The sequence below is a fragment of the Anolis carolinensis genome, chromosome 2 (genome assembly GCF_035594765.1).
Source record: "Anolis carolinensis isolate JA03-04 chromosome 2, rAnoCar3.1.pri, whole genome shotgun sequence".
NCBI classification, from domain to species: Eukaryota; Metazoa; Chordata; class Lepidosauria; order Squamata; family Dactyloidae; genus Anolis; species Anolis carolinensis.
This window is the reverse complement of record NC_085842.1, coordinates 31,057,563-31,201,741: the sequence shown is the minus strand read 5'-3', so window position 1 is coordinate 31,201,741 and position 144,179 is coordinate 31,057,563. Positions and strand designations below refer to the sequence as shown.

General features: G+C 40.9%; 1 protein-coding gene and 1 long non-coding RNA gene across 8 annotated transcripts; one reads left to right on the top strand and one right to left on the bottom strand.

The window, feature by feature from the left end:
• Positions 1 to 36,601: 36,601 nt before the first annotated feature.
• Positions 36,602 to 143,389, bottom strand: LOC103282119 (C-type lectin domain family 2 member B). 7 transcript variants are annotated; one of them, XM_062969600.1, is made up of 9 exons: positions 142,899 to 143,389; positions 140,034 to 140,169; positions 79,645 to 80,052; positions 44,531 to 44,664; positions 43,390 to 43,458; positions 42,962 to 43,054; positions 41,868 to 42,064; positions 39,472 to 39,575; positions 36,602 to 37,802 (listed from the first exon to the last, which is right to left on the bottom strand). In XM_062969600.1, the coding sequence occupies exons 4-9, from the start codon at positions 44,634 to 44,636 to the stop codon at positions 37,688 to 37,690; spliced, it is 684 nt and encodes a 227-aa protein (XP_062825670.1). In that variant the 5' UTR covers positions 44,637 to 44,664; positions 79,645 to 80,052; positions 140,034 to 140,169; positions 142,899 to 143,389; the 3' UTR covers positions 36,602 to 37,687. The 7 variants fall into 7 exon arrangements, with proteins under 7 accessions (XP_062825670.1, XP_062825671.1, XP_062825669.1 ...); XM_062969601.1 differs by lacking the exon at positions 140,034 to 140,169; XM_062969599.1 differs by lacking the exons at positions 140,034 to 140,169; positions 142,899 to 143,389 and adding an exon at positions 139,540 to 139,996.
• LOC134295967 (uncharacterized) lies at positions 89,129 to 95,293 on the top strand. The gene is made up of 3 exons (XR_010002496.1): positions 89,129 to 89,429; positions 90,344 to 90,424; positions 91,660 to 95,293. It is a non-coding gene; the product is annotated as an uncharacterized LOC134295967 (long non-coding RNA).
• Positions 143,390 to 144,179: the final 790 nt, after the last annotated feature.

Genomic DNA, 144,179 nt, shown 5'->3' with positions numbered 1-144,179 from the left:
CTATACCAAAGTCAAGTACTTTAAGATATCTCAACCCCTTTTTAGATAGTTCTGGTCTACTATAGGTTGTGGGTCGCTTAGCCCAAACCGAATTTAAGTCGGGAGAGCAACATCCTTACATACTACCAGTTAAACATCATATTGCACCACTCCTCATACGACATTACCATGCTAAAATATATCACCAAGGCAGACACTTCACAGAAGGAGCAGTAAGAAGTGCTGGAATTTGGGTAGTGGGAATGAAAAGGCTGGTCATGAAAGTTGTTAATGACTGTATCATTTGTAAGATACTTAGGGCTGAACATCCCCATCAGATCATGGATGACCTACCAAGGGACCGGTTCACACTATAAAACCTCCATTCACCAATGTCGGTGTTGACATTTTTGGTCCATGGGAGATAGTTACTAGAAGAACAAGACGCGTAGTTGTAAACAACAAAAGGTGGGCAGAAATGTTCACTTGTTTATCCTTGCGAGCTGTTCACATCGAACTTGTAGAATCTATGGACTCAACATCATTCATTTATGCCCTGCAACGTTTTTCCGCAATCAGAGGTCCAGCAAAACTTCTGAGATCAGACTGCGGTACGAATTTTAAAGTAAAGACTTAGAATGTCCAGAGAAGTCTATATTAGATCCAGATATTCAAGTATTCCTCAAACATGGTTGTAAATGGCTATTCAATCCTCCACATGCATCTCACATGGGAGGATCATGTTAAAGGATGATAGGTATCATCAGAAGAATTCTTGACACCATGTTGCTAAAAGTCACCATTCTTACGAGATCCTCATCACCCTTATGGAGGAAGTGATAAAAGCCATCCTCTAACACCAATATCAACAGGTTCAGAGGATCCAGATTTATTGATACCAGCAACCTTGTTGACTTTCAAGACACCAGAATGGAAAGACATCACTATTACGGCAGAACTGAAGAACATGCATCGTAAACAGTGGCAGCAAGTGCAATCCCTAGCCAATATCCTCACTTGAATACTATTGAATACTAATTGAATACTATGAGAAAAATAACCAAAAAGAGCTATTATAGCCTTGGATACTCTTTCTGATAGCGAAACTAGATATGGGTTTCCATTTTACAAATGCAATTACTTCCATATATAATAAACAAGACGCTAAAATAATTATATATGATCAATTGGTTAAAAACCTTAAAATAAATACAGGTACCAGGCAAGAATGCCCACTATCCCCATGTAACGGAAAACCTTATTTTATTGGGGATTTTTATCTATGTTATTTAATGTGGATTAAATGGTAAAGGTAGGCAGGAGTTAGCTACTTCTGATTGGCTGTGAGTCACCATGGTAACGTAGCTGCTTCTGTAGAAATGTAACTATTTGGTGAGTCTAGTAAGAAGGAGCGGAGCTAGCTGAAAGAAAAGAGGAGGGAACATTTTAAGAGTCAATTCAGTTGTGTGAGGGTTCTAGCGAGGGAAGCTAGAAGGGAAGCTGTGTGTTTAGTTTAGTTTCCAGCCTGTGTGCTAGAGGGGAGAGTATATGTGTTTAAGTGTGCAACTACAAATGCTGGATTGAAGTATAAAAGACTAGCTGTGCCCAGCCACACGTTGTTGTGGCTAGGACTTACTTTTTCTTTTCTTTTTGTTGTATGAACGTAGAGGCGTGGATGAGAGGTTGTGCTGTCAATTTTCGAGGTTGTGGGGCGTTTAGTTTAGTTGTTTTGTCCGGTGCTGTGATTCCATTACCCTTTTATATATATAGACTAGTTTAAGTTCTGGTTCTCAGCTGGGTAAAGCTGAGGGAGGAGAAAAGAAACGGTTGAGACAAAGTTTCAGTGGATTGATTGATGCTAAAGAGTGAAAGATATTATCTATTATATACAAGTGGAACTGAAGAAAGAAACCTATGTAACAACAAGATACGCGTATTGTGCTAAAGAACCTATAAATAAACATTTCTTCTTTTTTTTATAGAGACAGTGTCTATTTGTGGTGAACTGTACTACACAGAGTCAGTGAGGATTCTTCCCTCACTCTCCCCTCAGTGTCGCATCACCCTCAGTGTTGACAGTGGCTGGGATCCTGAAATAAGGATCACCCCCTGTCCTAGTGGGAATCTGCACCGATTAGTAAAAAGAGTCTGAGAAGCTCAGAAAAGGCATTTGATTTGGTTCACACTGATTTAATTGAACCATTTAAACCCAGCAAAAGTGGGCCGATTTTCTGTTTATGTATTTTGGATGATTATTCTAATTTTGCTTGGAATTTCGTTAAGAAGAAAAGGGAAGATATGTTGTCTTCACTCAGCTTTTTCTCTCCTCTGTTCATTTCCAGGTTTAGCTTCCATTTGGTGGACTGTTCCATTTGCACTTAATTTAGGGGTGGAGCTTAAAACCCCCCTGCAGGCCTGGGTGAGTTGGTTCAACCCTGCTGCCTCAGAGCTCATCTTAGAGGTTTCCCTCCCTTTTTGGCATTCTATATCAGAGTTTCTAAGAGTTAGGCCAGAAAATTGTCTGGATTCTTTGGCCTGGCAATCCAAAACAGGCAATCTGTAGCACGTATATACCTTAAGTCCAAAGAGTATATACCTTATAGCCAATATAGCCTTGAGTATATACTAGCATAGCTAAGGGTACATACTTTATAGCCATTTTAGTTGAGTATATACCTCATAGCCAAGAGTATTTTACTTTATAGCCTTATGTACATATCTCAAAGTCCTTATAGTCTTGAGTATACACCATTTTAGTTCTGTTTATACCTTACAGTTTCCAGATAGCCTGCACAACACTACATAGCTAGTACATACCAACAGCAAAGCCTTATACTTTTCACTACAGCCTTCATTTACAATCAAAATAGTTCTATTTCATTATAATTTGGAGTGTTTTGCCTCACAACATTAAAGCATAGTATACTTCATTATAGTTTTGTACTTTGCCATCTTTATTCTGTATTGTACTAATAACCAAGTAACTTACCCAGTTATAGTCAAATATTTTACCTCATATTATTCAAATACAGTAAAGAGTTTATTTCCAGTGTGACTAAGCTCAATCAACTAACTTCGTTTCTGTTATATGTTATTTTGATTCATTATTCAAGAATCCTGACTGAAGTTAGCATTGCCTTTGTTCAGTAAACATATTTTGGTTAACTTTATCCAGTCTCAAGAGCAGGGGTCCCCAAACTTTTTAAACCAGGGACCAGTTCACTGTCCCTCAGACCGTTGGAGGGCCGGACTATAGTTTAAAAAAAACCATAAACAAATTCCTATGCACACTGTACATATCTTATGACACTGCTTTTGGCTAATAAGATGCTCAATGTCTAGTTCCGTATTTGTTCCCCCAGGCAAGAAGCAGCCAGGCCTTGAAGCTGCAAGGCTTTTCAATATTAATCAAGGTGATTAATTGCAACATTCTCACTGGCCTCTAATAGAGAAGAGTTATTTCTCCCACCCTGGACCTTTCACAGATATATAAACCTCCCTTGCCTAGTTTCCAAGACCTCACATCCTCTGAGGATGCCTGGCATAGATGTCGGCGAATGTCAGGAGAGAATGCTTCTGGAACATGCCCATGCAGCCTGGAAAACTCACAGCAACCCAGTGATTCTGGCCATGAAAGCCTTCCACAACTCAGAAGAGAAATGTTTGCGTCATACACAAGGGATTCCTAGCCTAAGGAACCCTATGAAATATATAGGGTTGCCATAGGTCCATACATGCAGATCTTTTCCCTCAATGCTGCAGATTAAACTGCTCAAAAAAGTGCACAGCTGGTTGGGGGATTCTGGGAATGGCAGTCCAAAAAGAAGACCCTTCCCCAATCAATCCCCAAAAGGTCTGCCAAGGAATCCCAGGCACCAGAGGCTTTCACAGATATATAAACCTCACTTGCCTAGTTTCCAACAGACCTCACAGCCTCTGAGGATGCCTGGCATAGATGTGGGTGAAATGTCACTTTCATCTAGGAGAGGGAGGAGAGCAGCTGACTGAAAATGGTCAGGAAGGAAATGGCTGCATACTCTCCGAAGCCTGATTATTTATAAGGCAAATGAAGCATATTTAAAGGGACTATTTATTCCTATATTCTCCGTGTAAATTTTAAAAGACTATTGCATATATTGTTGCCCTGTTTGAACTTTTCAAGTGAAGTAAAGATACTGTTATTTGTTGCACAAGCCTGAGCGACATTTTGTTATACTGCAGGGTTTATCTTGATTCAGAAACGGTGGTAAAACTTCTATTTCTTTCTTTCTACATCCATCAACAAAGATGACTCCTTGAAAGGGACGAAGGTGAAAAAAGAAATCTATAAGATTCGAACTTTTGCAGACAATCTGATATGTACAGTAGAAGATACACTAGAAAACAAACAACTGGCTTGACAAAATAGAAGAATTTGGAAGATAATCGGCTTTTTAAATGAATAAAAATATTAATAGAGATTAAAGGTGGGAGGAAAGGGATTTGTCTTTATTGATTTTGAAGTCTGAGACCCTTCTGAAGTCTTCAATTTTCCTAAGCCATTTGCAAGTGTTGTTTAGAGGGTTAAAATTAAAAAGAGGAAATTAGAGGAAATTAGAGGAAAAATTAAAAGAACTTACGGGCCTAGACATGACCACAAAAAACTGCCAGGTTTTTCAAAATAACTATGGAAATAAGTGGAAGGAGACAAAGAAGAGTTTATCTAACTGGTCAGTCCTAAAATTATACTTGCTAGGCAGGATAGCCTCCATAAAATCCAACATTCTCCCCAAATTGTTGTATATCTTTTGAAACCTTCCGATAATCAGAAATAAAAGGATATTCCAGCAGTGGAATAAGGACATCTCAAAATTCATATGGAACAATAAAAAACCAAGGATCATTGTGGAGAAGTCATAGTTATTATGTTTAATTTTAATTGTTAGAGTATGTATTTGTGTTTAGTTGACACAGTAGCTGAAACAGAAGCCATCTTATTTCAATCCACAGTAGTGCTGTTACCAAGGAGACGGAGCTGGCTAGCTCACCAGAGGGAGAAGTGGGCGGAGCCACGAAAAGGAAAAGGTGGAGTTAAGGGGGGGGAAAGCCAGTGTGAGTGCGTGGCTGGAGGCTTTTCAGTCAAGAGGGGCTGAGGAGACAGGCCTGGCAAAAAATCTTTAGTCAAGGCAGACTAAAGGGAGCCTAGTCAAGATCTCTAGTTGGGAAGGACTAGCGATCAGGAATTTGATCAGTAGTAGATCAAATTAAAGGCTTTTATTGTAGTTGGGACATTGTTCACTAAGGAGCTCAGCTGAGGTTAGGGTTCACAACAATTTATATCATCAGTAGGAGAGTGAGAGTGGAAGTACACCAGAGACTACTGTTGTGGTGGTTATAAGAGTTATTAAACCACTTGTTTATCTAAAGTTCCATAAGTAAATCAGTCAACCTGCAACCATAAGCTTTGTACGCAATAAACTTGTTGTTCTTTGTCAACAACCAACTCATTTCATCTCATCTGCGTCTGTGGAGCCAAATTTCATCGGTGATAATTCAAAAGCCTCACGTTGGTGGCAGTTACCTTAATAAATCACCTAATTGGGGAAGAGTAATAGTCACAGTTACCTCAGAAAGGTAACAACAACACAGAAATCCCTATCTACAGAGACAGAGGCTGGGATCTTGAAATAAAGATCACCCCCTGTAATCCTTCCCCTCATATAAAGGTAGAGGGATATCATATAATCTAGAGGGATTAAAAGATTCAAAAATCCCCTCAGCAGTGGAAACAGCATTTATAATTTGCTTTGACACCATTACAATTGGCTTGAGTCTTCCCAATTGGCTTTAGCACCATCACAATTGGTGGCAACGTCGGGATTGAGTTTTCGTAATTAGATCAAACCATTCTAATTGAAGTAACATCCGCACAATCATTTACACAATTTTAACAGATGACAAACATAGAGGAGGCCTGGGTCTGCCTAACCTGGAATTATATGCAGAAGCATGCTATTTAGTATGGGTTAGAGACTGGACCATACTACAAAACAAGAAATTAGTCACACTAGAGGGCCATGACCTTAGAGCCGGGTGGCATGCGTTCTTATGGTACGAAAAGAAAAAAACCGAGGAGAACTTCGGAAACCACTTTATCTGGTCCGCCTTGTTGAGAACGTGGGAGAAATACAAAACTAGATTCTACAGTAAAACTCCATTGTGGGTTTCACCCATTGAATCATTCCAAAGAAGAGAGCTGGGTTGGAATGTGTGGCCAACTTACAAGGAGATATTGATAAAAGAAAATGAAGACTACAGATTGAAACTACACGAGGAAATCAAAACGAACTTCGCCAAGATATCCTGGCTCGACTTATGGGGTTTTTTTTTGTTTGTTTTTTCCTTTTCCCTCTTCCCATTTTTATCATATTGCCTCCCCTCCCTTTTCCTTCATTCCTTCTTGGTCCTTTTTTTGGTTTGATTCCCCCCCCCCCATTTCCCCAGAAAAATCCTTCAATAAAAATTATTAACAAAAAACTATTATTAACAAAAAAATTATTTAAAAAAAACAAACAAAAAAAAAAGAATTGGGACTGACGAAATCCTATAGGGTGTCATGACTTTGGAGAAAACTGTCACCATCCTCCAAACCCATTGGAGAGGCCGGGCAGCAAGGCACAGATTCCATCAGATGCAAAGGGCAGACATCACCTTCCAGTGCCTTTGGAGTAAACGGCTGTATGCTGGAACTGTATAAATCCCAGTTCCTTTTGTCAGGCTGCATCACCCAGTTTTAGAGTAGTCACTTTTCTGTTAGCGCGATTGGCTGAGACGAGACACAGAGCCTTCTCGATGGTGGCCCCTAAGTCATGGAATTCCCTCCCCAGAGAGATTAGCTCAGCTTCCTCCTTCCTGACCTTCTGCAAAAAAAGTGAAGACGTAGCTCTTTGACCAAACCTTCGAAAATCTAGTGCAATAATTAGATACAAAAGATGTTTAATTGACTTATGGAATGGCCCTAAAATTAGCAAAACATCCAACAACAAACAGGATACTAAAAGTTGAGCACTCAACCGTGTGATGTGGCTGTGAAGAATTCAGAGCTTAGGCAGGCAGAGATGCAGAGTCCAATCTTAAAAATCACAAAAGGTTTATTTACAATAATAACCATATTTCTTAATAATCAAGGAACTGGGTCTGAGCTACTCTAACACCCATCTCTTCTAAGATTTCAAGAGAGGGGAAAACACTAAGCACGACATCTCTCTGTCTCTCCATACTAAGGTGTAAGAAACAGAAGTCAGATTTTTAAAAAAGGTTTGTGGTAGAAAAGTATCCATTCTACACAACCAATCAGAATGAGAACAGAAACAGGAGAGAAGAAATAGATACATTCCCAACTGTCATACAGAAGACATGGGGGAAGGGAAACCCTTAGCCTATACTAAGCTAACTAAACTGTGCCTTATTGAGTACTTGAGACTTGGCTAATGTGGGGTTGAACTACAACAATTACCATCAGGGAATCTTGGATGCAAGACATGTCTGCAGTTGGTTCCAGGCTTGGACAAGCCATTTCAAGTCAATAAATCAATAATTAGTTAAGCAATAACTTAATCAACACCTTGGTCTTTGGATACCCCAGAGGCCCATATACCAGAGACAGCGAACAAGGAAAACTTTCATCGGTTCTTCTCAAAAATCATCCACGACTGGCAGCTTCAGGAACAATCAGTTACCCTTCAAATTTTAAGTATGGACTTTGTTGTGGGGAAATCCAGTTAGTGACTGGGTGGAGATAAACCCAAGATCAATCAATAAATCGTTACCACCATGAAAGCAATAGGGCCATGCAGAGAGAGCTCCTGACATCAAAGAACACCAAGAATGGGTGCACCATTCACAAAAGCCCCAACTCCAGAGCTCAATTTAAAGAGACATCTCTCAACAAGGTCTTGTTAACAGGCTCAGATTTAATTAACAATCTTGTTGAAGTAATTTTACGTTTCAGAAAAGAAGCCATCAATTATGGCAGACATCCAACAAAAGTTTTTCTGTGTGTTGTCGAAGGCTTTCATGGCCGGGATCACAGGGTTGTTGTATGTCTTTCGGGCTGTGTGGCCATGTTCCAGAAGCATTCTCTCCTGACGTTTCGCCCACATCTATGGCAGGCATCCTCAGAGGTTGTGAGGTATGGAGAAAACTAAGCAAAGAGGTTCATATATATCTGTGGAAAGTCTAGGGTGAGAGAGGTCAGTATGAATGTTAGGTAGTTAATCACTTAAATTAGCATTGAAAAGCTTATCTGCTGTCTTCTTCCTGCCTCTGGGGCATCCTTTGTTTTAGAGTCGTTAACTGCCCTTGGTTGATTCATGTCTGGAAATCCTCTGTTTTTAGAGTATTGCTTTTTATTTACTGTTCTGATTTTGGAGTTTTGTAATACTGGTAGCCAGATTTTGTTCATTTTCATGGTTTCTTCCTTTCTGTTGAAGTTGTCCACATGCTTGTGGATTTCAATGGCTTCTCTGTGTAGTCTGACATGATAGTTGTTAGAATGGTCCAGCATTTTTGTGTTCTCAAATAGTATTCTGTGTCCAGGCTGGTTCATCAAATGCTCTGCTATGGCTGATTTCTCTGGTTGAATTAGTCTGCAGTGCCTTTCATGTTCTTTGACTCTTGTTTGGGCGCTGCGTTTGGTGGTCCCTATGTAGACTTGTCCACAGCTGCATGGTATCCGGTAGACTCCTGCAGAAGAGAGAGGATCCCTCTTGTCCTTCGCTGACCGTAGCATTTGTTGGATTTTCTTCGTGGGTCTGTAGATAGTTTGTAGGTTGTGCTTCTTCATCAGCTTCCCTATGCGGTCAGTAGTTCCCTTGATGTATGGTAAGGACACCTTTCCTCTGGGTGGATCTTTGTCTTGACTCTCATGGCTTGTTCTTGGCCTTGCAGCTCTTCTGATGTCTGTGGTGGAGTATCCATTGGCCTGTAGAGCCCAGTTTAGGTGGTTGAGTTCACCTTGGAGGAGGTGAGGTTCGCAGATTCTTTGTGCACGGTCTGTCAGGTCTTTGATTGTGCTCCTTTTTTGACTTGGGTGATGGTTGGAGTTTTTATGAAGGTATCTATCTGTGTGTGTAGGTTTTCTGTAAACTGTGTGGCCCAATTGTTGATTGGGTTTGCGGATGTTTTTCTCCTTTTGGGTCAGAAATGAGTCATTCTTCGCTTCCTGTGGTTCAAGGACCCACATCAAATGTTTGAAATACAGGAATAGCGGGGGTGTGTACATGTCTTTATAAACAGGATGTGCAGTCGCACCCAAGCTGCTGTTGAGGGGGACGTGGCTTTAAAAAAGAGAATTTTCAAAGATACTTCCAATGGCTATAAGTCCCATATGTTTTGATTGATCTAAGTTGCAAAAGACCTATGTTTGAGAAAGGCCTGCGCTTGAGAGAAAATGCTGATGTTTGGGAAAAGAGTTGTTCCAGAGAAAAAGAAGTTACTTTTTCAATACATCAAGTCAGAACCACTACTCCCTAGAATTCCCATACAGTTTTGAACCTATACAGTAGAGTCTCACTTATCCAAGACTCTCTTATCCAACATTCTGGATTATCCAACGCATTTTTGTAGTCAATGTTTTCAATATATCGTAATATTTTGGTGCTAAATTCGTAAATACAGTAATTACTGCATAGCATTACTGCGTATTGAACTATTTTTTCTGTCAAATTTGTTGAATAACATGATGTTTTGGTGTTTAATTTGCAAAATCATAGCCTAATTTGATGTGTAATAGGCTTTTCCTTAATCTCTCCTTATTATCCAACATATTCGCTTATCCAATGTTCTGCCGACCCGTTTATGTTGGATAAGTGAGACTCTACTGTATTGTGCTATGCTAATAATATAATATATTGTATGTACATACAGCTGCTCTGAGTTCCTTTCGGGGTGAGAAGGGTGGGATATAAATGTAGTAAATAAATGTAGTAAATGAATAAATAATTTTGGACTTAGGCTCACCCAAAGTCTGAAATGACTTAAAGACACACAACAACAACAACAGCAACAATCCTAATTAACCTGATTATTTCATTGGCCAGAAGCAGGCCCACACTTCCTATTGAAATCCTGATAGGTTTATGTTGGTTAAAATTATTTTCATTTTTAAATATTGTATTGTTCTTTCATTGTTATTGTTGTTGTTTTGCACTACAAATAAGATATGTGCAGTGTGCATAGGAATTTGTTCGGTTTTTCCCCCCAAATGATAATTCGGCCTCTCAACAGTCTGAAGGATTGTGGACCGGCCCTCTGCTTTAAAAGTTTGAGGACCCCTGACCTAGAGTGTCCAGAGAGATCCATTTTAGATTAAGATGTACAAGGATTTCTCAAACAAGAAGGATGCAAATGACTCTTCAATCCTCCACATGCATCTCATATGGGAGGAGCATGGGAAAGGATGTTAGGCATCATCAGGAGAATTCTAGACGATATGCTCCTTAATGTCACCAATCTTATTAATGAGATCTTCATCACCCTCATGGCAGAAGTGATGTCTATAGACAGCAGTCGTCCTCTGACACCAGTATCAATAGATCCAGAAGACCCAGATGTCTTGACACCAGCGATCATACCAACTTTCAAGAACCCAGAATGGAAAGACATAACTATAGCAGCAGAGTTGAAGGATATACATCGCAAACAGTGGCAACAAGCTCAAGATAATCGATGAACAGGAGACATAATCCTGATGCAAGAAAAGGACACTCCCAGAAGGAATTGGCCGTTAGCAGTGATAGTTCAAGTGATTCCAGGTAAAGATCACCAGGTGCACAAGGTTAAAGTAAAGGCAACAAAGGCAACAGGACCCAGTGTCTTTGAAATACTAATCAGATACCTTGTTTTATTATTTCATAGTGATGAATCTATAAGTTAGAATAGTTATTGTCTGTATTTGATTAGTTATTAATTTCTTTAATAAGTGGTAAAACTTATTGATAAGTTTTAGATGGAGAGAATCGTGCCCCATGAAAACCCTCACTTCTACTCCTAGTTAAGCGCTTTTTAGTTAGAGGGATTAATATTTTATGTACAGTTTCTGGGGAGTCAGTCTACATAGCCACTTTGCCTCCGTCGCCCTGCCCCTTTAAGTATCCCCTCAAGGGCAGAGCTTCTGGAGAGGCACTTCTGGTTCATGAAAAAGTCGACTTTTTGTGCCTAGAAGGTGAGGAGAGAGGAAGGCTGGAGGGTTTATAAAATGGCATGTCCAGTTGGAGCTGTATGAGCTGTATTCAAGTCCAGTCAGAGTTAAATATTGATACTATCTTAGAGACAGTTGAACACCACACAAGAAAGAGACAATAAGAAAAAATAAAGATTCAAGACCCTTAGTTCAGCCAGAACCGTGTCTATCCCTCAAAGACTTTACCTCTTCTCATAAAGACTTTGCAATGAGAATCAGGAGGAGAGAAAATCTAAAATTCTTGTCAGTCAATAAATTCTTGTTTGATTCAACTATATAGTCTCCAATCTGTTCCCTGCACAGCCAGTTCACCTTCCAAATAATTAAGATAGTGTGGGGGCAGAATAGGGTGATTGTTGTTGTTATTAGAATCTTCTACTTTTCTATTATTCAGCCATGTGCTTAGCCTTTTCTTCTAATTCTATTTTTAATAGTCACATTAAGGTTTTAGAAGTTTTAATTAAATTGCTGTAGAAATATATAGTTGAAAAATGGCAATCTATTTGTAAATTTGTAAATTAAATTGGAAATCTGTTTTTATTTCCTTATGGGTGGGCAGTGGAACTTGCCTCACCTATAAAGCTTCTGTTCGATGTTTTGATGTTTTGTTTTTTGTCCAATATAACAGATTGTGTTTTTATTTAATTTTAATTGTTAAATCATAATTTGTTTTTATATGTTGGGTTGGAGCCCCCGGTGGCGTAGTGGATTAAAGCCTCGTGACTTGAAGTTTGGGTTGCTGATCTGAAAGCTGCCAGGTTCGAATCCCACCTGGGGAGAGCGCGGATGAGCTCCCTCTATCAGCTCCAGCTCCATGCGGGGACATGAGAGAAGCCTCCCACAAGGATGGTAAAAACATCAAAACATCCAGGCGTCCCCTGGGCAACGTCCTTGCAGATGGCCAATTCTCTCACACCAGAAGTGACTTGCAGTTTCTCAAGTCGCTTCTGACATGAAAAAAAATACGTTGGGTTATCCATTTTTGTTATTATGGGTGTATTGTTGTTGTGTTCGGGCATTGAATGTTTGCCTTTTATGTTTGGAATCCACCCTGGGTCCCTCCAAGGGGACAGGGTGGAATATAAATTAAAATTATTATTGTTGTTGTTGCTGTTGTTAAGACTTCTAGGCCATTTTGAAAAATCCTTGCAAAAGCAATGTTCAACCAGAGGTACTGGAAATGAATTCCATTTCCAGGTCTGCGCAAATATATTCAAAGCATTATTGGACCAATCTATGGCAGAATATGTGCCTCAGGAAGGTAAGCTGGTGTGAAACAACCCAGCCAGTTTTATTTATTTATTTAAATATTTTTATTGAAGAAATGAGTTAGTATTATTTACAGTATTAAAATCGGTAGAGGGGGAAAGGGTTGGGATACATTCCAAAAATAGAATAGTCAGGGTGGAAAAAGTAGGAGAAAAGAAAAAGAAGAAGTAAGAGAAAGGTGGAAAAAAAGAAAAAAATGGAATTGACTTCCAACTTCTCCATGGGTGCTTCTATTGTCATCTTTTCCAATTATTGTTTTACCGCTATTCCATGTGTTCCTCTGATGAACAAATTTTGTTTCAATAATTGATCTCTTCTATCCAATTCATTTTTTCTTGTTTCATAATGTGTATCAATGAGAGCTAAACTGTTGCATTTTTTTCCGTGTATCATGAGTACTTGCCTGCCTTAATGTCAGTTTTCATTATTTCTATCACTTTTAATATCCAGTGGTCCATTATTGGTAGATCTTTTGATTTCCATTTTTGGGCATATGTTATTCTAGCCGCTGTTGATAGATAGTTAAGTAGTTTATTATCATTCTTCTCTATTTTGAAGTCTGTGATACCAAGTAAAAATATTCAAGTTTAAAATTGATATCCAATATTTTTTAATGTTCTCATATATTTATTTCCATTTTATTTTATTTTATTGCTTTCTTACATGACTACCATGTATGATAAAAAGTCCTGGTGTTCTCATCACATCTCCAATATGTATTTTAAGTGCTTTGATAGTATTTTAAAAGTTTTTGAGCTGCTAGGTACCATTGGTACATTATCTTGTGCCAATGTTCATTTAAATCATATGAATATGTATATTTTAATTTTATATTCCAATTTTCCCCACTCTCCTAGCCTTATTTATTTATTTATTTAGTTTCTACCTCACTGTTCTCACCTTGAGCGGCTTATAAGTTTTGGCAAAAATTCAATGCCACAGTTATATAATAAGCATAAGTTGCTTACCTGTAACTGTGTTTCTCTGAGTGTTCACCTGTGAAATTTGCACATACGTTATCTCCTGCGGCTGCGCAGGCAGCATTCAGAATCTTCTAGAGTAAATGGAAATATTTTGGCAAGAGCCCTGCCCATTCTTTTTCTTAAAAGAAATCTCTATGTTTGCAAATCCATTACAACTTGTATCCTCGGTTCGCTTCTGACATGAGAAATAAATATAAATGTACACCAATTTATCTTTATTCATTTATTCATGTAGCAAAAATGTCCATTTATTTTAATACAGTGATGGAACCAAGCAAGAGGCCAATGGAGGGATCGGAGGGGCTGCCTGCCAAGAAGAGGCGGTTGGAGAAGCCACGCGTGTCATCTTGGTCCCTGCGTCACAGAATCAGAGTACATTGAATCTCGACAGTTTCCTAAATAATGGAGAGGCTTAATATTTTTGGGAAAGACTTCCAAGGGGAGAAATTGTGCCTTTCCAAGGAAATGGTGCATTTCTCAGTCAGGGCTGAGATGGGGTGAGGAGCAAACATGGTCCGTCAGCGTTTACTGAGGGTTGTGCCCTTATTCGAGCCAGACGCAGTGCATATGTGAAGAGATTCCAAGTGGGATCCTTGCAGCCAGCCAGACGGGCCCGGAAGCCGAAAGGGCCATGGTCCGGTAAGACAACTGCCATGTTTTTGAGTTATTTAACCTTGAAAAACGGTGGTAGCTCAAGGTTTTTGCTTAAATGCAGTGTAATTTTTGCATTTTACAAAATGCAAACCCAGAACACGTGGGGGTGGGAAGATACTGTTGCATTCATTTATTTGGAGAGAGGCTAATTTCTTGTTTTGGAAAAGGAGAAAGTAAAGGATTTGTGTACAGAAATTAAGGAAACCTAGCACTGGAAGGGGAACATTTTATTTTTAAGTCTCGCCACTTAAGCTTCTGAAAGTAGGAGAATGGAACAGAATATCTTTATGATTGGGTTCCTAGTCAAAAAAAATGGTTTGATACTAATATAAATATATACAGTTTAAAGAAAGGAAAATGATCTTCAAAATTCCCTTTGAAACAGTACTATGGAAGGAAAAGGTTGAACGGGAACTTATTTTACCATTTATTTTTTAAAGGTTGCAATGATGGAACTGTCAACCTCTGCAAAGAAGACATGCTAGAAAAATGCCAGCACTTCGATCGAGGAGGAAGTTTGCGAACAAAGCTGTTCGGCAGGGAGATTGAGCAACAGCGCCCCTTGTGGCCGGAATGGAGCTCACACCTCCAAGACGCCAAAGATGGGGAAAGCCTATACATATGAACAATTGTCTTTCTTATCATCGTATAAACAACACTGAATGTTTGCCACATATGTATATTCTGTCATCTGTCCCGAGTCCACTTTGTGGCGAGAAGGTAGAAATATAAATACGGTGGTTTTCATAGAATCATAGAATCATAGAATAGTAGAGTTGGAAGAGACCTCATGGGCCATCCAGTCCAACCCCCTGCCAAGAAGCAGGAAATCGCATTCAAAGCACCCCCGACAGATGGCCATCCAGCCTCTGCTTAAAAGCCTCCAAGGAAGGAGCCTCCACCACAGCCCGGGGGAGAGAGTTCCACTGTCGAACAGCCCTCACAGTGAGGAAGTTCTTCCTGATGTTCAGGTGGAATCTCCTTTCCTGTAGTTTGAAGCCATTGTTCCGTGTCCTAGTCTGCAGGGCAGCAGAAAACAAGCTTGCTCCCTCCTCCCTATGACTTCCCTTCACGTATTTGTACATGGCTATCATGTCTCCTCTCAGCCTTCTCTTCTGCAGGCTAAACATGCCAAGCTCTTTAAGCCGCTCCTCATAGGGCTTGTTCTCCAGACCCTTAATCATTTTAGTCGCCCTCCTCTGGACGCTTTCCAGCTTGTCAACATCTCCCTTCAACTGTGGTGCCCAAAATTGGACACAGTATTCCAGTTGTGGTCTGACCAAGGCAGAATAGAGGGGGAGCAGGACTTCCCTGGATCTAGACGCTATTCCCCTATTGATGCAGGCCAGAATTCCGTTGGCTTTTTTAGCTGCTGCATCACATTGTTGGCTCATGTTTAACTTGTTGTCCACGAGGACTCCAAGGTCTTTTTCGCACACACTGCTGTCAAGCCAGGCGTCCCCCATTCTGTATCTTTGATTTCCATTTTTTCTGCCGAAATGAAGTATCTTGCATTTGTCCCTGTTGAACTTCATTTTGTTAGTTTCGGCCCATCTCTCTAGTCTGTCAAGATCATTTTGAATTCTGCTCCTGTCTTCTGGAGTGTTAGCTATCCCTCCCAGTTTTGTGTCGTCTGCAAACTTGATGATCGTGCCTTCTAACCCTTCGTCTAAGTCGTTAATAAAGATGTTGAACAGAACCGGGCCCAGGACGGAGCCCTGTGGCACTCCACTTGTCACTTCTTTCCATGATGAAGATGACACATTGGTGAGCACCCTTTGGGTTCGTTCGCTTAGCCAATTGCAGATCCACCTAACCGTAGTTTTGTCTAGCCCACATTTTACTAGTTTATTTGCCAGAAGGTCGTGGGGGACTTTGTCGAAGGCCTTACTGAAATCCAGGTAGGCTACATCCACAGCATTCCCTGTATCGACCCAACTCGTAACTCTATCGAAAAAAGAGATCAGATTAGTCTGGCATGACTTGTTTTTGGTAAATCCGTGTTGACTATTAGCAATGACCGCATTTGTTTCTAAGTGTTCGCAGACCACTTCCTTGATGATCTTTTCCAGAATCTTGCCTGGTATCGATGTGAGGCTGACTGGACGGTAATTGTTTGGGTCGTTCTTTTTTCCCTTCTTGAAGATAGGGACCACATTCGCCCTCCTCCAATCTGCTGGGACTTCTCCCGTTCTCCAAGAACTCTCGAAGATAATTGCTAGTGGTTCTGAAATAACTTCCGCTAATTCCTTCAATACTCTTGGATGTAGCTGATCTGGCCCTGGGGACTTGAATTCGTTTAGAGAGGCCAGGTGTTCCTGGACAACTTGTTTCCCTATTTGGGGTTGGAGTTCCCCCAATCCTTCGCCCATTCCATGTTGCTGAGGTTGAAGATGGCTTTCTTTTTGTAAGAAGACCGAGGCAAAGAAGGCATTGAGCAGTTCTGCCTTTTCCCTGTCCCCTGTCGCCATCACCCCATCTTCTCCTTGCAGAGGCCCTATCGCCTCCTTTTTCTTCCTTTTTCTACCAACGTAAGCAAAAAAGCCTTTTTTGTTGTTTTTTATGTCCCTGGCAAGCCTGAGCTCATTTTGTGCTTTAGCCTTGCGAACCTTTTCCCTACAGGTGTTGGCTATACGTTTGAATTCTTCTTTGGTGATTTCTCCCCTTTTCCACTTCTTGTGCATGTCACTTTTGAGCTTTAGCTCAGTTAGAAGTTCTTTGGACATCCATTCTGGCTTCTTTGCACTTGTCTTATTTTTCTTCTTTGTTGGCACTGTTTGCATTTGCGCCTTGAGTATTTCACTTTTGAAAAACTCCCATCCATCCTTAACTCCCTTGTTTTTTAATATTGGTGTCCATGGAATGCCGCTCAGTAATTCCTTCATTTTTTGGAAGTCAGCTCTCTTAAAGTCGAGAATGCGTGTTTGACTTGTCTTAGTTTCAGCATTCCTTTGTATTGCAAACTCCAGGAGCACATGGTCACTTGCCCCTAAGGATCCAACCACTTCAACTGTATTGATCAGGTCTTCCACATTTGTTAAGATTAGATCAAGAGTTGCTGATCCTCTTGTTGCCTCTTCTACCTTCTGGACCATAAAGTTGTCTGCAAGGCAAGTGAGGAATTTGTTGGACTTTGTACTCTTGGCTGAGTTTGTTTTCCAGCAGATATCGGGATAATTGAAATCGCCCATGACTACTATATCTCTTCTTTGTGCCTGTTTGGTCAGCTGTTGACAGAAGGCTTCATCAAGTCCTTCATCCTGACTCGGAGGTCTGTAGTAGACACCCACAACAAGATCTTTTTGAGTCCCGGTTCCCTTGATTCTTATCCAGATGCTTTCTAGCTGGTTTCCCAGATTACAGTCTTGCATTTCTTCTGCAACGTAACTGTTTTTGACATATAAAGCTACTCCCCCTCCTCTCCTTTTTGTTCTATTTCTGTGAAAGAGGTTATAGCCCTCAATGGCTACATTCCAGTGATGGGAGTCATCCCACCAGGTTTCAGTGATGCCTATGACATCGTATGTGTGGTGCTGTGCTAAGAGTTGGAGTTCGTCTTGCTTATTTCCCATGCTCTGAGCGTTGGTGTAAAGACATGTAAGCCCCTGTGACCTCCCCTTGAGCTGTTTATTTGGGATTATTGTACTCTCCGTACTTGGTCCTTGCTGTGTTTGTGCAACCCTCCGTTTAGCCTTTTGGCGGTTCCCTGTGGTTGTGGGTAATATAGTGTTCGCCAGGCTGTTGTTCCCCTCCCCCAGTGGATCTAGTTTAAAGTGCGCCTGATGAGGCTTGTGAGTCTGTGTGCAAAAAGATGTTTTCCTGCTTGTGTGAGATGCACCCCATCACTTGCCAATAGGCCATCCTCCTGGAAGAGTAGACCATGGTCAAGGAAGCCAAAATGCTCCTCTTGGCACCATTTTCTGAGCCAGTTATTGACCTGTACTATTTTTCCGGCCCTTGTAGAGCCGTGTCCTACAACGGGGAGGAGGGATGAAAAGATCACATGTACATTATACAGTTTTAGCTTTGTTCCCAGAGCTCGAAAATCATTTGTGATCTTTTGAAAAGTATGCCTAGCGGTGTCATTGGTACCTACATGAATCAACATAAGGTGGGGAGGGTGATGGGGCTTTAGGAGCCTGCTGAGCCTCTGAGTGATATGGTGTATTTTTGCCCCCGGGAGGCAGCATGTTTCTCGAGCCATCCCATCCGGTCTGGAAATGATGGCTTCCGTTCCTCTAAGGAGGGAGTCACCTACTACCAAGACCTGTTTCCTTTGAGGATTGACAGGGTCCCTTTTGTGCAAGACAGTGTGTATGTCCCCTGAAGAGTGTTGCTGTGAAAATGTTTTGAATTTGAGTGATGGTAGAGTATGTTATACTTATTTATTTAGTACAAGTTGTCATTTGAATACAGATCCAGACACATTCAATTATTTTTGAATATATATTTTCTTATTGTATATTAAACTGTTTTTGTCAAATAATTAATAAAATAATTTCAAAAAAAAGAAAATAAATATAAATACTGTAAATAAAATATTTTGCTATCGTTTTTCAATGAATGTCTCATCGAGTCTCAACCAATTCAACCTAGTTTGTGGCAGCCGCAAAAATGAAGTTTCTGGAGTTTTTGTTTTTGTATCAGGAGCAATTTGACAAACTGCAAGTCGCTTTTGGTGTGAGAGAATTGACTGTCTGCAAGGACGTTGCCCAGAGGACATTGCCCGGATGTTTGATGTTTTACCATCCTTGTGGGAGGCCTCTCTCATGTCCCTGCATGGGAGCTGAAGCTGACAGAGGGAACTCACCCTGCTCTCCGTGGATTCAAACCACCAACCTGTCGGTCAACAGTCCTGCCGTCACAAGGGTTTAACCCATTGCACCACTGGGCGTTCTACTGGAGTCGAACAACTACTTTGAAAGTAAGTACATCACAATTAAATGGTAAATAATATTCTCAAAACAGGAACAGAATATTTTTCAAATGTTGTTACATAGTATTATGTAATAAAACATAGGGTTTTAGAAAAGGCAGAGGGACGAGAGACCAAATTGCCGATATCTGGATGCTGGATAAGAGAGGAAGGCAGGGAGTTTCAGAAAAAGATCTATTTCTGTTTCATTGACTATTCTAAAGCCTTTGACTGTTTGGATCATAATCAAGTGCGGCAAGTTCTTGGTGGTCTGGGGAGACCAAGTTGCCTTCCCTGTCTCCTGAGGAATCTGTATCACGACCAAGCAGCCACAAACAGAACAGGCCACGGAACAGGAGACATTGGGAAAGGAGGGCGGCAGGGCTGTAGACTCTCACCCGACCTATCCAACTTGTATGCAGAACACATCATGCGACGTACGTGCGGAGCGTGATGAATCCACGGCTGGAGTTAAAATTGCTGGAAGAAGCATGAACAACCTCAGATATGTAGATGATACCACTCTGATGGCTAAAAGCGAGGAGGAGCTGAGGAGCCTTATCATCAAGGGGAAAGAAAAGAACGGGCACAAGCTGGGTTGCAGATAAACATCAAGAAAACCAAGATGATGGCAACCAGATGGATTGATAACTGGCAAATAGAGGGAGAAAAGCCAACACCTATTTTGTACAAAAATCATGCACTGTGTGAAATACTTTCTCTTATCTGGACTTCCCCTCTCTGGTGTCTTCTAAACGTGTTGAGACCACAGCCCACCTCACCTCCAAGCATCATGGCCACTGATCAGAATTATGGTCTAACAGAGATAGAAGATGTCAGGTTGGGAAAGGCTGTTCTTTTGTTGTAAATCCATGACCAATTCTGCTGATGAATGCCAATGGGAAGAAGATGAACATGATGGATAAACCTTTAGCGATCTTTATTTCTTGAACTAAAAAGGTCTATCTCACCCTGACTTTGTATAGAAAATGCTCCTTTTGGCTGCTAGTTTTGCCACATTTTCCATTTCCGGAGTACTTTATTTTGAAATGGCAGTGAACCAGAGATAAGACAGTTTTAAAAAAAACCCCTTTGTGTCACCACGACCACGTTCTTGATTTATGATCATTGGATGGGCACAAGGAAGTCAAATACCTATATGCTAGCCAAAGATAGGGATGGAGTACTAGCACTGTACTATTCCAATGATACAAAGAGAAACTAAGTGGAGCAAACAAAGAGTTGGAAACAACTGAACGAATAAACAACAACAATATAAATGTAGCATGTTATGAACCCTGTGCAGAGATGTACCTACAATTTTTATTTTTAAAAATGCATTGTTGACAACGTTGAACAAAGGCAGCAGATTATATCCATAAAACTCTGATATTTTATATTCTTTGTAAACTATTTCCACCTTTTCTTTTATGCAGATTATATGTATAAATCCGATATTTTATATTCTTTGTAAACTATTTCCACCTTTCCTTTTTGAGTTGCGATCCCCAGAATCTCCCAAGCCTCGTGCCCTCTTGGGCCGATCTTTCAGTCTCTTTTTTTATTCAATGACATTAAGTTTTCTGTTCTTCAATTGAGAATAAACCAACTGTTTTCTCAGATAGTGATCAGACAATGTGGCCAGTCCGGTGAAGTTGACGGCAGAGAATAATCATTTCAATGCTGGTGGTCTTTGGTTCTTCTAGTAAAGGTAAAGGTATACCATGACGTTAAGTCCAGTCGTGACCGATTCTGGGGGTTGGTGCTTGTAAAGAAGTATGAATTTTAGTTTACAGATGTCATGTTTAACTGCGTTTTAAAAGTCACGTTTAACTGTGTTTTAAAAAGGGTTAATATTTCAGTTACTCAGCACTCAGAGGCTGGTTGCCATGGAGAAGGGGGCAGAGCCAACTGGGTTAGCTGAAGAGAGAGTAGAATTTGGAGGGAAACTCAGTCAGTCAGTCAGTCTGTGGTCAGAGAACCATAGAGAAGGTTAGTTTTTAGAGTCGGTGCCCTTATGGGGTACCGGGAGACTGATTCTGGTTGAGGGATCAGGGTGGCTCAAATGTTTGATTTTTGAGTCAATTTTAAAATAAGTTTGGTGACTTATTTTAAGGTAGTCTGTTTCCAGATAAGGAACAGATAGGCTGTGTTTGTAATTCACAGGGTGAAAGCAGTTAAAGCAGTATAGAAAGAAGTGGAGAAAGAAGTGACATTTTAGGAAGTTTGAATCACCTCATTCTGTTATTGCAACTGTTAAGGAAAGTGCCTCTAAGTGAGAATTGTAACTATTAAGCTTGTGCCTCAATAAACGTGTATTGTTCTTTTTAACATCTCAGTTCCTATCATCTATTTTACCATCAAAAGCAAACAAGAAAGAAGAAAAATAAAGTTTTAAAACTCTCCTCTCTAAGTAGCCAGTGGCTAAATCTTCCAAAAGTGGTGGCAAGAGTTGATAATCCCCTTAACATCTGGTGGCAGCATTTAAACAAGACATCTTTAATAACTGGTGGCAGCGGATATAGTTATATATATAATATAATTAATTAATAAAAACAACCTCCAACTCCACATCTCCACAAATTGGTGGCAGCGGTGGGATTCAAAAGATTCCCCCCTGCCTGAGTTCTTTACAGTGCTCATCTCCATTTCTAAGCCGAAAAGCTGCTGTTGTCCATAGACACCTCCAAGGTCATGTGGCCGGCATGACTGCATGGAGTGCCATTACCTTCCCGCCGGAGCGGTACCTATTGATCTACTCACGTTTGCATGTTTTCGAACTGCTAGGTTGCAGGAGCTGGGGCTAACAGCAGGTGCTCATTCCGCTCCCGGGATTTGAACCTGGGACCTTTTGGTCCGCAAGTTCAGCAGCTCAGCGCTTTAATGCACTGTGCCTCTAGAATGCTTATATTTGTCCACCTGTTCATCATCCCAGTACCCATTTTAATAATAACTGCAACAACAACATAATATAATCTATGATTAATGACATATTTAACAGCTAGTTTTATGGAGGATTCGAAGGTTTACATGCACTTATGGAGTTGTAGTTAGTCCTGATGCAGTGGGGTCTTGGTATATGCTAGAGTTTGGTTTGAGGACCTCCTGTGTACACCAAAATGTGTGGATGCTTATGTTCCCTTATATTTAATGAGACAATAAAATTGTATCTCTTGTCTAAAATGTCAAAATCAAGGTTTGTTTTTTGGAATCCATCTATCTATCAATCATCTTAACACTGTTGATGGTTGAATCCGCAGATGCAGAATCTGTGGATAGGGAGGTCCAATTGTTAAAGGATTGCTCCACTCATGATAATGTGTTTTGTAGGTTTTTTTGTTGTCGCTACTGCTGCCGCCATTGATTTATGCAGCTAACAGTAGTTTGTAAAACTTTCATAATCACCTATAACAGTGAACTCAGATACCATGACAACAAAAGTTGATTCATAATGAGGTTACCGGGGGGGGGGGGGGGGAGAGGAAGGGATTAGTGTGTTGAGGTAGACACCAAAGTTTACGAACACACCACCACCATAAAACCAGTATACTCAGTAGCTATGCACTGTTACTGGGTGTTTGGAAAAGAAATATGAAAAAGGGGAAATTGGAATGGAGGCAATCACTGCTGCCTTAGCATCTGGAATAAGAACTTGTTTGATGGAAGGAGAAGATATGTCGGAATATGCTAAAATGAACCATTTCATACAATTCGGTCTTGTTAAAAGCTTTATTGAATAAAGAATATCTGAAAACATTTATAGATATCCTAAATTTGTATCCATTAGGAAAAATGAAATCTCTAAGGCCTTCTGCCTGGGAATTTGGTCCCTCGATTTCCGCTGGGGCCTTTCACTATGGGCTACTCCGGAACCTTTGCAAGGTCTTGGCACCCTTTCTCTGCCTTTTAGCAGAAGGCACATTTCTACTCTGCTGATACCTAGTTTTCTTTGTACCTGGACTCCCCTGGCTAGGTGGATACGCTCGCCTTTTCCTAGAGACTGTGGATCCCTTGAGTGGTATTTTCCTGACAGGACCTTTTCCTTTCTTGGGCAATGATGCTGCGTTGCTTCTAAGGTTCCTCTCTGAAGTAGAAGCAGCTCTTTTGCCACAAGGTCTTTTAGCAATGGGTGTTGCTTTGCCACTAGAATGGCTTGATCTCTTAGTGGTAGGTCTAGCTTTTTGGGTGAGACTCCGGAATCTCTTTTCAGATCTGCTTTGCCGGGTGGATTGTCTACGTTGCCTTTCCTCAGACCGCAGTTTCCCTCTGGGGCTCTGAGACAGTCTTCTGGCTTCTTGAGTCTTCCACCTCTGGCCCCTTCCTTGTTTGGCTGCTCCTTTTGTCTGGACAGAGGTGCTCACAGGCCTTCTTCTCTCAGCTCTTGTTAATTGCTTGGTCCTCCTTCCCTTTTTGTTAGAAGTCCCAAATACTTTGACATCCTGATATTTCTGTACCACAAAAACAGTTGAGCCTTTCCTGTCAGTCCGACGCACCAGGACCCCTTGGGAAACCAAGGAGTTCAGTTTTCTTTTAAGGCTGGGACTATGCTTGCTCACATCATAGCCTTTTGTCCTGAGTATTTTCTTCAGCTCAAAAAAGCTAAGCCCGTTGTCTGACTTACAAGAAGTGATTGCCCGGATTAGGAGTCTTGAAATATTAGGAAGGGATTCAATGGGTTTGAGAAAAATGAGATTTTTATTCTTTTCCATTGATCTGGTGGTTACTGTTGGCCCTTCATAAACTATGTCTTTTTTACTTTGAGAATGACTCTTTCTTCTGGGAGCTGCTCCCTTTGTCGCCACCTGCATGGTCATTTCCGCTCCTGAGGTTGATGCCATTCTTCATCTCTCACCCTCTGAAGTCTCAATGGAGACTGATGCCTGAGTGGCTATCAGTACTGATTACAGATCCCAAGGTGACAAAAGCAAGATCCATTGTCTCACTGCCTTTCCCAGCAGCCAATCATCTTCCACCGTTCTGTTCTTTAGAATTTGTTTTCACAAACCTTCCCTGCCTTTGTCACCACTTTTATCCTGTCATAAAAGGATTTCTGACATACAGACATATGACGAGTTATTTTTTCCTTCTGCTCATCTTCACACAAGGATATTAAAAACATTCTGTCAATTGTTTGTGTATCATTTTGAGCATACAAGAGGGATGAGGAGTCCTAGTGGTCCATCCAACTCTGGGTCTTCAGGGATCCCAGTCCAGACCACTGGGGCTCCTCAGATAATGACACTCCCTTCCTACAATATTATCACTGAGTATTTTCAAGCACTTGTATATTTTATCTCCATTCTAAAAGACTGAAATGCTACAATTCAATACAGCTTTAAGCAAGTGCGTCAAACTGATTTTCATTGAGGGCCACATCAGCCTTAAGGGCACATACATAAATTGTCTTCAAAGGACTGTTGAATCCATGGATGGAGAATCCGTGGATACAAAGGGCCATCTATCTTTTTTAAAAACATAGACTAGGGATAATGGGAATTGCAACCCAACAGTCGTTGTGGCACTGAGGTTGGCGAAAGGTTAACCCTAAGAGTCATCCAGTCTAGTCCCCTGCCATGCAGAAAAATACAATCAAAGCACTCCCAACAGATGTCCATCTAGCCTCTGCTTAAAAACCTCAAGAGGAGACTCCGCCACGCTCCAAGACAGCATATTTCACTGTCGAACAGTTCTTACTCTCAGAAAGTTCTTCCTAATGTTTAGGTGGAATATTATTTCTAGCAATTTGAATCTACTGTTCTATATCCTAGTCTCTAGAGAAGCAGAAAACAAGTTTGCCCACTCCTCATTATGACATCCTTTCATATATTCAAACATTGTTATCATGTCCTCTCTCAGCCCTCTCCAAGTTGAACATCCCCATGTTCCTCATGGAACTTGGCTTCCAAGCCCTTGATCATGCTCTACTTTGATAATATTGTTATTGAATTGTGATGGATTTTGAGACTTGTAGTTGAGTAGAATTACCGGGACTTGTTGTTGAACTACAAGTCTCTGTAACCTTACCTAGCTTAGACAGTAATGAAAAATGCTGGAAGCTGTCATCCAGCAACATCAAGTGGGCACTAGCTGCTGATAGAGACAAAATAATGTCCTAACTCAGAGCTTTTCAATCTGTGTGTCATGACACATTAGTGTTGGTTGCAGTGTGTAGGTGTGTCGCACCAAAGTAACGAGAAATGACAAAAATCCTGGAAATGTATCTTAATATCTTATAAATCAAATATATTTAAATATATAATTGAAAGGTTTTCATGAGATACCTTGTTCCCCTCATTCATTTCAATGTATGTGTGTGTCTTTATCTCTTATAAGGGATTGGTTTAAGCTCCAGTTTTCTAATGGAACTGAATCACTGTGTTGCAAAATGATGCATTTCCAAAAGTGTGTCAAGAACATGAAATATTTGAAAAGCTCCATCCTAACTTCATAAATTTCATAAGAGTTTTTTTTTCATGTCAGGAGCAACTTGAGTCACTTCTGGAGTGAGAGAATTGGCCGTCTGCAAGGACGTTGCCCAGGGGACGCCTGGATGTTTTGATGTTTTTACCATCCTTGTGGGAGGCTTCTTTCATGTCCCCACATGGAGCTGGAGCTGATAGAGGGAGCTCATCTGCTCTCTCCCTGGGTGGGATTCGAACCTGGAAGATTTTCAGGTCAGCAACCCAACCTTCAAGTCACGAGGCTTTAGTCCACTACGCCATCGGGGGCTCCAAAAGCATTGCATAATAAATAAGTTAAAAGTGATAAAATAAAGGAATCACAAGCAGCTAAATAGTTTTAGACCAAAAAGCGGGCAACAGCAACCACATGGTCTGTAGCTTTAAACAACCCCTCCTCCGTGCATGAGGCAGGGCATTGGGGGCAAGCATACATACGCGGAGTTGTTTGTTCAGCTCCACAGTCGCACAAGGTGGAGGATTCCTCCAGGTAGTGCCATCTTGCCAAGTTGTCTTTTGATCTGCCCACTCCACTTTTGAGTCTGTTCAGGGACTTCCAAGTTGCCCATTCTTGGTTTGCCCCTGGAGGAAGACCCTCATGGGGGGCATCCAGTTGGAATTGCCAGGTTTAGCTGCCCAGAGAGACACCCTTGCTGCTGCTGGAGGAACATCAAGAGGAGTGGTGGTTCTCATGAAGCCCTTCCTTGATTTGAGTGTGGTGGGAGGAGGCTGATAGCCATGCAGTGGGTGGCTTTCACAATGTTCGACCTTTTTTCTCTCACCGTTAGCAGCAACTTCCCGTCGCACATCGGGGGGGGGGGGGGGGGCAATGCCAGCTAACTTGTAGAGTTTGTCAACAGGTGTAAGTCTGAGACATCCTGTGATTATTCTGCATGTTTCGTTCAGTGCTATGTCCATCTGCTTCGCATGGGCAGACTTGTGCCAGACAGGACAAGCGTACTCAGCAGTTGAGAAAGGCAAGGCCAGGGCTGATGTTCTTATTACTTGTGGGTCTGCACTCCATGCACTGCCAGTCAGGTTCCGTAGGATGTTTTGCGTGCACGCAACAACATTGTCGCTGGCACGACTGCAGTTAAACTGGCAATGAGGCCTGGCGAGGACTGGCAAGGGGAGTTGCCGAGGAGTAGGAGAAAGGGGAGACGTCTCTTGGGACCCTTCCTCTCGCAACCACTTCCACACAGCCATATAACCCAGAAGGAGAGAAGGAGACTCCCCCAAATAATAATAATAATAATCTATATCTATATATATAATAAAAGTGAATGTTTGTATTTTTGTATGTGGCAGCTTTCTGATTGGCCGCCACTGTGACCGCCAGGAATCACTGACATTGACCAAACTTGGCACGCTTAACCCCCATGATGCACTCTATGGCCTGGTGCCGTTGGCGGGACCATGGCCCATTGGTGATGGGATCTGTAGTACTTTCAATCGCTACGACTCCCACAGGCCACTGCGACGCCCAGCAGTGACGGAACTGGACCAAATTTGGCCCACACAACCCCCATGAACCCCTTTCTGTCAGGGGGTAGATTGGGGGAGGATGGACCAAGTAGCTTCACTCACTTCTTCCTCTCAGAGTTGTAGTTCACCCTTAAACAGACAGCACTGAACCCAGCCGACTTCGGATCTGGATCAAACTTGGTACACTGCCTCATCATGCCCAACTGAGCATACAGGCAGGGTTTCGGGGTGATTGTCCTTTGGCTCTGGGAGTTGTAGTTCACCCTTATACAGACAGAACTGAACCCAGCCGACTTCAGATCTGGACCAAACTTGCCACACAGGTTTCTCAAAAGACCCGGGCACCGCTGGGACCCCAAGCTAGTAATAATAATAATAATAATAATAATAATAATAATAATAATAATAATAATAGGGCAAAGACGCGCCGGTACTCCTACGATCCCACTGAACACAGGAGCCCCCTTGGTGAAGAGAGCAAGGTTAGGAAAGACACCAAAAGTTGAATCTTCAAACGGCAGAAGCTGTTTATTGCAAGCTTAGCAATAACGACAAAAATGCATACAGGAATGCAATCAAAGGTTTTGTCGCAACCTGAAAATGGGTTGCAAGGCTTTTTATCACTTTTACAGAAAGTAGAAAACACATTCTTATTGGTTTTCAAAGATCATTTACTCCATTCGTCTAATATTGGCTATGTCACAAGCATCTTCACTATCATGCAAGTCCACTGGTTTTCTTTGTTCTAACAACATGTGACTCTTTAGACAATGGTGCTTTCATGTTATTGACCCTGATCACAGCACCTGCTTATCTACTTCTGTTGCAAGCATAGCCAGTTCTGTCCTGATACACTTTTCCTTGATATGTAACTTCCTTTTTGCAACAACTTTTTCAAACATCATCATTTTCTCTTAAACTTGGACCTCACTCAAACATAGGCCTCACAAAGGCCTTTTGCAAATTACTGTATATACTCGAGTATAAGCCCAGTTTTTCATCCCTTTTTTAAGACTGAAAAAAACCCCCTTGGCTTATACTTGGGTGAGGGTCCTTGTTGGCTTATATTTGGGTCAGCTTATACTCGAGAATATATGGTATATTTATTATTTTTCTCTCTTATTATTGGTATTATTACATTTATTATTTTTCTCTATTATTGTTGCTACTATTACATTTATTTTACTCCATTTTTTATTTTTATTATTAATAATACATTTATTATTTCACTCTGATCTTATTATTATTGAATTTATTTTTTTACTCTATTTATTATTACATGTATTATTTTACTCTATTATTATTATTATAAGCACATTTACATTGAAGATGATGAGAATAATGATTTGATCAGAGTTGGACAGTCTTATCTTAAATTTGAGCTTTATGTAAATATTCAAAAACATTTAACCTACTGATGCCTCGATTAATGTAATTTTATTGGTATCTATTTTTATTTCTGAAATTTACCACCTGTAAAGAAGTGTGTGTTTTATTTTGATTTATGGATGACATGTTTGATTTTGTTTTAGAAGTCATGTTTGGCTAAGTTTAAAATGGGTAAGTATTGGAGTTGACAATACATGGGGGAAGGTAACCAGCTCAGCATTCTGAGGCAGGTTACCATAGCAACAGGGGTGGAGCCAACTGTTGTTTGGAAAAGAAAAGGAGGGAATGTTTTAAACCCAGCTCAGTCTGTGATCTGAGAGTCACAGGAGACAGACTGGTTCCAAGTTTAAGGAAACCAGGGAAGTTTAAATAGCAGTCTGTGATTTTTAGTTACAGGGAAGACACTGGTTCCAGGATCAAGGAAACCAGGGAGGCAGACCTCTAGTAGAGCCAGACTAAGCAAGTTGGGTAACTTGTTTAGGGTTATTTGTAGAGGCTGCAAAGTAAGGGGAAGTAATCCCAATAGATCCAAGTGATTGGTTTATAGTTTGGTTCTGAGAGAAGAAAGTATTTCGGAAGTTAGAACACGTCAACATCTATTTGTAACAGTTATTTAAGTGCCTTAAAGAAATTATTGAAACACTAAGCTTTGTACATGAAATAAACTTGTTTTTGTTCTTTAAACCATCTAAGTCTCTGTCACACTCATATTCTAAAATAAGCAACGATACCATCTGAAGTAAATAAGAAGAATTAAAAAGAATAAATTATCCTCTGCCTGACATCTCCATCATTGGTGGCAGCGGTTATTAAAAAAAAAAATCATCATCCAGACATCTTCACAAATTGGTAGCAACTGTGTTGTCGACCGCGTTTTAGGGGATCGGGCCCTTAAGGAGAAACCCGACCCGGTCCTGAGGGAACGGACCTTGGCGAAGCCAAATGGAGAATATAAGCCGCAATACAACCTGAAGCCTGAAATGAAGAAGGTCCGCCAAAGATGAAGGAAAATCCGCCAAGGAGTCTTTATTTAGCGATTCAGCTGAAAAGGACGCCAGTAGTGATCATTCAGTCTACTAGCGTACCATATGTTTCAAATAAAGCCATATTTATACAATATTTTGGTCTGACAGCCCTTTGAATTTCCCGCCCCGCTCCCCCGCCCATCTGATCGTGGATAGGCTGAGAGGTTGAACGAGGCGGGCTTTCGTTTCCCGCCTCGCTCTGCTGGCCCAATGGGGAGCCGCTTTTTGTCCCCACTCGGGCCAATCAGAGAGGAGGAGGCGGGAGCTACTGAAACAATGAGGTGACAGGACAGGAAATGTCAGATTAATTCTGGCCCAGCCGATTTCTAAAGGAATTTAATGGCACCCATCAAGGATGTCCGGGGTCCTGTCACGTTCACAGATTTTTAGATATGCCTTGGGGTGTCAGGGGGAAGTAAAGAAGGGTGGTGATGAGCCGTCATTGACGGGCTCCACAGGGGTGCCTTCCTGAGGCGTCCTGGCCTGGGATATGACAATGTTTGCCTTGGGGGCGAGTCACCTTTAGGAATTTGGTGACTCAAACCCTATATTGTCCATGCGATCGGAATGAGATTGGATTAAACGGTGGCAGATTACCCTTTTGTTTTTGGGAAGGGAGGTTTGGGTCATAGGGCTAAGGTTCACGTTGGGGTCATAATATTTCCCATTTGATTTCATGATTTGACAATTATATGGGATAGAATGAAAAATAAAATAAAGTTGGAACATAAACCCTGCTGGGAAGAATACATATTTTCCGGGGATCCCAAAGAGTACAAATACATATAGGCAGATAGATAGATTTCAAGGAAATAAAGGAGAATCCATAGAGGTGGGTGACATTGCATAAAGGGGAATCATGAATGATATAAACAATGGAAAACATTTGATAAGAACGAAGTTTACAACCTCTGGGGAACCCAATATAGAAGTGGAGTTCTGGCAGCATGATTTCACAATTCATGAAGTTAGCCCAACGATTAGAAGTTCATACAACAGTGAGTCATGAGAGTCACTTGTACTATGTCCAAGTACATAGAATATGAAAATTCACAAATACATGAGGAAAAAGAGTTCATAAGGAATTCATAGAGATGGCATGGGGAAGGGGCACATGTGGGTTGTAGTCTTTGGAAGTATAAGATTTCATAAGTCCAGGGATAGGTCTGGGGAAGAGTGTTCTTCTCCTTCATAAAATTATGAAAGTATGAATGAAACGTGGAGGGCACCCGTCCGGGCACCCCCTGGCAGCTGTAGAGAGGGTAAGGGTTCTTGGAGAACTATGTTTCCCCAGCGAGAGAGCGATTCCCCCATCCCCAGTTCACAGAAAGGGGCTAGGGATCTCTTAAAACCATTCCGCGGGCCGCGGGGAGAGGAAAGTCCGGGATAAGGCAGCAGTTTGGCTTGAAAGGAGCCGTCGGTCCCGTTTGACAGTCAGCTGTTGAGGTGCCGAAAACTGGACCGATTCCGGTTCCGCTGGTTGTCTTCGAGTCAGGAGCCTTAGAAAGGGTTAGGACTAAAAGAGGAGCGTTCTAGGGGTAATTTTGATAGAGATATGAGCCAATTTATATCGTCCGCCATATTAATCTATGGCGGAGAAACCTCAGCCGGAGTTAAAGGGACGGGTGAGAGAGAGAGAGATTGCATGCAAAGGAAGGAGTCAGAGAAAGACACAAAATAACCAGATAGAGAGTGTTATTGTTAAAAGAAATGCTACTTTTATTGGGGGGATTTGTTACATAGTTCAGGGAAAGGGAAAATGAAGAAAAAAGAAAAAAAGGTCTTTTAATAATAGTCTGCTGCGGTCCCGCTCCGTTCCTTTGGTGAGTGATCTACGGAACTCTCTGCTGTGTTTTTAAATTAATTTAAAAGCCGAGGTTTCGGTCATCATATTCCCCACTCGGGAGGGCGGGCGAGGTGGGCGGAGCCCATTTCGCCCCTGCCCTACCGCATAAGCATTATAACCTCTCAGCGGCAGCATGGCCATCTGCTGAGAGGGGTTCGAATGGTTCTTTTTGCGACAAATTTGGAACAGAGCGGGCAAATGCGACCAGCAGCAGCTTATTATTAGAAGGAAAAGGACTACAGCTAGAAAAGAGGAGAAATCCTTTGCAAAACCGGGCTAGAATTGACAGGGAGGGTTAGAGAAGAAATGAGAATTAGGGTTAGGGTTAGCACGCTGGACAGCTCCCAGCGGTGAAGGATAGGGAAAGAACAGGGAGAGAAAAATAGAGGGAAAATTAGAACTCACGGCTCCTGATTCAGCACGCTGGACAGCTCCCAGTGGAATCGCGGTGTCAGTTCTTCCGAACGGGGGGGGTTGAAGTGAGGGCCGATTTGACAGCTGTCAAAGTGAGCTGTCAAATGTTTGTAGGTCCAAATAGGGGTGTTCCCGTGGTGCTAGGGGGATGGGATTTGGAGGGATCCTCGGAGGGGGTCTTGTGCTTCCGTCTCTGGCGTTTGGTCTTTCTCCGGACCTCGAGAGGGTGTAGGTCAGGACAGTTTGCGGGCGGCGGGCCCTGAGGAGGTGTTTTCCGGAACAACACCTTCAGGTCGTCTCCCAGCTCAGCAGTCCACAGGTCTTTGTCTTCCTCACCGCTGGTGGGGGCTGGTTCTGGTTCAGGAGCACTCTTGATGGATCCTGGCACGGATTCCAGCACCTTGCAAGCGGTGTAGGAGGTCAGGAGGACTTCGAGGAGGTTGTGATGCCATCTTCACCAGGCGCCTCCTAGTGACCACAGCCAGGTCCAGCCCTTCCACCCGGGAGGAGGTCCAAGGGGTAGAGAATGCCTCAAGACAGCAAAGAAAAGAGATCACGTGTCCCATCCCCACTCCCCTTCCCCCAAGACCCTAAGTGTGGAGGGTTAATTTTATAAGGAAGAATAAAAGGAGGAAAAATGGAAATAAATCATTCATACCTTTTGGGACGTTTTCAATACTGAAGGTACATCTGGCATCCTCGCAGCCATGTTAGGGCTCCCCACTCGCGCCTGACCCAGCGACCAACAGCGAGGGTCCTGTTCGTGACCCCATGGGGACACACCTTTAGCCTCTGCCGCCTCTTCTCAGGTGAGGGGGGGTCGCCCTTACCTGCCAGCCTTCTCCTGGTCTCGTGGGGGCGCCCTTTCCTCCCTGCAGTTGAAGGGGGATGTTCTTCTGCTCAGGGTCAGCCTTACGATCGGAGCCAGCTTGTGGGTGGGGGCCTCATCACCGTGATGGCACCCCACTGGTTGCTCTTGCCTTATCTGAGCTGGGTTTCTCAGAGTCCCTTTATAGCCACAGGAGCGGATGATGGTCCTTGTAGTCCAGGTCAGAGTGGGGTGCCTTCCATGTGGGGTGCCAGGGTTCCCATTCTACATTCTCCAACGGTCCCTTTTATACTGAGAGAGTGTTAGTAAAACCCCTAACCCATTGTATACACAGTCATTCAAGAAATAGCAAACAAGAGGGAGAGAGAGAAACAGAGAGGATAGCTCAAGGAAGAAAACCATGAGGAAGAGGAACCAAACTTGGTTCCCCACATTTAAAGGACAGACAAAGCTCCAAAGTCAAGGCAACAAACAAAGAATACTACTCAGAGAACAGGGAAGCCCCAGGCAGGACTCAGCCAGTCTCTGAAGATGGAGGGTTTTCCAAAGATACACAATATCCCCCAGAGAGAGGGGGGGGGCTGAGAGGGAGATTCAAAAAAAAGGGGAGGGGTTTTGCAGGGTTGCCCAAAGGGATTGGGTGAAGAAAAAGGAAAAAGGGAAAGGAGTCTTTGAGGACACAGGATCCTTTAGTTTGAGCGAATTTCAAGGTGTGATCTGACGATTTGGAAAGAATGCCAGATCAAAGGTCCCACTTACAAATTGTAACCAACAAAAATGCAAATTGACAGTCTAAAAATTTATGTTCCTCTGGGATCTTTGGGGAGTTTCTGGAGTTTTTGGGTAAAGTTTTGAAAGCAAACAGAAAAGAAGAAGGAAAAAGGGGATTGAACGGTGACTCAAAAATTCAGAAGCAGATTGCTTTTGAAAAGGAGGGAGAGAAGGGAGGAAAAAGGCTTAGAGGGATTCGGTTGGGGGGGGGGGGTGGAGAGGGAATAGGAGGTTGGGAAACGGAGGGGAGACGGGGGGAAATGGCAGGGAGTTGGGAGAGTGAGTCTGGGAGAGTGGGAATCCCGGGAAGCAGAGGTTCCCTTGAAGGGTTGATTTGGGGTTCTGGGTCGGTGCAGGACTCAGAACAGGGGAGAAAGCGGGGGATGAGGTGGGGCAAGGGATGGGGGTCGGGGTTGGTAAGGTGGGGGGGGCAAGCAAATGTCTCCAGAAGTTCCTCTTCTGGTGGAGGCGGGAGGGAAAGTAGGTCTAGAGAGGAGCTTCTGAGGAGGGTAGGTTTGGAGCCCACGTCCCTGCATGGGAAGACTTGGACCCCCTCCCCCCTTCCACTCTCCCTCTGGCTTAAGGCCATGAACATCGCAGCATAAGCAAGTTGGGACCACTTGCCCTCCCCCTGGCGAGTCACCTTAGGTCAACACTCCGAATTCGGCGACTCGAGCAAGGGGGGGGCAAGCTGTTCCCCCTTCAAGGGCCACAAGGGGCCACTTATGTGCTCTGAGTTAGCCCAACCTGGCCTGCACCATGTTTTTCGATGCAAAGCCCACCCCAATTGGCCAGGATCTTTCCCAATGGAGAATCCCTGGGGATGTCTGCTGGGGTGGGACACCCTAGACGTGCTGAACAAACACCCATCCTTGGCTCAGCCCCTGCCCAGTACCTGACAGTTAATGGAGTAACGACTCACCCAACCGGCCAGGTCAGCTCGTCCTTTCAAGAGTTCCTTCCACCAAGGCTGAATGGCTGGCGTTCGTGGAATCCGCAGGTGCCCCGGGAACACAACCGTTCCCCTACCCCACGATCCTTGAACCTGTAATCTTACAAGCCAGACTGTTCTCACACGCCCCTCGGGTGCCAGATGTTCCCGCGTTTAACCAGGAATTTGTTACCGAGCCCTGATCCGAAGTGCAATACCTCCAGAGCTCCGCCCACCTGGGTCTCAACAACGGGGCCGGTTCCCTTTTATTTTTTTTTCCAGGGCGTCCCCTGTTTCACGTTGGCGCCTTTCCTTCGAGGAGCTAAAAATCTGCTTCCTCCTATCTGGCTCCTTTGTTCAGTACCCTGAATCAGATCTAGAGAGAGAAAGGGACTGCCAGAGAAATTTGGATGTGAAATGAGGTCAAATTGTTGGTCGGAGGGCCCTCCTTGCAGCCGTTTCTCTCCCCAACCTGTTCCAGAATATCTGGACCAAGGTCGCCGCTTGGAATTTTAGCCTAGAAATTGACCTTTGGAACTTCCAAGCAAGTCCCTTCGTGGTAAAGCCAAATTATGTTGTCGACCGCGTTTTAGGGGATCGGGCCCTTAAGGAGAAACCCGACCCGGTCCTGAGGGAACGGACCTTGGCGAAGCCAAATGGAGAATATAAGCCGCAATACAACCTGAAGCCTGAAATGAAGAAGGTCCGCCAAAGATGAAGGAAAATCCGCCAAGGAGTCTTTATTTAGCGATTCAGCTGAAAAGGACGCCAGTAGTGATCATTCAGTCTACTAGCGTACCATATGTTTCAAATAAAGCCATATTTATACAATATTTTGGTCTGACAGCCCTTTGAATTTCCCGCCCCGCTCCCCCGCCCATCTGATCGTGGATAGGCTGAGAGGTTGAACGAGGCGGGCTTTCGTTTCCCGCCTCGCTCTGCTGGCCCAATGGGGAGCCGCTTTTTGTCCCCACTCGGGCCAATCAGAGAGGAGGAGGCGGGAGCTACTGAAACAATGAGGTGACAGGACAGGAAATGTCAGATTAATTCTGGCCCAGCCGATTTCTAAAGGAATTTAATGGCACCCATCAAGGATGTCCGGGGTCCTGTCACGTTCACAGATTTTTAGATATGCCTTGGGGTGTCAGGGAGAAGTAAAGAAGGGTGGTGATGAGCCGTCATTGACGGGCTCCACAGGGGTGCCTTCCTGAGGCGTCCTGGCCTGGGATATGACAATGTTTGCCTTGGGGGCGAGTCACCTTTAGGAATTTGGTGACTCAAACCCTATATTGTCCATGCGATCGGAATGAGATTGGATTAAACGGTGGCAGATTACCCTTTTGTTTTTGGGAAGGGAGGTTTGGGTCATAGGGCTAAGGTTCACGTTGGGGTCATAATATTTCCCATTTGATTTCATGATTTGACAATTATATGGGATAGAATGAAAAATAAAATAAAGTTGGAACATAAACCCTGCTGGGAAGAATACATATTTTCCGGGGATCCCAAAGAGTACAAATACATATAGGCAGATAGATAGATTTCAAGGAAATAAAGGAGAATCCATAGAGCTGGGTGACATTGCATAAAGGGGAATCATGAATGATATAAACAATGGAAAACATTTGATAAGAACGAAGTTTACAACCTCTGGGGAACCCAATATAGAAGTGGAGTTCTGGCAGCATGATTTCACAATTCATGAAGTTAGCCCAACGATTAGAAGTTCATACAACAGTGAGTCATGAGAGTCACTTGTACTATGTCCAAGTACATAGAATATGAAAATTCACAAATACATGAGGAAAAAGAGTTCATAAGGAATTCATAGAGATGGCATGGGGAAGGGGCACATGTGGGTTGTAGTCTTTGGAAGTATAAGATTTCATAAGTCCAGGGATAGGTCTGGGGAAGAGTGTTCTTCTCCTTCATAAAATTATGAAAGTATGAATGAAACGTGGAGGGCACCCGTCCGGGCACCCCCTGGCAGCTGTAGAGAGGGTAAGGGTTCTTGGAGAACTATGTTTCCCCAGCGAGAGAGCGATTCCCCCATCCCCAGTTCACAGAAAGGGGCTAGGGATCTCTTAAAACCATTCCGCGGGCCGCGGGGAGAGGAAAGTCCGGGATAAGGCAGCAGTTTGGCTTGAAAGGAGCCGTCGGTCCCGTTTGACAGTCAGCTGTTGAGGTGCCGAAAACTGGACCGATTCCGGTTCCGCTGGTTGTCTTCGAGTCAGGAGCCTTAGAAAGGGTTAGGACTAAAAGAGGAGCGTTCTAGGGGTAATTTTGATAGAGATATGAGCCAATTTATATCGTCCGCCATATTAATCTATGGCGGAGAAACCTCAGCCGGAGTTAAAGGGGCGGGTGAGAGAGAGAGATTGCATGCAAAGGAAGGAGTCAGAGAAAGACACAAAATAACCAGATAGAGAGTGTTATTGTTAAAAGAAATGCTACTTTTATTGGGGGGATTTGTTACATAGTTCAGGGAAAGGGAAAATGAAGAAAAAAGAAAAAAAAGGTCTTTTAATAATAGTCTGCTGCGGTCCCGCTCCGTTCCTTTGGTGAGTGATCTACGGAACTCTCCGCTGTGTTTTTAAATTAATTTAAAAGCCGGGGTTTCGGTCATCAACTGTATGGTGGGATAGTTAAATATATAATAATTAAAAGGATTCCTCCCTGCCTCACATCTGTGCACCACCCTTGGCTTATACTGCAGTCAATGTTTTCCCAGTTTTTTGTGGTAAAATTAGGTGCCTTGGCTTATGTTCGGGTCAGCTTATATTTGAGTATATACGATAGGTCAAATAGCAGTAAATCAAGACATATAGTCATTGGAAGTATCTCTGAAAATTCTCTTTTTAAAAACCATGTCCCTCTCATTAATAACTTCCTATTGCCACACATCAGTCATGATGGGAAAGCAGCCCTTTGTAAGATCCTGTTTAGTTCCCCAAAGTAATTATTGTTATTATCAAAGTTGTTAGGACAGTTTCTTGGGTCTCGCACTCTGCTTTTTGTATTTTTTTTCAACGTCAGCCCCCTCCCCTTCTTTTTTTACACAAGCATTAAGAAAATCCACAGATAATAACACAGTCCAACCAAAAAAAAATTTGGTGTCTTCATTTTTAGGCCTGTTTCTGAGGTTATTTGGGGTACTGATTCAGAAAATTGCATTGGATAGACCACATCAGCTCTAGATTATTAAATATGGTTTCTGTGGTCGAGCAGATGGCGACTACTGGATGGCATATGTTCTGTATCAGAAACTAGAGCTGATGTGGTCTATCCAATGCAATTTTCTGAATCAGCACCCCAAATAATCAAACCGATTCTAAAGTTGACCAAAAACTGATTCGTAACTCTTTTGGTACTAATGTTGGAGAATGGTCCCTGGTCAAGTGGTCCCTGGTCAAAAAAGGTTGGGAACCACTGATGTACAGTAATGTGTTACTCCAATTCTGGCTGGGACCTTGTACAGTTTGTTGAAATATTTGTGTTGGGAAGCCTTCAAGCTTTGTTCAGACCCCATGAGCTGGCATGCTACATATCCAATTTCGTCTTGTCACACATAATGTTGAACTGGCTTTTTCATCATTCAAATAGGCACATGGTCCATCAGCTCCAATTTCAAACCTGGAATAAGAAGACAAGAGAAGTAGAGTCCCCATGTTATTGCCTGCACCACACTACCAATGGTCTCCTAACTGAAACACAAAGAAACCAAAACAGCCATCAATACAACATTTGCCTTCCAGAAATACACAAAGCACTCACTAATTTCTATAACAATAGGGGAAAGTGGGCATGCTGTAGGTGTGATGAGGGTTTAGTTTTAAATGCCATTTTAGTGTTTCTGTATTTTAATTTTGTTTTTACCATACTGATCCTGATGAAAGAATGAGCAATTAGCAAACAGCCAGCCATACAATTTTCTTTTCCCTTGAAGTTTTATTTACTTCTTCCATTCATTGACCCAGTGTCTTCGGGCTCTTCACACTACAAAGTTGTAGCAGTGTGAGTCTACTTTAACTGGAATGGCAACTTCCCATGGAGTCCTGGGATTTGCCACTTAAAGCCACAAAAATGTCTCTATGGGACATTTAACCAGACCTATTTACCTTTCATATTCTTTTTATGTATGCCACTTTGTGAGGAATAGCTCTGAAAGAGTGCCCATAAATAAGTAAAAAATATACTTTCCAAATTGTGCAAAATGGAGACCACTTTTTATCAAAAGTTTCGGTTTTAAGGGGAACAATTTTATAATGAAACCTTTCCTTAACATAACATCTCTTTGTCCAAGATCTTCTGAAACCTAAAGTCAAATGAAGGAACATCTTACCAAACAACCAAAATGTTATAAAATCACACAGTTGCAAGACCATAGAATTATAGAGTTGGAAGAGACCTCATGGGCTGTCTAGTCCAACCCTCTTCCAAGAAGCAGGAAATTGCATTCAAAGCACCCCCAACAGATGGCCATCCAGCCTCTGCTTAAAAGCCTCCAAAGAAGGAGCCTCCACCACACTCCAGGGCAGAGTGTTCCACTGCCGAACAGCTCTCACAGTGAGGAAGTTCTTCCTGATGTTCAGGTGGAATCTCCTTTCCTGTAGTTTAAAGCCATTGTTCCACGTCCTAGTCTGCAGGGCAGCAGAAAACAAGTTTGTTCCCTCCTCCCTATGACTTCCCTTCACGTATTTGTACATGGCTATCATGTCTCCTCTCAGTCTTCTCTTCTGCAGGCTAAACATGCCCAGCTCTTTAAGCCGCTCCTCATAGGGCTTGTTCTCCAGACCCTTGATCATTTTAGTCGCCCTCCTCTGGACGCTTTCCAGCTTGTCAACATCTCCCTTTAATTGCAGTGCCCAGAATTGCCCGGTGGAGCGATGCCATTCTCCTTTTATATATATAGATAAGCCTCCTACAAATGATGGGAGAAAGCCCTTTTTAAATTACATTAAGCTAAAATGGGTTTGGGGTCAGAAGAAAACGATATTCATTGACTCAGACTATAAAACATCAAATAGCTTGTAAATCTCCAACTCAACAAACAGTCGGCATCGTCTGAGTTTATGAAAAACATTTTCTTCTCACCTCACTAGTATCTTTTAAAAAAATGTAATGTGGTGTTCTATTAGCATGTTTGTGTTCCCTTTCGTGTTTTTGGGGTTTGAAATTTTGTGCATTATGATTTTTTAACTACATGATTTAACTTTCATATTTTGCAGTTCTGTATCTTTATAACATTTTGTTGTTTGGTTTTTGACTGCTGGTTCCCTTCTGGTGATTTGGAAAACCTTACCAGCCATTGAAGACAGTTCCATTTGGCCATTTCCAGGGCTGTCCTTTCTCTCTCTTCAGACCAATCCAATAATCGGTTGCTCTCTTATGTTGCATTATGAAGTCCTGTAATTTTTTTAAAAAATGTATTTTACAATGTTATGTAGTATAAATGCCAGAACACCAACCATCATATTGTATCAAGTGGGTTACCAAGGAAGGGAACATCCCTAGAGACACTTCCAGCCCCCAAAACTACGTGGGGTTTTACTAACTAGACTTTCATAAGTAGACTTTTACAATAGCCTTCTCTGAATATACAATGGGCAGAAATTATAGTAGCTACTGAAATTGAGTGGGGAGACCACAACATCAGCTGATAAAATACACTCTAGTAATAGTTGCCATGTTGAAAACTGGAAGGAGCTCTTCTACACTGAATGATTGTGTAGAAGACGGGTTATGCTTCTCACGCAACCAGGCAACAAGCAACCCTTATCTTGGACCAAACTGGAGCTTCAAGCATTACAGTAAATTTCCAAAACAGCAGGGTATAAATGCAATAAATAAATAAATAAAGTACAGCAGAGTCTCACTTATCCAACATAAACGGGCCGGCAGAATGTTGGATAATAAGGAGGCATTAAGGAAAAGCCTATTAAATATCAAATTAGGTTATGATTTTACAAATGAAGCACCAAAACATCATGCTTAACAAAAAAAATTGACAGAAAAAGTAGTTCAATATGCAGTAATGCTATGTAGTAATTACTGTATTTATGAATTTAGCACCAAAATATCACAGTATATTGAAAACATTGACTACAAAAATGTGTTGGATAATCCAGAATGTTGGATAAGCGAGTGTTGGATAAGTGAGACTCTACTGTAATTAATAAAGACATTGAACAGTACAATGCCCAGGACTGAACCCTGTGGCACTCCACAGTGGGTGAGCACCCTTTGGGTTCAGTCACTTAACCAATTACAGATCCACCTAATAGTAGCATTGCCTGGCCCACATTTGACTAGTTTGCTTTTGACTAGAAGATCATGGGGGACTCTGTCAAAGGCCTTGCTGAAATCAAGATATGCTACAGCCACAGAGTTCCCTACATCTACCAAGCTTGTAACTCTATAAAAAAAAGAGATAAGATTAGTCTGGCATGACTTGTTTTTGAGAAATCCGTGTTTACTTTTAGTAATCACAGCATTCCTTTCTAAGTGATGGCAGATTGCAGATTGTATGAACCTTATTTGTTTGAATTCCTCTTTGGTGATTTCCCCCCTTTTTCATTTCTTGTAGATGTCTCTTTTAAATTTTAGCTCAGCTAAAAATTCTTTGGACATCTATTCTGGTTGTTTTACACTTCTATTTTTTCTCCTTGCTTTTTTATTTTGTGTCAAAAGCATTGGTACAGCAAATACATTTCAAATAATGGAAATAAAATAAAAAGAAAAGAAATCACAAGCAGCTAAATAGTTTTAGACCAAAAAGCAGGCAACAGCAACCACATTGTCTGTAGCTTTAAACAACTCCTCCTCCGTACATGGGGCAGGGCATTGTGGGCAAGCATACATATGCTGAGTTGTTTGTTCAGCTCCACAGTCACACAAGGTGGAGGATTCCTCCAGGTAGTGCCACCTTGCCAAGTTGTCTTTTGATCTGCCCACTCCACTTCTGAGTTTGTTCAGGGACTTCCAAGTTGCCCATTCCTGGTTTGCCCCTGGAGGAAGACCCTCTTGGGGGGCCATCCAGTTAGAATTGCCAGGTTTAGCTGCCCAGAGGTACACCCTTACTGTTGCTGGAGGAACATCAAGAGGAGTGGTGGTTCTCCTTGCTGACACTGTTTGTAATTGTGCCTTCAGTATCTCACTTTTAAGAAACTCCCATCTATCATTAACTCCCTTCTCTTTTAATATTCCTCTCCATGGGATCACAATCAGTATTTCCTTACATTTCCTGAAGTCAGCTAGAATGCATGTTTGTCTTCTCTTAGTTTCACCCTTCCTTTGTATCACAAACTCCAGGAGCGCATGGTCATTCCCACCTAAGGATCCCACCACTTCCATTCCATTGACCAGATTCTCAGTGTTGGTTAGGTCAGATACAGAATAGCTGATCCCCCTTTGTTGCCCCTTCTACCTTCTGGACAATAAAATTGTCTGCAAGGCAAGTGAGGAATTATTGGACTTTGTATTCTTGGCAAAGTTTGTTTTCCAACAAATATCAGAGTAGTTGAAATCCCCCAGTACTACTACTATGTCTCTTCTTTCTGCATGTTTGGCCATCTGGTCAAGGAAGGCTTCATCCAGTTCTTCCATCTGGCTTGGAGGTCCCACAACTAGATCTTTTTCAGTCCTTGTTCAAAGTGTTAAACTCTTACTATTACTGAACACTCTGAAAGACCCTCTCACCATTTCCTTTTGATCTTCAATCACGACCAGAGAAGCACCAGATGCAGAGCAATTGTTCTGGCTGGAGTCCCAGGTCCCTTCAGATTCAGAAAAGTTGTAGCATTTGCCTTCATAACCAACCCATCCTGAAGGGCAAGAGAGGACAGTTGTTGCTGGGCATATGCCACATGATGATTTGGTTGGCATCACACCTAAAACTAAGAAAGTAACATGAATTTAGTTCAGGGATAAAAACCTCAGGTTTGTTTCCACTTCTTATTTTCAGTAACAATGTAGTATCTAAAGGTCTCAAAGCTTTTCCTTTGAATGAAGCTCTGCTTTATAGGCTAGAGAACTGGTTAGAACTACTGCTGGCCCCGGGAAGTAGTTCTAACCTGTTGCATTTCGCATCCCACCCCATGATACTCTTGGTATGCAACACACACACACGGAAAGTTTTCCCAAACTCAGCCCCTGGGCTCAGTTTAGTAAGTCTTCTGTTATTGATTGCACCGCTTTTTGGAGGAATACATTTGCAACAGTGAGAATCAGTGCTACCTGGGCATGCATAGAGAGTGTCAGAAGTGCCCTTTATCAACTTAGGCTGGTATAACAACTGGGAAACATGTATATACACCTGGTTTCTCTTGCATCCAGAGACTTACAAATTGAATAACACTTTTAGCTTTTATTCCCTTGAGTGTTTTTCACCCAGTTGGGTTCAGAGATAGGGAATCAGGCCAGTTGTGAGAAGGGCAGGTTGCTTGAGGGAAGGAACGTGGTAGAAAGAATAAGTGTAGACAATGGTGAAACTGCACATCTGGCTTGTCTGATAATGCCATCTCTCACTTCTACCTTTATATGGCATCAGCAAAGACAGATAAATGTGCATTTGCCAAAATGATGCCCCCCTCTCAGTCATACCACCTCTGAGTACTCCTTGCCTATAAAAACCTGCACAATTAAAAGGATCACCGTAAGTTGAAAGACAACTTGAAGGTTTATACACACACAAATGGTAGTGAAAATTAAGCAAACTATTTAATTCTGAAACTGAAGAATGACAGCAAGATGTAGTCAAACAGAATGAATAAAAAAATAGACTGCGAACTCACCAATGAGGGCAGTGACAACACTGCTGGCAATGGGCAAAACAGTCATCAAAATACAGTTCTTCTTCTTCTTCCATTTTGTTTTTGGTCCTCTAGCTAAGAGAATGAGAGACAAACAAAAAGATAGCGTATTTTAACCAAAATAATAAAAAACACATGCATCAATATATGAAGGCAAGACTTCTGGGTAATGAATGGTGGTGGTAGACAGCCCTGCAAGGTGCTTGCAGTAGAGGAATCTTTGACAGCAAGCAAATTTGTTGGCTGGGTGGCCAGTTTTATCTGGCAAAAATTCTCTCTACCCAAGGAGAGAGCAAGTGATCACTCACATATAGTTCAAAATATAGCTCTTTGTTGAGAGATCACTCAAATCTTCATTGAATACTGGACCTGTGAAAAAAATCTCACTTTCTTCAATATATCTTAATTACCTAATATATGAGTGGAGGGAGATCTATCAGCTGGCAGTGGGATAGAAGTCTGGGTGAGTTGCTCCCTTTCTGTAAACAAGAAGTGAGAATATAAAGATCATTCACAACACTTTAGTTTTAAAATAAAAAGTTTACAAGAGAGTGGCACAACAAAGTTATAAATGGAAATGGAACAGTAATTGTAATAGACAAGACTTGTCATTTCTGATGATTGTGCTGTGTGTATATTGAAGCTGATTAAGCAAAGAGAATAAACATTTGTGGGAATGTTTATTTTACTTTTAAAGAAGATTAGACTAAGAAGTGAAATGGAGATCTTAGATTTTAGAACTGTATGCAAGTCATAAAAGGTAAAGGTTTTCCCCTGATGTTAAGTCCAGTCGTGACTGACTCTGGGGGTTGGTGCTCATCTCCATTTCTAAGCTGAAGAGCCGGCATGGAGTGCCATTACCTTCCCGCCGGAGGGGTACCTATTTATCTACTCACATTTGCATGTTTTCGAACTGCTAGGTTGGCAGGAGCTGGGGCTAACAGCGGGCGCTCATTCCGCTCCTGGGATTTGAACCTGGGACCTTTCAGTCTGCAAGTTCAGCAGCTTTAACACACTGCGCCACTACCAGGGGCCCATAAGTCATACTCTGTCATTAAATGAGGAAATACAAGGGTTAACAACGCCCCTGGTGCTGGCAGGCAGGTTTTTTCCTGATAGACAACACCGACTTATGGCAATTGGCCCAGAATAGATGTCACATTAGATCTGGTTTCATTTTTCAACCAAAAGAGTGAAAGGTTCTCATCCATATTTTTAAAGGTTTGGGAGTTAATGGAGAATTCTTTATCTACTTTTTAATGGAATGCATAGACTGATTTCAGAGTAGCCTGTTGATGCAAGAAAGGGTTGGGTCTGATGCAGCTCACAGGCCACATTTTCCCATTCCTCAAACCATTCCTCCTCTTTGTGAGGAGAGGTGGATAATGAATAAATATTATTACTGCTACTACTACTACTAATAGTAATAATAATAATAATAATAATAATATCAATAATAATAATAATAATAATAATAATAATTACTATTATTATAAACTGAAAAAATGTTTCTTCTTTCAGTCCTCTTTTTGGGCAGAAATAGTAGCTTACCAGATGCTTTTGTCTTTCCTGAGAAATCCAGTGCTATTTGCTCTGAAGTGTTCAGACTATTTCCATTTTTTGTCTCAGTCTCCAGGGGATTTTTACAGGCAGCCATCCTTTTCTCCTTGGTTGATTACTCTTATCTTTTAGAAAAATGTTTATAGTCAATGGCCTTTGCAAAATAACAGTTTCTGTTCATTTATATACCTTTTCACAACAATAATGCAAGCACATCAGGACACCCACACTCCCACACTGATTTTTGTATTTCTTTCCTGGCACACTTAAAAAAGACATCTAAGTATTAATGACATCAAACTGATAAAACTGATGTGCCTAATTCCCTCCCTTCATTCCTTCCCTGAAATTGAAAATCAGCATTAAGATTTCTGAGTGCAGTCTAATTTGGGACCCTTTCATGCTAGACATTTATAGCACTATGATTCCAATTTAACTGCCATGGCAACATCCTGTGGGAATCCTACGACCCGTGAGACACCTGCTTCTCCCTAAAGGATTTTGACAAGCCGAACAAGATCCTAAGCCTTAGTGCAGAGCTTTCCAAACATTTCATGTTGGTGACACACTTTTTAGACAGGAATCATTTTGCAACACAGTAATTCAGTTTTACTAGCAAACCAGAGGTTATAAACTTTTATAAGAGATATGGGCACATACATAAATTGTAATAGCAAAAGGTATGGGGACACAACTTATCTCATGGTAACTTTTCATTCATATTTTTAAAAATATGTGATTTGTAATACAGTCTCGCTTATCCAACCTTCACTTATCCAACATTCTGGATTATCCAACGCAATCTACCTCCCATCTGGATCCACAGCTGTTTCTCTAGGCAGCAAGGACTGAACTTTTTACAGATTTAACTTCCGACAATTTTGTTACTATAAGTTCATTTTATGCTATTCTATCTTTATTTGTAGTCAATTTGTTAGTAGCCAATGTTTTGTAGTCAAAGAATTCAATACATTGTGATGTTCTGGTGCTAAATTTGTAAGTACAGTAATTACTACATAATGTTACCGTGTATTGAACTGCTTTTTCTGTCAATTTGTTGTAAAACATCATGTTTTGGTGCTTAATTTGTAAAATCATAATTTAATAGGCTTTTCCTTAATCCTTCCTTATTATCCAGCATTTTCGCTTATCCAGTGTTCTGCCGGCCCGTTTATGTTGGATAAATGAGTCTCTACTGTATAATAAAATACATTGCTGTTTATCATTCATGAGTAACATAAAATATATGCAATAATTGTAAAAAAAAAAGTGTATAACACGAATAAGATAACTACTTACCATTTTGTTAGATATATAAGGTTGATTGGATGAACATAAATTTTGAATATTTGGTGGAATATGCAATAAAGACACTCTGATTTTTCCTCATTAAACATTTTAGGCTTCCATGTTTCAGTAGCATTGCTTATTTCATGTACACTCAAATGTTTCTCTTTACATTAGTGCAACACACTTACAGACTGCAGCCAACACACTAACATGTTGTGACACACAGTTTGGAAGCTCTGCCTTAGAAGGATCTCTTTTTGGACTTTTTGGCCTCCGCTGCCTGGGTTAATGATCAGAAACTTTGGGAGCTGAAGTCCAAAACACCCAGCTGACCAGTGTTTAGGAAACACTAGACTCTTATAGCTCTACATCCTACTGTAACTCCCTGGCAACCTCCTATGAATCCTTGGATCTGCAGTTCAGAGAGAGTCATTCAGAATATTCATCTAGAGCCCTCTTGGTTCTTACTAAACTACAAAGCCCAGAATGTTGCCATGGCAGATAAAGCAGAAAGTAGTTCTATAACAGTGCCTTGCATAAAGGCAGGAAAAATAGTATAAATAGACTTGTGGCACATGAAAGATATAATTTGGCATACATTTTTGTCAACTCCATCCTTCTGTATTGTTTGTCATGGTTCTTTTAAAAAGAAAAACCAAGAAACCTTTATGGCTGTCTATAACATCAGCCCTTCCTTCACATTCCCCTAGAACCATTTTTGTTCTGTTGGATCTTTTGTGCGTTTCTAAATCTTTTTTTAATTAGATGTTGTTATCTCTATTTATTTGATATTTTATTTTACATGTGCCTTTTTAATTTTGAATCTTTTTGTTATGTGGTATTATTATAGATCTGATCTACAGTAAAATAATTCTGACAGTTTTGGAATATTATCATTAGTATCTCTGTTTTTATAAGCTCTCTTTGGAGTTCTAGTGTTTGTTTTTTAATTCAATACTCAAATTTTTGGCTTTCCTATTTTTTCCAAGGCTTTTCTTAATTTTTTTTAAAAAAATATTTAATTGGATTACAATTTGATTGGAAAAAAGAGATATTTAATTTGAAGAGAAAATGTCAAGATGAAACAGAAATAAAAGAAGAACTGAGAGATGATGAGCAGAGCAAAAAGAGAAAGAAGAAAGAGAAAGAGAGAGAGAGAGAGAGAGAGAAAGGGAAAGAGACAGAAATGAAGAAAGGCTAGATCCACACTGCCATATAAAATCCAGTTTCTGAATCCAGATGATCTGCTTTGAACTGGATTATATGAGTCTACACCTCCATATAATTCATTTCAAAGCAGATCATCTGGATTCAGAAACTGGATTATATGGCAGTGTGGATTGAACCACAAAGACAGGAGAAGAAAAACAACTGAAATGTCACCAAATGTATTGTAAACAGCTTTCATGGCCAGAATTACTAGGTTGCTCTGAGTTTTCTGGGCTGTATGGCCATGCTCCAGAAGCATTCTCTCCTGACATTTTGCCCACATCTATGGCAGGCATCCTCAGAGGTTGTGCCGTCGGTTGGAAACTAAGTAGGGGAGATTTATCTATCTGTAGAAAGTCCAGTGTGGGAGAAAGAACTCTTGTCTGCTTGGGGCAAGTTTGAGTGCTGCAATTAATCACATTGATTAGCACTGAAAGCCTGGAAGCTTCAAAGTCTGGCTGCATCCTGCCTAGGGGAATCCTTTGTTGGGAGGTGTTAACTGGCCCTGATTGTTTCTTGACTGGAATTCCCCAGTTTTCTGAGTGTTGTTCTTTATTTACTGTCCTGATTTTAGAGTTTTTAAAATACTGGTAGCCAGATTGTGTTCATTTTCATGGTTTCTTTCTTTCTGTTGAAATTTTCCACCTGCTTGTGGATTTCAATGGCTTCTCTGTGTAGTCTGACATGGTGGCTGTTAGAGTGGTCTGGCATTTCTGTGTTCTCAAGTAATATGCTATGTCCAGGTTGGTTCATCAAGTTGGTTCTCCCACCCTGGACCTTCCACAGATATATAAACCCCACTTGCCTAGTTTCCAACAGACCTCCCAACCTCTCAGGTTGCCTGCCACATATGTGGGCAAAACGTCAGGAGAGAATGCTTCTGGAACATGGCCATAGAGCCCAGAAAACTCATAGCAGCCCAGCCACCAAATCTGTTAATATTGATCAACAATGTCTTGAAGAACTTCAATCTTTGAGGCAGGGGATAAAAATTGATACAAAAGTTTTAAAAAATCAGAAATAAAGGAAGTGTTTGATTTTTTTTTTTAGCACAAATGATGTCTGAGATGAAATGATTACAACTCAAGTTCTAAATCTGCGAGATGGAACTGCAGTATTGGAACAAGCCACTGAAAACTTTGAAAAAAAAATTGAGAAGCAAACCATGTTTCTTTGACTTTAACGGAAGCAAGAGAGAGAGGGCAAACTACAGTAGAGTCTCACTTATCCAACATTCGCTCATCCAACGTTCTGGATTATCCAACGCATTTTTGTAATCAATGTTTTCAATATATCGTGATATTTTGGTGATAAATTCATAAATATAGTAATTACTACATAGCATTACTGCATATTGAACTACTTTTTCTGCCAAATTTGTTGTCTAACATGATGTTTTGGTGCTTCATTTGTAAAATCATAACCTAATTTGATGTTTAATAGGCTTTTCCTTAATGCCTCCTTATTATCCAACATATTCGCTTATCCAACATTCTGCCGGCCCGTTTATGTTGGATAAGTGAGACTCTACTGTATATGCATTTCAGAGGGAGGAAGACTCGAATAAAACCCGTTGTGAATTGATGACCTTGGCACCAGCTGAGTTTTTACTAAGGGACTAAAGGCGTCTAAGAAGAGGATATCATTTCCCCGTGCATTTCAAAACTGTGATAAAATCTGCAGGGACGTTGCCCAGGGAGGCTTTTCTTGTCCCAGGAAGGCGATGGTGCAACGACTGAAACCGCTACATGGCCGGAATCACTGGGTTACTGTGAGTTTTCCGGGCTGTATGGCCATGTTCCAGAAGCATTCTCTCCTGACGTTTCGCCCGCATCTATGGCAGGCATCCTCAGAGGTTGTGAGGTCTGTTGGAAACTAGGCAAGTGGAGTTTATATATCTGTGGAAGGGCCAGGGTGGGAAAATGTTCAGGGTGGCAGACTAATTCAACCAGAGATGTCAGCCATAGCAGAGCGCTTGATGAACCAACCTAGACACAGCATATTATTTAAGAACACAGAAATGCTGGACCACGCTAACAACCACCATGTCAGACTACACAGAGAAGCCGCTGATATCCATAGGCATGTGGACAATCACAACAGAAAGGAGAAAACCATGACAATGAACAAAATCTGGCTACCAATATTTTAAAAACTCTAAAATCAGAATAGTACATAAAGAACAACGCTCTGAAAACAGGGGTATTCCAGACAGGAATCAATCAGGGACAGCTAACACCTCCCAACAAAGGATTCCCCAGGCAGTAAACAACCAGAGCTTGAAATTGAATGGCTATTCAAGGTGGCCAACAGCAAAATTCACATTTGCCTCAAACAGACGAGAGTTCTTTCTTCCACCCTGGACATTATTCCACATATATATAAACCCCACTTGCCTAGTTTCCAACAGACCTCAATACCTCTGAGGAGGCCTGCCATATATGCGGGAAAATGTCAGGAAAGAATAGGGTTGTTGTATGTCTTTCGGGCTGTGTGGCCATGTTCCAGAAGTATTCTCTCCTGACGTTTCGCCCGCATCTATGGCAGGCATCCTCAGAGGTTGTGAGGTCTTTTGGAAACTAGGCAAGAGAGGCTTATATATCTGTGGAATAATGTCCAGGGTGGAAGAAAGAACTCTCGTCTGTTTGAGGCAAATGTGAATTTTACAATTGGCCACCTTGAATAGCCAAAACTCACAGCAACCCAGACCTCACAACCTCTGAGGATGCCTGCCATAGATGTGGGCGAAACGTCAGGAGAGAATACTTCTGGAACGTGGCCATACAGCCCAGAAAACTCACACCAACCCAGACCTCACAACCTCTGAGGATGCCTGCCATAGATGTGGGCGAAACGTCAGGAGAGAATACTTCTGGAACATGGCCACACAGCCCGAAAGACATACAACAACCCTATGATCCCGACCATGAAAGCCTTCGACAACTAATCAGGAAAGAATGCTTCTGCAACATGGCCATATCACCCGAAAAACTCACAGTAACTCAAGTCACAGAAAAGGCTAAAGGATATTCCACATATTTTGCTCAGATTCGTTTAAGTAAGACCAGATCTCTAACCCAAAAAATGCATTAAAATGTTTTCTGACACCTGGTGAAGGCTGAACATTGTTGTGCGTGTTTTTAGCTTCCCTCCTTTGAACGGAGCCACACCTTTCCCTGTGCAAAGTTCGACAACCCCCCCTCCCCCACCCAAAAAAAAGACTCCTATTGCAGACGCCCGGTTGATGGAGGGAAGGGGAGTCTTAACGAGGGAAAGAGGGAGCTGCCCGGTTTGCCTCCTCCTCCCAGATCTGCCTCGGACGAGAACCGATCCCCAAAGCCAGCTGAGCTTACCTGCAAACGGGCACAACCGCCGCGCTGGGCACCGCCGTCTAAGACTGACTTTGGGCTTTATATATCCTAGTGCAATGCCTCGTAACCCCGCCCTTTCTCAGCACAGCCCTCTCCATGCTCTGAATAAGGAAATCGGGATAAGGAAATCCCGCCCCGTTCTCCGCCTTCTTCTCGCCACCGAAGTCAGTCACGTGTTTGTCTGCGGACTTTGAAAGCTGTCAGTTTTCTTTTGCGTGAAAATACTTTTAAAAAACATCTTAACATGTTTCTTAAAATATGAGCATTGGAGGGATTTCTATGCAGGCTTGGTTTTCTCCGAGAAAGGGCGGAGATGTAAACACAGAAAGGCTATGGATTTGGCTAGGGCAGGGGTCCCCAAACTTTTTAAACAGGGGGCCAGTTCACGATCCTTCGGACCGTTGGAGGGCCGGACTATAGTTGGCCACCGAGCAATAATAATAATTAATAATAATAATAACAACAACAATAAAAAGAGGGTTGGAAGAGACCCTTTGGGACATCGAGTCCAATCCCCTTCTACCTTTGTGCACCGAAAGCACAAGCAAAGCATCCTTGACAGAAGGCCACCCAGCCTCAATGTTAATAATAATAATAATAATAATAATAATAATAATAATAATACAGGGTTTTGGAACACAATACTCCTGACCTCACAATCGTGTTAAAAAACAAAGTATGGATTGTCGATACTGCAATCCCAGGTGACAGCAGGATTAAGGAGAAACAACTGGAAAAGCTGACACAATCTGAGGATTTAAAGATCGAATTACAAAGCCTCTGGCACAAGCAAGTCAAGGTGGTCCCAGTGGTGATGGGCACACTGGGTGCAGGGCCTCAAGGCCTTGGCCTGCGCTTAAACACAATTGGCGCTGACAAAATTACCACCTGCCAGCTGCAGAAGGCCACCTAACTGGGATCTGCGTGCATTATTCACCATACATCACACAGTCCTAGACACTTGGGAAGTGTCCGACGTGTGATCCAATTCAACAGCCAGCAGAGTGTCTGCTGTGGACTCATCTTGTTGTGTTTCTAATAATAATAATAATAATAATAATAATAATAATAATAATAATAATAATAATAATAATAATAATAATAATAATGGTTGTAAGAGAAGAAGAGACCCCTTGGGTCATTTAGCCCAACCCCCTTCTGCCCTTGTGCCGTGGGGCCGGATAAATGTCTTCGATGGGCCGCATCCAGCCCCGGGGCCTTAGTTTGGGGACCCCTGGGCTAGGGCTTCTTAGAAACTCCTTAGAGTTGGAAGAGAATCCCAAGGGCCATCCAGTCCAACCCCCTTCTGCCCATTCAAGCATTCCTGACAGATGGCCATCCAGCCTCTGCTGAAAAACCTTAGGAGAAGGATGCTCCACCCGATTTTGTCACCATGGCGCACGTGGCACAAAACATCCTTTTGTTACACTTGGCTCTTAGAAGTAGACTTTTAACTTCTCTATTTTCTGCTGAAATATTCAATTGATGGCTTCTATTCCTGGGGTGGAAACGGAGATGATGCAAGGGGACAGTGCAAGATAGATCTTTCCGGAGATTTTTTTTAACTGCAGATAATTTTGAGCTGCTTTCACACTTTTGCATGATGTACATTTTTGCTTTGTGTTGTAAGGCAACTTGAGTCTTGTTGTTGTTGTTGTTGTTGTTATAAAAGTAAAGGTTTCCCTTGACGTTAAGTCCAGTCGTAACTGACTCTGGGGGTTGGTGCTCATCTCCATTTCTAAGCCGAAGAGCCGGCGTTGACCGTAGACACCTCCAAGGTCATGTGGCCGGCATGACTGCATGGAGCGCCGTTACCTTCAGGCAGAAGCGATACCTATTGATCTACTCACATTGGCATGTTTTCGAACTGCTAGGTTGGCAGAAGCTGGAGCTAACAGCGGGCGCTCACTCCGCTCCCGGGATTTGTACCTGAGACCTTTCGGTCTGCAAATTCAGCAGCTCAGTGCTTTAACACACTTCGCCACCGGGAGAAACAATGGGCAGTTATTTTGTGGTACCACCATTCGGGAACAAACCAACTAACAAAAGCAGTCAGGATCCATTAAATAAAATGGTCCTTAAACTATTAAATAACCCTTAAACAACACCATACCTTATATTATTATTATTACTATTATTATTATTATTATTACTATTATTATTACTAATTATGCTCTCCCAAAAGAGATCAGACTTTGCCTCTACTTTCCGTAAGGAAATAAAAAACCCGTGGTTCCGGCAGGTCTTTGAACAAGATTAGCCCGCTATTTAATAAGAAGAATAAGTAAATGGATTCCTGGTTATGCACCAAAGTACTAGATACCCACAAATACAGTAATATGTTTTAGTAATGTTCAGTCAACAGGTATAAAGTAAAAACTCATATAGAATGAAATACAATATGTTCAGAATTCACAATTGTAATAAACATAATCTATACATCACAAATGACTGTCTAGCTCAACAATGTATGTTCTATATATAATTGTTCAGTTATTCAATCAGTTAGTTCTTACTCGCTATAAGAATTAACCAAGAGCCAGCAGAGTATCTCATGAACATATAAATCCATGAACACTACCCACCCTAGAAAAAAGAAAAGAAGACATAAAAACACAACTAGAAAGAGGAACATAAAGGGTATACATATGAATATACTATTATTAATTCACTTGAAGAAGACCTAGTCGAAAACGGTGGTGATCTACTGTGACCTACTTGCTCTTCAGCTCAACTAACTGATTGAATAACTGAACAATTATATATAGAACATACATTGTTGAGCTAGACAGTCATTTGTGATGTATAGATTATGTTTATTACAATTGTGAATTCTGAACATATTGTATTTCATTCTATATGAGTTTTTACTTTATGCCTGTTGACTGAACATTACTAAAACATATTACTGTATTTGTGGGTATCTAGTACTTTGGTATTTAATAAGAAGACTCTGCTCTGCACTTTACTCACCCCTTGGCCCTAGGACATGCTGCAGAAGTTTTTATCTATCCCTTAAAATGGTCCATGTCAACCTAGCCCTGACCAATGAAGTCCTGATTCCCGATGGAATATTTTGACTGTAACTATGCTTATTTTAATTGAATTGCTTTATTTTGTTATGATGCTGTCTATGTCTACTATGTTAAGTTATTGTATATTGTCTTGACAATTGACGGTCTTGTATCTATGTCGGAAACCGCCCTGAATCCTCTCCAGGAGATAGAGCAGTATATAAATACAGTTATTTATTATTATTATTATTATTATTATTATTATTATTATTATTATTAACCTATTGCAATGGCACAATGGGTTAAACCCTTGTGCCGGCAGGACTGCTGATCTGAAGGTTGGGTTGTTGACCTGAACGTTGCTGGTTCGAATCCAGGGAGAGCAGGTGAGCTCCCTCTGTCAGCTTCAGCTCCCCATGCAGGGACATGAGAGAAGCCTGCCACAAGGATGGTAAAACACCAAAACATCTGGGCGTCCCCTGGGCAACATCCTTGCGGATGGTCAATTATCTCACACCAGAAGCAACTTGCAGTTTTTCAAGCAGCTCCTGACATTAATAATAATAATAATAATAATAATAATAATAATAATAATAATAAAATTTTATTTGCATTCCACCCTATCTCCCCAAGGGGACTCAGGGTGGATTCCCACATGTAAAACAAACACATACTGACCTAAAATCCCAGAGAAACTTTCTATATGAAAATAACATTAAAACCTAACATCAAATTAAAGCCTAACATCAGTAAATTAAACCTAAACATCAATAAATTAAACTACATGTAGTCAAACAAAATTATATAATAACATAAAATCTAAAATATTAAATAACGCATTAAACATATTAATAATAAATGTATTGAAAGGGGAAATGATAATATAACGATTTTTAAAAGCAAACAGATTATAGAGTTGTATGTTTTAGGAGAAGAGTACATAATTATACATAAGAGACCAGAGGGATTCCGCAGGCTCAAAGACTGTATTTGTGGGTTGGGGGAAAGAGAAGATTTAAATACACTATCTGTTACATTGCCCTTTGTATAAAGACCCCAGAAAGCATGGCAACAGACAACAGTTATCTGTGACCTGTCATCGGATTATTCAAAAAATATAACATTAAAAGTTGCCACATTTACAGTTGCAGCCAAAAAAATCCGAACCAAATTTGTAAAGTCCACAGTGGAGACTAGAAATGAAAATGGAAACAGTTTGGGATAATGCAAATCAGATTTTGTTATTGTTATCATGCCTACGGGGATTGTCACAGCTACTGCAATTTGAAAGAGCTAGTTTATAGAATAAGTTTTAATGTTTATATTGGAAAGTGCTTATTGTACTTTCAAAAGTTGTTTATTATTTGATGTCATGGCCTATGGCTAATACAATAAACGTAATTGTATCAAAAAGGACAAATCAGAATACAACAATAATAAAATATGCAAACACGTAACAAAGAATTTTTTTTCAAGGAAAGACTGCTCAACTGCCTAGTCAAAACAAATTTCGCATAATGCCAAGTTTTTAACTTTGTGGCTTTTTTAAACGTTATAGCTGTATTCTCAAGTTGCTTCTGACAGGATAAATAAATGAATCCTACTTCTAACTAAAAACCGTTACAGTGCAACTAAATACCCACTATATTGACTATAACGAAATAACGAAACAAAAACATATAAACAACAAAAAATTAAAACAAATTCACAAACATTCACAAAAAGAGAAATCCAGCTAACAAACATATAAATAAAATATAACACATCCAGAATATTTACAATTAGAAGCATTAAAACCAATTAAAGAAATACTCGTAGTTTTCCATTATGAAACAAACCCTTTCTCGGCAATGACTAAAAACCTACTTGAGTTCTTTTTTTAAAGGAGTGTTAATGTTTGCTTCAAAAACTTCACTCTTTTAAGGGTTTGTAAGATTTGCATTTAGCTTAGTTTTTGTGACAGGTGAATACACGGATCGATTGCGCCTAACTTTTCCTTTCAAACGAGGGACTTTATCCGTCCCTCGTTTGAAAAGATTCGTCCTGGCATGGATTTCTTTTTTTGGTTGAAAAAAAAAGGAACCCGAATCATGAAAACGGACTCAGAAAGTCAAGTAATTCAGAACAGGAAAAGACTTAAGACATGGCTGTGGGACCAAGCGTTCAACCAGGAATCAGTGCAAGAATGGGTTGTTGTGAGTTTTCCGGGCTGTACGGCCATGTTCCAGAAGCATTCTCTCCTGACGTTTCGCCCACATCTATGGCAGGCATCCTCAGAGGTTGTGAAGTCTGTTGGAAACTAGGCAAGTGGGGTTTATATATCTGTGGAATATCCAGGGTGGGAGAATGAACTCTTATCTGCTGAGTCAGTGTGAATGTTATAATTTGCCACCTTGATGAGCATTTTAATGACCTGCAGTTTCAAGGCCCCGCTGGACGCTGCCTGGGGGAATCCTTTGTTGGGAGGTGTTAGCTGGCCCTGATTGATTCTTGTCTGGAATTCCCCTGCTTTTTGAGTCTTGCTCTTTATTTACTGTTCTGATTTTAGAGTTTGTTTAATACTGGTAGCTATAATTTGCTCCTATTCATGGTTTCCTCCTTTCTGTTGAAATTTATTTATTTATTTATTTATTTATTACAATATTTATATCCCGCCCTTCTCACCCAATAGGGGACTCAGGGCGGCTTAAAATAAAACACACATATAAAATTGTACAATACATTGTGAATCAATTAAAAAGTTATTAAATTACATCAAACATTCATAAATTGTCCACATGCTTGTGGATTTCAGTGGTTTCTCTTGTGTAGTCTGACATAGTGGTTGTTAAGAGTGGTCCAGCATTTCTATATTCTCAAATAATATGCTGCGTCCAAGTTGGTTGATCAAGTGCTCTAAAATGGCTGACTTCTCCGGTTGAATTAATTCAATAATGATAATGGATTAATGGGATTGATAATTAGACAATTGGATTACGATCAGGGGGGCTGCGTGATAATGGGATTGACAATTGGACAGGTCTTGGACTACGATCAAGGCTGCGCGATTTTCATTGATGTTTTAATAATTGATGTTGAATTGTATGGGTTTTGATTGTATCTGTTTATATTTATATGTATCGGCATCAGATTGCTGCCTGCTGTCAGGCCGGCCCGAGTTCCCTTCCGGGTGAGAAGGGCGGGATGGATACAAACGTGTGAAATAAATAAACAATGAAAGATCAGCAACTGTTTTGCAAAAGGAAAGTGGCTGCCGCCCGGCGAAAGTCAGCTCCGCAAATCAAGTCATTCGGAACGGAAGGCAACTATTTTAGCAAAATAAGCGAAGGAAACTCTTGCTACATTTTTTGATACTCCCTCTTTTGCCCTCTTGAGCGAGACTCAAAATTCCTCTAGAGCAGGCCTGGGCACACTTCGGCCCTCCGGGTGTTTTGGACTACAACTCCCACCATTCCTAACAGCCGGTAGGGCCCAAGTTTGCCCATGCCTGCCGTAGACCTAGGCTGGAGCTAGGAAAAAGTTAAGGCTTTCCCTTGACGTTAAGTCCAGCCGTGGCCGACTCTGGGGGTTGGTGCTCATCTCCATTTCTAAGCTGAAGAGCCGGCGTTGTCCGTAGACACCTCCAAGGTCATGACTGCATGGAGCGCCGTTACCTTCCCACCGGAGCAGTACCTATTGATCTACTCACATTTGCATGTTTTCGAACTGCTAGGTTGGCAGAAGCTAGCACTAACAGCGGGCGCTCACTCCGCTCCCCAGATTTGAACCCGGGACCTTTCGGTCTGCAAGTTCAGCACCTCAGAGGTTTAACACACTGAGCCATCGGAGGCTCCATGCTGGAGCTACACTGCCCTATATCCCAGAATCAGATCCCAGATTCATTGATTACTCCAGATTATCCGGCAGTGTAGACTCATAATCCTCTGGGATCAGACACTGGGATATAGGGCAGTTTAGATCCAGCCCCAGATAACCCAGTTCAAAGTTTATCTGCTCTGAAAATCTGGATTATTTGGAAGTGTAGAAGGGGTCCCAGTCGACGTGGGTTGCACGCCTCAGGGCCATTCCACACAGCCAAATAACCCGGAATATCAAGGCAGAAAATCCCACAATATCTGCTTTGAACTGGGATAGCTGAGTCCACACTGCCATATAGGTAAAGGTAAAGGTTTTCCCCGACATTAAGTCTGGTCGTGACAGACTCTGGGGATTGGTGCTCATCTTCATTTCTAAGCCGAAGAGCCGGCGTTGTCCGTAGACACTTCCAAGGTCATGTGGCCGGCATGACTACATGGAGTGCCGTTACCTTCCCGCCGGAGCGGTACCTATTGACTACTCACATTTGCATGTTTTCGAACTGCTAGGTTGGCAGAAGCTGGGGCTAACAGCGGGCTCTCCCTCCGCTCCCTAGATTTGAACCCGGGACCTTTCGGTCTGCAAGTTCAGCACCTCAGCGCTTTAACACACTGCGCCACCACCAGGGGCCCCAAACCCCTGGAGGGCCCAAGTTTGCCCATGCCAGGTCTCCACTGTCATATGATTTACAGTCGCTGAAAACAGATAATCTGGATTTTACACGGCAGTGTAGAAGGGGCCTGGATTTATTTTGCAAGGGATCCAAAGCGGCAGAGTGCCCTGTCCTTCATCGGCAACACATCTGCAAAGCCCAAGTTTGCCCACGCCTGTTTTACATCAAGTCGCTTCGGGCTTTGGCTCGGCTCCGCTTCCAACTTGGGCGGTGACATCGAGCCTTGATCCCGCCTCCTTGGCGCGATCTTGACTCCCACCCAGCCCCGCACCTCCCTCTCGCTCAGTCCGCCCGAGGCGCCCGGGACGAAAGGCAGCAGGTGAGTCCTTCCTTCGGGACTCTTCGCCGGTGATGGGAGTTGTAGTTCCGGAGGGCGGGCGGGAGGGAGGCAGGGATCCCCCCTGGAGAGGGAGGGAGGGTGGGCAACGGGCGCCCAGAGACGAGCCGGCTTCCGAAAGAGGAAAGAAAGGAGGAGAAGGTGGCGGGCTTCCTCCTCTTGTCCTCCTTCTCTTCTCCGCGCTACATTTTGACGAGACTTTTTTTTGGGGGGGGGGGTGTGAAGGGGGCGCTGGTGAGGGCCAAGGGGCAACAAAGGCGGCGGAAAAAGAGGGTGGGCGCCCAGCTTTCTGGCCAGTCCCCTCCCCCGTCTGCATGATCTCATGGGCGAAGAGGGCCCGCCGGCTCTTCTCTCGCCGCACCTTCTTCCCTCCCTCCCTCCTTCCTTTCTTTCCAAACCCTCCGGGAGGGCGGCCGAGGGGCGCCTGGGGGTTCGGCTGCTGGGGGTTCGGGGAGGGGAGAGGCACCACGTCCCGATCCTTCCCAGGGAAAAGATTCGAACTGGCTCCCCTTGTAAATGGGATCGCTTTTAGCCGATTCCCGGAATCACCTTGGAGAACACACAAGCGCTGGACCGCTCTTAACAACCACCATGTGGGGACTACACAGTTCTAGAAGCCATTGAAATCCACATGCAGGTGGGCAATTTCAACAGAAAGGAGGAAACCATGAACAAAATCTGGCTGCCAGTCTTTTAAAAAAACTCTAGAATCAGGACAGTAAATAAAGAACAATGAACAAAGGCCCCCCCCCTCACTGGCCTTTCGTTCACAACTTAGCCAGGCCTTTCCAGACGAATGATACTAGGCATTGCCAGTTTGATAATAGTCTGATAATACAGTAGAGTCTCGTTTAATCGACCTTCGCTCACCCCACGTCCTGTATTATCCGACGCTCCCGCTGTTTCTTGCGCGCCGCCGGCACTAGCCGCGCGTCGGCGAGCGCCCAGCCTAGGCAGCCCTGCGAGAGGAAAGGAGAGGAGAGACAACGCTCCCGCTGTTTCTTGCGCGCCGCCGGCACTAGCCGCGCGTCGGCGAGCGCCCAGCCTAGGCAGCCCTGCGAGAGGAAAGGAGAGGAGAGACAACGCTCCCGCTGTTTCTTGCGCGCCGCCGGCACTAGCCGCGCGTCGGCGAGCGCCCAGCCTAGGCAGCCCTGCGAGAGGAAAGGAGAGGAGAGACAACGCTCCCGCTGTTTCTTGCGCGCCGCCGGCACTAGCCGCGTGTCGGCGAGCGCCCAGCCTAGGCAGCCCTGCGAGAGGAAAGGAGAGGAGAGACAACGCTCCCGCTGTTTCTTGCGCGCCGCCGGCACTAGCCGCGCGTCGGCGAGCGCCCAGCCTAGGCAGCCCTGCGAGAGGAAAGGAGAGGAGAGACAACGCTCCCGCTGTTTCTTGCGCGCCGCCGGCACTAGCCGCGTGTCGGCGAGCGCCCAGCCTAGGCAGCCCTGCGAGAGGAAAGGAGAGGAGAGACAACGCTCCCGCTGTTTCTTGCGCGCCGCCGGCACTAGCCGCGTGTCGGCGAGCGCCCAGCCTAGGCAGCCCTGCGAGAGGAAAGGAGAGGAGAGACAACGCTCCCGCTGTTTCTTGCGCGCCGCCGGCACTAGCCGCGTGTCGGCGAGCGCCCAGCCTAGGCAGCCCTGCGAGAGGAAAGGAGAGGAGAGACAACGCTCCCGCTGTTTCTTGCGCGCCGCCGGCACTAGCCTGCCCAGCCTAGGCAGCCCGGCGAGAGGAGAGAGGTGACGACCGAGCCTTTCTCCTCTCGCCGGGCTGCCTACGACATGCCAATGGGATCACACACTCCTACGGCTGGAAGGGATCCCATAGGCCAGGGGTCCCCAAACTAAGGCCCGGGGGCCGGATGCGGCCCTCCGAGGTCATTTACCTGGCCCCCGCCCTCAGTTTTATAATATAATATATTGTATATACATATAATATTGATAATCATATTATAATGTAATACAATATAACACTAATAATAATACCATAAAATAATATTAATTACATACTCTATATTACATATAATATTACTAATAATATTACAGTATAGTGGTATAGTTCAATAAAGTAATATATAGATGCTAATATTGTGCTATGCTAATAATATAATATATTGTATGTACATATAATTTGTAAGCCACCCTGAGTCCCCTTTGGGGTGAGAAGGGTGTGATACAAATGTAGTAAATAAATGCAGTAAATAAATAAATAATAATTAAATACATTTTAGACTTAGGCTCGCCCAAAGTCTGAAATGACTTGAAGGCACACAACAACAACAACAACAACAACAACAGCAACCCTAATTAACTTGACTATCTCATTGGCCAGAAGCAGAAGCACACTTCCCATTGAAATCCTGATAAATGTATGTTGGTTAAAATTATTTTTATTTTTAAATATTGTATTGTTCTTTCGTTGTTGTTGTTGCTGTTGTTGTTGTTTTTGCATTACAAATAAGACATGTGCAGTGTGCATCAGAATTTGTTTGTATTTTTTTTTCAAATGATAATCCGGCCCCACAACAGTCTGAAGGATAGTGGACCGGCCCTTGGCTTAAAAAGTTTGAGGACCTCTGCCATAGGCCATCTAGTCAGCCTTATTCTGCCAGGCAGGAACCTAATCTCATTGGCTGTAGTTCAGTTTACAATAGGATCCTAGGGCTGGAAGGGACTCAATAGGCAAGCAGCTAAAGGAAACCATGGGATCCATGAAATGTTTAAATGTCTTAATGTTTAATGTTTTATGGTTATACTGACGATTTGTATAGTTTTTAATGATTTAATGTATGGCTACACGCAGGACCATAGCCAAAAAAAAAAAAAAAAAATCGGGGAAAGGGGGTTTGAAACTTTTTTTTAGCGAATCATGAAGGGTAGTTCCATAACACAAAATAATTTAGAAATCAGGTTCCACTGGACTTCCGGGTGAGCGCGCAATGGCGACAGACACGGCTCATCGGAGCTCCCGATGAGCCTTTCGTCGCCGCGTCTAGACTGAGCCAAGAGCTCGCCCGCTCACCGCGGATCGATACGGGAGGGGCTTACCAGAAACCACACCAGGAATTATATGGGATGCATGTAAGGCAGTCACCAGAGGCTTTTTTAGTAAACAAAAAGCAATAAAAAATAAAATTAAAAACCAAAAATTAAAAGAACTACAAATAGAAATAGACGGAAAAGAAAAAGAACTAAAAGTCAACCCAGGAAATAAGAAAATAATAAAACAATTAGGGATATTAAAAAATGGAAATGTTAAAATGGTTAAAAGTTAAAATGGACAAAGCAATATAGATATGAAAATGCTAATAAGCCAGGGAAATGGCTGTCAAGATTAATAAGGAAAAAAAGGGAAGCACAACAAATAGTAAAAATAAGAACACAAGATAGAGAAGTAAATACAGATAACGAGATAAAAGAGGAATTTAAGAAGTTCTATAAAAACCTCTATGAAAAAGACCAAATCAGTCAAGATATGATTGTAGAGTACCTGTGTCAGCAAAAATTACAGAAGATTACGGATGAACAAAGATTGAACTTAAATAAGGAAATAGAAATTGAAGAAATTAAACAGGCAATAAAAGATTTGGACGCGAATAAAGCTCCAGGCCCCGATGGGTTCATCTCAGGTTTTTATAAAATCGAACAGGAAGAGGTACTACAGTTCTTAAAAAAAATAATGAATTTGGCTTTAACAGAAAGGACTATACCGGATACCTGGAAAGAAGCAGAAATTATAATGATATATAAGGAGGGTAAGGACCCTAGTGATGTGAGAAATTATCGTCCAATTTCATTGTTAAATACAGACTATAAAAATTTTACAAAAATTTTAGCCAATAGATTAACTGAATTTTTACAAACATGGATTGCTGAAGATCAAACTGGGTTCTTGCCAAATCGAAGTACAAAAGATAACGTTAGAATTATTGTGGATGCAATTGAATATTATGACCAGAATTGTCAAATAGAGGTGGGCTTTCTCTCGCTGGATGCGGAGAAAGCTTTTGATAAACTTAATTGGGATTTCGTAAAATTATTGCTAAAAGAATTAGATTTTGGTATTCATTTTATAAATGGAATCCAGGCAATTTATGACCAACAAAAAGCAAAATTAAGGATCAATGGTCAAATAACAGAGGAATTCGAAATAAAAAAGGGCATGAGACAAGGTTGCCCCTTATCTCCACTGATTTTCATCTTAGCTTTAGAAATTTTGCTAAGATCAATTAGGAAAGACACAAACCTAAAAGGCATCAATTGGATAAGCAAGAAATCAAAATCTGAGCCTTCGTGGATGACATAATATGCATTGTAGAAAATCCCAAAAGCAAAATTAAAGATTGGTTAAATAAAATTGAAGAATTTGGAAAATTAGCAGGAGTTCAAATCAATAAAGATAAAACGGTAATTCAAACAAAGAATGTTTCACTAGAAGATCAAGAAACCCTAAAAAAGATTTCTGGTCTAGAAACAGTCAAGAAAATTAAATATCTAGGTATTTGGGTGGGGAAAAAAAATAACTAACTGTTGGAGCTAAATTATGGCGCAAAGTGGAAGGAAATAAAAATTGGAAAAGTTTAAATATGTCCTTACTGGGGAGAATAGCGACTGTTAAAATGAATATCCTTCCCAAGCTACTTTACTTATTTCAGAATATACCTATTATTAGGAATATGAAATTAATTAATGGCTGGAACAAAGATATAAGTAAATTTATATGGAACAATAAAAAACCCAGAATTAAATTGGCAACAATGATTACTCCAAAACTAAAAGGTGGATTTGGCCTGCCAGATTTTAAATTATACCATGATGCATGCGCATTAGATTGGATTCGGGAGTGGGTAAAATTGGATAAAGTTAAAATATTAACCTTGGAAGGGTATGACCTGAGGAGAGGTTGGCATGGTTATTTATGGTGCGACAAATTTAAAATTGAAAAAAACTTCGGTAATCACTTCATTAGATCATCCCTAATTAAAATATGGTCAAAATATAAAAGATATTTTTACGAAAAATCTCCGCTTTGGTTTTCACCACTAGAAGCGCATCAGAGAAGGCTTTTAGGTTGGAATAAATGGCCCACATATAGGGAGATTTTGAAGAAACCCTTCACAACTGAAGGGGCACCTCAAATTAAGGAATTAAAGGAGATCCAAAAAGATTACAATAACGTATCCTGGTACCAGTATTTACAGATTAAAGAAAGTTTCAAGAAGGATAAAGAAGTGGGATTTAGTATGAACAATGGCTTTTGGGATAATCTACTTCAAAGAAATAGAAAAATTATAACCATATTATATAATAAATTATTGGATTGGACAACAGAATCAGAAGTGGTTAAAGAGTCTATGATAAAATGGTCAAGGGATATAGGTAGACCAATTTTAATGTGTGAATGGGAAGAAATTGGGGGGGGGGGGAATTAAATACTGCCTAGCAACCGACCTTAAGGAAAACTGGTTAAAAACAATTCATAGGTGGTACTTAACACCAAAAAAATTGGCCTAATGTTCAAAAATGCAGACAATAAATGCTGGAGGTGTAAGGAGCAGGTAGGTTCATATCACCATATGTGGTGGAGTTGCAAAAATATAAAAAAGTATTGGAAAGAAATTAATATGAATGTGGGAAAATTTTAAAAAACAGACTGGAATGTAAACCGGATTTTTACCTATTAGGTTTATATCCCAAACAGGACAGTGAAGGGAAGGGAAAAACGGAGAACAGAGAGAATGTGGAAAAAATCTTTACATTCCTAGTCACCGCAGCGAGATTAGTGATAGCAAGATATTGGAAAGGAACAACCATTCCAACCAAAGAAATGTGGTTAGAAAAAGTAGTAGAGATAAAAAAATATGGACAAATTGACTTTCATGATTAAAAAGAACACCGGACAAGCTATGAAAGAAACGGACTGGTCGAACTTCGAAGTTTATTTGCAAGAAGAATTAAGAAGATAATCTATACAAACGGAAATAATCGGAAGACTGAAGAGTGGAAGTCTAACCCCCCCCCCCCCCCCCCCCCAGTTAGGCAACTTTCCCTTTTTCCCCCTTTTCCTATCCTTCCCTTCCCTAAAACCCTCCCTTTGCCTATACTACCCTGTAGACATAGCTAGGAACCCCTTCCCCTGGTATTTAGAGAGAGTAGATTCCCCCCGCCCTACCCCAACCTTACCACATCTATTTACCCTACTATACTTATCTCAATCTTTCCCTTAGACATAATAAATAAATAAATAAATAAAAAATCAGGTTCCCTGATAACCTTCAGTGGACACTCAGGACCAGGGGTCCCCAAACTAAGGCCCGGGGGCCACATGCGGCCCTCCAAGGTCATTTACCTGGCCCCTGCCCTCAGTTTTAGACTTAGGCTTGCCCAAAGTCTGAAATGATTTGAAGGCACACAACAACAACAATCCTACTTAACTTGACTATCTCATTGGCCAGAAGCAGGCCCACACTTCCCATTGAAATCCTGATAGGTTTATGTTGGTTAATTTTTAAAAAAAATATTGTATTGTTCTTTTGTTGTTGTTGTTGTTGTTGTTGTTTTTGCACTATAAATAAGATGTGCAGTGTGCATAGGAATTTGTTCATATTTTTTTTTCAAATGATAATTCGGCCCCTCAACAGTCTGAGGATCATGAACCGGCCGTCCACTTAAAAAGTTTGAGGACCCCTGCTCAGGACAGATAAACTTCAGTGGATACTCATGGGGTAATCAGTTAAAATTCATGAGTAAACCAGTTAAAAAACATTGAAAAATTTCAGAGGGGGGTTGAACACTTAACCCCTCCCCCCTTGCTTTTAGATTTGTAATGTTCTTTTATATGGATGTGAGGCATTGAATCTTTGCCATTGACTAGTCCCCCCAGGGGTAGGAAAAGCGGTATAAAAATGAAATAAATAAATAAGGGACCCCCAAAGACCATCCAGTCGACCCTATTCTGCCAGGTGGGGACACAGTCACCTTGTCTATAGTTCAGGTTATAGTACAGACATACTGTTTATTATACCACATCTCTCCATATCTGACTCTGGCTTTTCCTCAGTCCCTCCTTATTACCCAACATTTTTGCTTATCCAACGTTCTGCCAGCCTATTTCTGTTGGATAAGTGAGATTTTACTGTATTTGACAAATAACCTCAGTGGCCAGAGGTTATGGATACTTTTAAATGGTGTTTTCACTGTTTTATATGTTACTAGCTGTACCCGGCCACGCGTTGCTGTGGTGAAGTCTGGTGTTATGGGAAATAAAGTATTGAGGAATTGGTGGTAGTTAAGGTAAAGGGTAAAGGTTTTCCCCTGACGTTAAGTCCAGTCGTGTCCGACTCTGGGGGTTGGTGCTCATCTCCATTTCTAAGTCGAAGAGCCGGCGTTGTCCGTAGATTCCTCCAAGGTCATGTGGGATGACTGCATGGAGCGGCGTTACCTTCCCGCCGGAGCAGTACCTATTGATGCACTCACATTTGCATGTTTTCGAACTTCTGGGTTGGCAGAAGCTGGGGCTAACAGTGGGGGCTCTCTCCGCTCTCCCAATTCAAACTTGCGGCCTTTCGGTCCAGAAGTTCAGCAGCTCAGCGCTTTAACACGCTGCGCCATCAGGGGATATTATTTCCTAAAAGTTGTGAATATACAATATTTCTGATTGTTTTTTTTTGTCTGTTGGAGGCAAGTATGAATGCTGCAATTAGGAAAAATGATTAGGATGTAATGGCCTTGCAGCTTTAAAGCCTGGCTGTTTCCTCCCTGAATGAATTTTTTGTTGGGAGGTGTTAGCTGGCCCTGATTGTTTCCTGTCAGGAATTCCCTTGTTTTCAGATTGGTGTTCTTTGCGATATTTTATGTGCTTCTACTGTCTGTGCCCTGAGAAAACAGAGGATTTGCCAGACTTTGATGATGAGAATATTTTGTTGGGAGGTGTTAGCTGGCCCTGATTGTTTCCTGTGTGCAATTCCCCTGTTTTCAGAGTGTTGTTCTTTATTTAGTGTTCTGATTTTACAGATTGTATTGTTCTGTTTTATTATACCACATTAATTTTTATGTATTCTGATTTTAGTGTTTTTGAATACTTGGAACCAGATTGTATTCATTTTCACGGTTGACCGCAACACAATAATAATAATAATAATAATAATAATAATAATAATAATAATAATAATAATAATGACTTTGGTAATACACAGTGCTTCACTCCCTTCTCAGCTTCCTTTCTGGAAGAATCCTTTCTTGGGAGGTGTTAGCTGGCCCTGATTGTTTCCTTTGTGGAATTTCGAATTTTCCTGCTTTCAGACTGTTGGTCTTTATTTACTGTCCTGGTTTTAGAGATTATATTGTTCTGCATTATTCTATCCCAGTAATTATTTCATATTAAAGTAGAATCTCACTTATCCAACATTCGCTTATACAATATTCTGGATTATCCAACACAGTCTACCTTTTCATAAGCAATGTTTTTGTAGTCAGTGTTTTAAATTCATTGTGATATTTTATGGGAAATTTGTAAATACAGTACAGTAGAGTCTCACTTATCCATTGAGTCCCAACCAAGGGGGAAAAGTGGGATCGAAATAAATAAATAATAACACCAATTTGAAAACAGGAATTCCAGACAGAAAACAATGGGAGAAAGAACTCTTGTAATCCTTGTTTATGCTGGGCTTGGTCCCCAAGTAAGCGGCCCCGACTCCCTTTGGGGAGATAGTGGTGGGATATAAGAATAAAGTTATTATTATTGTTTATCCTAGAGCTGAACTCCACGGTTTTGCATTGATGTGGCATTGGGGGCTGTGTAGTGGTGGCTGGAGTGTGGAGGAATTGGTGTGCTGTTTTGTGATGTTTGCGGAAAGCACTTAATTTTGTTGTATAATGTACAATGACAATAAATTTATTCTATTCTAGTTTATTCTGGTGGCTCATTGGGCGTCTTTGTGTCTCCTCCTGCTGCTGCAGGGAACCCCAAGACCTCTCTCCTGCCATGGATCTGGGATGGTGGACCGCAGTGTGTGCAGCTCTCCTCCATTGGCTCACTCCAGGGACATTGGCCACAGATGGCTTTGTGGACTGCCCAATAGCAGAGCAGGGTAAGGAGAATGCAGATGGTGGTTGAATTCCCGGGGACCTGGATGCTTGAAGGAGGGCCTTGTCTGCTTGGGGCAATATCCTTGCAGACGGCCAATTCTCTCACACCAGAAGCAACTCAGGTTGCTCCTGACAGACACACACACACACACACACAAAATCCCTCTCTTCCCTTGGAGGCCCCATTGAGGCCAGCACTGGCCTCACTTCAGCATCAATTAAATATCGCTGTCATTAATGGGTTTGGCATCTCATGATTTCCCCCCAAATTTTATGTGGATATGGTTGTAACTGTTTAATTAAATAGACCGTTTTGTATGTCTTTGGACAATAAGTATAGGCAGTCCCCAAATTACAAACAAGATATGTTCTGTAGGTTTGTTCTTAAGTTTAATTTGTTTGTAGGTCGGAACAGGTATATTTTTAAGGTGAGACTCCAGCCAAATATAAATATACTAGCTTTGCCCGGCCACGCGTTGCTGTGGCTTATGGGAATCATTTGTTGGCCAGGTGGAATAGCAGCGAATAGCCTTGCAGCCTCAAAGCCTGGCCGTTTTCTGGAATAGCTGGAGTCGCACCCTCAATCCAAGAGCCGCTTTGAAGCCTGGCTCCTTCCTTTGTCAGGGAATCCTTGTTTGGCCAGCTTGAACTGCACTTAATAGTCTTGCAGCTTCAAAACCTGGCCGCTTTCTACATCGGGCATTCTTGCTAGGCCTGGTTGTATGGGACGGAGCAGCCTCGTGACTTCAGAGCTTGGGGGTTTTGTATCTCGGGGAAATCTTGGTTGGCCAGGTTGAATAGCACTGAATAGCCTTGCTGCTTGCAAGCCTGACCGCTTTCTCCCTTGGTTGGCCAGTTTGAATAGCAATGAATAGTCTCAGTGTGGCAGGTATGAATGCTGCAATGAGCCACCTTGATTAGCATTTAATGGCCTTGCAGCTTCAAAGCCTGGCTGCTTACTGCCTGGGAGAATCCTTTGTTGGGAAGTGTTAGCTGGCCCTGATAGTTTCATTTCTGGAATTCCCAATTTCCCTGCTTTCAGAGGGTTGCTCTTTATTTACTGTCCTGGTTTTAGAGATTGTATTATTCTGTATTATTATACCACAGTAATTATTTCATATGACAGTAGAGTCTCACTTATCCAACATTCGCTTATCCAATGTTCTGGATTATCCAAGGCAGTCAGCCTTTTCGTAGTCAATGTTTTTCTAGTCAATGTTTTCAATACATGGTGATTTTTTGGTGCTAAATTCGTAAATATAGCAATTACTACATAGGATTACTGAACTACTTTTTCTGTCAAATTTGTTGAATAACATGATGTTTTGGTGTTTAATTTGTAAAATCATAACGTAATTTGATGTTTAATAGACTTTTCCTTAATTCCTTGTTATTATCCAACATATTCGCTTATCCAACATTCTGCCGGTGTGTTTATGTTGGATAATTGAGACTCTACTGTATATTTAGAATCTTATATTATCTGCTTAAAACTGGATTATATGAGGCTCCTTCTACACAGCTGTATAAAATGCACACTGAAGTGCATTATATGGTAGTGTGGAGTCAAGATAATCCAGTTCAAAGCAGATAATATAAGATTATAAATGGGTAATATAGGTGTGTGGAAGGGCCTTGAGTCTACACTGCCATATAATCCAGTGACAATTAGATAATCTGTGGAAGAGGCCTAAGTAAAGCCTAACTCTGCCTGTCCCCTGGGCTGAGTGGATTGCTAGGAGACTAAGTGGGTGGAGCTTAGCCTTCTAACTGGCAGCAATTGGATAAAAACAATTATTCCTCTCCCTCTAATTAGGACTTTATTTTTATTTTCTTTTTGTTGTATCAACCTAGAGGTGTAGATGATGGGTTGTGTTGTCAAATTTCGAGGTTGGGGGGCCTGTAGTTTTGTTGTTTTGTCCGCTGCCGTAGATAGATAGATAGATAGATAGATAGATAGATAGATAGATAGAAGACTAGCCTCAGTTTATCTGCACAACAACCTTATGAGGCTTGATGCGATGGAGACAGTGATCCAAGTGCGCTATGTATTCCTGGATAAGACTGAAAATTTTAGTAAAAATCTCCTAACCCCCCCCCCCCCCCAAGAACCCTGGGTTGACTTATCCATGGGTCAATATGAGTTCTGTTCCTTAAAACTCAAAAAAGGAACCATTCCCTTCTCTGAGTACAGTGGCAAAAAAGAGCACTAAAATGTGTTGGCTTTATAGGAATTTGGCATCCTAAATCCAACTTTCCTTGAGGTTTTTCTTTTGTAATATATAACTGAGTGAAATTTCTTTGGGCAATAAAGAGCAAACAGTAAGAAATTGGTATAAGAAATCTAAAACATTTTACATCACTGAAATGAACAAAAATCTGTTTAAAATAATTGAAATTGCATCAAGACATCCACACAGAGATTTAAGCAAAACTGAGGAACAACTGAATTCATAAAAATATAAAACATGGAGGGGGAGGGGAAATAACTTTGTTTGTATCATCATCATTGTGAAAAAGGTGTCAGACAGAGGGGAATCCTTTCAGATCCCACCCTTGTCACCAATTTGAAAAGATGTAAACTAAACTTAAGTGTTACACTAAATCTCTATACGCTGCCACCAATTATATACTGTGTGTGTGATTTATTCAATTAACTGCCACCAATGTGAGGTTTTTTTGAATTAATACTAATGAAACTTGGCTCCACAGACGCAAATGGAATGAGATGAGACAGATGTTAACAAATGACAACAAATTTATTTGTACAGAGCTTAGTTGCGGGTTTGGTTGATTAACTTATATAACTCTAAATAGGCAAGTGGCTTAATAACTCTATAACCGTAAACTTTGGTGTAAATCTTCTTCCACTTTCTTACTGATGTTACCAAATTGTAGCGAACCCTAACCACAGTCGAGTTCCTTCGTGGACAATGTCCCCACTACAATAAGACTAATAATTTGATCCAATACCGATCAAATCCCAGATCCCTAGTTTTTTCCCCACCAGAGATCTTACTAGATTCCTTTTAGTCTGTCCTGACTAAAGGTTTCTGTGCCAGGCCTATCTTTTCAGTACTTTCTGACTAAACAAGCCTACAGCCATGCACACACACACCCTCTCCTTCTCTCCCACACACTCTCCCCTCTCAACTCCCAACTCTCAACTCCCAACTGAACTGGCTTCTCTTCTTTTTTAAAAAACCGCTCTCCTTTCCTTGGCTCCGCCCACTTCTCTCTCATGAGCTAACCAGCTTCATCTCCATGGCAACCCAACCACTGTGAAATGAAACAAAATGTCCGCTGCTTTACTCATGTTTCCAAAATGGCTACTGTTAACTAAAACACAAATACACACTCCAACAGACAAAAATTAAACACAATAACTATGACTTCTCCACACCTTCCACCCAAAGAAGATTATTTTTGGCCATTTAGAATCCCCGAATGGGCAAAAATAATTTAAAAATTGCATACCAATATATATATATATAAACACATTACTGTAACACAAACTTATTATGATTAAATACATTGAATAAACCATAAATAAAAAACCTTTAACTTTTCAAGACACTCTAGACAGTGCATCAGCAACAACATTTCTTTTACCTGTGACATGTTTGATTTCGTATGTGAAATCTTGTAATGACAAACTCCACCGTAACAGTTTATTATTTGTTCCTTTTACATTATCCAACCATTTCAATGGTGCATGGTCGGTTTGTAGGGTGAATTTCCTTCCCCATAAATAAGGTTTGAGTTTCCTTATTGACCAAATTATGGAGTAACACTCCTTTTCAATGGTGGACATACTGCATTCGTGGGAATGCCACTTCTTACTTAAAAATAAAATAGGTCTATACTGCTGATAAACTGAGCTCTCCCGATCCTTTCCAATAGGTCGTCCAATCGTGGCATTGGATATGTATCAGTTTGGGTCACCTTGTTCAGAAGTCGATAATCTATACAAAACCTAATAGTTTTATCTGGCTTCTGAACCAGCACAATAGGTGAAGCCCAGGGACTATTCGATGACACAATAATGCCCAGGTCCAACATCTCTTTCACCTCCCTCTCGATACACTCATTGATATTCCCAGTCACTCGGTACGGAGGGGAAGCTATAGGAGCTGCATCATTGGTATTAATTTGATGCTGTACCCCTTGGACCCTTCCTGGTAAATCAGAAAACATTTTACTATATTTATTTAAAACTCCCACAATCTCCTCCCGTTGAGATTGGGTTAACTCTTTACTTATATCTACTTGATCCAAATTTTTATATAGCTCTCGATCACCTTCCCAAAAAGTAAAGGGACCGGACTCATCTTCTGACACTACTATATACACATTAGCCGATCTCCAAACATAAGGTTTCAACATATTTACATGGACTCTCCTTTCGACATTTAATTGTTCATTATAGATGTCATAGTTCACTTGGTTGTGCTTCTTGGTGACTCTCCAGGGTCCTGACCAATCCATTTGAAGTTTGTTGGTTCTGTTAGGTGACAAAAACAGGACCTCATCTCCAATGTTGAAGTTTCTCGCCTTAGATGTTGCGTCATAATAGTCTTTCTGCCGTTGTTGTGCTGCGGTTAGATGCTCATGTGTGATGTCCTTGGCTAACTGCATTGTTGACTGTAGATCTCGTAGATAATCAGCCACTGGAACCGGCTCTGCTGCTGGGCTCGCCTCCCAGTACTCCTTAACCAAATCTAACGGTCCTCGAGCCTTTCTTCCATACAACAGTTCGAAAGGGCTGTAGCCTGTACTATCTTGGGGGACTGATCTGTATGCAAATAATAGTTGTTGAAGCTTAATGTCCCAATCATGCGGTCTCTGTTGGCTATAAGACTTTATCATTTTAATTAGAGTCTTATTTAGATTTTCGACCAACCCATTTGTTTGTGGGTGGTAGGCCGTCGATGTAAGATGCCTGATGCCGCATAACTCAAGTAGTTTCTTCATAAGTTTCGATGTAAACTGGGTCCCTAAGTCAGATATTAATTCTTTGGGATATCCAGTTCTTCCCCAGATGGATAACAAAGCATTAGCTATGGTTGAGGTCTCGATGTTGGTGAGAGCTACTGCTTCTGGGTATCTTGTAGCATAGTCGATCATAGTTAGTATGTACTTATAACCCCTTTTGCTTGGTTTACAAAGAGGACCAACTATGTCGATTCCCACTCTGTAAAATGGCTCTCCAATTACAGGCATAGGGATTAGAGGAGCTTTGATCTTATCCCTCCCGGTACTCAGTCTTTGGCAGGTGTCACATGACCGGCAAAATTCTTTTATTTTCTGGAACATGCCAGGCCAATAAAAGTTCTTTGTAATTCTTTTAGTTGTTTTTCTGATACCCAAATGGCCTCCCTGAGGGCTATCATGTGCCACCCTCATGAGTTGTTCTCTGAATTTCTCTGGCACTACAATTTGGGTATGCACCTCTGACTCTCCTGCTGTCTTTAGACTTTTACTCTCTCTATATAGCACACCATTTTTAGTAATGAATCTAGAGGGTTGTTCTTCTGCTGACTCTAGTGTATTCTCAGCTTGTTTAAACAAGGGTTTTAAGGTTTCATCTGCCTTTTGTTCTTGCAGAATTTCTCTAACTCCCTCTGTCTTGTTAACAATCTCAGTAATTATAGAACTGGATTCTGGATCTTCTCCTACATCCTGATGAATTGGCAAGCATATTGCTTCCTGAGTAGGGCCTTCGAAGTTATCTTCATCTTCCTCACATAACTTCTGCCAGTTCTTAACTTCCTTAGCCAGGTCGTTACCGATTAAACATTTATAAGGTATATCTGAACTGATGGTAAAGTCCCAAATTCCTTTCCAACCATTGTATTCAATTGGTAATGAAACTACCTGGGTTGGTATTACAGGACCTAAGCCTTTTAAATTAATTACTGAGGTAGGGTGTTGATATTTCTGAGGTACTGCTTCTGGACGTATGATGCAAACATCCGACCCAGTATCCCTCCATCCCTGGATATTCTTACTGTCAACAGAAATATACTCTAAATAGTCTTCGGATGGTCTATTTGATAAAATAAACAAACATTGTTTCTCTTTGGGCACTACTTCAGGGCTGCTTTTAGACTTAGTATCTAATTCTGCCTTGGTTTCCACTGCTACTTTATTTACAAAGAAAGAAGTCTTGTCCTTTTTAAAAAGGTTACACTGATATCTTAAGTGTCCCAGCTTTCCACACTGAAAACACTTCATTTTCTCTTCAGGTTTGACTTGACCTGTTACCTCCTGCCTCCTCCAGGTGGTGTTTTCTCCTGCAGGCCCTCTCCCCTGCTGCGTTCGTACTTGGGAATGATAATATGGCAGCTTAAACTGCTTTTTATCACTTGGTCCCTCATCTTTCCTAAATCCTTCCTTCAGAGTGATCAATTGATCTACCATGACAGCCGCTTCTCCTGCTGTCGCTGGTCTTCGATCCTGCACTAGCCAACGATATTCTGAGGGCACCAGCTGAAATAATTGTTCTAATTTCATTAACTCCCTCAATTGTTGATAATTATCTACCTCAGATGTTCGCACCCAACTGTCAAAATATTGTGCTTGCTTGGATGCCACCTGAGCGAAACTTTGATTTCTTTCTCTCTTCAGTGTTCTGAATTTTAATCTATAAAACTCAGGTGTTAGTTGGAGTTTTTGCTGCACCTGTTGCTTGAATAATTTATAATCCCTATGGGTCTCCTCAGACATGTCCCCATAGATCTCTAAAAGTTTCCCGCTAATCTGAGGTCTCAAATAAATCATCCACTTCTCCTCACTAACTTCAAAATCCTTACAGCACCTTTCAAATGAAATTAAAAACTTTTCCATATCATCGTCTTTATTATACCTAGGAAATCTCTTCAGAATCATGTCTGATGCCTCAGCTCTAGAATTCCCTTCCTGGGTATTGATATGTGGTTGAGATAGTGTTAACCTCTGTTTTTCCAATTCAATCTCCAATCTTCTTAATTCCAACTCTCTCCTCAATTCTCTTTCTTTTTCTTTTTCTCTTTCCTCCATTTGTAACTTTCTCATCTCCAGTCTATATTTAAGAGTCATTTCTGACACTGGTGTTTGTTCAGAATCTGAACTCTCTTCCTGAAATGCACCTTCTTCTTCTTCAGCAACCTTTTTCTGTCGTCTAGTGGCCATTTTTGTCAAATTTTACCTCACGGTTTTCTTCTATAAGCGATCTTAAGGCACTAAATCAGGGATGTTACACGAATCCCGCCACTGCCACCAATGTGAAAAGGGGTCAGACAGAGGGGAATCCTTTCAGATCCCACCCTTGTCACCAATTTGAAAAGATGTAAACTAAACTTAAGTGTTACACTAAATCTCTATACGCTGCCACCAATTATATACTGTGTGTGTGATTTATTCAATTAACTGCCACCAATGTGAGGTTTTTTTGAATTAATACTAATGAAACTTGGCTCCACAGACGCAAATGGAATGAGATGAGACAGATGTTAACAAATGACAACAAATTTATTTGTACAGAGCTTAGTTGCGGGTTTGGTTGATTAACTTATATAACTCTAAATAGGCAAGTGGCTTAATAACTCTATAACCGTAGACTTTGGTGTAAATCTTCTTCCACTTTCTTACTGATGTTACCAAATTGTAGCGAACCCTAACCACAGTCGAGTTCCTTCGTGGACAATGTCCCCACTACAATAAGACTAATAATTTGATCCAATACCGATCAAATCCCAGATCCCTAGTTTTTTCCCCACCAGAGATCTTACTAGATTCCTTTTAGTCTGTCCTGACTAAAGGTTTCTGTGCCAAGCCTATCTTTTCAGTACTTTCTGACTAAACAAGCCTACAGCCATGCACACACACACCCTCTCCTTCTCTCCCACACACTCTCCCCTCTCAACTCCCAACTCTCAACTCCCAACTGAACTGGCTTCTCTTCTTTTTTAAAAAACCGCTCTCCTTTCCTTGGCTCCGCCCACTTCTCTCTCATGAGCTAACCAGCTTCATCTCCATGGCAACCCAACCACTGTGAAATGAAACAAAATGTCCGCTGCTTTACTCATGTTTCCAAAATGGCTACTGTTAACTAAAACACAAATACACACTCCAACAGACAAAAATTAAACACAATAACTATGACTTCTCCACAATCATCATCATCATCATCATCATCATCATCATCATCATCATCACCATCATTATTATTTTCAATTAAGCACCCCAATAATAAAAACAGTTTTCCCATTGTGAACATCTTTTAAAATCTATATATATAAATGAGTGATGGCATCATGGCAACAGACAAAACAACAAAACTACAGGCCCCCCAACCTCGAAATTTGACAACACAACCCATCATCCATGCCTCTAGGTTGATACAACAAAAAGAAAAGAAAAATAAAGTCCTAATTAGAGGGAAAGGAATAATGGTTTTTATCGAGTTGCTGCCAGTTACAGGGCTAATCTCTGCCCATTTGGTCTCCTAGCAACCAACTCAGCCCAGGGGACAAGCAGACTTAGGCCCCATTTAGGCCTCTTCCACAGATTATCTAATTTGCACTGGATTATATGGCAGTGTAGACTCAAGGCCCTTCCACACAGCTATATAACCCATTTATAATCTTATATTATCTGCTTTGCGCTGGGTTATCTTGACTCCACACTACCATATATTCCACTTCAATGTGCATTTTATACAGCTGTGAAGAAGGGGCCTCATATAGTCCAGTTCTAAGCAGATAATATAAGATTATCAATATACAGTAGATTCTCACTTATCCAACATAAACAGGCCAGCAGGATAAGTGAATATGTTGAATAATAAGAAGGGATTCAGGAAAAGCCGATTAAACATCAAATTAGGTAATCGTTATACAAATTAAGTACCAAAACATCATATAATACAACATGCTATGTAGTAATTACAGGAGAGTCTCACTTACCCAACTCTCGCTTATCCAACATTCTGGATTATCCAATGCATTTTTGTAGTCAATGTTTTCAATATATCGTGATATTTTGGTGCTAATTTCATAAATATAGTAATTACGTCATAACATTACTGCGTATTGAACTACTTTTTCTGTCAAATTTGTTGTATAACATGATGTTTTGGTGCTTCATTTGTAAAATCATAACCTAATTTGATGTTTAATAGGCTTTTCCTTAATGCCTCCTTATTATCCAACATATTTGCTTATCCAACATTCTGCCGGCCCATTTATGTTGGATAAGTGAGACTCTACTGTACTGTATTTACAAATTTACCACTAAAATATCGCAATGAATTTAAAACACTGACTACAAAAACACTGATTACGAAAAGGCAGACTGCATTGGATAATCCAGAACATTCTATAAGCGAATGTTGGATAAGTGAGATTCTACTTTAATATGAATTAATTACTGGAATAGAACAATATAATCTCTAAAACCAGGACAGTAAATAAAGAACAACACTCTGAAAGCAGGGAAATTGGAAATTCCACAAAGGAAACAATCAGGGCCAGCTAACACCTCCCAAGAAAGGATTCTTCCAGAAAGGAAGCTGAGAAGGGAGTGAAGCAGTGTGTATTACCAAAGTCATTATTATTACTATCATTACTATTATTATTATTATTATTATTATTATTATTATTATTGTGTTGCGGTCAACCGTGAAAATGAATACAATCTGGCTCCAAGTATTCAAAAACACTAAAATTAGAATATATAAAAATTAATGTGGTATAATAAAACAGAACAATACAATCTCTAAAATCAGAACACTAAATAAAGCACAACACTCTGAAAACAGGGGAATTCCACACAGGAAACAATCAGGGCCAGCTAACACCTCCCAACGAAGTATTCCCATCATCAACATCTTGCAAATCCTCTGTTTTCTCAGGGCCACAGACAGTAGAAGCACATAAAATTTCGCAAAGAACACCACTCTGAAAACAAGAGAATTCCAGACAGGAAACAATCAGGGCCAGCGAACACCTCCCAACAAAAAATTCATTCAGGGAGGAAACAGCCAGGCTTTAAAGCTGCAAGGCCATTACATCCTAATCATTTTCTCTAATTGCAGCATCCATACTTGCCTCCAACAGACAAAAAAAAACCAATAAGAAATATTGTATATTCACAAGCTTTAGGAAATAATATCCCCTGATGGCACAGCATGTTAAAGCGCTGAGCTGCTGTACTTCTGGACTGAAAGGCCACAGGTTTGAATTGGGGGAGCGGAGAGAGCCCCCACTGTTAGCCCCAGCTTCTGCCAACCCAGAAGTTCAAAAACATGCAAATGTGAGTGCATCAATAGGTACTGCTCTGGCGGGAAGGTAACGCCGCTCCATGCAGTCATCCCACATGACCTTGGAGGAGTCTATGGACAACGCCGGCTCTTCAGCTTAGAAATGGAGATGAGCACCAACCCCCAGAGTCAGACACGACTGGACTTAATGTCAGGGGAAAACGTTTACCTTAACTACCACCAATTCCTCAATACTTTATTTCCCATACCACCATACTTCGCGACAGCAACGCGTGGCCGGGCACAGCTAGTTAATGTATAATACATTTCAGCATTTCAGTTTCTAATTCTTTATCTTCTGATTTATTTCTCCTTTTGGGAATAAGTTGGGATACAAATAAAAATAAAATAAATTTAGTGTAATTTATTAAAGTACAGCAACAGGGACCTAATGACTAGTAAACTCTCTCTCCTGCTAGGACAGTGGTTCTCAACCTTCTTAATGCTACGACCCCTTAATACAGTTCCTCACGTTGTGGTGACCCCCAACCATAAAATTATTTTCATTGCTACTTCATAACTGTAATTTTGCTACTGTTATGAATTGTAATGCAAATATCTGATATGCAGGATATATTTTCCTTCACGAGACCAAATTGGGTACAAATAACCAATTTGCCCAAATTTGAATACTAGTGGGTTTGAGGGCAGGATTGGTCTTGTCATTTGGGAATTGTAGTTGCTGGGATTTATAGTTAACCTACAATCAATGAGCATTTTGAACTCCACCAATGATGGAACTGAACCAAACTTGGCACACAGAAAATACTGGAAGGGTTTGGTGGGCATTGACCTTGAATTTTTGAGTTGTAGTTCACCTACATTCAGAGAGCACTGTGGACTCAAACAATGATGGATCTGGACCAAACTTGTCATGAATACTCAATATGCTCAAATGTGAACACTGGTGGAGTTTGGGGAAAATAGACCTTGACATTTGGGAGTTGTAGTTTCTGGGATTTATAGTTCACCTTCAATCAAAGAGCATTCTAACTCCACTAATGATGGAATTGAACCAATCTTAGCATGCAGAATTCCCACGACCATCTTTGGGGACCCCTCTGACATCCCTCTCATGACCCCCAGGGGTCTGAACCCCAGGTTGAGAAACACTGTGCTAGGAGAAGGCAGCCCTTTTCACCCAAGAAGTACAGAAATAATAGTGTTGTAGTGGTGCCTGTAGAAGCAGGGAGAGAAACCAAAGAGAAAGAGAGACATCTAGGTTCACCCTACTTCCTTATATGTCCTTTTTAGCGTGTCTGAATCTGACTTGTTCTTCTTGACTGGCACAGAGGATTATCTCTCCTTTCCAAGCTCCTCTGGGAGTGCCAGCAAGCTCTGCTCTTTTGGGTCCCTCCAGCCTCTTCCAGCTGATAACAGCATTGAAGCCAAAGGGCACAAAGTCTTCCTGGATTTGGTGTCAAGTCTTTATTTTTTGCTGCAAGGTTTTTAGCATTCTCTGCCAAAGAATGCTGTTGTCTCACCAAACCACACCTCCCATTAATCCATAGCATTGAGCCTTGATGGTGAAAGAGGTGTCAAACTTCTGTAGGATAGACACAGCTTCTGTCTTCTTTTTCCAAGTTAAATATCCCTAGCTCCCTAAATTATTGACCATAAGGCTTATTCTCTAGAGCTTTGGCCATCATGGCTGCCCTACTCTGCCATATCTTTCTTGAACTGTGGTGCCCAGAACTGTTCACAATATCCCAAGTATGGTTTGACTAAACCAGAACAGAGTGGGAATACTGCTCCCTTTGGCCTGGATACTAGAATCCTGGAGGCAGCCCATAGTTGCATTGGCTTTTTAGCTGTTGTATCAGACTGTTGACTCATGTTTGGTCTAGTAAGATATCCAGTCCCTTTGAGCAAAGTGGGAATTAATTAGCTATAAATATCAATAGGAGGAAGCTGTAAGACATAATATAAACAACACCCACCCTCCCACAAAAACAAAATTAAAATCATCATACCTGTCAGACAAAAGAAGAAGATGCTGCTCCTTCAAAGAAGTTATTCTGTAGATTAATCCACAAAAAATAGTTCATACATCCAGTGATAATTACTGTAAATTGAGCTGTAACATTCCATCAAATATGTAGACCTCATTAAGTTTCAGGTTGGAGCATTTTTGGGTGTATTTATTTTGATTTGGTTTTTTTTGTTTGTTTGTTTGTTTGTTTTTTTGCCCTGGGTCAATCTGCCCATGACTGCTGCAAAGCATGGCTGAGTAGAAAATGGAAACACCAGAGTCCATAGTCCTAGATGAGCAGTTAGGAAAGCTGGATGGGATGCCTTCCATTCTGTGCTTTGTAGTTTTGTATAAAATCCAGTGCAGCGAGCAATTCCTTAGCGATGGCATCCCTGGGCTGTTTAGCAATCTGGAAAGAAGAGATAAAAGAAATATGGTGAGAAAAGTGGAGAAGTAAGCAACAATTGGCCACTTAATGTGATTTCACCAGTTAGGATTCCTGTAATTTTAATCTCACAGTTTTTTTTCCCAGTGGCAACAAAATTTTTATGTTTTTATGGGGCAGTGAACCCATACCGGGTCCTAGAGAAGTGCACTTGGAAAGGACCAGACGCAGAGCTTTTTCTATTTCTGCCCCTGCCTTATGGAATGCCTTGCCGCCCTATATGAGAGCCATGCGTGAGTTAGGGCCTTTTACCCTAGCACTCAAGACCTGGCTCTTTACTAGAGCTTTTGGTTTATGTTAATTTTATCAATATTTGTATGTATGTATTTTTATCCTTTACAATTTAGCTTGTAAATCGCCTAGAGCATCTTGGATGGAGGGCGATTAATAAGTAATTCAATGATGATGATGATATCAGGATATAGTCTAAAATGTAAAGGACTGATCACCAATGTAGGTCAGACTAAAACACAAGGGTAAGTTAAAGGTAAAAGTTGTCGCCTGACATTAAGTGTGGCTCCAAAACACAAGAGTAGGGAATAGAGATGCCAAAAGAGCCTTTTAGGCACCTCTACTCCAAGTGAAGCCTCACTGAGGCCCCTTCTATACTGCCATGTAAAATCCAGATTATCTGATTTGAACTGAATTATCTGGCATTGTAGACTCAGGCCCTTTTCACACAGCTGTATAAAATCCATATTGAACTGGATTATATGGCAGTGTGGACTCAGATAATCCAGTTCAAAACAGATAATTTGAGACGTTGGGGACTTCCGGTGTGGCGTGCATGGCGGCTGGTTGGGAGCTCTTGGATCTCTCCCAGAGCACCCGTCCACTTCGGCGACCCTGAAGAGCGATAGCTCCGACCTTACTGACGGATTGAAGCCAGAAGGTGTGCTGAACCCGCAGGTTGCCAAGCCGATGGCTGAGTGGGCTTTCTTCCCCCCCCAAGGGAGAAGAGCCCCCCGAGTCCGGTAAAGGCAGCCACAGGGTAAGCAGATCGCGGAGAGGAGAACCGGGACCTCGGCTGAGGGATCCCAGGATAACAGCCTGCCTACGCCCATTTTAAAACAAGACGAAAAGAAGAGCCACGCTGCTCAAAGAAACGTAAGTTTAACAAAAAGATCTTGGACATAGAAGTATTAATTTACCCCCCCCCCCCCCTACGAAGAATCTTTTAGAGACAAGATATGGTGGCGGGATAAGAGATTGGAAATGAAAATTTATTTGGAATAATCAAATCCAAAAGCGACTACACACAAAGTATATTAAGTGTATCAGTTTCAATATATTGAAGACCTGTACGGACTGTTAGAGCGAGTGAGTTATACCGAGGCATCAGTTCTACTAAAGTTATATACAACAGCGGGGGACAACTGTAAGGGGACGCCATTATCACAAAAAAAAGTGCCAGACTGACCTTGGAAGAGACTTTGTTTTGACTACGGAGGAGGCTTCCTCAAAACAACACTCCCTGTAGAGAATCCACCCCGGAAGAGCTGACGAAACAAAGACCGGACGCTAAAGAAAGCGACACAAGAACTGGCGGGGCAGAGAGGAAGAGGGGGAAGCCCTTCAAAGAGGGAAAGGAAGTGGTAAGGGAAAATTAGGAGAGAACAGGGCAAGAGCTTCAAGTGGGGCGGAAGCGTGACAAACGTAAAAAGAAACCAATAACAAAGCAAAGAAGGGCGGAAGTAACAGAACGGAGAGGAGGTTGGACCCAACTGCAGGAAGGGCGGAAGGGACATTTGGAGAGAGGGTGAAGAAGGGGAATCCCATCCAGAGAAGCAGAAGCAATAAGAGAGTCACTCAGGAAGGGAGAGAACGGGGACAGGATTTCAAGGGGGTCTCCAGAGAGAACCGAAAGAGGTGCCAAAGAAGACGACGAGAGAGGGAGACTGGAGTAGAGAGACGGAGGTGAAAGACGCCAAAACATAGGCTTTGGTTGAAAAGACTGAGAACATAAGTGCAAAGGGGAAGAGGCTTCAAGGGGAAAAATCGACTCAAGGAACTCATAACAAGATAAAGTATTAATAAGAAGTTGGGTCTCTAGATACATTCTTTCTTTTTTTTTCTTTTTATTTAATTTTTTCACTCTCTCTTCTTTTGGTTTTTTCTCTCTCTTTTTCTTCTCTTTTCTGTCTATTTCTTCTTCTCCTCTTCTCTCACTTTTCCTCATCCTTTAATATTCGCACCTATTTTTTTTATTTATTTTTTCTCTTCTTTCTTTCTTTTCCCCCTCTTTTTTTTTTTCTCTTTCCTTCTCTCTTATGAACTTAAATTAATTTTTAACAGATATAGTGTTGTATATATTTATATATAGGCACCATATATAGATCAAATAGGGCTACTGATAACACATCAATTTAAAGTATTACCCTGGTATTTTTCCGGTCTCTTTCTCGGTTCAGTTGTTTTTTGTTTTTTTTTTGTTATTGTTTTTGTTTTTTTTTGTTTTGTTTTTTCCCTCTCTTTTTTACACTGAGAGTGTAATAAATTTAGAACCATTCAAAAATCAAATTAAAACATTAAATTTTGTTAATTATTAAAAAAAACCAAGTACTTTGTGCATATTGATTTTTCATAAGAAGCACCCAACAGGAGGATGGCTGCATATAAGAACAAGCAAGAAGAAAAAAGAACAATGCCTTCTATTTCGGGCACGATAAACATGACAAGAAGAAACTCCCTCCCGGAGGAAGTCACTCTCAGAGATTTAATGAGAGAAATTCAGAAAATCTCCGAAAAACAGGATACCTATCAAAAATCATCAGATGAACAGATGCAAACACTAAGGAAAGAACTCGCGGACCAACTCACTACAACCAAAAATGAAATTACCAATGAAATTGGCGAGATGAAGAAGGAAATGGACACCCTTAAACAAGAACTTCAGGAAATCAAAAGGGATAAAATTAAAACCGAGAAACTCCAAGGAAAGATTCAAACAAGGATGGACACCTTAGAAGCCAAAAATTCAAAATTGGAAACCAAACAAGAATTGTTAGAACAAAGAGAACTAGAATTTCAGTTAAGATTCAGAAACATCCAGGAAGAAGCCAGAGAAAACTTAAGGCAGATAATAGCTAAACTAACGGCTGAGATACTTCAAATAACAGAAGAAGAGGCAGACGAAAACATTGACAGAGCTTATAGAATAACGACCAATTATTCAAAAAGAAACAAAGTGGCCAGAGATGTCATTGTACAATTTGGAAGAAGAAGATACAGAGATGATATTTTGAGAAAAAACAACTCGACTCCGGTATTCTTCAAAGGAAAAAAAGTAGTCATCCTAAAGGAATTTCCTATGTCAACACTTATGAAGAGACGGAAATATATGTTCCTGACGGAGGAACTAAAGAAGCACCAAATTAGATTCAGATGGGAGCGAACAGAAGGGGTAATGGTAACTTATAAAGATGAGAAGTACTGGCTGACAACCGAGGAAAAAGCAAAAGTTTTTTACGAAAAATTGAAAAAAGAAATGGCTGAACCATCGGAACCTAAAGGATTGAAAGAGAAAAAAAGACCTAGGACAGAATCACCGGAAAAAGAAGACCTACGCATGGATATGGCAAAGACGAAGCTGGACGTTCTGAAAGAAGCTGACGATGAAGAAGGAAATTAGATGCTTCTCAAACAACGTGAACGGACTTAACTCTCCCAACAAAAGGAAAAGGATTTTCAACTTCATAAGAAAGAATAACTATGACATAGTAGCCCTCCAGGAAACGCACGTTGCTCAGAAACATGTGGCCCACCTGGTGCAGAACAACATTGGAAAGGAATTCTACGCTTGCGCTTCAGAAAAGAAAAGAGGGGTAGTCATTTATGTGAACACAAGAATACCAGCACAATTGGCTTTTAAAGACAGAGACGGAAGAATAATTGGAATCACAATTACAGTGGATAACCAAAAAATATTGATTTGTAATATTTATGCTCCCAACGGACCCAAAACCAAATTTGTTAATGAATTAAAAGAATTAATTTCAAATGAACAATTTGATGATTTGATGATAATGGGAGATTTCAACGGAGTAATGGACGCCAAAGTGGATAAGAAAAATGACTCTAAAAAATACAGGGACAAAAGCACTGGTAAACTCCCAGTCTTGTGTATGAATTTCTTCAAAGAATTTAACCTACAAGATTCCTGGAGACTACATCACTGGACAGAAAAAGATTATACCTTCTTCTCGGACAACCACCAGAGCTGGTCCAGGATTGATATGATTTTCACTACAAACAAGTTGACGACAAAAATTGCAAGAATTAAAATTTTGCCAAGGACACATTCAGACCATTGCCCCATAGAAACAATTTTATATTCGAACCCTAGACAGAGGAAGTGGCGTCTCAACGACAACTTATTAAAAGACGAAGAAGACATAAACAAGAATAGGAAAATTCTAAAAGAATACTTTGTAATGAATGAGACACCCCAAACCTCAATCCAGACGATATGGGATGCGGGCAAAGCGGTAATGAGGGGCCACCTTATCCAACAAAATGCCATCAAGAACAAAAAAAGATATTCAGAAATGAAGAAAATTATGGATGAAATCAACAAGATTGAAGACATACTGAAAAGGAACCCCAAAGATGGAAAAGGCAGAACCGAATTAGAAAAACTACAGAAAAAAAGAACCTTTTTAGAAACAGAACAAATGGCGAAGGAATTAAAATATATCAAACAATATCACTTCGAAAACGCCAATAAACCAGGCAAATGGCTTGCAAGGAAGATTAAGAAGAAGCGACAAAACCATCATATCACCAAACTAATCTCAGGAAATAAGACATATACAACCGATGAAGACATCAGCAAGGAGTTTAAAAAATTTTATAAGAAACTCTACTCCAGAGATCAGATTAAGAGAGAAGACATTCAACAATTTCTAAACTTACAAAGACTATCTAAAATACCAGACCGATCCAGAGAGGAGCTGAATAAAGAGATATCAGAACAGGAAATCAGAAATGCCATCAAAAAAGCAGACCCAACCAAAGCACCTGGCCCAGATGGCTTCACAGCAATCTACTATAAGGTATTTGAAGATGAGCTTACACCTCATTTAAAGAGATTGATGAATCAAGCCCTGACAGAACAGAAAATCCCTGACTCCTGGAAGAAAGCAAATATTATTATGATCCCCAAAGACAATTCGGACCTAACAGATGTAAGAAATTATAGACCAATTTCGCTGCTAAATATAGATTATAAACTATTTGCAAACATACTGGCAGACCGTCTAAAAGGTTTTTTGAAAGATTGGATTAAGGAAGATCAGACAGGCTTTTTGCCCCAAAGACACCTAAAGGACAATGTCAGAATAGTAATTGATATTATAGAATATTACGAAAAGAACAATCAAAAAGAATGTGCCCTGATGGCCTTAGACGCCGAAAAGGCCTTCGATAATGTGAACTGGGACTTTTTACTGCTCATGATTAAGGAGTTGGACATGGGTCACTACTTCACAAATGCTATAATGTCGATATACGACCATCAAGAGGCCAACATAACAATAAACGGGACGGACACAAGAAGTTTCAAGATAAATAAAGGTACAAGGCAGGGATGCCCCCTGTCCCCCCTACTTTTCATATTATGTTTAGAGACATTACTGAACAATATAAGAGAAGATAAAACCCTGACAGGAACAAAAATTAGAAAAGAAGTATATAAAGTCCGAGTTTTTGCAGACGACTTAATTTGCATTATAGAAAACCCCCTGGACAACATTTTGAGATGGATGACAAAGATAGAAGAATATGGGAAGGTAGCAGGACTGAAGATAAATAAAAACAAGACTATGATCTTGACTAAGAACCTCTCCAAAAATGGACAAGACAAGATAAAGGAATTAACAGGAATACAGGTCACTAACAAGTTAAAGTATCTAGGGATAACTATTACACCAAAGAATGCCCAACTGTTGAAGAATAATTACGAAACCAAATGGAAAGAAGTAAAAAAGGATATGGAAAATTGGAAACACTTGAATTTATCGCTAATGGGCAGAATAGCAACCATCAAAATGAACATTCTCCCTAAAATGTTATTCCTTTTTCAAACAATTCCGATACTAAGAAGCACGCAAACATTTAAGAATTGGAACAAAGACCTTGCCAAATTCATTTGGCAAGGCAAAAAACCAAGGATAAAATTTGTCAATCTAACAGACGACAAGAAAAGAGGTGGATTCGGCCTTCCAGATCTAAAACTATATTATGAAGCCTCCACAATGTTATGGATCAAAGACTGGTCAAATTTAAAAAAGACAAAGATTTTGACTCTAGAAGGCTTCGACCTCAGAGGGGGCTGGCATTCGTACCTATGGTACGACAGGAAAAAAATTGAAAAGAACTTTGGCAACCACTTCATAAGGTCTGCCCTCATCAAAACATGGGAAAAGTATAAAAATAGACTTTACCAGAAAACACCACTTTGGCTCTCACCGCTAGAAGCGTTACACAGAAGAGAGTCAGCTTGGGAAACGTGGCCAACCTATAAAGACGTCCTACAAAAAGTAAATGGCATCTATAGTTTAAAAAACCAAGAAGAAATAAACAAAACATTCAAGAATGTATCTTGGTTCCAATACAGACAACTTGCAGAATACTTCAATAAAGATAAAAAAATAGGCTTTATGGAAAAAGAAACTGTATGGGACAAGATAATTCAACTTGAGAAGAAAGAAATAGCAAGAACATATAAGGTACTTCTGGAATGGTCAACAGAAACCGAAATGGTAAAAGATTGTATGATCAAATGGGCATCAAACATAGGCCACCCGATAAAAATGGAAGACTGGGAAAGAAATTGGAATAAGAGACTGAAATATACTTATGCATATGATTTAAGAGAGAACTGGTACAAAATGATGTACCGATGGTACATCACACCACAAAAACTGGCCAGATGCTATAAAAATCTGCAAGACAAATGCTGGAAATGTCAAACTCAGGAGGGGACTTTCTTCCATATGTGGTGGACATGTAAAAATGCAAAAGAATTTTGGACAAAAATTCACGGAAAAATTCAAGAAATAATAGGTTTGAAATTTCAAATGAAACCAGAATACTTTCTTCTAGGAATGCCTGATTTTGAAATGGACATAAGTAAAGACATATTATTCAATTACTTGGTGACAGCTGCCAGAATAATATACGCAAGAAATTGGAAATTGAAAGAAGTTCCCCGGATGGAGGATTGGAAATTAAAAATATTAGACATTAGGAATATGGACAAACTAACACAATGCCTTAAAAGAAATCAAAGCATACCAAAAAAATCAGCAGATTGGACCCTTTTAAAAGAATATTTAAAATAAGAGAAAAAAAAGGAAAGTCGAATCCCAAATAATATATATATATAGATATATATATATATATATTGAAAGGAAAAAGAAAAAAAAAATCAACCTTGGTAGTAGGGAGGTAATTTCACATCAAAGAAAGGAAAGACATATTTCTTTAAAAACACTTGGAGCTTAACTCCTAACTTCTATGGAAAAGGTCGGAAGTCGACAAAAGTGTGTGTATGTATGTTTTCTTTTTTTTTGTTTTGTTTTTTGTTTTTTTTTATTCATTCTCTCTTTTATCCTTTATTTTTCCCACTTTTCTTTACCATTATGTTCCCCCACTTTCACTGTATTGGGAAAATTCGTGGGTATAACTATCTATTCAATTTTTGTATATGTTTCTCCTGGTTTTTAAACAAATAAAACAAATATATTATGCAAAACAGATAATTTGAGTTATCCGCTTTGACAATCTGGATTATATGGCAGTGTAGAAGGGTTCTGAGTTTGAAGAGATAGATCTGATATAACCATTCATAGGACTGCAGCAATGGCTTTTTAATTCTTCTGATGGCATGGCAACTTTCAGGGAAATAGGAAGGAACCCAGGGTGCACTGGGATCCAAATCGCACTCTTTGTGGGCAGTTTTAGGGCCATTCCACACAGCCCTAAATCCAGAATATCAAGGCATAAAATTCCACATTATCTGAGTGTAGACTCAGATAACCCAGTTCAAAGCAGTTATTGTGGGATTTTCTGCCTTGCTATTCTGGGATATAGGGCTGTGTGGAAGGTCCCCCAAAAACTGTTTAGACTAAAACCCAAGCGTAAGAATGCCAAAAGAAACCTTTTGGGCACTCCAAATAAAGATTAACAATTGAGAAATTAACAATATCAAAAACTCTGATTACAATGAAAAATGCAATGAATTGCATGTACTGTTCCTTGCTAGGAAATCCCTTTTAGTGAAGTTGGAAGGAACACTACAGTCACAGAATAAATATAAACAAAGATAGAAATGGGTGCTAGGGGCTGAATGTCTTATGTAGCATTTTATGTCCAGGTTTTAAAGTAACTTATGTGTTTATATTATTTTATATTTGTATTGTTATATTGTTTTAATTCATGGATTGTATTTTAACCTATGTTGGGCTCATCCCCATGTGAACCACCCTGAGTCCCTTTGGGGAGATGGAGGCAGTGTACAAGAATAAAGTTATTATTATGTTGTTATTATGTCTGCCAGAAGTGGAAGGTCTTAAGTAAATCCTACCAATCAGGAGGTTGGGCAAACCTCCCTAACAATCCACTAACAAGGAAGCTCTTTCCTTGATCTCCATGCATCATCTAATTATGGGGAGATCAAAGACAGTTTTAGTGATCAGGCAGAAGCCTATGGAAGTAGCTGCTCCTTCGGGGAGATTGGTCCAAATCCACCAGGGCAACATCAACACTTAGGATCAGGCGTAGGACACTCTGGACACTCTGGAAGGCTTCCTCAGCACTGACTTTTGGCAACAGATTGCCTGGTTATTATTGTTATTGTTGTTGTTGTTGTTGTTGTTGTTTTTCCTTCTTCTTCTTCTTCTTCTCCTTCTCCTCCTCCTCCTTCCTCCTCCTCCTCTTCCTTTTCCTCTTCTTCCTCGTCTAAGATAGCTTTTAGCATGTCCCTAAGACCGATGATGCCACCTTCTCACCATATTAACATTTTGCTTTGACAGGAACAAAAGAATGTCTCCGAGAGTACAATGAGAGCATGTATCAAGATTCCAACAAGTCATTCAGTCTCAAGTATTATGAAGAAAACATTATCAGTGTCTGCAAATGTAACCTTCAGGGAGGAGAATGTAGAAAAATATTTTTTGGTCTTCCAAGTAACCTCCATCATCTATGTAATGGGACAAGAGTTTCTCTGAAGAACCAAACCATGACAGTGACAAATGCAACCAAGGCACATGAAGGCATCTATAGAATAACATCATATCTTTCTGGACAGGACTTAGTAAAAGTACATCTAACTATTTTTGGTAGGTTCTGGAAAAAAAATCACTCTAGATAAATCTTTTCCTTCATACCTTTGGTATATGGTTGGCCATAGAGATTATAGTAGAGAGGAGGACACATTTCCTTATAGAGATAATGATGGTTTGTAACTTGAGTTTGTCATGTGTCGCTCAAGGACAAACTCCAATGAAAAGGAGTGCATCATTATAAAATGTCTACTCTGATACAACAGTCTGGGCCTATAGAACAAAGTGAAACCTCTGAATTTTTCCATGCCAAAGGACCAAATATTAACTTTGTGTCCATGTGCCTTTAGGAAGAATAAATACTTCTGTGTGCCAGTGTCCAAAAGCTACTTCTTAAGCCTATGCAATCTAACTATCGCCATGAGACAGAATCACCCAGAACTTGAAAAATTATCTTTAGAACTGAAGCTCCCAGAACACAACAGTCACCATGAGCACTAGCTATGTTTCCCTAGGCGTTTTGACCTACAACTCCCAGAAATCCCAGCCAGTTTACCAGCTGTTAGGATTTCTGGGAGTAGAAGGCTAAAACATCTGGGGCCCCACAAGTTGAGAACCACTGTTTTAGATGAACATCTAATGTAAAATAAGCAGTATTCTTAGTATGTAACCCCCACCCCCCATTCCAGTGCAGGAGAAGGTAAAATTGTGCACTTGGGAATGGTACTCTGGTGTGGATTATGCAACTCCTCCCCCCCCCCCCACACACACACACACATGCTGCATAGCATAGTTTTCAGTGAGAAAGACCCTCCAGGTTGCATTAATGCACCCCCACGTTAATTCCCTTGGGTCCTATGGACCTTTTGTCCGATGAAGCACATCTTGCCCAAGAAATATTTCTATACTACAAAGCCATGGCACTATGTTGAATATTTAGTAGCCATCTCTCACTCCATTATCTTTCCCAGATCCTCCTCCTACGGATGTAACACCCACATCTGACGTGAGCCTATGGCCTGGATCCACGGCATCTCCTTCCGGAAGCAATGGTAGGTACCGCAAAAGAGAGGGGAGAAACCTACTCTTTGCTGAAGTTCAGTTTGGAAAGCCCTTCCCTTAAGAGCCCACATCCGGCAGAATCAAAGCTGTGTTAATGTGCCCTGATGAGCCCAACTGCAAAAATGTATCAGAAAAAAGTGGAAAAACTTCAAGATGCCTATTTTTAAAGTTTTATTTCACTCATCAGAAGCAGTGCCATAAAGAGGGAGTTAAATAGAGATGTAAGAAGTCAAGGCAGCTCTGGTAATATCTGGGATATAGCAGGGTACCAGCAAGCCATGCTCTGGGACTGGGTTTCTGCCTCTCTCTCAATCCTCCCTCTCTCGATCTCTGAGTCTTTCACATACACACACATTTTGAAGTGAAGATTCACAGACAATATAGGCCAGAGAAAAGGATTTCTTCCTCCTGCTCCCAACATGGATGTCACCTTGGAATGGGGTGGAACAGAAAGACTCTGGTAGGCTGGATGGAAGGGAATGTCCTCTTTGTGCAAGCTGGAAGCAAGGAGTTGCTTGTAAATATGCTTCACTATATGTGAGAGTTACGACCCAGCTGCTCTGCACCATTAAAACCTTTTGTGGTCTAAGGTGGAGGATAAACAAAGTCTTGCTAGAGTTTGTTATACAGCAAAAATGGAAAGTCAAGCAGAGCCAGACAAGCACTAGACTTTAGAAAGCTTCAGAAAGGCCAAGGTAGCCTCTCCTGGCTATTTATATGCCTGCCAGTTATGGTATGCAATGGTGTTTGGATGGCCATGCTGTTTTGCAGCATTTTAGATCCTGTTCTATAAAATGGCTTTGATTTTATATAATGTTTGGTTACTCTTTGAAATAGTTTAATATATTTCCACTGATGTTTTTGAATGTTTTAAATCTGTTAGGGGTTAATTTTCCTTAAACCGCACTGAGTACCAATAGTGAGGAGAAGGCAGGATAAATTCATAATAGTAATGACCCAGCTCAGCTGTGGAAATCTCACTGGGTGAAATCTCACCTTGAGCAGTTCACAAAGCTTGCCACGAATACCCCATGGTAGGTTTGCTTTTCTGTTCCTGTAGCTTGGAAATGACTTAAAGGCAAATGACAAACAACAACCCTTTTGAGAACGCTGCTTCCCTCACTAGCATGTATGCACTGGAATTATATGTTGTAAAATGGCTTTTATATCATTTGGTCTTTATTGATATGGTTGTCTTTCATTGTCCCCCTCTCCCTTAATATAGGTCCACATCTTCACCTTGGCTTACCAGCTGTCATTGCTGCTATCATAATCTGCATCATCATTGTAGTAGCAATGGGCTGTGGCTGTGGCGCAGCTGTTGAGCAGCTGCCTTAAATCACTCTGACCATGAGGTCATGAATTCGAGGCCAGCCCGTGGCGGGGTGAGCACCCGTCAATTAAAAATAAAAAAATAGCCCCTGCTCGTTGCTGACCTAGCAACCCGAAAGATAGTTGCATCTATCAAGTAGGAGATAAGGTACCACTTATAAAAAGTGGGGAGGCAAGATTAACTAATTTACGACCTGGTATGAGGAAGTGCCGTCAGTGTGGATGATGAAGCAGCTGCTCCCCCCTGTGGCCAGAATCGAACATCCCCTCAGAAAAACGTTAACTTGCCTCTGCGTGTGTCTCTCAGTCTCTGTTTGGTGTGTTTATGGGCATTGAATGTTTACCCTATGTGTGTTATAATGTGATCCGCCCTGAGTCCCCTTCGGGGTGAGAAGGGCGGAATATAAATACTGTAAATAAATAAATAAATAAATAAATAATAGTAGCTGTAAGGTGTTGCTGTAAACAAAAGTGGATCAAATGCTTTGAGAAAAACAATTCTCAGTGTGACTATACTGCAGCACCTCAGTCTGCTTCAACTGTAGAGTCTGTGTTAGACATGAATGGATTTGGACAACATCATCCACAGAAATCCCAACTCGTCTCTGAATCAGAAGTATGATGGAGCAATTGGATGAAAATGTTCTGTAACTTAGCAACACACAGTGACGCTTCTGGCTTAAACATCTCTTCATCCAATTTGGTTGGTATACACTGGTTGCAGCCCCTCTTAGAAAAATAAGGCTGCCACAATTCACTGTGTCATGCTATAAGGTAGTAGAGCAGGTTACTAGGGGCGCATCTACACTGTAGAATCAATGTGCTTTAACACTACTTTTGTTGCCATGGCTCCATGCTGCGAAATCAGGGGTGTTCTAGTTTGTCAAGGTCTTTAGGTTTCTCTAAGTGCTGGTGCTATATTAAGTTAAGAACCCCAAGAGTCCATATCATTAGGTCATTGGTATCTGGTCCCACCCACAGGGCAGGGCACACACTTGACTTGGTTTTCTGCCAGGGATGGGAGGAAGGGGGCGGTGTGGAGGAGGTCACCATTGCTCCGTTGCCATGGACCGACCATCACCTGATCAGGTTTAGACTTACTGCGCCCCCCAACCTCCACAGGGGTGGAGGACCTACTAGTGCTGGTTTTGACCTACAAGGCCCTAAACGGTTCTGGTCCAACTTACCTGTCCGAACGTATCTCCTCCTATGAACCATCAAGAACACTAAGATCGTCTGGAGAGGCCCTGCTCTCGGTCCCACCTGCTTCACAGGCGCGGCTGGTGGGAATGAGAGACAGGGCCTTCTCGGTGGTGGCTCCCCGGCTGTGGAACTCCCTCCCTAGTAACATCCGGCAGGCCCCAACTCTCCTGGGCTTCAGGAAGAACGTTAAGACATGGCTTTGTGTGCAAGCATTTAATGAATAAGCAATATATTGACATGGTCTGAATTTAGGTTTATGTGCAATGGTTCCGTGGAAAAGTGGTTTTAAGTAACTATATGTTTTAGCTGACTAATGTATTTTATGTATTTTATGTGTTGTATTTTATGAATAGTTGTTAATGGTTTTAAATGTGTTGCTGTTTTATTGATCTGTTTGGCATTGAATTTTGCCGGTTGTTGTAAGCCGCCCTGAGTCCCCTCGGGTGAGAAGGGCGGGGTAGAAATGTTGTAAATAAATAAATAATAAATGATGGTTAAAGTAGTGTCAAACTGCATTAATTTTACAATGTAGATGCATCCTAGATTTATAACTAGAGGAATTTGGCAACTTATCGGGTTTCTAAATAAATACAAAAAGTCAATGCTCCTAACAAAAATATAACCAAGTAAAAGATGGAAAACTTAAAGAACTCTCTGGACTTCAAGTTACCAATAAACTCCGTTATTTAGGCAACATTATTACGATAAAAAACTCCCAACTCCTAAGTAACAATTATGAAAGAAAATGGAAAGAAATTAAGAAAGACCTCGAAAATTGGAAAAATCTGAACCTATCACTATTAGGAAGAATATCGGTTGTAAAAATGAATATACTCCCCAAAATGTTGTATCTTTTCCAGAATTTACCCATAATTAGGAATATGAGAATATTTAGAGACTGGAACAAAGACCTAACAAAGTTTATCTGGCAGGGAAAGAAAGCGAGAATTAAATTCCTAAATTTAATAGATGAGAAGAAGAGAGAAGGCCTAGGAATCTCAGACTTGAAATCATATTATGAGGCCTGCAGCCTATTGTGGATAAAAGATTGAATGGCATTGAATAGAGAAAAATTATTAACAATAGAGGGACATGACCGTTGGAACGCATATCTCCGGTATGAGAAAATAAACTGCAGCAAGGTTGTTGATAGCAAGGAACTGGAAAGGTAATATAAACATAAATATAGAAGAACTAGCTGTGCCCGGCCACGCGTTGCTATGGCAAAGTGGTGGTGGTATTGGTTAAAAATTGTTGTGTAATTTTTATTTGACGTTATTTGCAATTTTTTAAATTAATTTTATTGTAAGTTATATTTGTATTTATTATATTTTATTATTTTCTTGTATTATTTTTAGTTATTTTCTGTTATTATAGTATTTTATTGTATTAATTTTTAGTGTTTATTATTATTTTTTATTGGGTTGCCAAGAAGACCAAACTTAGCCTTCTAACTGGCAGCAATTGGATAAAAGCAATTATTCCTCTCTCTCTAATTAGGACTTTATTTTTCTTTTCTTTTCGTTGTATCAACCTAGAGGCGTGGATGATGGGTTGTGTTGTCAAATTTCGAGGTTGGGGGGCCTGCAGTTTTGTTGTTTTGTGGGTCGCCGTGATTCCATCACTCTTATATATATAGATGGTATAAAGAACTATGGAAATTAGCAATAAATAATAAGTTAACATGTAGATTAAGAGTTAGGAAAGGGGTCTGGAAGGAAAATGACTTTGACGAGGTTTGGGGAAAATTTATTGAGAAGGGTTTAAAAGAAGTAGATGGGAAATTACTTCCACAAGAAGAAATGGTATTTTGGAAAGAGAATGTAAATTGAAATGGCTCGGGGGAGGGGGGGGGAGGTGCGCACAGAGGTGCAAAGAAACAGCATACAAGATATATATATATATATATATATATATATATATATATATATATATATATACACACACACACACACACACACACACACACACACATACATACATACATATACACATACACACACACACACACACACACACACACACATAGTTGATGCAATGAATTAAGAGTGAAATATAAGACTATTGAAGATATTGATGTATGGATGTATTTTAAGAAAATAAAAATTAATAATAATAATAAAAAAAGAAATAGGATACAAATGTTATACGGTATGTAAATCTAGAAGGATTGTCTCAAATAGGATTAATATGTAAAAGAAAATAATCCTTATGGTGGTGGTGGGAACTGTAAATGTTGTGTATGCGTATATCCTAAAATAAAAAATATATTTTAAAAAGTTTGTTGATTTCTTTTTTTCTTGTTCTTTATTCCTCTTGCTCCCCCCATCACACACTTGCTACTCCCTATTTCTTTTAATCCCTTTAATTTTTTTCCTTTTCCTTTTCCTTTACTTTTTATTTTGTTTTCTGTTTTTGTTTGTGTTTTTTTAACCGACAATATATGTAAAAACTTAATAAAATTATTTTTAAAAGATGTATAACTGATCAAAATATTAAAATTAGAATAATGTTATTAAAATAGAAGAGTGGTTATTTATTACTAAACCTACTCTTTAGTGTATAATGCTTTTCCATCTTGTACGGTGGTATACAGTTACAGTGAATATTTTTCAGGCAATCTAACAATGAATATCTAAAATCAGAATAAATGTGTTTGAAGCAGCTATCATGGGAGGACAAATAATCCAACTTTAAAACAGCACCATTAAATTTAATCTTATTTCGAAAAGTGTAGAGACTAACAATTGAGGGATTAAAAATATCAAAAACTCTGAGTACGATGATAAAGAACAATGAATACAATGGCGAATGCCAGTACTCTGATATAAGTGTAGAATGTGACACTGTGTCAGAAACTTTCTTAGGCTTAGAAACGTTTTCTAATAACGACTCTCAGGAAAGGTTAAGGTTCTACTAAAAGGGCCCTCGGTGGTGCAGCGGATTAAATCGCTGAGCTGCTGAACTTGCTGACCAACAGTTCGAATCCGGGGAGCCGGATTAGCTCCCGCTGTTAGCCCCAGCTTCTGCTGACTTAGCAGTTAGAAAACATGCAAATGTGAGTAGATCAATAGGTCTGGCAGGAAGGTAATGGCACTCTATGCCGTCATGCCAACCACATGACCTTGGAGGTGTCTACGGACAACACTGGCTCTTTGGCTTAGAAATGGAGATGAGCAACAACCCTCAGAGTCGGACACAACTAGCCTTAATGTCAGCGGAAAACTTTTACCTTTTTATTTCATGAGTAACTTTTACAAAATGATCTACAATACAGAGTACAATACAGGCAATCCTTGAGCCACAAACATCCGATTTACAAATGACTCATAGTTAGGAATAGAGTGAGACAACACGCTTTTCCCCCCCAAAATCCAGTTATCACGGGGACAAAAAGTGAGGTAAAATCTCCTGAACAGGGGCACAGACAGCAAAACAAACACGACAGAGGTGTGCACCTTCCCCTATGTTATCTAAAGCTAAAATGTATATTTTTTTTGGCTGGAGTTATACTTAACAATGTCCTTGTTCCAACTTACAAACAAATTCAACTTAAAGAACAAACCTACAGAACTAAGCTTAGTGTGCTTGATTCTTATTTATTTTAGTTGTATTGTGTAACGGATCTGTCCTACCCTGGAAAGTTGGTAAATGGCCCACCTCGAAGAATTGGTGTGTGTCCATTTTGTAGGCCAGGGAGGTAGGCAGCCATTTTGTAGGCCAGGCTGTTAGGCAGCCATTTTGTGGGTCTCATTTGTAGCAAGCCTGGGGGAGGCGCCTTCAAGCAGCCATTTGCATAGGTGCTGCCGGATTGGCTATATGCAAATAACCTGTTGCTGAGCCACCGGAAATGGGCGGAGCCAAAGTGGCAGTTAGAGAGCTGTCTGAACATTCTTTTTTAGTTAGCTGGGAGCAGTTAGTGGAGTTAGCTTAGTCAATGAGTTCAGGAAGGTTTTAAAGTCAGGCTTTAGAGTTCAGTTAAAGAAGTACAGGTTTTGGAAGTCAGTTTTAGGAGAATATAGCAAAAGCCTTTTAGGAAGGAAAAGGCTGAGGAACTATATTGGACAAAGTCACATAAAACTAGTGTTTTCGGTCTTCAGAAGAGAATAATCAAAAGACATTGTAACCACCAAGCATCTGTACTATATATATTACTGAAACCATTACACTTTTGTGCCCCACAAATGACAAATAAAAAAACAGTTATTGTTTCACCTTATTCAACGTCTTACTCTCTCTCCAAGTCCCAACATAATAAAAAAAGGCTCCTGAAAACATGAACGGTGGCAGCAGAGATAATATTTGAAAATCCCCATTGATCTCTCTCTATATTTTGGTGGCAGCATATTTCTGTGTTTCTAAAAAGGTCATCCCCTGTTCTTCCCTCTGCTACATATTGCTGTTTAGTTTTAGGGATAATATAAGACATAGGTTGCTCTTAAGGTAAAGGTTTCCCCTGACGTTAAGTACAGTCATGTCTGACTCTGGGGGTTGGTGCTCATCTCCATTTCTAAGTCAAAGAGCCAGCGTTGTCCGTTGTCCGGCGGAACGCCTCCCCCCAAAATAACTCCCATCAGTTTTAGTCATTATGTCTAATGATGAGGAATACAGGAGTTGTAGTCCAGCATCTGGAGGGCCACATAACATGACATGGTAGGCCAGATTCAGCCCACAGGCCTTGAGTTCAATACATGTGCTCTAGGTCCTTTAGTGCAATTCTTGCAGAGAAAAATAACATTTTTGATTCACAGTTATTCCCCATTTCCAAAGATTCTGTGCCACCAAGTCAATATCTGTGGAGTGGAGGGCTGAGTGTTGCCCTTTGGTAGTCATATGCATTTAGACCGCTGGAGGGCAGAAACAGACTAAATAAGGAAATCCACTGCCTAACAGAGACTCCAAGGATGAAGCAGACTGAGGTGCTGCAGTATATTCACATGGAGAACTATTTTTCTTAAAGCATTTGATCCAGTTTACAGTAAACTTTTACAGCTACTACAATGATGATGCCAGTGATGATGGCAACAACAACAGCTAGTAACCCAAGGTTATTACGGGAGAGGGAGACCATGAAAGGTAAAGATATCTATCAATAAAGAACAAAAACAGATGATATTAAAAGCCATTTTACAGCCTGTACTTCCAGTGCATAAATGCTAGTGACAGAAGCAACATTCTCAAAAGTGTTGCTGTTGTTTGTCAGGAGCCTCCAAGTCATTTCCGAGCTATGGCAACACTAAAGTAAATCTATCACAGGGTATTTGTGGCAAGCTTTGTGAATTGTTCAAGGTGAGATTTCACCGAGTGAGATTTCCATGGCTGAGTCCAAGGCTCAAACCACTACAGCAGACTGGGTCATTACTATTATGAATTTGTATCCTGCCTTCAGAGCCCCCGGTAGCACAGTGGATTAAACAGCTGAGCTGCTGAATTTGCTGACTGAAAGGTCAGTGGTTCGAATCTATGGGATGGGGTGAGCTCCCGCTGTTAGCCCCAGCTTCTGTCAACCTAGCAGTTTGAAAACATGCAAATGTGAGTAGATCAATAGGTACAGCTCTGGCGGGAAGGTAACAGCGCTCCATGCAGTCATGCTGGTCACATTACCTTGGAGACATGTACGGACAACGCCGGTTCTTCAGCTTAGAAATGGAGATGAGCACCAACCCCCAGAGTCAGACACAACTAGACACGACCTATCCTGCCTTCTCCTCATTATTAGTATTCAGTGGGGCTTAAGGAATATTAAACCCAAACAGATTAAAAACATACTATTAAACTATTTCAAACATTATATGAAATCAAAGCCATTTTAACATTGTTATAGAACAGTGATGGCCAACCTATGACACACATGTCAGCACTGACACGCTTAGCCATTTTTGCTGACACGCTGCCGCATGCAGATTGATTGGATGACTATGTCTTTTGTGGCCAAATTCGGTGTGATTTGGTCCAGTGGTTTTGTTATTTACTCCATGGGAATTATGCACATTACATTATCATTATATCATTCTATTATTATTGTAGTATATTATCATATTATTACTATTTTATTATTATTATATTATTCATTATTCATGACTACATTGAAACTAGAATAGAAAGAAATCAGCATGGAAACTGCAAGAGGTACCATAGATTGTTGTACATGGAAATAATGGTAGTAAATAGTTTTTGATTTATTAAATACAGTTATATATTACAATTATACATTTTTGTTATTTAAACTATACATATTGAGAAATTATGTTTTTTCTCTCGAAGTGACACATCACCCAAGTCATGCTAGGTTTTCTTTTGGTGAATTTTGACATACCAAGCGCAAAAGGTTGCCCATCATTGTTATAGAACAAGATCTTAAAAGATGCACAAGAGCACAACCATCCAAATCCCATTGCATACGGTAACTGGCCAGCAGATGAATAGCCAGGAAGAGCTATCTTGGCCTCCTGGAGCTTTCTTAAAGTCTAGAGTGCATGTGTGGCTATGCTTGACTACCCTTATGTGCTATATAACAAACTGTAGTAGAACATGGTCACTCTCACCTAAGGAACCCGCTGCATCCTTCCCATTTAACATCTGGAGTCCCATATTAGGTAAAAACTAAAGAGCACCAACCACTGTGTGTGTGTATGTATATGTATATGCATATGTCAAGGTAAATCAAATTATGAGGAATAATGGCATCTCGTGGCCATGTATACATACACATAATCTCTCCTTAAGAAAAAGCCTATTAAACATCAAATTAGGTTATGATTTTACAAATTAAGCACCAAAACATCACGTTATACAACAAAATTGACAGAAAAAGCAGTTCAATACTCAGTAATGTTATATTGTAATTACTGTATTTACGAATTTAGCACCAAAATATCACGATATATTGAAAACATTGACTACAAAAATGGCTTGGATAATCCAGAAACTTGGATAAGCAAGACTTGGATAAGTGAAACTCTACTGTACTAATTTCAGTACCACAAAACAAGCTGTAATAATATAAAGAAGAAGGAGAAGGAGAAGGAGAAGAAGACTTTATTTGTATACTGCTCTGTCTCCTTGAAGGGACTCAGGACTTCATCAGATTACACTGGGAAGTGTTCAGAAGTGTTCAGAAGAAGAGAGTTCAGTCTAACTCCATTCCGTAATAAACCGGAGTTTTCCCCTATTTTTAATCACACTGTTTAGTGCACTCAGTTGTGCACTCAGTGCGCTCATTCCGCTCCGGGATTTGAACTTGGCACCTTTTGGTCCGCAAGTTCAGCAGCTCAGCGCTTTAACACACTGTGCCACCAGGGCCCCCCCCCCCGCAAAACATTCAATTACCAACACAAAAACATACAACATAATTACTGTTAATAATGATAGTAATAATACTTTATTTTTCTACCCCGCCACCATCTCCCGGCAGGGACTGGGGCAGCTACACGTGTCAGAAGCCCGAAATACAAAACAATAAATCAGTTAAAACACATTGCAATACAAAGACAGTAAAATCAGCAGTTATACAAACAGTTACCTTAACCAAAACAATACAGTAAATCATAAAAACTCAATTAACATATAAATCAGTTAAAAAAAAAATAAAAACTGTTAAAATAAAGTAAAATAAAATGGACCAGGGTGGTGGAGGGGATGGCATGACGGGGCTACCTAAACTAAAGTGCCTTAAAATGGTCCATGTCAACCTAGCCCTGACCAATGAAGTCCTGATTCCCGATGGAATATTCTGACTGTAACTATGCGTATTTTAATTGAATTGCTTTATTTTATTACAATGCTGTCTATGTCCACTGTGTTAAGTTATTGTATATTGTCTTGACAATTGACTGTCTTGTATCTATGTTGGAAACTGCCCTGAGTCCTCTCCAGGAGATAGAGCGGTATATAAATAAAGTTGTTTATTATTATTATTATTATTATTATTATTATTAACCTATTGCAGTGGTGCAATGGGTTAAACCCTTGTGCCGGCAAGACTGCTGACTTGAAGGTTAGGTTGCTGACCTGAACGTTGCCGGTTCGAATCCAGGGAGAGCAGGTGAGCTCCCTCTGTCAGCTCTAGCTCCCCATACGGGGACATGAGAGAAGCCTGCCACAAGGATGGTAAAACACCAAAACATCTGGGCGTCCCCTAGGCAACATCCTTGCGGATGGCCAATTATCTCACACCAGAAACAACTTGCAATTTTTCAAGTAGCTCCTGACAATAATAATAATAATAATAATAATAATAATAATAATAATAATAAACTTTTATTTGTATTCCGTCCTATCTCCCCAAGGGGACTCAGGGCGGATTCCCACATGTAAAACAAACACATAATGACCTAAAATCCCAGAGAAACTCTGCATATGAAAATAACATTAAAACCTAACATCAATTTAAAGCCTAACATCAGTAAATTAAACCTAAACATCAGTAAATTAAACTACATGTAGTCAAACAAAATTATATAATAACATAAAATCTAAAATATTAAATAACGCATTAAACATATTAATAATAAATGTATTGAAAGGGGAAATGATAATATAACAATTTTAAAAAGCAAACAGATTATAGAGTTGTATGTTTTAGGAGAAGAGTACATAATTATACATAAGAGACCAGAGGGATTCCGCAGGCTCAAAGACTGTATTTGTGGGTTGGGGGAAAGAGAAGATTTAAATACACTATCTGTTACATTGCCCTTTGTATAAAGACCCCAGAAAGCATGGCAACAGACAACAGTTATCTGTGACCTGTCATCGGATTATTCAAAAAATATAACATTAAAAGTTGCCACATTTACAGTTGCAGCCAAAAAAATCCTAACCAAATTTGTAAAGTCCACAGTGGAGAATAGAAATGAAAATGGAAACAGTTTGGGATAATACAAATCAGATTTTGTTATTGTTATCATGCCTACGGGGATTGTCACAGCTACTGCAATTTGAAAGAGCTAGTTTATAGAATAAGTTTTAATGTTTATATTGGAAAGTGCTTATTGTACTTTCAAAAGTTGTTTATTATTTGATGTCATGGCCTATGGCTAATACAATAAACGTAATTGTATCAAAAAGGACAAATCAGAATACAACAATAATAAAATATGCAAACACGTGACAAAGATTTTTTTTTCAAGGAAAGACTGCTCAACTGCTTAGTCAAAACAAATTTAGCATAATGCCAAGTTTTTAATTTTGTGGCTTTTTTAAACGTTATAGCTGTATTCTCAAGTTGCTTCTGACAGGATAAATAAATGAATCCTACTTCTAACTAAAAACCGTTACAGTGCAACTAAATACCCACTATATTGACTATAACGAAATAACGAAACAAAAACATATAAACAACAAAAAATTAAAACAAATTCACAAACATTCACAAAAAGAGAAATCCAGCTAACAAACATATAAATAAAATATAACACATCCAGAATATTTACAATTAGAAGCATTAAAACCAATTAAAGAAATACTCGTAGTTTTCCATTATGAAACAAACCCTTTCTCGGCAATGACTAAAAACCTACTTGAGTTCTTTTTTTAAAGGAGTGTTAATGTTTGCTTCAAAAACTTCACTCTTTTAAGGGTTTGTAAGATTTGCATTTAGCTTAGTTTTTGTGACAGGTGAATACACGGATCGATTGCGCCTAACTTTTCCTTTCAAACGAGGGACTTTATCCGTCCCTCGTTTGAAAAGATTCGTCCTGGCATGGATTTCTTTTTTTGGTTGAAAAAAAAAGGAACCCGAATCATGAAAACGGACTCAGAAAGTCAAGTAATTCAGAACAGGAAAAGACTTAAGACATGGCTGTGGGACCAAGCGTTCAACCAGGAATCAGTGCAAGAATGGGTTGTTGTGAGTTTTCCGGGCTGTACGGCCATGTTCCAGAAGCATTCTCTCCTGACGTTTCGCCCACATCTATGGCAGGCATCCTCAGAGGTTGTGAAGTCTGTTGGAAACTAGGCAAGTGGGGTTTATATATCTGTGGAATATCCAGGGTGGGAGAATGAACTCTTATCTGCTCAGTCAGTGTGAATGTTATAATTTGCCACCTTGGTTAGCATTTTAATGACCTGCAGTTTCAAGGCCCCGCTGGACGCTGCCTGGGGGAATCCTTTGTTGGGAGGTGTTAGCTGGCCCTGATTGATTCTTGTCTGGAATTCCCCTGCTTTTTGAGTCTTGCTCTTTATTTACTGTTCTGATTTTAGAGTTTGTTTAATACTGGTAGCTATAATTTGCTCCTATTCATGGTTTCCTCCTTTCTGTTGAAATTTATTTATTTATTTATTTATTTATTTATTACAATATTTATATCCCGCCCTTCTCACCCAATAGGGGACTCAGGGCGGCTTAAAATAAAACACACATATAAAATTGTACAATACATTGTGAATCAATTAAAAAGTTATTAAATTACATCAAACATTCATAAATTGTCCACATGCTTGTGGATTTCAGTGGTTTCTCTTGTGTAGTCTGACATAGTGGTTGTTAAGAGTGGTCCAGCATTTCTATATTCTCAAATAATATGCTGCGTCCAAGTGGTTTATCAAGTGCTCTAAAATGGCTGACTTCTCCGGTTGAATTAATTCAATAATGATAATGGATTAATGGGATTGATAATTAGACAATTGGATTACGATCAGGGGGGCTGCGTGATAATGGGATTGACAATTGGACAGGTCTTGGACTACGATCAAGGCTGCGCGATTTTCATTGATGTTTTAATAATTGATGTTGAATTGTATGGGTTTTGATTGTATCTGTTTATATTTATATGTATCGGCATCAGATTGCTGCCTGCTGTCAGGCCGGCCCGAGTTCCCTTCCGGGTGAGAAGGGCGGGATGGATACAAACGTGTGAAATAAATAAACAATGAAAGATCAGCAACTGTTTTGCAAAAGGAAAGTGGCTGCCGCCCGGCGAAAGTCAGCTCCGCAAATCAAGTCATTCGGAACGGAAGGCAACTATTTTAGCAAAATAAGCGAAGGAAACTCTTGCTACATTTTTTGATACTCCCTCTTTTGCCCTCTTGAGCGAGACTCACAATTCCTCTAGAGCAGGCCTGGGCACACTTCGGCCCTCCGGGTGTTTTGGACTACAACTCCCACCATTCCTAACAGCCGGTAGGGCCCAAGTTTGCCCATGCCTGCCGTAGACCTAGGCTGGAGCTAGGAAAAAGTTAAGGCTTTCCCTTGACGTTAAGTCCAGCCGTGGCCGACTCTGGGGGTTGGTGCTCATCTCCATTTCTAAGCTGAAGAGCCGGCGTTGTCCGTAGACACCTCCAAGGTCATGACTGCATGGAGCGCCGTTACCTTCCCACCGGAGCAGTACCTATTGATCTACTCACATTTGCATGTTTTCGAACTGCTAGGTTGGCAGAAGCTAGAACTAACAGCGGGCGCTCACTCCGCCCCCCAGATTTGAACCCGGGACCTTTCGGTCTGCAAGTTCAGCACCTCAGCGGTTTAACACACTGAGCCATCTGAGGCTCCATGCTGGAGCTACACTGCCCTATATCCCAGAATCAGATCCCAGATTCATTGATTACTCCAGATTATCCGGCAGTGTAGACTCATAATCCTCTGGGATCAGACACTGGGATACAGGGCAGTTTAGATCCAGCCCCAGATAACCCAGTTCAAAGTTTATCTGCTCTGAAAATCTGGATTATTTGGAAGTGTAGAAGGGGCCCCAGTCCTACCTGTGGTGCACGGCTCAGGGCCCTTCCACACAGCCAAATAACCCGGAATATCAAGGCAGAAAATCCCACAATATCTGCTTTGAACTGGGATAGCTGAGTCCACACTGCCATATAGGTAAAGGTAAAGGTTTTCCCCGACATTAAGTCTGGTCGTGACAGACTCTGGGGATTGGTGCTCATCTTCATTTCTAAGCCGAAGAGCCGGCGTTGTCCGTAGACACTTCCCAAGGTCATGTGGCCGGCATGACTACATGGAGCGCCGTTACCTTCCCGCCGGAGCGGTACCTATTGACTACTCACATTTGCATGTTTTCGAACTGCTAGGTTGGCAGAAGCTGGGGCTAACAGCGGGCGCTCCCTCCGCTCCTCAAATTTGAACCCGGGACCTTTCGGTCTGCAAGTTCAGCACCTCAGCGCTTTAACACACTGCGCCACCACCAGGGGCCCCAAACCCCTGGAGGGCCCAAGTTTGCCCATGCCAGGTCTCCACTGTCATATGATTTACAGTCGCTGAAAACAGATAATCTGGATTTTACACGGCAGTGTAGAAGGGGCCTGGATTTATTTTGCAAGGGATCCAAAGCGGCAGAGTGCCCTGTCCTTCATCGGCAACACATCTGCAAAGCCCAAGTTTGCCCACGCCTGTTTTACATCAAGTCGCTTCGGGCTTTGGCTCGGCTCCGCTTCCAACTTGGGCGGTGACATCGAGCCTTGATCCCGCCTCCTTGGCGCGATCTTGACTCCCACCCAGCCCCGCACCTCCCTCTCGCTCAGTCCGCCCGAGGCGCCCGGGACGAAAGGCAGCAGGTGAGTCCTTCCTTCGGGACTCTTCGCCGGTGATGGGAGTTGTAGTTCCGGAGGGCGGGCGGGAGGGAGGCAGGGATCCCCCCTGGAGAGGGAGGGAGGGTGGGCAACGGGCGCCCAGAGACGAGCCGGCTTCCGAAAGAGGAAAGGAGGAGAAGGTGGCGGGCTTCCTCCTCTTGTCCTCCTTCTCTTCTCCGCGCTACATTTGACGAGACTTTTTTTTTGGGGGGGGGGGGTGTGTGTGAAGGGGGCGCTGGTGAGGGCCAAGGGGCAAAAAAGGCGGCGGAAAAAGAGGGTGGGCGCCCAGCTTTCTGGCCAGTCCCCTCCCCCGTCTGCATGATCTCATGGACGAAGAGGGCCCGCCGGCTCTTCTCTCGCCGCACCTTCTTCCCTCCCTCCCTCCCTCCTTCCTTTCTTTCCAAACCCTCCGGGAGGGCGGCCGAGGGGTGCCTGGGGGTTCGGCTGCTGGAGGTTCGGGGAGGGGAGAGGCACCACGTCCCGATCCTTCCCAGGGAAAAGATTCGAACTGGCTCCCCTTGTAAATGGGATCGCTTTTAGCCGATTCCCGGAATCACCTTGGAGAACACACAAGCGCTGGACCGCTCTTAACAACCACCATGTGGGGACTACACAGTTCTAGAAGCCATTGAAATCCACATGCAGGTGGGCAATTTCAACAGAAAGGAGGAAACCATGAACAAAATCTGGCTGCCAGTCTTTTAAAAAAACTCTAGAACCAGGACAGTAAATAAAGAACAATGAACAAAGCCCCCCCCCCCCCCCCTCACTGGCCTTTCGTTCACAACTTAGCCAGGCCTTTCCAGACGAATGATACTAGGCATTGCCAGTTTGATAATAGTCTGATAATACAGTAGAGTCTCGTTTAATCGACCTTCGCTCACCCCACGTCCTGTATTATCCGACGCTCCCGCTGTTTCTTGCGCGCCACCGGCACTAGCCGCGCGTCAAAGAGCGCCCAGCCTAGGCAGCCCGGCGAGAGGAGAGAGGTGACAAACATGCAAGACAAACAAACACATACACAAAAGCCAGACCATCAAGTACAATATAAAACATGCCATTAAAACCCTATATAAATCATTAAAACATTAAAATGCTGCAAATATCAATGTCAGGATATGCCCTTCAAATACTACATATTTCATGGATTAGCACCAACATAATTAAAAACAAGATAAAACCAAGTAAGTACAGCATTATTAAAACCCAAGCAGGGAACACATTGGATATAAAAAACCACTATTAGTTAAAAGCATCCCCAGCACAGTCAACCGCGACATCGGAGATCAGTTTTGCCCCGATTTTCTGAGCTGCCAGGGCAAAAAGGGCCACCTTATGAGTAACTGCAGGGTTGATGTCGGACATGCCAATGGGATCACACACTCCTACGGCTGGAAGGGATCCCATAGGCCAGGGGTCCCCAAACTAAGGCCCGGGGGCCGGATGCGGCCCTCCGAGGTCATTTACCTGGCCCCCGCCCTCAGTTTTATAATATAATATATTGTATATACATATAATATTGATAATCATATTATAATGTAATACAATATAACACTAATAATAATACCCTAAAATAATATTAATTACATACTCTATATTACATATAATATTACTAATAATATTACAGTATAGTGGTATAGTTCAATAAAGTAATATATAGATGCTAATATTGTGCTATGCTAATAATATAATATATTGTATGTACATATAATTTGTAAGCCACCCTGAGTCCCCTTTGGGGTGAGAAGGGTGTGATACAAATGTAGTAGATAAATAAATAATAATTAAATACATTTTAGACTTAGGCTCGCCCAAAGTCTGAAATGACTTGAAGGCACACAACAACAACAACAACAACAACAACAACAGCAACCCTAATTAACTTGACTATCTCATTGGCCAGAAGCAGAAGCACACTTCCCATTGAAATCCTGATAAATGTATGTTGGTTAAAATTATTTTTATTTTTAAATATTGTATTGTTCTTTCGTTGTTGTTGTTGTTGTTGTTGTTGTTGTTTTTGCATTACAAATAAGACATGTGCAGTGTGCATCAGAATTTGTTTGTATTTTTTTTTCAAATGATAATCCGTCCTCACAACAGTCTGAAGGATAGTGGACCGGCCCTTGGCTTAAAAAGTTTGAGGACCTCTGCCATAGGCCATCTAGTCAGCCTTATTCTGCCAGGCAGGAACCTAATCTCATTGGCTGTAGTTCAGTTTACAATAGGATCCTAGGGCCTCAATAGGCAAGCAGCTAAAGGAAACCATGGGATCCATGAAATGTTTAAATGTCTTAATGTTTAATGTTTTATGGTTATACTGATGATTTGTATAGTTTTTAATGATTTAATGTATGGCTACACGCAGGACCATAGCCAAAAAAAATTGGGGAAAGGGGGTTTGAAACTTTTTTTTAGCGAATCATGAAGGGTAGTTCCATAACACAAAATAATTTAGAAATCAGGTTCCACTGGACTTCCGGGTGAGCGCGCAATGGCGACAGAAACGGCTCATCGTCGCCGCGTCTAGACTGAGCCAAGAGCTCGCCCGCTCACCGCGGATCGATACGGGAGGGGCTTACCAGAAACCACACCAGGAATTATATGGGATGCATATAAGGCAGTCGCCAGAGGCTTTTTTAGTAAACAAAAAGCAATAAAAAATAAAATTAAAAACCAAAAATTAAAAGAACTACAAATAGAAATAGACGGAAAAGAAAAAGAACTAAAAGTCAACCCAGGAAATAAGAAAATAATAAAACAATTAGGGATATTAAAAAACCAAAAGAGAAATTGGGAACTAGAAAAAATAGCCAATCAGTTAAAATGGACAAAGCAATATAGATATGAAAATGCTAATAAGCCAGGGAAATGGCTGTCAAGATTAATAAGGAAAAAAAGGGAAGCACAACAAATAGTAAAAATAAGAACACAAGATAGAGAAGTAAATACAGATAACGAGATAAAAGAGGAATTTAAGAAGTTCTATAAAAACCTCTATGAAAAAGACCAAATCAGTCAAGATATGATTGTAGAGTACCTGTGTCAGCAAAAATTACAGAAGATTACGGATGAACAAAGATTGAACTTAAATAAGGAAATAGAAATTGAAGAAATTAAACAGGCAATAAAAGATTTGGATGCGAATAAAGCTCCAGGCCCCGATGGGTTCATCTCAGGTTTTTATAAAATCGAACAGGAAGAGGTACTACAGTTCTTAAAAAAAATAATGAATTTGGCTTTAACAGAGAGGACTATACCGGATACCTGGAAAGAAGCAGAAATTATAATGATATATAAGGAGAGTAAGGACCCTAGTGATGTGAGAAATTATCGTCCAATTTCATTGTTAAATACAGACTATAAAATTTTTACAAAAATTTTAGCCAATAGATTAACTGAATTTTTACAAACATGGATTGCTGAAGATCAAACTGGGTTCTTGCCAAATCGAAGTACAAAAGATAACGTTAGAATTATTGTGGATGCAATTGAATATTATGACCAGAATTGTCAAATAGAGGTGGGCTTTCTCTCGCTGGATGCGGAGAAAGCTTTTGATAAACTTAATTGGGATTTCGTAAAATTACTGCTAAAAGAATTAGATTTTGGTATTCATTTTATAAATGGAATCCAGGCAATTTATGACCAACAAAAAGCAAAATTAAGGATCAATGGTCAAATAACAGAGGAATTCGAAATAAAAAAGGGCACGAGACAAGGTTGCCCCTTATCTCCACTGATTTTCATCTTAGCTTTAGAAATTTTGCTAAGATCAATTAGGAAAGACACAAACCTAAAAGGCATCAAATTGGATAAGCAAGAAATCAAAATCCGAGCCTTCGCGGATGACATAATATGCATTGTAGAAAATCCCAAAAGCAAAATTAAAGATTGGTTAAATAAAATTGAAGAATTTGGAAAATTAGCAGGAGTTCGAATCAATAAAGATAAAACGGTAATTCTAACAAAGAATGTTTCACTAGAAGATCAAGAAACCCTAAAAAAGATTTCTGGTCTAGAAACAGTCAAGAAAATTAAATATCTAGGTATTTGGGTGGGGGAAAAAAATAACCAACTGTTGGAGCTAAATTATGGCGCAAAGTGGAAGGAAATAAAAAAAGATTTAGAAAATTGGAAAAGTTTAAATATGTCTATACTGGGGAGAATAGCGACTGTTAAAATGAATATCCTTCCCAAGCTACTTTACTTATTTCAGAATATACCTATTATTAGGAATATGAAATTAATTAATGGCTGGAACAAAGATATAAGTAAATTTATATGGAACAATAAAAAACCCAGAATTAAATTGGCAACAATGATTACTCCAAAACTAAAAGGTGGATTTGGCCTCCCAGATTTTAAATTATACCATGATGCATGCACATTAGATTGGATTCGGGAGTGGGCAACATTGGATAAAGTTAAAATATTAACCTTGGAAGGGTATGACCTGAGGAGAGGTTGGCATGGTTATTTATGGTGCGACAAATTTAAAATTGAAAAAAACTTCGGTAATCACTTCATTAGATCATCCCTAATTAAAATATGGTCAAAATATAAAAGATATTTTTACGAAAAAACTCCGCTTTGGTTTTCACCACTAGAAGCGCATCAGAGAAGGCTTTTAGGTTGGAATAAATGGCCCACATATAGGGAGATTTTGAAGAAACCCTTCACAACGGAAGGGACACCGCAAATTAAGGAATTAAAGGAGATCCAAAAAGATTACAATAACGTATCCTGGTACCAGTATTTACAGATTAAAGAAAGTTTCAAGAAGGATAAAGAAGTGGGATTTAGTATGAACAATGGCTTTTGGGATAATCTACTTCAAAGAAATAGAAAATTTATAACCATATCTATATATATAAAAAAGTGATGCCATCACGGCGACGCTCAAAACAACAAATCTACAGGCCCCCCAACCTTGAAATTTGACAACACAACCCATCATCCATGCCTTAAGGTTGAAACAACACAAAATCACTTCACGCACCTCCACATGGAGAGAACCCACAACGCCCCATCGGGAGCCATGCCGGGAGGGAGGGAAAGAGACGTCTCATGGCCGCGGCAGAAGGAAAGGCAGGCAATGGGAAAAAGCTGTCCCCTAGTCCTAGTGCCCGCCCATCATCTGAATCATTTCTCTCCACTATACAACCTTCTCCAACCTTCTACACTATCCATCCCATTTTAATACTTTTTATTTTAAATATATGCTATGAACCATGACAATCAACACAATCTGACTCCTTATATTTTGACAAGCTTAAAATCACAACACCAAATAAAAAACAACACTCTTAAAACACGGGAATGCCAAACACTAAACAATCAGGGCCAGCTAACACCTCCCACGATCTGCCATGCAGATCCAAGCACTCCCAACAGATGGCCACCCAGCCTCTCAATAATAATAATAATAATAATAATAACAACAACAACAACAACAACATCATCATACAATCCTAAGGTTTGCAGAGACCCCAGAGAACCATCCAGTAAAACTTCCTTCTACCACACAGCAGGACACAATCCAAACACTCCTGACAGATGATAAATACACACAAATGTCTATACTAGACAATGTCGAAGAGATAAGCAAACAACATAAAGGTTCGAACCTTTACAGGGTTTGCTTATCTTTTTCAGATAGAAAGAAGATAGCTCTATACTCAGAGAGGCCTGACTATTTCTGTGGCCCTTACATGTCACATCTCTTTTTATGTTTTGAACCTTTAGAGTGTTTCCTTATCTTTTTCACATAGAAAGACGATAGCTCTATACTCAGAGAGGCCTGACTATTTCTGTGGCCCTTACATGTCACATCTCTTTTTAGGTTTTGAACCTTTAGAGTGTTTGCTTATCTCTTCGACAAACTCCTGACAGAAAGGCAGCCAATATCTCCACAATCTCCACCATAAAAATAATAATAGAATCCTACAGTCACAGAGATAGCAGAGACCCCTAAAGGCCATCCAGTCCAACCCCTTCCTGCCATGGAGAACACAATCCAAACATTCCCAACAGATGGCCTACAGCCTCTTCATAATAATAATATTAATAACAATATCACGGAATCCTCATGTTTCCAGACAGCCCTAAGAATCATCCAGTACAACCTCCTTCTACCATGCAAGACCACACAATCCAAACACTCCTGACAGATGGCCATCCACCCACTATATAATAATAATGATGATAATAAAGATTATAATCATGATGATAACAGCAACAACAACAATAATAATAATCATACAACTATACCATCCAATAATTTGGAGACACCCCTAACGGCCATCCACCCCAACCCTTTCTACTATGCACCAAGACACAATCTAACCATTCACAACACTTCGACAACGTATGCATACTATACAATACTACACAGCGACAAAGACCCCCTCTACTCTCACCACTTTCACATTACACAAACAACCAAATACTGTACATACTAAACATAAAGACAACCATACAACAGACATTCAATACCACCACTAACTCAAATTTCTCACCAACACCACCAGACAACGCCACAGCAACGCGTGGCCGGGCACAGCTAGTTATATAATAAATAATTGGATTGGACAACAGAATCAGAAGTGGTTAAAGAGTCTATGATAAAATGGTCAAGGGATATAGGTAGACCAATTTTAATGTGTGAATGGGAAGAAATTTGGGGGGGGGGGAATTAAATACTGCCTAGCAACTGACCTTAAGGAAAACTGGTTAAAAACAATTCATAGGTGGTACTTAACACCAAAAGAAATTGGCCTAATGTTCAAAAATGTAGACAATAAATGCTGGAGGTGTAAGGAGCAGGTAGGTTCATATCACCATATGTGGTGGAGCAAAAATATAAAAAAAGTATTGGAAAGAAATTAATATTGAATGTGGGAAAAATTTAAAAAACAGACTGGAATGTAAACCGGATTTTTACCTATTAGGTTTATATCCCAAACAGGACAGTGAAGGGAAGTGAAAAACGGAGAACAGAGAGAATGTGGAAAAAATCTTTACATTCCTAGTCACCGCAGCGAGATTAGTGATAGCAAGATACTGGAAAGGAACAACCATTCCAACCAAAGAAATGTGGTTAGAAAAAGTAGTAGAGATAAAAAATATGGACAAATTGACTTTCATGATTAAAAAGAACACCGGACGAGCTATGAAAGAAATGGACTGGTCGAACTTCGAAGTTTATTTGCAAGAAGAATTAAGAAGATAATCTATACAAACGGAAATAATCGGAAGACTGAAGAGTGGAAGTCTACCCCTCACCCCAAGTTAGGCAACTTTCCCTTTTTTTCCCTTTTTCTATCCTTCCCTTCCCTAAAACCCTCCCTTTGCCTATACTACCCTGTAGACATAGCTAGGAACCCCTTCCCCTGGTATTTAGAGAGAGTAGATACCCCCCCCCCCCACCCCAACCTTACCACATCTATTTACCCTACCATACTTACTTCAATCTTTCCCTTAGACATAAAAAATAAATAAATAAAAAAGAAATCAGGTTCCACTGATAACCTTCAGTGGACACTCAGGACCAGGGGTCCCCAAACTAAGGCCCGGGGGCCACATGCAGCCCTCCAAGGTCATTTACCTGGCCCCTGCCCTCAGTTTTAGACTTAGGCTTGCCCAAAGTCTGAAATGATTTGAAGGCACACAACAACAACAATCCTACTTAACTTGACTATCTCATTGGCCAGAAGCAGGCCCACACTTCCCATTGAAATCCTGATAGGTTATTTGTTGGTTAATTTTTTAAAAAATATTGTATTGTTCTTTTGTTGTTGTTGTTTTTGCACTATAAATAAGACGTGCAGTGTGCATAGGAATTTGTTCATATTTTTTTTCAAATGATAATTCGGCCCCTCAACAGTCTGAGGAGCACGAACCGGCTGTCCACTTAAAAAGTTTGAGGACCCCTGCTCAGGACAGATAAACTTCAGTTGATACTCATGGGGTAATCAGTTAAAATTCATGAGTAAACCAGTTAAAAAACATAGAAAAATTTCAGAGGGGGTTGAACACTTAACCCCTCCCTCCTTGCTTTTAGATTTGTAATGTTCTTTTATATGGATGTGAGGCATTGAATCTTTGCCATTGACTAGTCCCCCCAGGGGTAGGAAAAGCGGTATAAAAATGAAATAAATAAATAAGGGACCCCCAAAGACCATCCAGTCGACCCTATTCTGCCAGGTAGGGACACAGTCACCTTGTCTATAGTTCAGGTTATAGTACAGACATACTGCTTTATTATACCACATCTCTCCATATCTGACTCTGGCTTTTCCTCAGTCCCTCCTTATTACCCAACATTTTTGCTTATCCAACTTTCTGCCAGCCCATTTCTGTTGGATAAGTGAGATTTTACTGTATTTGACAAATAACCTCAGTGGCTAGAGGTTATGGATACTTTTAAATGGTGTTTTCACTGTTTTATATGTTACTAGCTGTACCCGGACACGCGTTGCTGTGGCGAAGTCTGGTGTTATGGGAAATAAAGTATTGAGGAATTGGTGGTAGTTAAGGTAAAGGGTAAAGGTTTTCCCCTGACATTAAGTCCAGTCGTGTCCGACTCTGGGGGTTGGTGCTCATCTCCATTTCTAAGTCGAAGAGCCGGCATTGTCCGTAGACTCCTCCAAGGTCATGTGGGATGACTGCATGGAGCGGCGTTACCTTCCCGCCGGAGCAGTACCTATTGATGCACTCACATTTGCATGTTTTCGAACTTCTGGGTTGGCAGAAGCTGGGGCTAACAGTGGGGGCTCTCTCCGCTCTCCCAATTCAAACTTGCGGCCTTTCGATCCAGAAGTTCAGCAGCTCAGCGCTTTAACACGCTGCGCCATCAGAGGATATTATTTCCTAAAAGTTGTGAATATACAATATTTCTGATTGTTTTTTTTTTGTCTGTTGGAGGCAAGTATGAATGCTGCAATTAGGAAAAGTGATTAGGATGTAATGGCCTTGCAGCTTTAAAGCCTGGCTGTTTCCTCCCCAAGTAAATCTTTTGTTGGGAGGTGTTAGCTGGCCCTGATTGTTTCCTGTCTGGAATTCCCTTGTTTTCAGATTGGTGTTCTTTGCGATATTTTATGTGCTTCTACTGTCTGTGCCCTGAGAAAACAGAGGATTTGCCAGACTTTGATGATGAGAATATTTTGTTGGGAGGTGTTAGCTGGCCCTGATTGTTTCCTGTGTGGAATTCCAGTTTTCAGAGTGTTGTTCTTTATTTAGTGTTCTGATTTTACAGATTGTATTGTTCTGTTTTATTATACCACATTAATTTTTATGTATTCTGATTTTAGTGTTTTTGAATACTTGGAACCAGATTGTATTCATTTTCACGGTTGACTGCAACACAATAATAATATTAATATTAATAATAATAATAATAATAGTAATGATAGTAATAATAATGACTTTGGTAATACACAGTGCTTCACTCCCTTCTCAGCTTCCTTTCTGGAAGAATCCTTTCTTGGGAGGTGTTAGCTGGCCCTGATTGTTTCCTTTGTGGAATTTCGAATTTTCCTGCTTTCAGACTGTTGGTCTTTATTTACTGTCCTGGTTTTAGAGATTATATTGTTCTGCATTATTCTATCCCAGTAATTATTTCATATTAAAGTAGAATCTCACTTATCCAACATTCGCTTATACAATATTCTGGATTATCCAACGCAGTCTACCTTTTCATAAGCAATGTTTTTGTAGTCAGTGTTTTAAATTCATTGTGATATTTTATGGGAAATTTGTAAATACAGTACAGTAGAGTCTCACTTATCCATTGAGTCCAAACCAAGGGGGAAAAGTGGGATCGAAATAAATAAATAAATAAATAAATAATAACACCAATTTGAAAACAGGAATTCCAGACAGAAAACAATGGGAGAAAGAACTCTTGTAATCCTTGTTTATGCTGGGCTTGGTCCCCAAGTAAGCGGCCCCGACTCCCTTTGGGGAGATAGTGGTGGGATATAAGAATAAAGTTATTATTATTGTTTATCCTAGAGCTGAACTCCACGGTTTTGCATTGATGTGGCATTGGGGGCTGTGTAGTGGTGGCTGGAGTGTGGAGGAATTGGTGTGCTGTTTTGTGATGTTTGCGGAAAGCACTTAATTTTGTTATATAATGTACAATGACAATAAATTTATTCTATTCTAGTTTATTCTGGTGGCTCATTGGGCGTCTTTGTGTCTCCTCCTGCTGCTGCAGGGAACCCCAAGACCTCTCTCCTGCCATGGATCTGGGATGGTGGACCGCAGTGTGTGCAGCTCTCCTCCATTGGCTCACTCCAGGGACATTGGCCACAGATGGCTTTGTGGACTGCCCAATAGCAGAGCAGGGTAAGGAGAATGCAGATTGTGGTTGAATTCCCAGGGACCTGGATGCTTGAAGGAGGGCCTTGTCTGCTTGGGGCAATATCCTTGCAGACGGCCAATTCTCTCACACCAGAAGCAACTCAGGTTGCTCCTGACACACACACACACACACACACAAAATCCCTCTCTTCCCTTGGAGGCCCCATTGAGGCCAGCACTGGCCTCACTTCAGCATCAATTAAATATCGCTGTCGTTAAAGGGTTTGGCATCTCATGATTTCCCCCCAAATTTCATGTGGATATGGTTGTAACTGTTTAATTAAATAGACCGTTTTGTATGTCTTTAGACAATATGTATAGGCAGTCCCCAAATTACAAACAAGATATGTTCTGTAGGTTTGTTCTTAAGTTTAATTTGTTTGTAGGTCGGAACAGGTATATTTTTAAGGTGAGACTCCAGCCAAATATAAATATACTAGCCTCAGTTTATCTGCACAACAACCTTATGAGGCTTAATGTGATGGAGAGAGTGATCCAAGTTTGCTATGTATTCATGGATAAGACTGAAAATTTTAGTAAAAATCTCCTAACCCCCCCCCCCCCCTCCCCCAAGAACCCTGGCTTGACTTATCCGTGGGTCAGTATGAGTTCTGTTCCTTAAAACTCAAAAAAGGAACCATTTATTTATTTATTTATTTACAGTATTTATATTCCGCCCTTCTCACCCCGAAGGGGACTCAGGGCGGATCACATTATAACACACATAGGGCAAACATTCAATGCCCATAAACACATCAAACAGAGACTGAGAGACACACGCAGAGGCAAATTAACCTTCTTCTGAGGGGATGTTCGATTCTGGCCACAAGGGGGAGCAGCTGCTTCATCATCCACACTGACGGCACTCCCTCATTCCAGGTCGTAAATTAGTTAATCTTGCCTCCCCACTTTATAAGTGGTACCTTATCTCCTACTTGATAGATGCAACTATCTTTCGGGTTGCTAGGTCAGCAACGAGCAGGGGCTATTTTTTATTTTTAATTGACGGGTGCTCACCCCGCCACGGGCTGGCCTCGAACTCATGACCTCATGGTCAGAGTGATTTAAGGCAGCTGCTCAACATCTGCGCCACAACCCGGCCCCTTCTCTGAGTACAGTGGCAAAAAGAGAGTGCCAAAATGAGGGTCATAAAACCTTTTTAAAATATGTACTGGTTTTATAGGAATTTTGGCATCCTAAATCCAACTTGCTTTGAGGTTTTTCTTTTGTAATATATAACTGAGTGAGATTTCTTTGAGCAGTAAAGAGCAGACAGTAAGAAATTGGTATTAGAAATCTAAAACATTTTAGATCACTGAAATGAACAAAAATCTGTTTAAAATAATTAAAATTGCATCAAAACATACACACACAGATTTAAGCAAAACTGAGGAACAACTGAATTCATAGTAATATAAAACATGGAGGGAGAGGGGAAATAACTTTGTATTATTATTGTTATTGTTATTATTATTATTATTATTTTCAATTAAGCACCCCAATAATAAAAACATAGTGTTGCAGTGGTGCCTGTAGAAGCAGGGAGAGAAACCAAAGAGAAAGAGCGATATCTAGGTCCACCCTTCTTCCTTATTTGGCCTTTTTTGCGTGTCTGAATGTGACTGGCTCTTCTTGACTGGCACAGAGGATTATCTCTCCTCTCCAAGCTTCCCTGGGAGTGCCAGCAAGCTCTGCTCTTTTGGGTCTCTCCAGCCTTTCCAGCTGATAACAGCATTAAAGCCAAAGGGCACAAAGTATACCTAGATTTGGTGTCAAGTCTTTATTTCTGCTGTAAGGTTTTTAGCCTTCTCTGCCCAAGAATGCTGATGTCTCACCACACCTCCCGTTAATCCATAGCATTGAGCCTTGGTGGTTAAAGAGGCATCAAACTTCTGTAGCATAGACAGAGCTTCTGACTTTTTTTTCCAAGTTACATATTCCTAGCTCCATAAATCATTGACCATAAGGCTTATTCTCCAGAGCTTTGACCACCATGGCTGCCCTATTCTGCCATATCTTTCTTGAACTGTGGTGCCCAGAACTGATCACAATATTCCAGGTGTGGTTTGACTAACTGGAAAAGAGTGGGAATACTGCTCCCTTTGATCTGGACTCTAGAATCCCGGAAGCAGCCCATAATTGCATTGGCTTTTTAGCTGCTGTATCAGCCTGTTGACTTATGTTTGGTCTAGTGATATACCTAGTCCTTCTGAGCAAAGTGGGAATTAATTAACTACCGGTAACTTCCTTTTTGCAACAACTCTTTTTCAAACATCAGCGTTTTCTCTTAAACTTGGGCCTCACTCAAACATACCGTGTTTCCCCAAAATAAGACAGTGTCTTAGATTAATTTTTACTCCCAAAGATGTGCTAGGTCTTGTTTTCAGGGGATGTCTTATTTTTCACATTTGTTGAACCAAAAAAGAACATTTATTATATACAATTGTTGTCATCACAAACCAGCCAGAGAAGCCATCAAGCGATGTAAGACTGGTAAAGCACCTGGCCTAGATGACCTGATGATGGAGCAAATCAAACACTTGGGCCCCAAAGCTGAAAACTGGCTTTTGAAATTCTACAATCAATGCTTGGCACACAAACAGATTCCCAGAGCATGGAGGAAAACTAAGATCATTGCCATTTTAAAACCTGGTAAAGATGCCTCCAATGCCAGGAACTACCGACCAATCTCCCTCTTATGTCATCTATATAAAGTCTATGAGAGGATGCTATTAAATCGACTAGGACCTGTTATCGAACCCAAGCTTATTGCACAACAAGCAGGTTTCAGACCAGGGAAAAACTGTACAGGTCAAATTCTTCATCTGACTGAGCATATCGAGGAAGGCTATGAGAAAGGCTGTGTTATGGGAACAGTTTTTGTGGACCTTACGGAAGCCTATGACACGGTGCAACATAGAAAAATGCTGCATAAAGTCTACCATATCACCCGGGACTTTGACTTTACAAAAACTGTCCAGACCCTCCTAGAAAACCGCAGCTTCTATGTGGAGTTTCAAAGCAGATGGAGGAGGCAAAAGAATGGTTTACCCCAAGGCAGCGTTCTTGCACCGACCTTATTTAACATCTTCACGAACGATCAGCCACTACCACCACTCACAAAGAGCTTTATATATGCTGATGACCTTGGCCTTACAACACAAGCGAAAGATTTTGAAACAGTTGAAAACCAACTCACTAATGCCTTGAAAGACCTCTCCAGCTACTACAAAGAGAACCACCTGAAGCCCAACCCTTCCAAGACACAAGTGTGTGCTTTCCACCTACGTAACCGTGAAGCCAACAGGAAACTGAAAGTTACTTGGGAAGGCCAAGAGCTCGAACACTGTTTCCATCCTAAATATCTTGGTGTCACCTTAGATCGAACACTAACATATAGGAAACACTGCACGAACACCAAGCACAAAGTAGCTGCACGCAATAACATTCTGCAGAAACTGACTGGCAGTGCATGGGGTGCAGACCCACAAGTAGTAAGAACATCAGCCCTGGCCTTGTCTTTCTCAACTGCTGAGTACGCCTGTCCTGTCTGGCACAAGTCTGCCCATGTGAAGCAGGTGGACATAGCACTAAACGAAACATGCAGAATAATCACAGGATGCCTTAAACCTACACCTGTTGATAAACTCTACAAGTTAGCTGGCATTGCCCCTCCTGACGTGCGACGGGAAGTTGCTGCTAACTGTGAGAGAAATAAGGTTGAACACTGTGAAAGCCACCCACTGCACAACTATCAGCCTCCTCCCACCAGACTCAAATCAAGGAAGGGCTTCATGAGAACCACCACTCCTCTTGATGTTCCTCCAGCAGCAGCAAGGGTGTCTCTCTGGGCAGCTAAACCTGGCAATTCCAACTGGATGGCCCCCCACGAGGGTCTTCCTCCTGGGGCAAACCAAGAATGGGCAACTTGGAAGTCCCTGAACAGACTCAGAAGCGGAGTGGTCAGATCTAAAGACAACTTGGCGATGTGGCACTACCTGGAGGAACCCTCCACCTTGTGTGACTGTGGAGCAGAACAAACAACTCCGCATATGTATGCCTGCCCACAATGTCCTGCCTCATGTACAGAGGAGGAGTTGCTTGAAGTTACGGACAATGCGGTTGCTGTTGCCCGCTTTTGGTCTAAAACTATTTAGTTGTTTGTGATTTCCTCTATTTTTTTCATCATTTTTAAATGTATTTGTTATGCAATGCTTTTGACACGAAATAAAAAAAAAAATCACAAACCAGCATAACTGGACAAATTGTGAATCCTATCAATAATTTCTTGTTACTACCACTATTTGCATGTACAACAATCTATGGTACGTATATTTACAAATCCTGCATGCTCTTGTGTTCTCTTTGGTGGGCATGCTTCCAAACAAAAACTTTGCTAGGTCTTATTTTGGGGGGAGGCCTTATATTTAGCAATTCAGCAAAACCTCTACTAGGTCTTATTCTCAGGGGATGTCTTATTTTTGGGGAAACAGGGTAGGCCTCACAAAGGCCTTTTGAAAATAACTGTATATGCTCATGTATAAGCCTAGTTTTTCAGCCCTTTATTTAAGACTGAAAAAGCCCCCCTCGGCTTATACTCAGGTGAGGGTCCTGGTTGGCTTATATTTGGGTCGGCTTATACTCGAGAATATATGGTACATTTATTATTTTTCTCTATTATTATTGGTATTATTACATTCATTATTTTTCTCTATTATTGTTGCTACTATTACATTTATTTTACTCTATTTTTATTATTAATAATAATACATTTATTATTTCACTCTGATCTTATTATTATTATTACATTTATTATTCTACTCTATTATTACATGTATTATTTTCCTGTATTTATTATTATTACATGTATTATTTTACTCTATTATTATTAAAAGGATATATAAGCAAATTTACATTGAAGAAGATGAGAATAATGATTTAATCAGAGTTAGACAGTCTTATCTTAAATTAGAGCTTGATGTAAATATTCAAAAACATTTAACCTACTGATGTCTCGATTAATGTAATTTTATTGGTATCTATTTTATTTCTCAAATTTACCACCCTCGGCTTATACTGGAGCCAATGTTTTCCCAGTTTTTTTGACGTAAAATTAGGTGCCTCGGCTTATATTCGGGTCGGCTTATACTTGAGTATATACGGTATATATATATATATCAACAGGAGGAAGCTGTAAGACACAATATAAACAACACACACCCACAAAAACAAAATTGAAATCATCATACCTGTCAGTTAAAACAAGGAGAAGTTGCTCCTTCAAGAAATTATTCTGTATATTAATCCACAAAAATAATTCATACATCCAGGGGTAACCACTGCAAATTGATCTGCAGCCTTCTATCAGATCTGTAGATGTCATTAAGTTTAAGGTTAGAGTATTTTTGGGTGTATTTGTTTTGGTTTGGTTTCTTTGCTCTGAGTGAGTCCATTTGCCAATGATTTCTGCAAAGCAGCGATGAGTAGAATATGGAAACTCCAGATTCCATAGTTCTAGATGAGCAGTTCGGAAATCTGGATTGGACATCTTCCATTCTGTGCTTTGTAGTTTTGTATAAAATCCAGTGCAATGAGAATTTCCTTAGGGGTGGCATCCCTGGGTTGTTTAGTATTCTGGAAAGAAGAGATAAAAGAAATATGGTTAGAAAAGTGGAGAGATACTCTTAAGAGAGAACTAGCCACTGAATGTGATTTCAACCAGTTAGGATTCCTGTAACTTCCGTCTCACAGTTGGTTTTCCAGTGGAAACAAAGGGTTTCTGTTTCAGTGGGGCAGTGAACCCACATCAGGATACAGTCTAAAATGTAAAGGACCGATCAGCAATGTAGGTCAGATTAAAACACAGGAGTAGGGATGCCAAAAGAGCCTTTTAGCCACCTCTACTCCGTCAAGTTTCACTGAGGGCCCTTCTACACTGCCAAATACAAACCAGATTATCTGCTTTGAACTAAATTATCTGGCATTGTAGACTCATATAGTCCAGTTCAAAGCAGATAATGTGGGTCATCTGCTTTGATAATCTGGATTATATGGCAATGTAAAAAGGACCTGAGGTGCCTTCCACACAGATGAATAAAATCCCACATTATCTGCTTTGAATTGGAATAATAACGACTTTCAAAAAATAAAGTTTGGAAATGAAGTAAGGTTAAAGTTCTACTAAAAGGGTGCAAACAAATATTTCAAGTGTAATTTTTATAAAATGACCTATCCTGAAAACAACCACCTTAAAAATTCAATACAGATAGTCCCCGAGTTACAAACATCCAACTTACAAACAACTCATAGTTAAGAACGGGGATGATACCACAGGAAGTAAGAGAATTCCTCTGAAGAGAAAATCATTCCTGGAAGAGTTATCATGGGGAAAAGGGGTCTCCACTGAAGCTTTATCACCAATCCTTGTTTCCACAACAAGCTAATTTTTAAAAATCCAGTTATCACAGGGACAGAAGGTGAGGTGAAAACTTGTGAACAGGGACATAGACAGCAAAACAAACAAACACCACAAGAGTGTGAACCCTTCCCTTTTCTATCCAAAAGCAATAGATAGATAGATAGATAGATAGATAGATAGATAGATAGATAGATAGATGGATGTATATGGATATGGATATGGATATGGATATGAATTTTTGTGTGTGTCAGGAGCGACTTGAGAAACTGCAAGCTGCTTCTGGAGTGAGAGAATTGGCCATCTGCAAGGACGTTGCCCAGGGGACGCCTGGATGTTTTTTGATGTTTTTACCATCCTTGTGGGAGGCTTCTCTCATGTCCCCGCATGGAGCTGGAGCTGATAGAGGGAGCTCATCCACACTCTCCCAGGGTTGGATTTGAACCTGGCAGCCTTCAGGTCAGCAACCCAACCTTCAAGTCACAAGGCTTTAACCCACTACGCCACCGGGGGCTCCATGGATATGGATATGGATCATGCTGCTCAGTTGTATAGCCCCTGACTCTTCGCTTTGACTATGCGGACCTTTGTTGCCAGTGTGATGTCTCTGCTCTTCACTATTTTGTCAAGGTTGGCCATTGCTCTCCTCCCAAGAAGTAAACGTCTTCTGATTTCCTGGCTGCAGTCTGCATCTGCAGTGATCTTCGCGCCTAGAAATATAAAGTCTGTCACTGCCTCCATGTTTTCTCCCTCTATTTGCCAGTTATCAATCAGTGTAGTTGCCATGATCTTGGTTTTCTTGACATTTAACTGCAACCCAGCTTTTGCACTTTCTTCTTTCACCTTGGTGATAAGGCTCCTCAGCTCCTCCTCGCTTTCGGCCATCAGAGCGGTATCATCTGCATACCTAAGGTTGTTATTGTTTCTTCCTGCAATTTTAACTCCGGCCTTGGATTCCTCAAGCCCCGCATGTCGCCTGATGTGTTCTGCGTACAAGTTGAATAGGGAGGGTGAAAGTATGCAGCCCTGCCACACTCCTTTCCCAATCTTGAACCAGTCTGTTGTTCCGTGGTCTGTTCTTACTGTGGCTACTTGGTCTTTATACAGATTTCTCAGGAGACGGACAAGGTGACTTGGTATCCCCATACCACCAAGAACATGCCATAATTTATTATGATCCACACAGTCGAAGGCTTTAGAATAGTCAATAAAGCAGAAGTAGATGTTTTTCTGAAACTCACTGGCTTCCTCCATTATCCAGCGGATATTGGCAATTTGGTCTCTCGTTCCTCTGCTTTTTCTAAATCCAGCTTGGACATCTGGCAACTCTCGCTCCATGTCTTGCTGGAGTCTGCCTTGTAGGATCTTGAGCATTACCTTACTGGCATGGGAAATAAGTGCCACTGTACGGAAGTTTGAGCATTCTTTAGCGTTTCCCTTTTTTGGTATGGGGATATAAATTGATTTTTTCCGATCTGATGGCCAATCTTGTGTTTTCCATATTCGCTGGCATATGGCATGCATCACCTTGACAGCATCACCTTCCAAGATTTTAAACAGCTCAGCTGGGATCCCGTCGTCTCCTGCTGCCTTGTTGTTAGCAATGCTTCTTAAGGCCCATTCGACCTCACTCCTCAGGATGTCTGGTTCTAATTCACTCACCACACCGATATGAATAAAGATATGGATATAGATATAGATATAGATATGGCTGGAGTTACATTTTAAAAGTGTTCCTGTCCTAACTTACAGAGAAATTCAACTTAAGAACAAACCTACAGGACCTATCCTTTTCATAACTTGGGCACTGCCTGTATTGCGGATAATAGGAAAAGGTTTACCAAGGCAGTATTGAATTTAAATGAAAAGTATAAACTGAATAATGGATTCACAAAACCAAAAAATGCACAAGTAATACTAAGAATGCAGAGAATGCTGTGAAAACGTGGTATGTGTCGTTTGATGAGGCAACAGAACCATTTGGCAGAGAAGGCTAAAGCTCTTGTAAAAGTACAACTCCCATATTTCATTACATTGAACAGTTCAAGTAGTGTCAAACTGCATATTTCTATACTATAGATGCGCTCCTGGACTATAAAAGATGAGGATCTGAATATCTGCAAACCTTATTTATTTATGTATTTACTGTATTTATATACCGCTTTTCTCACCCCTGGGGGGACTCAAAGTGGTTTACAACATATTAATTCCAAAATTCAATGCCAAACATACATGTGGAAACCAATCATAGTATCAGACAATAACATAAGTTAAAACCATTAAACATAAAACATAACTATAAGTTAAACATAACTATAAGTTAAACAATTAAACATAAAACATAAGCAACATTTAAACATTAGGACATAGCATTAAAACATCATAGTATAAACGTTAAAATTACATGATCCATAACATAACCTTCCTGGAATACATCTTGCTAGGAAATTCCTTGCTAAGAAATCCCTTTTAGTGAAGCTGGGAATGATTTGAAAGAACACTACAGTCACAGAATAAATATAAACAAAGACATAAATGGGTGCTAAGGGCTGAATGTCTGCCAGAAGGGGGAGGTCTTAACTAAATCCTGCCAATCAGGATGTTGGGCAAATCTCTCTAACAATCCACCAACAAGGAAGCTCTTTCCTTGATTTTTTTCCATGCATGGTCTAATTATGGGGAGACCCTTCAAAGACAGTTTTAGTGATCAGGCAGAAGCCTATGGAAGTAGCTGCTCCTTCGGAGAGACTGGTCCAAATCCATCAGGGAAACATCACCACTTAGGATCAGGCGTAGGACACTCTGGAAGGCAGGGCGGCTTCCTCAGTACTGGAGGGGCCTGTTCAAAATGACTTTTGGTAACAAATTGCCTGGTGGTGGTGGTGGTGATGGTGGTGGTTGCTCCTCCTCCTCCTCCTCCTTCTTCTTCTTTTCCTCCTCCTCCTCCTCCTCCTCCTCCTTCTTCTTCTTTTCCTCCTCCTCCTCCTCCTCCTCCTCCTCCTCCTCCTCCTTCTTCTTTTCCTCCTCCTCCTCCTCCTCCTCCTCCTCCTTCTTCTTCTTTTCCTCCTCCTCCTCCTCCTCCTCCTCCTCCTCCTTCTTCTTTTCCTCCTCCTCCTCCTCCTCCTCCTCCTCCTTCTTCTTCTTTTCCTCCTCCTCCTCCTCCTCCTCCTCCTTCTTCTTCTTTTCCTCCTCCTCCTCCTCCTCCTCCTCCTCCTCCTCCTTCTTCTTTTCCTCCTCCTCCTCCTCCTCCTCCTCCTCCTTCTTCTTCTTTTCCTCCTCCTCCTCCCCCTCCTCCCCCTCCTCCTCCTCCTCCTCCTCCTCCTCCTTCTTCACTGGCTTCTAGCATCTCCCTAAGACCAATGATGCCATTGTCTCACCATGTTAACATTTTGCTTTGACAGGAACAAAAGAATATTGCAGCGAGTACAATTACAGCATGTATCAAGGTTCCAACGAGTCATTCCATGTCAAGTATAAAGAAAAAAAGGTGTTCTTCTTCTGCAAACATGACCTTCAGAGAGGAGAATGGGGACTGATTTCTGTTCGTTTCAATCCACATGGGAATGAGGGAGGAGTTTCTCTGAAGAACCAACACATAACAGTGACGAATGCAACCAAGGCACATGAAGGCATCTACAGAATTATAGTGCAACGTTCTGGAAAGTGCTTAGTACAAGTGCATCTAACTATTCTTGGTAAGTTCTGGAAAAAAATCACTCTAGGTAAAACCTTTTCTTCATGCCTTTGGTATACAGTTGGTCATAGAGATTATAATAGAGAGGAAGACACATTTATTTATAGAGACAATGATGGTTTGTAACTTGAGTCTGTCATGTGTCGCTCAAGGACAAACTCCGATGAAAAAGAGTGCATCATTATAAAATGTCTACTCTGATACAACAGTCTGGGCCTATAGAACAAAGTGAAACCTCTGAATTTTTCCATGTCAAAGGACCAAATATTAATTTTGTGTCCATGTGCCTTTAGGAAGAATAAATACTTCAGTGTGCCAGTGTCCAAAAGTGTCACGACCCAGGCTGCAGAGCACCAATAACCATACACAGAGGCCAGAATCTATCTAATATCTTTATTAAGGAAATATGTAAAGTCAATAAAAATAAGTGCAGAATAAAGTTCAGGAGAAGACCTTTCGGGAAAGGTCAATTATAGTCCAGGAAAACAATGTCCAATATGAAATATTAAGGTCCAAAGTTATAATCCAGTAACCGAAACACTCACTTTGCCAAGCAAAGTGAGGGGAGAAGACAAGGTCCTTTAGTCCATGAAACTTAGGCAAGGCAAGGAAATAACTTGATTCTTGGATACAAGGCTTAATTCAAGGCAACAAGAACAAGGAGCAAAAACAGGATCCGTGGTAATTACGTGGCGAAGTCCGGGAAGCAAGGCAAGGTCCGTGAAGCAAGGCAGGGTCCTGGGAAGCAAGGCAGGGCTGGAAACGAGAGCAAAGGACTTGGATGCGGGAGTAGCGTAGTCCACACACAACCTACTCCCGAAGCTGACGAATTGACTCCGCAAGATTCCTTCGTGGGCAAAACACCTAAGTAGGGTCTCGTTTTCCCGCCAAAGAGCAGTTCTCTGGGGAACCAGAAACGAAAGCTATCCTCTGAGTCCAGATGCATGACTCCCTAAAGTTTCCCATGGGAAGCAGGCTTAATCAGCTGAATGCTTTGCAGCGATCCTAGCGCTCCTGCGAGACGCCTCCTGAGCGCCCCTCTGTTGTTTACAATAATCATGGCGAGAAAATGGGGGAGATTTCGGCTCAGGGCTTGTTTGACAAACTTCTGGAAGACAAATCTCCTGCAGGTGCAAGGGCTCCAATTCTGGCTGAGAAAGCTCCAATTCTGGCTGAAACGGTGGGAAACCTAAGTTTTCCTCTTCATCTGTCACAACAGCGCTAGGAACGGGACTACATGGCCCATGAGTCATCACAAAAAGCTACTTCTTAAGCCTATGCAATCTAACTATCACCATGAGATAGAATCACCTAGACTTGAAAAATTACCTTTAGAACTGAAGCTCCCAGAACACAACAGTCACCATGAGCACTAGCTATGTTTCCCTAGTTGTTTTGGCCTACAACTCCTAGAAATCCCAGCCAGTTTACCAGCTGTTAGAATTTCTGGGAGTAGAAGGCCAAAACATCTGGGGACCCACAAGTTGAGAACCACTGTTTTAGATGAACGTCTAATGTAAAATAAGCAGTATTCTTAGTATGTAACCCCCAGCCCTAATTCCTGTGCAGGAGGAGGTAAAATTGTGCACTTGGGAATGCTACTCTGGTGTAGATTATGCAAAACTCCCCTCACAAATGCTGCATGGCATAGTTTTCAGTGAGAAAGACCCTCCAGGTTGCATTAAAGCACCCCCACGTTCATTCCCTTGGGCCCTATGGGCCTTTTGTCTGATGAAGCACATCTTGCCCAAGAAATATTTCTGTATTACAAGCCATGGCATTGTGTTGAATATTTAGTAGCCATCTCTCACTCCATTATCTTTCCCAGATCCTCCTCCTACGGATGTAACACCCACATCTGACGTGAGCCTATGGCCTGGATCCACGGCATCTCCTTCCGGAAGCAATGGTAGGTACCGCAAAGGAGAGGGGAGAAACCTACTCTTTGCTGAAGTTCAGTTTGGAAAGCCCTTCCCTTAAGAGCCCACATCCGGCAGAATCAAAGCTGTGTTAATGTGCCCTGATGAGCCCAACTGCAAAAATGTATCAGAAAAAAGTGGGAAAACTTCAAGATGCCTATTTTTAAAGTTTTATTTCACTCATCAGAAGCAGTGCCATAAAGAGGGAGTTAAATAGAGATGTAAGAAGTCAAGGCAGCTCTGGTAATATCTGGGATATAGCAGGGTACCAGCAAGCCATGCTCTGGGACTGGGTTTCTGCCTCTCTCTCAATCCTCCCTCTCTCGATCTCTGAGTCTTTCACATACACACACATTTTGAAGTGAAGATTCACAGACAATATAGGCCAGAGAAAAGGATTTCTTCCTCCTGCTCCCAACATGGATGTCACCTTGGAATGGGGTGGAACAGAAAGACTCTGGTAGGCTGGATGGAAGGGAATGTCCTCTTTGTGCGAGCTGGAAGCAAGGAGTTGCTTGTAAATATGCTTCACTATATGTGAGAGTTACGACCCAGCTGCTCTGCACCATCAAAACCTTTTGTGGTCTAAGGTGGAGGATAAACAAAGTCTTGCTAGAGTTTGTTATACAGCAAAAATGGAAAGTCAAGCAGAGCCAGACAAGCACTAGACTTTAGAAAGCTTCAGAAAGGCCAAGGTAGCCTCTCCTGGCTATTTATATGCCGGCCAGTTATGGTATGCAATGGTGTTTGGATGGCCATGCTGTTTTGCAGCATTTTAGATCCTGTTCTATAAAATGGCTTTGATTTTATATAATGTTTGATTACTCTTTGAAATAGTTTAATATATTTCCACTGATGTTTTTGAATGTTTTAAATCTGTTAGGGGTTAATTTTCCTTAAACCGCACTGAGTACCAATAGTGAGGAGAAGGCAGGATAAATTCATAATAGTAATGACCCAGCTCAGCTGTGGAAATCTCACTGGGTGAAATCTCACCTTGAGCAGTTCACAAAGCTTGCCACGAATACCCCATGGTAGGTTTGCTTTTCTGTTCCTGTAGCTTGGAAATGACTTAAAGGCAAATGACAAACAACAACCCTTTTGAGAACGCTGCTTCCCTCACTAGCATGTATTCACTGGAATTATATGTTGTAAAATGGCTTTTATATCATTTGGTCTTTATTGATATGGTTGTCTTTCATTGTCCCCCTCTCCCTTAATATAGGTCCACATCTTCACCTTGTCTTACCAGCTGCCATTGCTGCTATCATAATCTGCATCATCATTGTAGTAGCTGTAAGGTGTTGCTGTAAACAAAAGTGGATCAAATGCTTTGAGAAAAACAATTCTCAGTGTGACTATACTGCAGCACCTCAGTCTGCTTCAACTGTAGAGTCTGTGTTAGACATGAATGGATTTGGACAACATCATCCACAGAAATCCCAACTCGTCTCTGAATCAGAAGTATGATGGAGCAATTGGATGAAAATGTTCTGTAACTTAGCAACACACAGTGACGCTTCTGGCTTAAACATCTCTTCATCCAATTTGGTTGGTATACACTGGTTGCAGCCCCTCTTAGAAAAATAAGGCTGCCACAATTCACTGTGTCATGCTATGAGGTAGTAGAGCAGGTTACTAGGGGCGCATCTACACTGTAGAATCAATGTGCTTTAACACTACTTTTGTTGCCATGGCTCCATGCTGCGAAATCAGGGGTGTTCTAGTTTGTCAAGGTCTTTAGGTTTCTCTAAGTGCTGGTGCTATATTAAATTAAGAACCCCAAGAGTCCATATCATTAGGTCATTGGTATCTGGTCCCACCCACAGGGCAGGGCACACACTTGACTTGGTTTTCTGCCAGGGATGGGAGGAAGGGGGCGGTGTGGAGGAGGTCACCATTGCTCCGTTGCCATGGACCGACCATCACCTGATCAGGTTTAGACTTACTGCGCCCCCCAACCTCCGCAGGGGTGGAGGACCTACTAGTGCTGGTTTTGACCTACAAGGCCCTAAACGGTTCTGGTCCAACTTACCTGTCCGAACGTATCTCCTCCTATGAACCATCAAGAACACTAAGATCGTCTGGAGAGGCCCTGCTCTCGGTCCCACCTGCTTCACAGGCGCGGCTGGTGGGAATGAGAGACAGGGCCTTCTCGGTGGTGGCTCCCCGGCTGTGGAACTCCCTCCCTAGTAACATCCGGCAGGCCCCAACTCTCCTGGGCTTCAGGAAGAACGTTAAGACATGGCTTTGTGTGCAAGCATTTAATGAATAAGCAATATATTGACATGGTCTGAATTTAGGTTTATGTGCAATGGTTCCGTGGAAAAGTGGTTTTAAGTAACTATATGTTTTAGCTGACTAATGTATTTTATGTATTTTATGTGTTGTATTTTATGAATAGTTGTTAATGGTTTTAAATGTGTTGCTGTTTTATTGATCTGTTTGGCATTGAATTTTGCCGGTTGTTGTAAGCCGCCCTGAGTCCCCTCGGGTGAGAAGGGCGGGGTAGAAATGTTGTAAATAAATAAATAATAAATGATGGTTAAAGTAGTGTCAAACTGCATTAATTTTACAATGTAGATGCATCCTAGATTTATAACTAGAAGGAATTTGGCAACTTATCGGGTTTCTAAATAAATACAAAAAGTCAATGCTCCTAACAAAAATATAACCAAGTAAAAGATGGAAAACTTAAAGAACTCTCTGGACTTCAAGTTACCAATAAACTCTGTTATTTAGGCAACATTATTACGATAAAAAACTCCCAACTCCTAAGTAACAATTATGAAAGAAAATGGAAAGAAATTAAGAAAGACCTCGAAAATTGGAAAAATCTGAACCTATCACTATTAGGAAGAATATCGGTTGTAAAAATGAATATACTCCCAAAAATGTTGTATCTTTTCCAGAATTTACCCATAATTAGGAATATGAGAATATTTAGAGACTGGAACAAAGACCTAACAAAGTTTATCTGGCAGGGAAAGAAAGCGAGAATTAAATTCCTAAATTTAATAGATGAGAAGAAGAGAGAAGGCCTAGGAATGCCAGACTTGAAATCATATTATGAGGCCTGCAGCCTATTGTGGATAAAAGATTGAATGGCATTGAATAGAGAAAAATTATTAACAATAGAGGGACATGACCGTTGCAACGCATATCTCTGGTATGAGAAAATAAACTGCCGCAAGGTTGTTGATAGCAAGGAACTGGAAAGGTAATATAAACATAAATATAGAAGAACTAGCTGTGCCCGGCCATGCATTGCTATGGCAAAGTGGTGGTGGTATTGGTTAAAAATTGTTGTGTAATTTTTATTTGACGTTATTTGCAATTTTTTAAATTAATTTTATTGTAAGTTATATTTGAATTTATTATATTTTATTATTTTCTTGTATTATTTTTAGTTATTTTCTGTTATTATAGTATTTTATTGTATTAATTTTTAGTGTTTATTATTATTTTTTATTGGGTTGCCAAGAAGACCAAACTTAGCCTTCTAACTGGCAGCAATTGGATAAAAGCAATTATTCCTCTCTCTCTAATTAGGACTTTATTTTTCTTTTCTTTTCGTTGTATCAACCTAGAGGCGTGGATGATGGGTTGTGTTGTCAAATTTCGAGGTTGGGGGGCCTGTAGTTTTGTTGTTTTGTGGGTCGCCGTGATTCCATCACTCTTATATATATAGATGGTATAAAGAACTATGGAAATTAGCAATAAATAATAAGTTAACATGTATATTAAGAGTTAGGAAAGGGGTATGGAAGGAAAATGACTTTGACGAGGTTTGGGGAAAATTTATTGAGAAGGGTTTAAAAGAAGTAGATGGGAAATTACTTCCACAAGAATAAATGGTATTTTGGAAAGAGAATGTAAATTGAAATGGCTCGGGGGAGGGGGGGGGAGGTGCGCACAGAGGTGCAAAGAAACAGCATACAAGATATATATATATACATACATACATACACACACACACACACACACACATACATACATATATACATACACACACACACACACACACACATAGTTGATGCAATGAATTAAGAGTGAAATATAAGACTATTGAAGATATTGATGTATGGATGTATTTTAAGAAAATTAATAAAAATTATTAATAATAAAAAAAAGAAATAGGATACAAATGTTATACGGTATGTAAATCTAGAAGGATTGTCTCAAATAGGATTAATATGTAAAAGAAAATAATCCTTATGGTGGTGGTGGGAACTGTAAATGTTGTGTATGCGTATATCCTAAAATAAAAAATATATTTTAAAAAGTTTGTTGATTTCTTTTTTTCTTGTTCTTTATTCCTCTTGCTCCCCCCATCACACACTTGCTACTCCCTATTTCTTTTAATCCCTTTAATTTTTTTCCTTTTCCTTTTCCTTTAATTTTTATTTTGTTTTCTGTTTTTGTTTGTGTTTTTTTAACCGACAATATATGTAAAAACTTAATAAAATTATTTTTAAAAGATGTATAACTGATCAAAATATTAAAATTAGAATAATGTTATTAAAATAGAAGAGTGGTTATTTATTACTAAACCTACTCTTTAGTGTATAATGCTTTTCCATCTTGTACGGTGGTATACAGTTACAGTGAATATTTTTCAGGCAATCTAACAATGAATATCTAAAATCAGAATAAATGTGTTTGAAGCAGCTATCATGGGAGGACAAATAATCCAACTTTAAAACAGCACCATTAAATTTAATCTTATTTCGAAAAGTGTAGAGACTAACAATTGAGGATTAAAAATATCAAAAACTCTGAGTACGATGATAAAGAACAATGAATACAATGGCGAATGCCAGTACTCTGATATAAGTGTAGAATGTGACACTGTGTCAGAAACTTTCTTAGGCTTAGAAACCTTTTCTAGTAACGACTCTCAGGAAAGGTTAAGGTTCTACTAAAAGGGCCCTCGGTGGTGCAGCGGATTAAATCGCTGAGCTGCTGAACTTGCTGACCAACAGTTCGAATCCGGGGAGCCGGATTAGCTCCCGCTGTTAGCCCCAGCTTCTGCTGACTTAGCAGTTAGAAAACATGCAAATGTGAGTAGATCAATAGGTACCGCTCTGGCAGGAAAGTAATGGCACTCTATGCCGTCATGCCAACCACATGACCTTGGAGGTGTCTACGGACAACACTGGCTCTTTGGCTTAGAAATGGAGATGAGCAACTACCCTCAGAGTCGGACACAACTAGCCTTAATGTCAGCGGAAAACTTTTACCTTTTTATTTCATGAGTAACTTTTACAAAATGATCTACAATACAGAGTACAATACAGGCAATCCTTGAGCCACAAACATCCGATTTACAAATGACTCATAGTTAGGAATAGAGTGAGACAACAAGCTTTCCCCCCCCCCAAAATCCAGTTATCACGGGGACAAAAAGTGAGGTAAAATCTCCTGAACAGGGGCACAGACAGCAAAACAAACACGACAGAGGTGTGCACCTTCCCCTATGTTATCTAAAGCTAAAACGTATATTTTTTTGGCTGGAGTTATACTTAACTATGTCCTTTTCCCAACAAACAAATTCAACTTAAACAACAAACCTACAGAACTAAGCTTAGTGTGCTTGATTCTTATTTATTTTAGTTGTATTGTGTAACGGATCTGTCCTACCCTGGAAAGTTGGTAAATGGCTCACCTCGAAGAATTGGTGTGTGTCCATTTTGTAGGCCAGGGAGGTAGGCAGCCATTTTGTAGGCCAGGCTGTTAGGCAGCCATTTTGTGGGTCTCATTTGTAGCAAGCCTGGGGAAGGTGCCTTCAAGCAGCCATTTGCATAGGTGCTGCCGGATTGGCTATATGCAAATAACCAGTTGCTGAGCCACCGGAAATGGGCGGAGCCAAAGTGGCAGTTAGAGAGCTGTCTGAACATTCTTTTTCAGTTAGCTGGGAGCAGTTAGTGGAGTTCAGGAAGGTTTTAAAGCCAGGCTTTAGAGTCCAGTTAAAGAGGTACAGGTTTTGGAAGTCAGTTTTAGGAGAAATATAGCAAAAGCCTTTTTAGGAAGGAAAAGGCTGAGAAACTATATTGAACAAAGTCACATAAAACTAGTGTATAAGTAACAACTTCAGAAGAGAATAATCAAAAGACATTGTAACCACCAAGCATCTGTACTATATATATTACTGAAACCATTAACTTTTTGTGCCCCACAAGTGACAAATAAACAAACAGTTATTGTTTCACCTTATTCAACGTCTTACTCTCTCTCCAAGTCACAACATAATAAAAGAAAGGCTCCTGAAAACGTGGCAGCAGAGATAATATTTGAAAATCCCCATTGATCTCTCTCTATATTTTGGTGGCAACATATTTTCGTGTTTTTAAAAAGGTCACCCCCTCCTTCACTCTACTACATATTGCTGTTTAGTTTTAGGGATAATATAAGACACAGGTTGCTCTTAAGGTAAAGGTTTCCCTTGACGTTAATGTAACACTCCTGACTGGCGCAAACCCTGGGAACCAACACAGAAGCCAATAACAATATAATATCTTTATTAAAGCAAATAAAGTTCCAAATGGAAATAAGCAATAAAGTAGAAGAAGCAATTGACCTTCCAGGAAAGATAAATTTTAGTCCAATAATATAAAGTCTTATGTCTGGTATTAGAGTTCAAAAATCCAAAATCCGAAACACACTCAAACTCCGTCTGAGTTTTGAGTGGGGAAAAGAGCAAGGATCAAGAAGAGTCCTTTAGAATAAATGTTCCAAACAGGGATTCAAAGCAAGGCAAATTGGAAGTTCAGGAGCTGAAACACAGTCCCAACATGGCAAGAAGGTAAACCATCACCCGGTCTACTCCAGAGTAAGCGCACCATCAGGCTGCTTGGGAAACAGGAACAAGAGGCAACGATGCTTCTTAATCCAAAGTTAAGTTGACACCACACAGAAGATTCTCAGCGCACAACTTTTAATGAAGTTCATAGCTCCCGCAAAACAGGTGTTAAACTCTCCAAAACTTCCCAAGAGAACTGAGCCTCCAAAACATCATGCCAGGTGCCTGCCTCCCTAATTCTTCCCAAGAGAACTGAGTTTAGCCACAATCACCTCGCTCTGCTAATCTGGCACTTCTTCTTAAACTTTGACTTTGAGAGCCGTCTGTTTTCAAAAAAGCCCTTCTATCAAACAGTAACCCCTCCGAAGAGCCGGGAGGAACCGGCACCTTCTCAAGGGCGTCACTAATTGGCTCTGGCACGGAAAGGTCAACAGGAGGCATCTGGAAAGGAATTGAATCTTGCTCACTTGGGAAAAAACCCAAGTCCTCTTCAGTTTGGTCAGCAATGGCTGCAGGGTCAGGGGCCAAAGGTGCCTGAGACATCACAGTTAAGTCCAGTCATGTCTGACTCTGGGGGTTGGTGCTCATCTCCATTTCTAAGTTGAAGAGCCGGTGTTGTCCGGCGGAAAGCCTCCCCCCAAAATAACTCCTATCAGTTTTAGTCATTACAGTAGAGTCTCACTTATCCAAAACTCGCTTATCCAACATTCTGGATTATCCAACGCATTTTTGTAGTCAATATTTTCAATACATCGTGATATTTTGGTGCTAAATTCGTAAATAGAGTAATTACTACTTAGCATTACTGCATATTGAACTACTTTTTCTGTCAATTTTGTTGTATAACATGATGTTTTGGTGCTTAATTTGTAAAATCACAACCTAATTTGATGTTTAATAGGCTTTTCCTTAATCCCTCCTTATTATCCAACATATTTGTTTATCCAACATTCTGCTGGCCTGTTTATGTTGGATAAGTGAGACTCTACTGTATGTCTAATGATGAGGAATACAGGAGTTGTAGTCCAGCATCTGGAGGGCCACATAACATGACATGGCAGGCCGGATTCAGCCCACAGGCCTTGAGTTCAATACATGTGCTCTAGGTCCTTTAGTGCAATTCTTGCAGAGAAAAATAACATTTTTGATTCACAGTTATTCCCCATTTCCAAAGATTCTGTGCCACCAAGTCAATATCTGTGGAGTGGAGGGCTGAGTGTTGCCCTTTGGTAGTCATATGCATTTAGACCGCTGGAGGGCAGAAACAGACTAAATAAGGAAATCCACTGCCTAACAGAGACTCCAAGGATGAAGCAGACTGAGGTGCTGCAGTATATTCACATGGAGAACTATTTTTCTTAAAGCATTTGATCCAGTTTACAGTAAACTTTTACAGCTACTACAATGATGATGCCAGTGATGATGGCAACAACAACAGCTAGTAACCCAAGGTTATTATGGGAGAGGGAGACCATGAAAGGTAAAGATATCTATCAACAAAGAACAAAAACAGATGATATTAAAAGCCATTTTATAGCCTGTACTTCCAGTGCATAAATACTAGTGACAGAAGCAACATTCTCAAAAGTGTTGTTGTTGTTTGTCAGGAGCCTCCAAGTCATTTCTGAGCTATGGCAACACTAAAGTAAATCTATCATAGGGTGTTGTCAAAGGCTTTCATGGCCGGGATCACAGGGTTGTTGTATGTTTTCTGGGCTGTATGGCCATGTTCTAGAAGTATTCTCTCCTGACGTTTAGCCCACATCTATGGCAGGCATCCTCAGAGGTTGCCATACAGCCTGGAAAACATACAACAACCCTATCATAGGGTATTTGTGGCAAGCTTTGTGAATTGTTCAAGGTGAGATTTCACCGAGTGAGATTTCCATGGCTGAGTCCAAGGCTCAAACCACTACAGCAGGCTGGGTCATTACTATTATGAATTTGTATCCTGCCTTCGGAGCCCCTGATAGCACAGTGGGTTAAACAGCTGAGCTGCTGAATTTGCTGACTGAAAGGTCAGTGGTTCGAATCTATGGGACGGGGTGAGTTCTCGCTGTTAGCCCCAGCTTCTGTCAACCTAGCAGTTTGAAAACATGAAAATGTGAGTAGATCAATAGGTACAGCTCTGGCGGGAAGGTAGCAGCGCTCCATGCAGTCTTGCCGGCCACATGACCTTGGAGGCATCTATGGACAATGTCGGCTCTTCAGCTTAGAAATGGAGATGAGCACCAACCCCCAGAGTCAGATACGACTAGACACGACCTATCCTGCCTTCTCCTCATTATTAGTATTCAGTGGGGCTTAAGGAATATTAAACCCAAACAGATTAAAAACATACTATTAAACTATTTCAAACATTATATGAAATCAAAGCCATTTTAACATTGTTATAGAACAGTGATGGCCAACCTATGACACACATGTCAGCACTGACACGCTTAGCCATTTTTGCTGACATGCTGCCGCATGCAGATTGATTGGATGACTATGTCTTTTGTGGCCAAATTCAGTGTGATTTGGTCCAGTGGTTTTGTTGTTTACTCCATGGGAATTATGCACATTACATTATCATTATATCATTCTATTATTGTTGTAGTATATTATCATATTATTACTATTATATTATTATTATATTATTCATTATTCATGACTACATTGAAACTAGAATAGAGAGAAATCAGCATGGAAACTGCAAGAGATACCATAGATTGTTGTACATGGAAATAATGGTAGTAAATAGTTTTTGATTTATTAAATACAGTTATATATTACAATTATACATTTTTGTTATTTAAACTATACATATTGAGAAATTATGGTTTTTTTCTCGAAGTGACACACCACCCAAGTCATGCTAGGTTTTGTTTTTGTTTTTTGGTGAATTTTGACATACCAAGCACAAAAGGTTGCCCATCATTGTTATAGAACAAGATCTTAAAAGATGCAAAAGAGCACAATCATCCAAATCCCATTGCATATGGTAACTGGCCAGCAGATGAATAGCCAGGAAGAGCCTTCCTGGAGCTTTCTTAAAGTCTAGAGTGCATGTGTGGCTATGCTTGACTACCCTTTTGTGCTATATAACAAACTGTAGTAGAACATGGTCACTCTCACCTAAGGAACCCACTGCATCCTTCCCATTTAACATATGGAGTCCAATATTAGGTAAAAACTAAAGAGCACCAACCATACACATACATGGCCACGAGATGGCAGCATTCCTCATAATTTGATTTACCTTGACACCATGGGTTGTAAAACATGTACAGTAGAGTCTCACTTACCCAAGCTAAACGAGCCCGGCAGAAGCTTGGAAAGTGAATATCTTGAATAATAAGGTGGGACTAAGAAAAAGCCTATTAAACATCAAATTAGGTTGTGATTTTACAAATTAAGCACCAAAACATCATGTTTTACAACAAATTTGACAGAAAAAGCAGTTCAATACGCAGTAATGCTATGTTGTAATTACTGTATTTACGAATTTAGCACCAAAATATCACGATATATTGAAAACATTGACTACAAAAATGGCTTAAATAATCCAGAAACTTGGATAAGCAAGGCTTGGATAAGTGAGAGACTACTGTATATTAAAATATATGATGGGCCACACTTGACAATAGAGGAAGATAGAGAGAGAGCAGCACTGGCTTGGTCTCTGACTGGATTTGAATATAATTAATCTTGGTATTTTGGAAACTGGATTAGTGAATCCAGGATTTGAGGCTTTCAGGGACCAGTATGGACAGTGCCATTGGGAGACTATTTCTTCCTACTCCAGTCATAGCTAAACCTTCATCATAGGGTCGTTCAAAATAGGAAGGATTATGTATGTTACTTGAGGAAGGATAGGACAGAAATAGAGCAGATGACACTTGAGAAGGGAGCTTGAATTGTGATTCTCCAAAGTCTTAGCAATACATCACATGGGCTCTTGCCTGGAATGAGAACAGTTGTCTTAAGAAGTCAAGCAGAGGGGGGCGGGATGGTTATAGCATTCATGGAGAAAAGGAAGAGAGGTGGCGAAGTGCGTTAAAGCACTAAGCTGGAGACAGAAAGGTCCCAGGTTCAAACCCCGGGAGCGGCGGAAGCGGCCGCTGTTAGCTCCAGCTTCTGCCAACCTAGTGGTTCGAAAACATGCCAATGTGAGTAGATCAATAGGTACCACTCCGGCGGGAAGGTAACGGCGCTCCATGCAGTCATGCCGGCCACATGGCCTTGGAGGCGTCTATGGACAATGCCGGCTCTTCGGCTTAGAAATGGAGATGAGCACCAACCCCCAGAGTCAGACATGACTAGACTTCCCGCCAGAGCGGTACCTATTGATCTACTCACATTTGCATGTTTTCGAACTGCTAGGTTGGCAGGAACTGGGGGTAACAGCGGGTGCTCATTCTGCTCCCGGGATTTGAACCTGAGACCTTTTGGCAGCTCAGCGCTTTAACGCACTGTGCCACCAGGGGCCCCACTATAGCCTGGCCCATAACAGGCTGAGGGACCATGAACTGGCGCTCAGCTTAAAAAGTTTGGACACCCGAACAATGCTCAATTTTTAATGAGGAAATACTGCCTGTGGTGCCCACTTCTTCACCTGAAGATTTAATGTTATAATGCTGCTCATTATTTGTAGGAAGATCCAAGGTTTTCTTCATGGTGCATTCCCTTTGCACAGAAAGCTGGGAATCCTTAAAAATCAAGGCAAAACTAAAGATAAAATCCTAGATTTGGAAGAAACCCCGAAGGCCACCCAGTCCAACCCCCTGCCCTGAAGGGATATGCAAAGAACTCCCAACAGATCCAGTCTCTGTTTAAAAAGCTCCAAAGGAGGAGACTCTACTACTCACCAAGGCACAAGCAATTCCATTGCTGAACAGCTCTTACCCTCAGGAAGTTCTTCCTAATGTTTAGATGGGATCTCTTTTCCTGCAGTTTTAATCCATTGCTTTCTGTCCCAGTCTCCAGAGAAGCAGGACACAAGCTTGTCCCCTCCTCAATATGACATCGATTCAAAGATCCCAACAAGATGATCATGTTTCCTCTTAGCCTTCTCTTCTCCAGGTTAAATATAGCCAGCTTCCTGGTAATATTTCACCAGCTCATAGGTTTTCAGACCTTTTACTACATTGGTCACCCATCTCTGAACACACTTGTCAATATCCTTTTTGAATTGTGGTGCCCATAACTGGACAAAATATTCCAGCAGAGATTTGACAAAAGTAAACTAGAGTGGTACAACATAGAGCAAAACTAGTTTGAAAGGCTTATTGTATACTACCCAGCTAGAGGAAGTGCTCTTAAAATTGCAGTTCTCTTATTTTTGCCTGACTATAAAACTTACCTGTTTTCGCAATAAAGTATTGAGATCCACTTGCTTGGTGTCCTTGAGCCAAGGTTTAGTGAGTGAATTACCCTTTCTGGCAGCAGGCAGGATTTTCAGCAGCAGGAGGTTCTGCCCAACAATGCCTTTGAGGAAACTGGAAGGCAGATACTGCTAGTATTTATAGAGTTCCTTATTTTCTGAAATGGTTGTGTCACTCCAGCCAAAGTGATTAAGACACCAGTGGTGTTGGAGCCTCGCCTTGCAACACTGAATCAGCAGCTCTTTTTGGTTAGGAAGAATAAGGTCATCTCTTGCTCCTGCCCTGGTCCCATTGGGTTTAGTTGTAATTCCCAGAAATGTCTCCTAATGATCTATTGTTATAAACTATCCCTGTTGTAATCCAAAGTATATTTAGGGAAGTTTGGTCTTGAGTGGACAAGATCCATTAGCTTCACAAAAGCCCTGCCCCAAGTTTTGGAGAGACCACTAGGTCAAATGATGAGTGGAGCCACTTGCTTTGGGGACTCCCTGGGAATAAAACTATAGGGCATGGATAGGCAAAGTGCTGTATTCGGCCTTTAAAGTTGGCTTTGAGTCCTCCTGGATCAACTGTTTTGTCTCAAAATGGTCTCTAGGAGGCAATGGAGCATTTGGCTCTCCTCTTCGGACACTTTAGGCTGGAAAGTACATTTGTCCAAGCCTTTTCTACTAAAGTGTGTGTGTGTGTGTGTGTGTGTGTATGAGAATGGTTCTGTCTGATACCAAACTGTTGGTATTTCACAAAACTCTCAGCTCAAATAATAGTAATAATAATAATAATAATAATAATAATAATAATAATAATAATAATGTGATGGGCACATTGGGTGCCATGCCAAAAGATCTCAGCCGGCATTTGGAAACAATAGACATTGACAAAATCACAATCTGCCAACTGCAAAAGGCCACCCTACTGGGATCTGCACGCATCATCCGAAAATACATCACACAGTCCTAGACACTTGGGAAGTGTTCGACTTGTGATTGTGTGATATGAAATCCAGCATATCTATCTTGTTTGCTGTGTCATAATAAAATAATAATAATAAAGAATAATAATAATAATAGGATTTAAAGTTCGAATTCCAAAGACTCTGGCACAAGCCAGTAAAGGTGGTCCCAGTGGTGATTGGCACATTGGCTGCAGTGTCTAAAGACCTTGGCCTGCACTCAAATGCAATCGGTCCTGACAAAATTACCATGTCAGCTGCAAACGGCCACTCTACTCAGATCTGCACACATTTTTTGCCGATACATCACACAGTCCTAGACACTTGGGAAGTGTCTGACATGTGATCCAATACAACAGCCAGCATAGTGATCTTGTTTCTGTGTATTGTTGTGTACTTAATAATAATAATAATAATAATAATAATAATAATAATTCATTTATTGTTACCTGCCTAGAGACAGGTAACAACATGCTTAAAATAATAGGATTAGGCAGAACACTATTAAATTACATATAACAAATATACGCAGGTAAACTGAGAAAAGATTTCTAGCTCTTTTTTGGCGTACCTCCTCCCTAGGCTACAGGACTTGCTTATGTTGTACTTGACAACAATTTCACAACTGTACATGTACAAACACCCTTCCTAAGAGAAAGCAGAAACAGAAAAGAGAACTACTATAAATTGCAAAACCCATGACTGCTAACTTGAAATGGAGTGATAAGTGTTGTAAATGTTTCCTCATTCCTAAGACTTTGGACTCAACTAACCCTACACATCCAGTAACTATTGATTAGATAGTGTATTGACTGGATGCTGAGATTACATGGAATTCTTTCCCATGTCAGTGGCGAATTGCCACTGTGCCTTTTTGGACAGAAAACTGCATTATTTTTTGTTCCCGTAAGAAGGGCAGCCCCTTTCATCTCTTCCCACCCAAACTCCAATCTCTTTCGCGTTTCTTCCTCATTTAGCAATCTCCTCAATATGTTGCTTTCCTCCATTTGTGTGTGTGTGATGGGTGAGGGCTTCCTCTTCTTTGGTCCCCACAGATGCAGAGAAAAGGTCTCTTCAGATTCAAGTTGGGCCACTAGAAAACCTTCTGTTGTGAGAAATCACCTCAGAGAGACATGGAGTGAGGCCTTGAGGTGATTCTGTGGGTTTCGCCTGGAGCAAAAGCCCCTTTCAGCAGACTAAGGTAAAGGTAAAGGTTTCCTCTGACGTTAAGTCCAGTCATGTCTGATTCTGGGGGTTGGTGCTCATCTCCATTTCTAAGCTGAAGAGCCGGCGTTGTCCGTAGACACCTCCAAGGTCATGTCGCTGGCATGACTGCATGGAGCGCTGTTACCTTCCCGCCGGAGTGGTACTTACTGATCTACTCATATTTGCATGTTTTCGAACTGCTAGGTTGGCAGGAGCTGGAGCTAACAGCGGGCGCTCAAGCCGCTCCCGGGATTTGAACCTGGGACCTTTCGGTCTGCAAGTTCAGCAGCTCAGCGCTTTAATGCACTTTGCCACCGGGGCTCACTGTAGAATTATTGCAGTTTGATGCTGAACTACTATGGCTCAGTGCTAAGGAATCCTGAGAGTGGTAGTTTGACAAGATCTTTATTCTTCTCTGCCAGAACGCTGGTGCCCTTCCAAACCATATCTCCCACAATTCCACAGCATGGGAATGAAAGGGTATGAAACTGTTTGTTCGACAGTGAAGCAGCGTTTTCCTTTGCTTAAGCAACTTGGTTGCTGTGAGAAAACAGCTGCTGAGATCAAGCCCTGATAAGACTCCTTCAGAAAGCAGCACTTTTACAGGCACAACTTTATCAAGAAATGAGGCAAAATGTACCAATAAATAATATAAACCTACACTGGGAGAAAAAAGGAAAGTACTCACCTGGACATTCAGGGAGGATCATTTCACAGTCCAGAACATACAAGGAAGCAAAAGCAATCCTGGCAACAGGCTTTTATTCAGGCTGTATTCATTCCTTTCAACAAGCAACACCCACAGCCACAACCCAGTTGATATGGAAATAGGTGCATATATCAGTACCTCCAAGAAGGAGTTAGGGAATGGCTTGGAGAGATAAGGCTTGAACTTTAGAATCAATGTCGCCAGATACCACATCCACTGCCATGGCTTAGTGCTATGTGGAATCACGAGGGTTGTTCTACATGGTCTTTACCACTCTTTGCCCAAGAGTGAGCCAACTACAGATTCCCGGCATCCCATAGTATTGAGCCATGACAGTTAAAGAAGAAGACCGTGTCTGAGAAAAAAAAATTGCTCACAAAAGCCTTTATTCTTTGCAATGCCATGAACATGGATGGAGGAAAAGAAGAAAAAGAAAAGAAAAAGAAATAATAATGTAAAGAAAATAATTTAATTTGATTATGTGCTTTTCCTTCAGCACCTCAAGACCTCTAGATGAAGGTGAAGTATTTATTTACAGTATTTATATTCCACCCTTCTCACCCCGAAGGGGACTCAGGGCGGATCACATTACACATATAAGGCAAACATTCAATGCCTTAACATAGAACAAAGACAAGACAAACACGGGGCTCCGAGCTGGCCTCGAACTCATAACCTCCTGGTCAGAGTGATTCATTGCAGCTGGCTGCAGCTGGTTGCTCAACAGCCTGCGCCACAGCCCGGCAAAGAAGTACAGCTTCTTTGCCCTTGCTTGGGCAATCACAAATGATCAAGCAAGTTTTTCCTTGGCTTCCCACCCCCCCCCCCCTTCTCCTTTATCAAGGCAAGCAGCTCTTCTTCAGCCAGATATTTTCTCACACACTTTCTGTTTCTGAAACTCCTATCACTTTAAGTCAGGAATTATGTGACCACACAAAACAAGAGTGCTTCTTGCTAACAAGTGCTGGGGATTCACAATATCCAAGGAAACGGACATGCTGATGAAGGAGAAAAATATCAAAGTACCGTATATACTCGAGTATAAGCTGACCCGAATATAAGCTGAGGCACCTAATTTTATCAGAAAAAACTGGGATAACTTATTGACTCGAGTATAAGCCGAAGGTGGGAAATGCAGCAGTTACGGGTAAATTTCAAAATAAAAATAGATACCAATAAAATTTCATTAATCGAGGCATCAGTAGGTTAAATGTTTTTGAATATTTACCATATTTCAAAGAAATGCAATAAACTAGCTCT

Coding starts and splice junctions, on each gene's coding strand:
- LOC103282119 (XM_062969600.1), bottom strand. CDS start 44,636: ATGGCTGCCTGTAAAAATCCCCTGGAGACTGAGACAAAAAATGGAAAT. Junction 43,055..43,389: donor TCCCTCCACTCATATATTAG/GTAATTAAGATA, acceptor TCATTCTCTTAG/CTAGAGGACCAAAAACAAAA. Junction 39,576..41,867: donor TTGAAGATCAAAAGGAAATG/GTGAGAGGGTCT, acceptor AAAAAATTACAG/GACTTCATAATGCAACATAA.